The sequence below is a fragment of the Adiantum capillus-veneris genome, chromosome 18 (genome assembly GCF_014529385.1).
Source record: "Adiantum capillus-veneris isolate H3 chromosome 18, ASM1452938v2, whole genome shotgun sequence".
Lineage (NCBI taxonomy): Eukaryota > Viridiplantae > Streptophyta > Polypodiopsida > Polypodiales > Pteridaceae > Adiantum > Adiantum capillus-veneris.
The window spans coordinates 65,740,184-65,884,362 of record NC_140948.1 but is presented as its reverse complement, the minus strand read 5'-3'; the positions used below and the strand labels follow the sequence as shown (position 1 = coordinate 65,884,362).

At 43.8% G+C, this 144,179-nt stretch overlaps 1 protein-coding gene across 1 annotated transcript; it reads left to right on the top strand.

Annotated features, from left to right (window-relative positions):
* The first annotated feature begins 29,804 nt into the window (after positions 1 to 29,804).
* On the top strand, positions 29,805 to 112,930 carry LOC147435803 (CAAX amino terminal protease family protein). The gene is made up of 8 exons (XM_086488734.1): positions 29,805 to 30,034; positions 30,113 to 30,189; positions 31,293 to 31,595; positions 71,327 to 71,387; positions 72,146 to 72,270; positions 72,356 to 72,418; positions 72,513 to 72,637; positions 112,200 to 112,930. Exons 1-8 carry the CDS (start codon positions 29,995 to 29,997, stop codon positions 112,342 to 112,344), a joined length of 939 nt encoding a protein of 312 aa, XP_086344860.1. The 5' UTR covers positions 29,805 to 29,994; the 3' UTR covers positions 112,345 to 112,930.
* The last annotated feature ends 31,249 nt before the right edge of the window (positions 112,931 to 144,179 follow it).

Here is a 144,179-nt window from a genome sequence, read left to right as displayed (position 1 = left end):
TTGAATTATGGTGAGAAGGACAGTGAGATGGTCTTCTCCATTTAGGGGGTGTTGGAGAGCATTTTGCCCGCCGTTTTGTGGTGCCATCTCCGTCGAGGTGGCGGGAGATTCACTTCTTTCTCATTCTTTTGGTGGGGGCTCTACCGTTGAGATTTGGGCTCTCCTTTGTGAGGGAGTTTCCCCATCAAGTTGTAAGCTTTTGAGCCCTTCATATGGGTCCTCCTCTTCTCTCACCGTAGAGAGCCCTCTTTTAGAAATCTCACTAGGAGCTTTCATAGGCACTCCCTCTTCTAGGTGAGGAGATTGGAGAATCCCATGAATGCGTAATTGTTCTTGCACTTCTCCTTGGAGGGATGGGTTGCCCATGGCTTGTTGAAGCCTTGTAACAAGATAGTTCACAAGCATAGGAGCATCATTAGTAGCTTGATCATTAGCAAAATCAAAGCCATCAACATTAATTTCCCTCTCTCTACTATTGTTAGCCATTCTAACTAAGTTTTAGGTGTAAATTTTTACTTGTACTTTGGCACTTCAAGCCCTAGTTTCTACTCCTCTACTTTCAAAGATAAGCACTCAAGCATCTATACCCGTGGCTCAAAATATCATTAATTTGCAAGGAATAGAAGAGAGGGTTTATCATAGCCCAGTCGGCACCGGTTCCTGTCAAGCTTCTAATACCTCAACAACGGTTAAGACGTAGGCAAGCCCCTTACGACTCCATTATTAAGACCATAGCTCTTGACGGTGATACCCCGTTAACTGCACGAAATAGGCACACCTCAAGGATCATAAATCCCTATTCTACTTACCCTCATGCAATTAATAATACCAACCGTTTGTAGCAAGCTTGAGGACCTCTCTTCTTGAGCAAGAAAAGAGAAACCGATAGCTCTGATACCAATGTAACATTTAGTGGTCTAAATAGCTCGTAAATAGCGGAAAATAACTTGACATAGTGAGCATTTCATTAAGAGCAAGTTCCTAATGAGCATAGAAGAGTGCTTGGTTAGAGATAGCAACATTAGCATAGCACCTAATTAGTTTGGCATAACAATACTTGAAAGAGGGAGAGAAATAGAACAATTGACAACTATTGAGGACCGGATTTACATGGACCGGTCCCCCCTCCATTAGGCATTTGTATTATAGCTTCTCCCATTAAGAGAGACTTTGTACAATACAATTCTTTGTGTCCCTTGGTAAAACCTCGTTGGTACAATGAAGATGGAAGCTTCATGCACCAAACTTACACATGATAACACATAACATCAATTATGTCTGGTCTCAGACCCAAGACCTCACACACCTTCGAAGATGGTGAGAGCTGGCAGGGTATGAGACTAGCTAGATGTAGAGGAAGAAGAAGAATTCTTACGAGAAAGAAGTATATCCTCACTTAATTACTCTTATAGCTTAGCTTAGCTTAATAATTAGATAATAGAGGAGAGAATCATGGAATTGAAGCTTGTCTCTTGGTTGGATTTGCATCACAAGCCAAGAGTTTGTTGGTGTAGGCCTCACTTCTCACAAGCTTGGAGTAGATGAAGAGCTTTCCATTAAAGCTTGAGAAGGAGACAAACTTTCTTCACTTCACACATGAGCTTGTGTGTGTGTGTGTGTGTGTGTGTGTGTGTGTGTGGAATAATGCCTTCACAAATCAGCCCCCTCTCATCTTGGTCGACCCCTACTGCAATTTACTCATGCTGGCTCCCTATTGGCCCATGAAAGCCTAGCCAATAGCATTTGAGCAACATTTTTACTCTTGCTGGCTTTCTATTGGCCCATGAATAGTTTAGCCAATAGCCTTTGATAGACCCAATCAAGAGCCTTGTGACAAGTGTCCACCCTTTTTCCCTTTTGTAAAATCTTAGATAATTAATTTAATTATCTAAATTCTTATTGGACCTTTTAGTCTTCTGGCCAATAGGAATTAAGAAATTTTAGGAGCTGCTTAATTTTCATTAGACCTTTTCATTGTCCAATAGTCTTTTAGGGAGACTATTTCTTATTGGTTGTTTTTTTAAGCATTTATAAAATAAGAAATTTAGTTTACACTAGCTCAATCCTCATTGGTCCACCTCTTTGTCCATCGAATAGGATTCATGCAAAAATTGGGGGTTTTCCTGCATGCCTGACATGTGTCCTATTTGCTTTGTGGAAAGTGTAGTGTGTGTGTGTGAGTGTGTTGTCTCTTTCCCAGCTTGTTGTCTCTTTCCCAGCTCGCCCGCTCTTTTGTCCTTTCCCTATAGCCACTTTGTTGACTTAGCATTAAGCACTTTAGTCACTAAAAGCAATTCCCATGGCCTAGGACTTTTAGAGTAAAAATTTGGAACTTTTGCCCTATGGAAGTCTTAATGGAGTTAAACCTAGAGGTCTTTTAAACCCATTGATGTACTTTGCTCTTTAGCAGACCATCCCCATGTGGATCCCCAATTCCCGTCTTTTGGATCCCATGTTGAGACCAGTCTGGCAGCCTTTCCAATATCCAACATTTGCTCCCCCCCTCGTATTTTCTTGTATTAAATGATCAGTTTAATATGAAAAAATCATTTGGGGAAGTAGATGTTAGGTTTTATGACAACAGGTGTTTCTGAAGAGGCCTCCAAAAGGATAGACAGTGCACTAGAGTTAGAGATGGACATAGCACAAGTGGAAGTGATAAAGACAGGCAAACACAAAGTGTTCGTTATGGAAACTCAAAACTCAAAGTTGCGTGGTGGTGATAAATACAGGGTCACAATAGCTAAGAACCCATGTTGTACTTGTACTGACTTCGAAAGGAGGGTAGGGGAGGAAATGGCCTATGTGGCTTGCAAACACTTGTATTACATCTAAAGAGTGTTTGGAATGGACATAAACCACAACATGTTCATTCATCAATCTAGTTTGGGTGACAATGAGGTTAAAACTATATTGGAGGCCAAAAGGCTATTGTAAGAATTTTGCATTTTTGGGTTGCCTTACTCTATTTGAAATGTGAAAATGATGAGAATGTCCTGAGTTGACCACATATCAACTTTTTGTACTATTGTCTTGTGATCTATAATTCACGTTTAAGCTAGCATGAGAGAGAGAGAGATAGAGAGAGAGAGAGAGGAACACAAACGAACTTCTTGTATTATAGTCTTTGGATCTGTAATTCAAATTTAAGTCAGGTAGATGGAGAGAGAGAAAAAGGGTGGGGGGGAGAGAAAGTCAATAGAGAGAGAGAGAGAGAGAGAGAGAGAGAGAAATGAAATGAAATCAAAAGTTATATTAACGTCTTCAAAAGGACAAAATGACCTATGAGACCAATCTGTTACAAAATGGTGAATCTAATACCATGTCTGGGTACAAAAGAACTAGATACTACTACTAGAGAGAGAGAGAGAGAGAGAGAGAGAGGACCACAACTAAACTTCTTGTATTATTGTCTTTTGATTTGTTATTCAAATTTAAGTCAGCAAGATAGAGAGAGGAGAAAGGGCAAGGGGGAGAGAGAGGGTGATGAAGATGGAGAGAGAGAGAGAGAGAGAGAGAGAGAGAGAGAGAGAGAGAGAGAGAGGGATGGAGGGAGACAGAGCCAGGGAGACATGGAGAGAGGAGGAAAGAAGAGAAATGGGGAGAGAGGGAGGGAGAGATTCTTGTGAACTGTAATTCAAGTTTCTTGTATTATTGTCTTTTGATTTGTTATTCAAATTTAAGTCAGCAAGATAGAGAGAGGAGAAAGGGCAAGGGGGAGAGAGAGGGTGATGAAGATGGAGAGAGAGAGAGAGAGAGAGAGAGAGAGAGAGAGAGAGAGAGAGAGAGAGAGAGAGAGAGAGAGAGAGAGAGAGAGAGGATGGAGGGAGACATGGAGACAGGAGGAAAGAAGAGAAATGGAGAGAGAGAGAGAGGGAGAGAGGGATGGAGGGAGACAGAGCCAGGGAGACATGGAGAGAGGAGGAAAGAAGAGAAATGGGGAGAGAGGGAGGGAGAGAGTCTTGTGAACTGTAATTCAAGTTTCTCTTAGCAAAAAAATAATAATAAATAATAATAAAAATATATAGAGAGAGACAGAGACAGAGAGAGAGAGAGGAGAGGAGAAGAAGAGAGTTGCAACATCTTAGGAAACTATCCCAAGAGGCTTTAAAGATCTAGTCGACGAGGAGTTGACCTCAAGACCTGTTTTTCAAGAGAGAGAGAGAGAGAGAGAGAGAGAGAGAGAGAGAGAGAGAGAGAGAGAGAGAGAGAGAGAGAGAGAGAGAGATAGACATTTGTGATCTGTAATTCAAGTTTATCTTAGCAAGGTTGAGATAAAGAGTGTGAGGGGGGAGAGAGAGAGAGAGAGAGAGAGAGAGAGAGAGAGAGAGAGAGAGAGAGAGAGAGAGAGAGAGAGAGAGAGAGAGAGAGAGAGAGAAGGGATATGGGGAGAGAAACAAAGGGGGGCGGAGAGAGAGTTTGGGGAGGGGAGGGGCTTGGGTGGCCGCGGGGGAGGGGGGGCTACTCTACTGGAGGAAGAAGTGACAATGGACTGTGGTGGTAGGAGTAGGGGCGGCACATGTTTCAAGTTTCTCTTAGCAAGATGGAGATAAACACACACACACACACACACACACACACACACACACACACACACACACACACAGAGAGATGGGGAGAGAAACAAAGGGGGGCAGATAGAGAGTTTGGGGAGGGGAGGGGAGGGGCTTGGGGGAGAGAGAGAGAGAGAGAGAGAGAGAGAGAGAGAGAGAGAGAGAGAGAGAGAGAGAGAGAGAGAGAGAGAGAGAAACAAAGGGGGGCGGATAGAGAGTTTGGGGAGGGGAGGGGCTTGGGGGGGGGGGAGAGAGAGAGAGAGAGAGAGAGAGAGAGAGAGAGAGAGAGAGAGAGAGAGAGAGAGAGAGATTGGGGGGGGGGGGCTCTATTAGAGGGAGAGACGGCAACAGACTGTGGTGGTAGGAGTAGGGGCGGCACATGGTGGCAGCAAGCTAGAACCAACAACAACCAATTGTTGGATAGGGTGGTGGTGGTGATGGGTATTAAGGGGCGGCTATGGGCAGTAGTGGTGGTGGGATTATATTATTAAAAAAAAAAAGCTCGCTCCATTGAGCTCGCTTCGTAACTGCCCCCCAAAGTAGGTGCAAATGATGGCTAATGAGAGATACAAAGTGTGCAGCTTTTATAGAGTTGGGAGGGAGCATATGCTAGTGTAAGCAGTGATGTCAATTGTGTAGGCTTCCAAAGTAGAGAGGGTTCTCACTTGTGGTGGTGCGGACGTGTCACACACCCCAACAAGACTCTGTGTAATAGTAGCACCAAAAAGTACAAAGTTATCCTAAATAGAGAATTGTCAATTGGGTGTAGGACCCAAGTCAAAACATCCTCCCCATAGAATTGGCAATTTGGCATAGAATCAAAATGCATGTCCCTTGAGAATTTGACAAAAGAGTATAGGTCAAAAGCACACCTCCCCTCGAGAGTAATAAGCAACTAAGTGTTAGGTAAAATACAAATGGGGCTTTCTTGGATGTCGGAGATCAATGTGAAGTCCTACTACAAATGTTCAAAGCATTTGTGTTGTATTGCCGATGTTGAGTGAAAATTGGTGATGTCGTTGATGCTCCTCCCCTCCAAAAGTTTTGTCAAAAAAATTGTCAAAGTAGATACCGATGTCGGCATCGCATGTGTACCAAAATTTGTGCAAATATGTGTGCAAGTGAGGATGGTCTTACCCGATGTCGGGCAGTGTCTGATCCTTGTACAATTTTTTGTTCCTATGAAGCCAAAGGTCAATGCTTTGTGTCTGTATAAGTGTGGATACATAATGTTTGTGTAAGTGCAGAGAGTTTTGTGCAAATACATGGGTTGCGGCTTCTTGGCCTTTAATAATCTTTTGTGCAAATGCAAAATAAGCTTCTAAAAGCTATAGGTGCAAGCTTTGATGGCCGCTAAAATGCTTGAAACTGAGCTTTGATCTTTCATGAAGCTCTTTAGGCTTGTGGAGACTTGGCCATGGGAAGCAGCCCCTTCATGTCGAAAGACTCGGTATCAAAGGCTCTACTGCTGCGGGAAGTCCTCTTTCTAGGAGTTGGTGATGAGCTATGAGCACACGCATGGGATTACTTGCTTGAGGACCTGAAAGATGCCCAAAAGCACATTTTTTTAGATGTCATGTGTCCGACAGTGGGCAGAGCAACATCGTGTGTGAACCTCAACTAACGAAGCTTCCCTTGAGCAATAGGGCGTAATGGATATCTAAGTGGTGTCCGTCCACATTCCACTCCTAAAATTGGGATGCAAGGGTTGACCCCATGACCCCTTGGAAGATTGGATATAAACATAAATTTCTTTTGTGCAAATGAAAAATAAGCTTTTAGAAGCATTAGGTGCAAGCTTTGATGGCTGTTGAAATGCTTGAAGCTGAGCTTTGATCTTTCGTGAAGCTCTTGGAGACTTGGCCATGGGAAGCAGCAGTAGCCCCTCATGTCAAAAGACTCGGTATCGGATCTGCTGCTATGGGAAGTCCCTCTCTTGCTTGGAGTTTGTGATGAGCTGTGAGCACACGCACGGGACTGCTTGCTTGGGACCCGAAAGATGCCCAAACGCACTTTTTTTTTTTTAGATGTCATGCATTCAATTGTGGGTAGAGCAACATGTGTGAACCTCAGCTAATGGCCCTTGAGCAATATGGTGTATTGGATATCTAACGGGCGTTTGTGAGAATAGAGGGGACTGGACCATGTAAGTCTTCACCCAACTGTGCCATATATAGACTCCTAGTCTCTAGATATAGCGCCCCTTGACCGCATGTCCGTCCTGGCCCTTGGCCTGACATTACTCCCCCCTTGGAGAATCGTTTTCATCCTCAAAAATAAAAGTGGTAGCATCTTCGTAAGAACACTGATGTTTTCCTTATTGGCATCCCATACGCGGGCCAATTGTCCATATGATTGATACTTGGTGCAGTGAGGAGGTTCAATGAAACCAAGAGCAACATCTTGATTTTCAACATTGTTGTCCTTTTGCAACCACTTGTATCTAAATGGTAACTCAATTTATAACTCACTTGAGTACTTTTAAAGGAGTAACCACAACTAAGAGGTATCTAAAGGCATAACCAATTTTCAGACTTTCTGAAGGTACTGGAATAATGCAAGAAAACCTTGACGCAACTTTCCATGAAGTTATGAGCCAGATTTCCAACTCGCATGAGTATCTTGAAAAGCTCATAGCTACTGAGGGATAGAATAGGGAGTGTCCTCATGTCAGAATTCTGAACATTTTGGAACACACAGAACTACATGTTCACCCCTAATGAAGGTTACATGCCAACATACTTTGTGAGCACACCTATTAAGTCCTTGACTTATGAAACTATTGAATCGGTATCCCCGCGGGATTAAGTCTATATACAAAACGGGATGCCACCTGCGAGCGGACAACTTTGTTAAAACCCCTATATACGACTCATATTAGGGAATATGACCCCCCTTTCTACGCTTATACGACAATCAATGTAGAAAACTATCATACCCCTATCTTACATATAAGATTTAGGTCTCACATAATCTAAGTGAGTATAACTAGTCAAAGAGTGTGTAGCATAGTGACTCACAACATACTAAGAAACCACTTCTATTGATAACTAGATGTACCCTCAATGTTCTTAGTTTGACTTTCAAACTATGTGCTTGATCAGCCTGCACTCTGGCTACTTGTCCAATTCTGACGCATCCAAAGCTAGTGTAAATCAACCCTTGACCTGCTCCAAATCAACCCTTATTCTATGACCGGCTTGATGCAAAATTTGATGTGTGACCTGATAAAAAACCTCCACAAAATTCATCCAAGTTCTAGTGCACACCGATGACCAATCATTGCAAATAATCGACTTGGGCAGGTTCTCCCCCCCCCCCCCCCCCCCCCCCCCCCCCCCCCCCCCCCCCCCAATAAATAGGATACCCCTCTCCCTTATTTTTAAGCTTGGGAGATAAATTATTGGGGGCCTGCCCCTAACTTATACGTTTATGTAACTTGTAAAAAAAAACCCCTTCCCCTGCACTTACGTGGTGCGGTAATTTTTCCATGGTGAATCCCCCGGGTCGGTATCCAACCCAACCATTATAGGTGTTCAAAGTTGAAAACCTAACCTAAGCAAATTATAGAATAGGTGTCAGGACACGGGTCCTGTACCCTAAGAACTAGGCTAGGCAAGGACTACGGCCAAGGGCCGGGCTAGGCACTATGGAAAGGGGATCCATCTAGGGCAAGGGGCTAGGAGCCCACCCTATAAAGGGAGGTTGGGAGGAGGATCTACCAGGGCCTAGTTGCCTAGTTTCTTATATAGGTATCAGAGCTCAGGGGAAGGGGGGAGCTATGGAGGAGGAGGAAGCCGAGCATGGAGGATTGCATGACCGTTCTCGTGTCTCTTTCTTCTCTCTCTCTCTCTCTCTCTCTCTCTCTCTCTCTCTCTCTCTCTCTCTCTCTCTCTCTCTCTCTCTCTCTCTCTCTCTCTCTCTCTCTCTCTCTCTCTCTCTCGTCATCGATCGGAAGCCGTGGCAGGGCGGGTTGAAGGCGGTGGACAAGCTTCACGAGGAAACCCTGCTGCAAGGCGAGCATGTCCCCTTGAGTAGAGGCTAACCGAGCGGGCATGGCCCCTTGAGTAGAGGGTTTGGGGAAGCAAAGGGAGGTTTTTCATTTTTTTTATTTTTTATTTTTAATTTGGGCGCCCTAATTTTGGGTATCCACACCCAGTTGAGGGTCACAGCCCACGGAAGGCCATACCCAGTCGCTGAGGGAGAAAGGAAGGCCATACCCAGTCGCTGAGGGAGAAAGGAGTGCCATACCTAGCCGATGAGGGATAAATGAAGCTGTTGCGAAGGTAGTAGATGGAAATTTTCAGAGGAGCAGTCCATGGTGATGTGGAAGGTGAGGCTAGGAGGTGGTAATTGGAAACATTCAACCCTTCCTTGCAATTGTCAAAGGTTGAACAAGGGTTCAGATTTCGTAACTTTCCATGCGGAGTACTACAAGGGCTATGCGCCATCAAACGGATTCTAGGCCGCCACGAACACATCCATTATATGGCCATCGAGTGGAGTTTTTGATAAGGGAATCAAAACTCCGTGCATGGCAATCTCCACATGGTCATGAGGTATTCTATTTCTTTCAAGTTGGTTTTTTAATCGATATGTGCGGTTCTTTTACAGGAACCTATCAATGGAAATCAACAAATGTTATTTTGATACACAAGCAAGGCTTCTTGCTAGTCTTGATCGTGCATGCCAGCAGTAAAACGGGCAACAGGTACACTTTGTTCCTGCAGTTACTATAATTGTCCTCAAGTTCCATACATTGTTTGACAAGGTCAACAATAGCCAGGGATAATTTACTTTAAACTCTGTTTCCTTTGACAATGTCATAAGATGCACCATGGTACATCAAATTTAACTAGGGAGCAAGGCTCCACGCATTGGATACATAAAGCATATTTTTCCTATGCAGTAGGACTCTGTATGCGGCTACCACGAGCAAGGCTTGGGTCAAAAAATTTTGTCTTCCAGTTTTCATAACGTTGACGCTTGTATCTCTGACCTAGTGTCGAGGAAGAGATAAGCCACTCAAAATCATGACAAAAGAAAGGTTTTCACGAGAAAAGCTTCATACCTATGTATATGCATTGGGTGCATGGTCACTCCATAGTATTTATAACTTGCCACAATACGGGCAAAAACACTATATATGATGCAGATGGGCATCACCAACTGTGCTACACCTTCCAATGCCAAGGGCAGTGGTTACAAAAAATGTGTTTGGAAATACTTGACACTCTCTTGATAGTTCAGCTATAGATGCTATCTCTATCAGTATTGAGCAATTCTCTGGTTATCAATACGCTTCCGAATTCGGCAAGGCCAATTTTCTATAACATTTTGAGAAGGCTTCACTCTATGCGCTGGATTCGAGTGCACTACCAGAACCCTCGCCACAAGTGGGAGACAAGGTTAGTACATTTCAAGTTATGTTTGTTCTTGTCTATGTTTTATTTTTTATTTTGGAGAAGCTCTCTCTGTTGGGAAAATCAAAGTGCTTGACAGACTCCATAAGCAGCCGTTGTACAAAGCAAACTGCTTTGCCGGACTTTGTGTGAAGCACGGCTTCTCGTATGTGCCAATGTATTATCAATTGAGTACTTCAAATAGATGATAATGGCACACATCTTTGACACTATGTGGTTGCCATGGTTGAGATTGTGAACACACACTACCACTAAATGGAACCTAAATCTACGACATATTTCACAGGCAAAGTGCCATTTTAAGTCATTTTTCTAAAGTCACGACCCCATACATGGTAAGAGGTCAAGCTGTGGCTTGTGTTTTCTGTCCCCTCTCGCGATGAGAGCATTATACAGACACATTGCGGAATGCTTATAGGATAAGCTGCAATTCAGGCATACGATGTCTAAGAGCACACCTTCTGGGCACACACTCTACAAAATTAAGGAAAGTTCCTCAGCCCAGCATGCTCTTCTTTTCTCTCTTTTTCTTATTTCTTCAAGAATAACGAAACTCTTCTAAGAAGCTTTTGCTACATATTCTGCTCGTGAGTCAACTTGAGCCAAGGTGCTCTAACTCACAGCTAGCACGTGGCTAAGATGCTACTCAAATTAGTCTTCATCGGTTCGTCGATTGAACACTATTTTGCATAAGGGCTATGAGCCAAACAGGCTAAGAGCCAATGACAGGAGAAGGGTAAGACCCAACTATTGGCATCCTTTGGGTGATTGTTTTCAAGCGATACCCAAGGAAGTATACATCGCCGTTAATGGACAAGCAAGAGTCTTGTCATTACGGATGTTTACAGTGTCAATTTTTCCCCTACATGTTTTCAGGTGCGACACTCAAGTTGAGTTTTTGATAAATCTTAAACTCACACCAGCTGCTCTCTACCACGGAGTATAGACGCAGCAATCATTTGTGACAGCATGGCTGTCCATAAGAGATTGGTAGTTCACTTGTGTGGGTCTCCTGCTCTCTCTATAGCACTACGGAGTGTCTATGGACAGACTGTTTTGGGGTAAGACACGACAGGTGAGTGCTACAGCACAACTTCGACATTAAGGATCACAGTTTGATCTGCATTGAGGATCACAGTTTGATCTCTCCCAGTTAGAATTTCAAGGAAAGAATTCTGCAATCTACCATGCGGTAGCAGACAACTTCAACGATTTCAGTCATTACGTACACGGTTAACTCTGTTGGTTACTGTTACCTGCTAGTTGAGCAGTTTCTACAAAGGGTCTTACCAAAGGGTTTGACTATGTAGATTTTAACCAAAGGGGTTGGATTGCGAGGGCAACACCCATGGTTCCCAGTGCACTGCTGTTTGTTTTCTCAGGTTGGAGACGTGCTCCTCCCCATTTGAATACGGGTAAGTGAACATTACGTTCAAATCTCCAGGTACGCATCTATTGATTTGGTGTTATTCCATTATTAGTATGCTTTGCTTGGTTTTTCAAGACGTATAAGTACGCTTGAATGTTACAGATCCATGCCAAGGGCATGTCGGCACAAAGTATTTTGGGCCAAGTGTCCAATCTACCTTTCTGCCTTATGCTGTTACGAACCTACTTGTAGGGTTCGATTTGGCACATGTTGTCACATGGGATACAACATGGTCTAGGAACTCAAGGAGTTCAGTTTAGCCAGTGTGGAGCATGATAAAGAGGGTCCCTCTCACTCTTGTCGTAAAGTGTTTAGAGCTACCTCCACACACAAGTACATCTTGTACTTGTAGGATGTTCTTTTTCAGACATCCTTAGTTGAGACATATTCCACATGTGGAGAATATGAGTCTCTGGACTGACACTGGCGCCATTATTTCAATTCTATGTCACGACAAAGTCCCTAGGTGCTGGTCACTAGGTGCTGGTCACATCTATTTTCTAGACCATTTTTAACACCATGTATCAGGAGCACTTTCGTGGCCAGAAATTGTCGGATACTTAGAATGACTTGTTAAGATACAAGTAGTGCTAAACAACATTACAGATGGTTGTTTATACATATAGCAAGGCTATAAGCTGTTAATGAAAAAGTTTCATTGTTTGTATCTAGAAGTGATCACTGTTTCACCTTCTATTATGATTCAGACGTTTAAGCAGAGCTTGCAAAAGATTGCAAATGAAAGTATTTAGTTTCTTTTCAGAACTATTTACATTTCTGTTAATGTGTGCTAGGCGCATCACATTTGCCATCAGTATTGGCAAGAATTACCATGGAAATACAGGTTCGGATTTGTTTTTTGCTAAATGCATGCACACTAAGTGTTATGGGCCCTAGTGTTTAGCAAAGGCTGATTTGGAACGGCATGCATATTTCCCAAGTTGTTGCTTATGAAGCATTTTGCACTTTATGTGCACTATCTCTATGAGAGCACCTTTGAGTCTATAAATCACCAATAGAGGTCATGGCTCGGTTTGGGCATTTGTGGATTTTTTCAAGTTAACCACGATGGTTATTTCGGACATTGTTGATTCTTCACCAATGTTAAACACCACTGTGATTTCCCGTTTACCAATCATCTGGGACGATTGTTTGTAAACCGTGAGGAAAACACACCTCAGTACTGTCAGTTATCCAAGGGGATTGGCAGATTACAAAGATTACAAAGAGTAATCTTGTGCTAAAGGATCTGCTAAGAGCATACGTTGACACAACGCATTTCTAAATAGATGAGTTTCTCCCTATTCTAGAATTTACTTAAGTACGATTTTCGATTTTGAACACCTCTTGTGGTGGGGTTGGAGATTGTGTCAATACTTTCATACGTCAAGGACTTACCAGGTGTGCTGACAGAGCATGTTGGCAAGTCACCTTCATTAGGGATGAACATCAAATTTACCATTCCCAATTACTTTTATCCAATGAGCTACACAATAGTTAATACAAGAAAGTAATATGTATCTCAAGCATAAGATATCAATGCAAAACTCCAGAAAGACACTCAAAAAAAACATCCAGAAGAAATTTAAGTTTCTTTCATCGCAGTCAAAATACTTAGAATTGAAATAGTTCACAATGGATTTTCTATGCCAAAAAGGTAATCAATTCTTGTGTGACTAATCATTGAAGGGATTTTTAGAAGCATTGATGTTCCAAAATTGCACGCAAATGCTCAACTCTAGTGTTTGTTTCCTTGTTAGAAGCAATTGATGTAAATCAATTACAATCGTCTTGTAAATATCCGAAGAAGCACACACATGACCTGTAAGCACACATGGTTTGAGTATGGGTGCATTGCCACATCCAACTCAAGGCATATGCCCCCCTTAGGACATAGTAACTCAAGGAAGCACAAAAAAAGGGATGATTTCTCTCAACATTACACGCATATAAACTTTGAAACAATGGCATGCTTTCAACAACCTACATAGGTGGATGTTTCCCTCATCTACAAACCATAAACAATTGCAAAGTATTGCATTAGATGAACAAAAAAATCCATGTAAGAGATATATAAAAGTTTTTTATCTCACAAAAGCATGCAATCCCCAAAATTTACCTCAAGGCAAAACCCATTGCTCTCATAGTGGCTACAAGAACATGGTGAAGCACCACAACACGGTTGAGTGTGTGAACACTACCTATCATCAACACCATAATGAGAAACCAACCAAACTTAAAAAGTGTGGATGCCGATAGAGAACACTATGTAATGCACATAATCCTTTGTAAGAACTTCCCACAGTGAGCTATAGAGAGCTCTATGCCTTGTGGTCTACATCTCAACATATGCTCATGAACTTGAGCATAGACATGGTTTTTCAAACCTACAACAAAATACCAATATAAATATAGCTTGGGTGGGCCACTGCATAATCAGGTTAATATACCACTCTATGCCATGTGGTCTACATCTCAACATATGCTCATGAACTTGAGCATAGACATGGTTTTTTACACTTGCATCAAAATCTCTACCAATATGAATATAGAGAGCATCCCACAATGAGCATATACATGGGTTGAAAACAAACAACATGTCCTAAGACTCTATATCACCAAAGAAGCACGGAAGTATTTTTACAAAAATACTCACCTTTACATTCTATAAAGATATCTCAAACGTTTGGATAATAACTAGAATGTCCTACCTAAAATTGATGGGAAAATTACACATATAAGAGATATTTTTTACTCCTAACTAGTGCTAAATTTTTACTATTTTTGCTTTTACATACAGATGAGGCCGTTCACTTACTCTTGTTTATTGCGTCCGTATGACCTCCTTTAACCCAACTCTCGAGGGTGAACGGAAATGGTTTCTTTTTTAATAAAAAATTAAGAGTACTAATTTTACTATAAGAGGAATTTTATTTAGATACTAATGCAAAATATGACAACCACACTTTAAAAAACTAGCTTTCTTATTGAAAATGAAACTAACTTTGGAATGGAGCTGACATTTCACTCTAAACTTGGCCCCTCTACTACATGCAAGACAAACTCAAGTCCAAGGTCATTTCATAATCCGGTATACTTTAACAGTTTATAACCCCTTACCGTTGCACAACATAGTACACCCTTAAAAAGCAACACCAATAAATCCTCACATTGAAGCGAGGCTGGTACATCAATCAAATCTATTTATTTATCCTTTATTTCTCTATCCTTCCTGAGTGAAGAAGGGGAACAGAGAAATAAATTTATGCCTCCGCCTCTCTAACCAAGTTTTTGTTGGGGTGTGTGACATATCGCACCACCACAAGTGAGAACCCTCTCTACTTTGGAAGCCTACACACTTGACATCACTGCTTACACTAGCAGATGCTCCCTCCCAACTCTATAAAAGAATCCTATGTTGCACATTTTGTATCTCTAATTAGCCATCATGTGCACCTACCTTGTATCCACCATTTGCATGTAGTATTTGCTATCAATCTAATCATGATTTTCTACTTTAATTAGTCTCAAACTCTCTCTCTCTAATCTCTTCGAAATTAACACATTAATTGCACCATGAGTTAACGATTCCGCCATAGCGCCATTCCCTTTCATGTGGTATCAAAGTTGATGGTTCATACCTAGGCTTGTGAATCTCTCTATTATCCTCCTTTCAACTTCTAATTAGCACTTAATTAAATCGTGTGGGTACGGTCTCGAGTTGGTCTCTTGATACACTACTCTCGTAGTTGGTTAGGAGCTCAATTAGCATTTAGCGTTCTCCTAATAATCGCACTTCCGATTTTGTATTAGTGTGTTTGGCATTTTAGTTGCACTAATACTCATTTGGAGTTGGTTTTGCATTACATTTTAGACTAGGTAAATATATGCATGAAGGCTTATTTTCTATAATTCTTCCAGCATGCATAAGAGGTCTCGATCTTTTGAGCTAAGGCAGCCAAGGCTTATTGTTTTGGAGAGCTCAAGTATTGCAGAAGTCACATCGTCGACAAGTAAACAACTTTGGTAGAGTGGTTACGAGATACAAACCCATATTTGGTATAGAGGGTCATGGGGTCAACCCTTGCATCCCAATTTTAGGAGTGGGAAGTGGATGAACGTTGTCATGCCAAGGGCCAAGCCAAGGGCCAGGACGAACATGCGATCAAAGGGTGCTATATCTAGAGACTAGGAGTCTATATATGGCACGGTTGGGTGGAGAGTTGCATGGTCCAGTCCCTCTGTTCTCACATTGGTATCAGAGCACTGGGGAGAGGAGAGCCATGGAGGAGGGAAGGAGAAGGATCGGATTGCTTGGCATGGCTTTGCATGCTCTCTCTCTCTCTCTCTCTCTCTCTCTCTCTCTCTCTCTCTCTCTCTCTCTCTCTCTCTCTCTCTCTCTCTCTCTCTCTCTCTCTCTCTCTCTCATTTGTCATGCAGGACAAACCAAGTGAGCTATGGAGACGGCATGGAGGGCGTGGGGGCAGAGCCGCAGGAAATATCCCTTTACTGGTGGAATCAGAAACTATGGGAACGAGCTCTTGAGGCGGGAGCCCTGCTCAACCGACCTGCACGAGGGAAGACGAGGCTGTCCTTGGTGGGATCGCCCTGGCCTGCGGTGCTGTTTACGTTTCTTTAGCGACCCTCCTTCCGGCTTGTGGCGTCGGGTAGGGGATGAGGTTGAAGAGCAGTCGTCACCATCGCTATTCACAGCACCTATTTCACATTCATGAGTAATTTTGGCTTTGGTGGCCACCCTAAGGGCAATCCAAGGGGCCCATTCCATGTGGTCATAGCCATGGAAGGAGCATAGAAGGCATGCTAGCAGCGAGACAGGCACCGCCAATTTGGAAAATTAGCATCGGCATGAGCCTTCAATTGCAGTCACCATGCTACAGGGGTTGGATGTCTTATTCACGCACACCATCCTTCCTCCACCTCGCTCTGAAATTTGTTGATCGGCACAATCATATCAATTGACATGGAGCATTCTTGACATGCGGACTTTCTCAAGGCTACAACAAGCTCTTATGCACTCGAGCAACGCTTGATATTCAGCCGGGCATATCGGCAAGGCTATGAAAAGATTGGCATGCATGGTCATGCAACATGCCAAAGGTCGACAACACGGGAATCGGGGTTACGCTGACTTAGTTCCACCGCTCAAAGCGGGCTGTAAGAATCGGCAAGCAAGTCGCCTTTCACGTTTTAAATTCTGAATTCATGAAATCTTGCAGATCTCTTTACACTCTTAGCATGGCAAGCAAGGGTTGCCTCTGTTTCCGCAAGTTTTTGGGGCTAGGCAAAGTGCTTTAAATGCTTACGCCCTAGCATACCGCTTGCCAAGGTCAACCATAGGCACGATCAAGCATGGCCGGCAAGACTATAAAGTTTATCATGCATGGCGTGTGATAACTTATACGGCTTTGAGCACAACAATTGGGATGGTTTGATGCAAAAGCATAGCAAGTCGTCATTGTTTTGGAATCTCAAGGGGAGATTGACATGGCTTGCTAATCGACTTGATGTACGGTGCACAGTTTCTCGGTATGACCGCCAACTTGTGACTGTTTCTGGAAGCTGGCAGAGAATACATCAATTACAAATACTTTTCTGTAATTCTCAACCTGCTAAGATATTCAAAATCTCATTTAGCTGAAAGTGTTCAACAAGGTTGATTCGCTTTTGCCATGATATTTGTATGTTAACAACCACATCTGTTTGCTACGAGCATAGAAGTACTTATGTGAAGCACGACTTCCATAATTGACAAATTTTGTATTGAGACTTTCCACGTTTGGCATATGCTAAGAGCATATAAACTCGGGAGGGATTTGACACTATGCTTGCATGATATTTCATTAAGTGCCAGACGAGCGTAAATGATACCTGAGGGTGTATAGGATACATGCGACAACTCTCTCGTGTAGCAGAATTGGCTAAGGGGCCATATTCGAACGAGTTTTTCTTCAGAATTTCCAGGCAACAGGTTACATCGGAATGACCAGGTTAGAAATTTTTCAGTTTTTCTTGTTTTTCCATGTTTCCACTTTTACTTGGAAACTATTGTTGATGTGCAAAGCAAAGTGCTTTGACAGTTTTAAATGAAGCAAGGCTTCTCACTTGTGCTAAGATACTGCCCATTGACTTGGAATCACGGGCTTTGGCACATAAGTTTGGGACACTGGTAAAATAGGGATATCTCCTCACATTTTATGTGTGACAACATCCATTTATAATGTATCCCTACCCGTACAAATTCAAGGCACTTATTGTGGTTTTGGCTCTCAGGTTTGAGCCGTCACTCTCGCCAAGGGCTTACCACTGTGCATGCAAGGCATGCTAGCGAGGTGGAATAATTCCACCACATTTTGGTTTACACTTCCACTATAACACCACACTCTGTCAAGGTCAATATGCGTTATGGATTGTTTCACGTGATTTTCAATTATGTTTCTTTGGTTGTTGTTAATGCACAACACCACTAAAAGGAACCTAAGACTCGGACTTGATTCAAAGGCAAAGTGCCCAATTCAAGTCATCCTCGTACAGTCAAGACCCCATACAAGGTAGATGGATCAAGATTTGACTTGTGTTTTTTGCTACCTCTCTCGATGAGAGCGTCATACAGACAGATTGTTGTATGATGATAGAATAAGCTGCAACCACGGCATAAGATGCACATGAGCACACAAATTGGGTACACATTCCAAAACCTTAAGGAAAGTTCCTCAACCTAACATGCTCTCCTTCTCTCTCTTTCTTAATTCTCTTAAAGAATAATGAAAACTTTCTAAGAAGATTTTCATACATGTTTTGCTCATGAGTTAGCCTGAACCACGGTGCTCTAACTCTCAGATAGCAAGTGGCCAAGATGCCACTCAAATTAGTATTCATCGGTTTGTCGATTGAACACTAATTTGTTATTGGCATAAGGGCTATGAGCCACAACGGCTGAGTGCCATTGTTAGCCCTAGGGTAAGACCCAAGTGTTGGCATTCCTTGGGTGATTGTTCTCTAGCCTGAACATATCTACCCTGTGGAGTCTCCATCGATGTTAATGGCCAAGCAAGAGTCTTGCCATTCTTAATGTTCTGGGTGTCATTTTTTCACTACATGTTTTTTGTGCGACGCTCGCCTTGAGTTTCTGCTAATCTTAAACACACATCAGTTGATCTATACCACGGAGTCTAGAGGCAACAAACAATTGAGATAGCATGGTTGTCCATCAGAGCTAGGCATTTCACTTGTGTGGATCTCCTACTCTCTCTATAGCACTACGAGTATCTATGGTAGCACAGTTTTGGGATAAGACCCTGCAGGTGATTACTAAATCACTCCATAGGCATTGAGGATCATAGTTTGATTTCTCATAGTTGTCCTTTCAAGGAAAGTGAAGGAGTACGAGCGTAAGTGTGATGCGAGAGAGAGTGCGAGAAGAAGAGCACGACGATATGGTGAACTCGCTCTACTGTAATGTGTAGAGCATAGTGAGTTCTTATTAGGTTTTAACAAAAGAATATGTGTACATACCTGGCGGCCTGCCCACTTACCTGGGAGACCACATTGGGCTTTATACCCCAACAACCTCCCACTTAAATTCCAATGTGGTACTTTAAGTGTGAGAGAAGCTACTATACAAGCTAATATACAAGAGATGTAGAGAAGTGATGTACTACCCTACACCTAACTGCTTGCGAAAATGCACAAAGCTCTCTGAGGGAAGTCCTTTTGTAAGTAGATCAGCAAGATTTTCTGTGGTGTGAACTTTGACAAGCTGAAGTTGCTTATCCTCGAGCATTTCCCTAATGAAATGATACTTCACATCCACATGCTTTGTCTTTGAGTGATAAACTGGATTGCGAGCCAATTGTATAGCACTTTGACTATCACAATATAACACAGGCATCTCTTCTTTGATTCCCAAATCTGTTACTAGTCGATTAAGCCAAATTGATTCTTTGCATGCCTCTGATGCTGCAACATATTCAGCCTCTGTAGTAGACTGAGTAACACAATCTTGTAATCTAGAACGCCATGATACTGCTCCACCAACCAATGTAAAGACATACCCTGACGTAGACCTTCGGTTGTCTAAGTCACCTGCATAATCTGAGTCTGTAAAACCCTTTACACTTAGCTCCTGACTCCCATAGCATATACGCATACTCTTTGTAGCTTTCAAGTATCTCAATATTCCTTTCACTGCCTCCCAATGTTTCTTGCCTGGGTTTGACATGTATCGACTTACTACTCCCACTGCAAATGCAATGTCTGGGCGAGTAGCAATCATTGCATACATCAAACTACCCACTGCAGACGCATATGGAATCTTATCCATTTCAGCCTGTTCTTCCTCAGACACAGGACAATCTTGTTTGCTAAGTTTCACATATGGTGGCAATGGAACACTCAATGCCTTTCCCTTCTCCATATTGAAACGTTGCAAAACCTTGTCAATATACTCTGTTTGAGATAACCAAATCAACTTCTTTGATCTGTCTCTCTCAATGCGCATACCAAGTATATGACTTGCGTCACCCATGTCTTTCATGTCAAACGATTTTGCCATCTTTGACTTCAAAGCTGAAATTTCTTCCAAGTGCTTGCCAGCAATCAACATGTCATCCACATACAAAATAAGGATCAGCCAACTACCATCCTTCGCCTTCTTTGTATATAGACAGTGATCGAACTCACTACGTTTGTAGCCTTGAGAAAGCATAAACTTGTGGAATTTATGGTACCATGCCCTCGGTGATTTTTTAAAGCCATAAAGACTCTTTAACAACTGGCATACCCAATCTTCCTTGCCTTTCTCAACAAACCCTTCTGGCTGCTGCATGTAAATTTCCACATCTAAATCACCATGCAAGAACGTTGTCTTGACATCCATTTGGTGCAACACCAAATCTAATATGGCAACCAATGCAAGAAAGCATCTCAATGTAGTCATCTTGACCACCGGAGAGAAGACTTCATCAAAGTCAATGCCTTGTTCTTGCTTAAAGCCCTTGGCAACAAGCCTTGCTTTGTACTTTGGCTGACTATCATGAGCGGTGATCTTATACCTGTAAACCCATTTACAGGGTAGAGCCTTTTTGCCCCGTGGTAATTTAACTAGCTTCCATGTCTGGTTTTTATGCAAAGCTATCATCTCTGACTGCATGGCCAATTGCCAATTCCCGGAGTCCTTCATTTGCACTGCTTCCTTGTAACATGAAGGCTCATTGCAATCAGTCAACATGACATAATTCATAGATGGAACAAACCTATCAGGAGGTCGCGTGACACGTCCAGATCTATGCACAATAGGTGGCTCAGGCTCAGCCACAACCTGTGGTTCCACTCTATCTTGTCCTTGCTCCTCTTGAGCTCTGACATTTTGTGTTGCACGTGCAGGTCCATCTTCTTGGAAGACAACTCTTCTAATCTCCTCAACCCTCTCTGGTTTAGAATGATATTTGGATTCATTAAAGTGAACATCATTGCTGCGGACAACCTTTCTGGATTTGGGATCCCAAAGTCTGTACCCCATCTCACCAGAATTACCATAGCCTAGAAAGATGCACTTTCTACTCTTTGGCTCAAGTTTGTTCCTAAATTCCTTTGGAACGTGAGTATATGCCTCACAGCCAAAGACTCTGAGATGCTTGTATGAGGGCATTTTGCCTGACCATACCATCTCTGGCACTGAATCCTTCTGCAAAACCTTGCTAGGAGATCTATTTACAAGATGAACAGCTGTTGATACAGCTTCAGCCCAAAACCCATTTGGCAGCTGTGCATTAGACAACATACTTCTGACCTTCTCTTGTATGGTCCTATTCATCCTCTCAGCAACACCATTTTGAGGAGGATTGTAAGGAGCAGTAAGTTCACGTTTTATACCTTTTGACTCACAAAAGTCCTGAAAGGCCTTTGAAACATACTCTCCACCATTGTCAGTGTGTAAGCATTTAAGCTTCTTGCCACTATGATTCTCCACAAGTGTCACAAACGTTTTGAAAACACTAAACGCTTCATCCTTGTGCTTGAGAAAGTAAACCCATACTTTCCTCGAGTAATCATCTATAAATGTCATAAAGTAAGAAGCTCCCCCTAGAGATAGGTTAGGCATAGGTCCACACAAATCACTATGAACAAGTGCCAACTGTGTATCTCTTCTACTGCTTCTATGCTTATGTGGCTATTGTGTTTGCTTACCATACAGACAATGTTCATAGAATTTAAAATCATTGAATGAAAAGCCAGGCAAATAACCAGAACGAGACAATATTTCCATTCCCTTCTTGGACATATGTCCTAACCGGCTATGCCACAAAGAAACGTTCGGCTACTCGGTTACATTGATTACATTTTTACATAAATCATGTAAAGTCCTCCAGACTTTACTCCATGTGCTACTGTCATAGAACCCTTGGATATCTTCCACATGTTCTGTTTAAAAATGGTGACGTAGCCAGCATCATCAAGTAAACCTGTGCTGAACATGTCTTTGTAATTGCGGGAACATGTCTCACATTCTTCAGCGTGAAAGAAGAGCCATTCTGAAACTTCAATTGAACATCTCCAACACCTAAGATCTCACATGTCTGCCCATTGCCTAGCCGAACATGATCTTTAGTGGTCACATAAGAAGTAAACCACTCCTTGTTTGGAGACACATGAAGTGATGCCCCTGAGTCTATTATCCAGTCACTCAGTGCATTTCCATCAGATGCTGTAAGAAGAGCTGAGTCCATTGTATTCTTCAAGAAGTAGATGTCTCCTGACACTAGACTGTCATCCTCTGCAACAGTGTTTGTCACATTTATTTCTTGAATCTTCACTGAGGACTTGTTCTTCTCACCATGGTCTTCAGCTTTCTCTTTGCCTTTTTCTGCTTTCCATTCTCTGCAGTCTCTTTTCATGTGACCCTTCTTGCCACAATGGTAGCATTCTATGTCACTCTTGCCTTTAGCACTGCGGGACTTGCTACGAGATTGATTCCTCTTTCCACCTTTGTACTTTTCTTTTGTCCTTCCCCTGACAACTAAGGCTGTTCCTTTGCCTTTGTCCATTGTCTTTCTATTGGTTTCTTCAGTAAGCAGACTTCCTTCTACACCTGCTATGTTCAAACCATCTAGAGGTGCAGAATTACTCAAAGCTGTGCGAAAAGTGTCCCAACTTTTCGGCAATGTGATCAACAGGAACATAGCTCTAACAGGTTCATCAAACTTGACACCTTGAGCTGACAACTGACTATAGATTGTGTTGAATTCATTCAGATGATTGGACATAGGTGTCCCTTCTTTCATCTTCAAGTCAACAAGCTTCTTAAGCCAGTATACCTGTGAAGCTGCACTCTGCTTCTCATAAAGATCACTCAGCTTTAACCATGCTTGATAAGCCGACATCTCGTTTGCTACATTGAAGTAAACGCTTTCTGCCAAAGTCAGCATAATGGTAGAAAGTGCCAATTCATCCATTTCGCTCCATTCATCTTCGTCCATATCTTCTGGTTTTATCCCCTTGAGCTTTATAGGTTTTATCTGCTTCTTTTGTACCAACACGTGCCAAATCTGCTTCTTCCACAATGGGAAATTGGTTCCATCCAGCTTCTTGATATTGTAAAGAGCAGTGTCTTGTGATCCAGCCATAGCTACGCTTCACAATAGTTTACTTTTTTGGGAAAAATTCGGCAGAGTTTCCCCTGTAAACTGACCTCTGAACCAATATCAACCTGTCAAATGAACCAAGAAAGCTTCAGATTCTGCAGAAATTTTGGCAGTCTCCTTTGTAAAATGGCTCTGGTGTACTAAAAACAGACCAAAAAACAGCTCAAAAAACACTGTCTCTCTGACACTGTAAGCTGCGGGTAAACCTGTCCTGCACCTGTACTGTCCTGTCACTGTCCTATAAGCATAGACTGTGACAATGCCTCAACGGCAGTAAAGCAAAGATGCAATCCCAACTGTCTAACTCACAGTCAATACATCCTAGCTGCCTATCTAAGGGTGCTCGAGGGATCGCTCCAAGACCTGTATCACCGAAAGGATCTCAACATTCGAGAATCCTCCAGCTCAATAAAACCTCACTCGACCCTCAACAAAGGCTGCAGTAAATCTGACAGTACATAGACTTCCCACAAAGTCATACATCCACAAATTTCCCACTGTATGCTGTAACCGCTGCGGCGATTGTTTGCTGCGTGACTCACAGCCAGCAAACCCTCAACAGACATACATCATCTCTGACAATACATCCCATGTGGAAGTACCTGCAATGTCACGATGAAATCTGGAATATCAAGCAGCAAACACAAGCTACCTGATGAACTAGTGGATGTCGCCTACAGTCTGTGTGTAGATGCGCCCGTGTCGTATGTGACACACCTCCAAGAACTGTGAGCCGTCCTTCGATGTGTAGACAGCCGCAAATCAACACTCTAGGAGTGTCGATATCCTCAGCACCTGCAGCCGTAGGCCGAAAACCCCAAATTTGCAAAGTCGGATCTGCACCCGTTGAGATCACGTAGTCGAAAATGGCCTGCGCAGACCTTTGTCGAAGCCGAACGGTGGTCGAGATGACCTCAGAATGAAATTCTGAGAACACCGAGCCCTTCAGGTACGCCCACAAGATTTGGGGCTGTGTCTTCGCTTGTCGAATCTCACTCCAATCTGAGCAGGTGACTCTGGCTACCTGCAAATGCTGCCCCGAGCCTCGATCTGAGCTCTGATACCAGTTGAAGGAGTACGAGCGGAAGTGCGACGCGAGAGAGAGTGCGAGAAGAAGAGCACGACGATATGGTGAACTCGCTCTACTGTAATGTGTAGAGCATAGTGAGTTCTTATTATGTTTTAACAAAAGAATATGTGTACATACCTGGCCGCCCGCCCACTTACCTGGGCGACCACATTGGGCTTTATACCCCAACAGAAAGAAGTCTGCAATCTCCCACGGGGTAGTGGACACATTCAACTTTTTCAGTTGATTCCAATCATTTTTGTACACGGTCGACTATGTTGGTTACCGTGACCTGCTAGTTGAGCATATTCTATAAAGGGTCTTACCAAGGGGTTTGATTATGTAGGTTATAACCAAAGGGTTTGGATTGCAACACAAACACCCAAGGTTCCCACTGCCATGTTGCTTGTTTTTCACAGGTGGAAGACGTGCTCCTTTACATTTGAATACGGGTAGGTGAACATTACGTTCAATTCCCAGGTACACATCTATTGATTTGGTGTTATTCCATTTTTTAGTATGCTTTGCTTGTTTTTTTTTCAAGTCGTATAAATATGATTGCATGTTTCAGAGACATGCCAAGGGCATGTTGAAGCAAAGTATTTTGAGCCGTAGTGTCCAATATACATTTCTGCATTATGATGTTATGAACCCACGTGTAGGGTTCGATTTGGCACATGTTCTCACATGGGATACAACATGGAACTCACGGAGTTCCGTTTAGCCAAGTGTGTAGCTATGATAATGAGGGTCCCTCTCACTCACGTCGCAGAGTGTTTGCAGTTACCTCCACACACAAGTACAAGCTTGTACTTGATGGATGCCATTTTTTTCCTACATCCTTATTTGAGACATATTCCACATGTGGAGAATATGAGTCTCTGGGATTGACACTTGCGCCTTATTCCTAATGATGTGTCGCGACAAAGTCCCTAAGTGCTGGTTTTGTCCGTTGGTTAGACCATTATGGGCACACAATATTAGGAACAATTTCAGTGGCCAGAAATTGTGGGGTACTAAGTACAGACTTGTTACGATTACAAGTACTGTGCAACCATCTTAACGGAGGGTTGTTTCTGTATATAGCCAAGTATGCTATGTTAATGAGAATGTCTCATGGTTGGTACCTAGGTGTGACTGGGTTTTCAGATTCTGTTATGGTCCAACTTTTGTTGCAAGATTTTCATGTACGTATTGTGAAAAGTCTCGTCCTGGAATTGCGGTTCGGATACGTTTGTGTTAAATGCATGCACACTAGGTGTTATGGACCCTAGTGTTTAACACAGATTTATTCAGAGCGGCATTCAAATTCATGGACTTTATTCTTTTTGTACTCTTTTGCAATGCCGGTGCAATCTCTCTGGTCGATTTATTATGAGTTTACACCCTGCCACCGAGCTAATGGTACAGTATGGGTGTTGTGATTGGATGTTCTAAACTCCACTCCGCTTTTAACCTAGTTGGTTGTCTCCACTCCATATCTGGTATATGGTTGGGATCTCACTTGGTGAGTCATAATTTATCGTCAGTCGTGAAAGACTGGCTATAAGTGGTTGGGGAAAAGCACCTCACTCTTACTGCTGCTATTCATCCCGCGTTGGATGGGCAGCATACAAGTATTATTTCTAATGCTAAAGGATCTGTTAAGTGCATACGTTAACACAACGCATTCTGAATGGGTGATTCTCTCCCTATTATAAGAAACTAGGCAACTAGGCCCTGGTAGATCCTCCTCCCAACCTCCCTTTATAGGGTGGGCTCCTAGCCCCTTGCCCTAGACGGATCCCCTGTCCACACTGCCTAGCCCGGCCCTTGGCCGTAGTCCTTGCCTAGCCTAGTTCTTAGGATACAGGACCCGTGTCCTGACATTACTTCCCCCTTAAGGAAGAGTTTCGTCCTCGAAAACACAAGTAGTAACATCTTATTAAGAATACTGGTGTTCTCTTTATTGCTGTCCCATAAGTGAGCCAGTTGTCTGTGTGACCGATAATTGGTGCAGTGAGGAAGTTCAATGAAACCAAGATGAATATCTTGATTTTCAACATTGTTGTCCGTTTGCAACTACTTGGGTCTAAATGGTAACTCCATTTATAACTCACTTGAGTGTTGTAAAGGAGTAACCACAACTAAGAGTCACTTGGGTTTAAATGGTGACTCCATTTATAACTCACTTGAGTACTGTAAAGGAGTAACCACAACTAAGAGTTGTCCAAAGGCAGAACCAGTTTTCAGATCTTCTGAAGGTACTGGAATAATGCAAGGAAACCTTGGTGTAACTTTCCATGCAGTTGTATGTTTCCAATAAAAACAATGATTGGTTTAAGCCATGAAAACCAGCTGGACAATTGTATAGGTTTAGAGACAACATATGTAAATTATTTCACAACATTCAGTTTGTGAATGATATTTTGATGGTTGGACGTTTGAAAGGTTTTTCTCGGATTTGGGATTTTCTTGGATTATCTCATTCGGTGTTTTGTATAACTTCTTCAAGTTAAAACAAGGTTTTGGACCTAAGGCACTAAAAGCCCATGAAAACCTCTTCAACAAGTGTTGTGTCAGCTAAAATCTCCAATGCCTATATTGAGTAGGTAGACTACTTGATGATATTGCAATTGTAACACGTCTATTGAGGCTTAGTCTACATTAATAATCATGACAAATTTTACCAAATAGAGCCTCATGACCCAAACCCTTGTCAAAAGCTAATCATGGCTACGACAGGGAGCACACTAAAGCATACGAACTATAAAGGCACATATTCAACCCTATATTCTCTCACTTTGAGCATCATTAGCAGATTTGACCTAGCATTGAGAATGATAAGACTGTGATATTTCCAAAATTGAAACCAACTGAAAATTGGGGCCATCAAACTAGTGAGTAAAAGTACAAGCTACCCTAACAAAGTCTCTTATAAAATTTCAAAATTATTTGCAATAATTCCATATGATTCTTAAGATTATCCAAACTTGGAGTGGAACAAAGTTGGCTCACCAAAGAAAAGATGGCAACACATACAAGCCTTACCATCCGCCAAGTGCTTCAGATGTAGAGTCAAGTTTGATGAGTACAAATCATGCAGGCACTACTATCTTAGTAAAGGGATCAATGCAAGCACATGGATCTATTATTTGATAGTAGATTTGACCAATTTCACTCAAGTGCAACCAAGGGAAAATGCCAAAGCTTAGTATATCTTCTAAGTCATTATCTCCTAGGCCACGTCTAAGTCATTGTCAAAGCGATACATTCTACATAAAAAAATAATAGTTAAAATAATAGTTCTTCTCATATCTAGGTCATGAAGCAAAAGGAGGACAATGAAAAATCAAACCCTAAGGAAAAAAGGACGTGCTTAATGCTATCGTGCCTAAATGTGCAGATAGCTTATGGGAAAGACCAAAGCTGGAGCACAATGGTTTATCTCCTGAGTTTTAAAAACAAATGGATAGAAGCTCATGTGACAAGTGAAGCAACTACATTGCAAAAGACTCTTGAAAATCAAGCAAAAACTTTACAATCTAGGATCTATCAAGGGATGCTAGTGAATTTAAACCACTAGAGGATAAAAGTGAGCCTTCTACTCAATTAAAAAGAATATGAATAGGTGTAAAAGACACATATGGGCTTCAATGCCTATGCTCATGTTGTCTTCCTAATATCTTCTCAACACTTTCAACACAACTTTGATTCATTAAATCAAAATAAATTCAATAAAATAATTGATTGAATAATCACAACACACAAAGAGAACATGAACAAGAATCAAAACACAAGACACCCTCGGTACCAACCATCCCCTTCAATCAATATGATTGAGTGAACAATTTTTGAGAGTAAAACATAAACAAAATTGATAAAATGTCCAAAAGTAGTAAAATAGTGATAACAACTCCTTTGTGAATCAAGATGTAAAATCACATCTCATGGTCTATAAGAATTGGATTCTTTTATGTCAACCTAATCTTGAACCATCAAAGCCCATTAATGGATCATATAATCTTTTGTGCATGTGTGTAGGTAGGCTAGATATTGCATTTTCCAAAGGGCCTCGCATTACCAGGGAGCTCTCTCTTTTGTGAGATGTTTCCATGCCATAACAGGGGCACATGTTCCTAGGATTAACAATTTAGAGGACATGTGCCCGATGCATGAAATGTTATAGTGATTGCACGTATCTATTTGATGAGCCTCGAATTGAAGCCCACTATTCTAAGAGAGAGAGAGAGAGAGAGAGAGAGAGAGAGAGAGAGAGAGAGAGAGAGAGAGAGAGAGAGAGAGAAGAGATGATAAGCATGTTTATAGTCCAACTTGCTTTTTTCACATGGAGTTTTATTGTTGGTTCACTTGGAGTACACTTGAGAATACATGAGTTCACAATGTGCATGCAATTTACTTAGGGTTTATTTGCAACCATGTTTGGTTCCCTTTAGTTCACTTGAAGTCTAATACAGTGGATATCCAATCAAAGGTTGCGACATATTGCGAAAATGCCATTTTTCCCTGTTTTGTGGTTTGTATGTGCACTTTTCTTGTTTATCTTGATCTTCTTTTGCTTCAATTTGTTGGAGATACTAGCAAAAGGTGGGAGAGTAGTGGGTGTTGCGGTGGTTAGGGTGGGTTTCAATGCATTCAAGCCTCATCAATAGCTCTTTGCCCCTGACATCCTGAATATTCCTTGCGAGTTGCAGTTGCCATAGCTTTGGATAACTACCAAAGATGCTTGAAGGCTTCTCTCTCTTCTGTTCCTCTGGATCCATTTGATGCAATGCTATCATGTGGAGGAGATGCACTCTCTTGTTTGGAGTGTTCCTGTTGGCTTTAAGATCGAGAGTCTGTTTTGTGGTGGGTGGCTTTTTGTTGCAGATCTTTTCTATAGTCCTCCACTTCTCCCTTGCCTCAACTCTTAATGTACTTCCCTTTTCATATCTTGCATCAATGCTCATTTTTCTCCTATGGTTTTTGAATCTTGTTTTATCTCAATGCTTTTTTCATTGCACTTTGGTTATTTGTATTTTTTACGACCTATTGTAAACCCTTCAATCTTCTTATAATTTTGCTCATGTAGAACAAAGGGTTAAAGAGCCATTTTTGAGAGAGAGAGAGAGAGAGAGAGAGAGAGAGAGAGAGAGAGAGAGAGAGAGAGAGAGAGAGAGAGAGAGAGATTCCTCATGAAAGAGAAGATGATAGAGCATGTCCATAGCTAATCACATGTAGTTTTATTGTTGATTCACTTGGAGTTCACTAGAGACCACATGGGTTCACTTTGTACATGCAATTTACTTAATCTACTTTGCGATATGTTGTATTCATTTTAAATTAGATTATAAGTAGTTCACTTAAGTAGTTCACTTGGAGTATAATATAGTGGACATCTGATCGTGATTGTTGCATACTTGGGATAGTGCCTGAGATGAGCTTTTAAAAAAAATTTGGAAAACCTACGCATGAAAAATTTCAAATTTGATGGTTTTTACATTGTATGTTTTCTCACCTTCAAACTAGAAATTTAGCTTTAGAGCACTTCCTCCAGGGATGTTACACCCAACATCTAAGGACCGTGACTATTTGAGAGAGAGAGAGAGAGAGAGAGAGAGAGAGAGAGAGAAAACTTTTTCTTTTAAAGACAAATGAGAATCCTCTCTTCCATGGGCTTTACTTTCCACGTCCTTTCTTCAGTCCATTTCTCGCTAAGAGATCTTACATTCTTTGGGAAGGTTTCTCACCTTTTGTCGTTCAATTTCATAGAAATCTTCAATTGGGGCACCAACTGCGATTGATGTTTTGGATGAGGCTACGCTATACGCAGCTCCAAATACACAACCGAAGCCCATGACAACTAGCTGACAGGAGCTCAATGAAGCTACACGCTTGGAGCGTGGGCTTGCAATCACATTGTCTGTTGCTCTTTGCGCTCTTTTATTCTTATGCTCGTGCTTGCTGTGGGTCCTAACCATACATGTTTTGAAATACAGATGGAGGAGGAGGAGGCAGCATCGTGCAGACTTTTCCCACGCTGGCACATAATTTTCAACGGATGGATAGGATCTTGGTATGCCTCCAATGACTTAACATTTGCCAAGTAATGATGTCTGCATATTTTTTTGATGTAGCTTTTGCTTTTTGAAAGAGGAATGTTATCGTTTGTGCAATCAATTGCAGTTTACTCTTTTTTCTGTTAGCTGAAAGGTCTTGAAGTTATGTTGTGTTTGATAAGGGAAGAGAGAACCATTACTAGCATGTCAAGTAGATTCTATTTCTTGTACCATGTGGCAAAGGAGGAACCACTTAGCTGCGTAAGGAGCTAGTGTCCAAGGTTATGCACGAGGAAGATGATATGGATGTATTCCTTGCCGAGATTAAACTACAGAGACTTGTGATGTGGGAAAGTTGCTTTGGTTAAGAATACTGATGCAAGTAGAGGAAGTGGTTAAAAAATGAAGATTTTATAAACCCATTCAGGAAAAGATCAACTATTGTTTTGCTTTGCTTCTATCAAAATGCGCATGGAGGGCCAATTAGGAAATCAATAAACATGAAGATTTTATAAACCCATTCAGGAAAAGATCAACTATTGTTTTGCTTCGCTTCCGTCTAAATGCGCAAAGGGGGCCGATTAGGAAATCAATAATTTTTTTTACACGATTGTTTCCCTTTGTTATCATATTGAAGAGAAGAGCAAAGTGGGTACATGCAGTAATTCCTGACGGCAGTGACATGAACTGTTAGTGTGTATGTATTTTGAAGTTAACTTTACATGGTAGAGTGAGGATTAAAATTCTATGTATTATTGAACAAGACAGCTATTAAAGTTGGTTGAGACGGAAAAGTTATGCCAGATATATATACACACTATTTATTTTATCTCTCGGTCATGGGAGTCGAAAGCCAAGCTGGACTGAATGCTTGCCATCTCTTTTATTGCCAAGGTTTTCTCAAATTGTTCATTTTGAAATGTGCACTCCAAAATATACCTTAAACTTTCAGCGTTAGTGTACAAGCTTCATTATGTTTTTGCTTACATTTATGCCAATATAGATGCCTCCGCATTCTGGGCACTGAAAGACTTTGTTAGTTAGATAAGTAGCAAGATAATATTGCATGTCACAAGGAGATGGCCTATTTTATATGAAGCTGGAAAATGCAACCATGCAGATAGTGAAGGCAAGTTCGAAACGCGCTTCCCCAAAAAGGAAAACAAAAAACTGGCAAGACAAGTCCATTTCAGCACCATCAAGTGTAGTGAAAGAAATCAAGGAGATCGAACTTGGGAAGGGGCTTCAATTCACCAATGATGCTCCAATCTCTTCCTCTAGAGGAGATGTGGACAGCGAAACAGAGGTTGTTTCTAGCATATCAAACTCCAGTACCTCTCTTGAATCAAAACGAGAAGTGGTCTTGAAAGCTTGTGTTACCACTTCTGCTGCCATATTCATAATTGGGATCCTCCTGCAGCAGGTATGATTTTGGAAATTAATAGTTGACACGCACATCAACACTTTGTAGTTGTGTTTCTAAAAGGCACATATTAATATGGGTTGGTCGGAAGTAGATCAATTTAACTTACACCACTCGAGCCTTCTATTCTTTTGTTCATATCACGTTATTCATTTGAATCTTAGTTTTCGTCAGGCCTCTCTTCTGATGATTCAGGAAGAAAGAAACAGGGAAGGAAGATATAAAAATGTTGTCTTCAACTCAAACTGACCTACAACAAAAAGATACCTTTTAGAACGTGAACCAGAGTTTCATAGAGATGGGAAGTAGCCTCAATGCTGTTTTGAGTGAGGGTAGTTCACCATCCAGTGCTGTATACACCCCCACTCTTAGATTGATTCTTCACCCCTTTTGAGTCTCTTGTGAGATATACAACAGAGTATTTTACATCGGTTTACTAGGACATGTTTTGTTTGTGGCGGCTAGATGCACTAGGAGGATAGAGCATCCAGACCATACAACAAGCAGAGTTGTAGGAGAGACAAGAGGACTAGACGTATCATTGGGCTCTTGGAAGACATAGGAATAGAGAGCTAGGAGGAGGGAAGCAAAGAAGAGGAGAAGGCCAGAGCATCAGACGGAGATGCCTCCAGTTAGACAAGTTTACAGGTGCAGGATCCACCTCTGCAGGCTTGCTCTTCTTCGGTAGAGATACTACTTGTTTCCCTTGTGAGCGTGATAGGGTTTCAAGGGATATTGCTATTCCTTCATGCAATTCTGATAGAGACGATGTTCTTGTTAGAGTTTAGATTCCTGTCAGAATTGCTATTCCTTCATGCAATTCTGATAGAGACGATGTTCTTGTTAGAGTTTAGATTCCTGTCCGGTGGAGGCTCCGGTATCTCCGAGGAGCAGATTAGGGAGTGAGGGCTGTTTTGTGGCTGCGCTTGGCCGTATCTGAGGTAGACGTACCTTTTCTTAGCGGTGCATTCCACGGTGTTGCCCACCCTGTAGGCTAGCATGAGGCGGGACCCATTTTCCTAGGGTTTTATGTGGTCAGAGTCTCGAGTGTTTTGAAGTTGTGCTACTAAATGTGTCTTATGTCACTTTCAACGAGTTTACACATTATTAGCATTTTTAGCCATTTTATGGGATCGTGGGTTTTGCAGTAGGTAGGGCAAATCTGGGATTTGCCTATATATGCAACCCCCCTTGTGGCATGTGTTCAATACAGAGCTACCAGTGTTTTGGGCTACTCTCTCTCTCTCTCTCTCTCTCTCTCTCTAGGGTTTTTCTCTCTAGAGTAGCGTTTTCTCTCTTCTCTCTCCAGCGTTTTCAGCCACCAACGTTTTCTCTCTCTTCAGTAATTGCCATTTCCCTCTTGAATAACAGGTCTTGAGTTCAACTCTCCTCGTTGGATAGATCTTTAAGGTCTCTTGGGATAGTTTCCTATGACGTTAAAACAATCTTCTTCTTCTTCTTCTTCTCTCTCTCTCTCTCTCTCTCTAGCGCTCCCCTCCCCCATCGCTTGGACACCCTACACGATAGGGTTTGATAGCGGTGAGAGTGCCTATGCCCGTTCGGTGGGCGGAGTTCTCTCTGAGGAGATCTATTGCAATAGATCTGAGATCCATTGGCTGCCCGGTCCCGAGAGGAGGTTTGCTTGTGATAGCAGACGAGATCGCCACCTGATTCACCCTTTTTCGTTGCACTTTTCTTAGTTCTCTTGCTGTGCTCATGACCTCTTTGATCACTGTAAAATGTACATATCATAAGATGTGAGACTCGTTTAAAAACCAAGAATAGTCTTGGTGAATTATTTTATATTTTATCGACATTATGACAATCACCCTTATGTGGTGATCACAGTGAGACTTTTGAGTTCCTTTGTGGAGAAGTCTGCCAAGTTGCATCTTTAGTAGGCTCTTCTTATCTTGCGGTATTTGTAGCAATCAAAGTCCTTGGGCATATGGTATGCGTTCGAAGGTACAGACTCCATAGTTACCCGGAACGGGAAATCGGAACGGGGAACGGGGAACAGCAACATGCATGAAATGCCATTCCCTGTTTTGGATACTCACGTTTGAAACACGGAATGGGGATCCGGAATGGGAAATTGGGATGGGAACGGGGGACGGGGACCTGAAATGGCCATTCCCTGTTACTATGACAGACTCTAGGATTAATATTCAAGGATGGAGTAATTCTATTGGGGTGGAGATTCAGATTGACGACGATCGACTACAGGTGACACCCTTTTTTTTTTTTGGTTAGGAGCGATTTCATCGTGGAGCAAGAAGCAACCCACTGTTGCCTTGTCTTCCACAAGGCGGAGTATCGTGTTGCTTGCAGTGTTACATGTGAGTCTGTGTCACAAACTGTTGACGTGTCAAGCCACTGAAGAACGGAGCCAGCTTGCAGATCTCGGCCGAGGGGCCTAAACCCTAGAAGCAACAGAAGAAGTTGAAGTTCTCACCAACTTACAGATCCTCACCGAGTGGGTCTATCTTTAAAGAAGTTCCCGCCAACATATGGGACCTCGTTCGATGGGGCCCAAGTGAACAAGAGGGAGAGAGAGTAGCTTGGTGAGGACGAGAGAGTGTGGACGAGAGGGGAGAGAGAGAGAGAAGAATGTGAGAGCGTGAGTGTGTGTGAATGGTGAAAGAGAGAGGGAGACTCTTGTCCCTTTATTATTATTAGGCTCCCCTTGAGTGGGGTTAGTTCTCGCGGCCGCAGTTTCGAAAAACGGCCGTCAACAACATATCTGCAAAACAACTCAAGTTAGCTCAAAAAAATTTCCGAGGGTCATTCCGAGAGAGATTCAGTTTGCTCTTTTTGTTAAGGAGTTAGCTTCTCCTTTCGGCTCTTTTGATGAAGGAGTTAGCTTCTCCTTTCAGCTCTTTTGATCAAGGAATTAGCTTCTCCTTTCGTCCAAATCGGAACTCTTGATATTCCGGCATAGTAAAATTAGCCATCACACCGAGACCGTACTGATCTTCCACGGGTGTCTTGATGCACTAAAATTACATAACTAGGCAATCTCATCCAATTAGGAATATTCAGTAATTGGCACATCACAATGCAACACAAATGCTTACATATGCATGTTACAAGACACAACAAACAGTGCCGCTGAGCACTCCCTCGAGATAAATGGTCTGCGGTATGAAGCTACTCAACGACTACCTCGTCACTCCCCCCGCAAATAACCTAAAAAGGTCCGGGTCATGAGCTGAAAGGATTGTACAACCAAACGCTCCTCAAACCGGAGTCTGCGTCGCTTGGAGGTTCAAGCATACAACCAAACGCTCCCCAGGCATCGGCCTGTGTTGTTCGGAGGTTTTCTAGCATACAACAGAACGCTCCCCAGGCATCCGCCTGTGTCATTCCGAGGTTCAAACAATATCAAAACAGTATTTCTCACTTCTCCACGCGGGAGTAAAATCACCAATTATTGAAACAAGTATTAAAACCAGAGTCAAACAATTCAAATCGGCACCAAGATAGGTTTAAAACAGATAGCATCCATTTCAAACAAATTCCAAACAAGCTCACCAAACAAGATCAAACAAAACTCAAACTTAAAAAGCAATCTCGACATCAATCGAGCTCGAAAGTCAACTGACTTTCCATGCTGAAACCTGCACCAAAAATTAGGGTTAGATTCCTTCCATAAGGTCGTAGCCAAGCACATCATGGTCCATCAGCTCTTGGATAGATAGTGTTTTTCTTTGGCGGCGATGGTAGTCCCAAGATAGCAATCGCACTGGACCTCCAAGGTCATTTGCTCGTGAAGTTCTAGAAATTTCAAGTTATAATCTGCTAGGGTTTCCATGGCAAGCATTTTAGGGTAACCCACTTTGCCAAAAGTTGCACTCCGAAGGAAGATGTTTGAAACCATACAACTTCGGGCAAAAATTTTCTTGAAAGCTTGCCAAGTCCTTGGAAGTGTGCGGCTTGGTAGCTATAGAGATCAACATCTGCATGGTACTGTCTCTGAGAAAATCAGCAGCTTGAAACTAATCTTGGATCCTTCTCTTGCAAGTGATCTTAATGGCTTATGCCCTGTAAGACATGAGCGGTGACGACGGGAGCGCGTTCGATGCGCGATGAAGTAAGGGTGGGAGTGGCTAATAAGCTCGGGGACGGCCCCCGAATATACTTCAAGTAAAATTCCAATAGCTCTGTCTGCCCTTTTGTAGGACCAGTATGCTTTCAGAAAAGCACACGCCTAATGCTTTGATACCATTGTCACAAGACGGGCACCACGTGCCAATAGAAAAGAACAGACTGAACAAACTTTTAGCACTTCAATAACAACTGAACTGAAAGAGAGACGACATGACACGGAGTGGCGGAATTCCACCCCAGAGAGTATTGGCCCCAAAACCTTGGCGCCCCTTTCGGTATTTCTTTATATTGCATCAGCACTTTACAAGGTGGTACTCCAGACTCTGCACCTTCTCCAGGAAGCATACTAGAGAATGAGTCCTAACCTCATATTTAAAGGCCCTAGGTCCCAAAACCAGTTTTACATGAAAAGCCTTCAAACTTAAAAGCTACTGGTCCAAAAGCAATGCCAAAAAGCTGCCAGTGTAAATCAAGGAAATCCGTACAGCAGGCGGCATAAAACGCGGAAATCCATACAGCCTGCCACGTCATCATGTCAGTGCAAATTTTAAAAATCTGCCACATCATCAGGAGCTACGTAATTTTCGGAAATCTGTTGCTGCTTCTTCTGTTGCTTCTGCTTCTTCTAGGGTTTAGGCCCCTCGGCCGGTAGCTCCGTTCTTGAGTAGGTCGACACGTTAGCAGTTTGTTACACTCCTTGTTGTGAAAGAAGTGCCAATAGAGGTGCAAATGTGTTGCCCAATAGGTTCTGTGGTGTTTGTAGTCAAACGTCTGGAGAAAATGGAGAAGCCCACGAACCTTCATAAGAATGACCGGAAGCCTGTCAATGCATGAACCTGCAACCCAATGTGGCCAGGTGGCTAAGTTGTGTAAAACTCTAGGAAGGCTAGATGTAGCAATCTGTGCCGTAAACGTCCTCCGAATCAAGGAAAGCCAGACTAAACAGTCTACACTGTAGAAGCTACCGTAAGGTGCAACAGTCACCGATAGACCGCACGGACCACCACCGGATGGTGTCCTGTCAGTAGGTAGGTAATCCAAGATGAGGGGGAAGCCAGCTTTAACTGTTTGCGCTGTGAAGGGCCTCTGAGAAGAGGTGTGGTCAGACCAAGCTGTCTGCACCGTAATCATCTTGTATGAAGAAGGGAAGCCAGACTAAGCAGTCTGCGTTGTGAATAATCTCTGAGAAGAGGAAAGGCCAGACCAATTTGTCTGCGTCGTCTTGCCTGTATCTCTTGCCTCCAATCCTCCCGTGTCAACCAAAACAGAATCCGCGCCAACGCCACCAAACCGCATCTCGGTGTGGTTCTCAATGTGAACGATCTGGGAGTGGCCTATTACCCTGGTCGGGGGATAAGTCTGTTGTAAGGTTACCGAGGGTGATTGTAAGCAACGCTGAAGGTAGCAATCCAAATGATCAGGAGTGTAGAAGAGCAAATGCACTACCATCCAAGCGAAGCTTCGAGTGACTCCGAATGTAGTCGTGGGATGCTTGATCTCCCGCATCTCGCGAGTAAACTCTCCATGTCACAAGACGGGCACCACGTGCCAATAGAAAAGAAGAGATTGAACAGACTTTTAGCACTTCAATAACAACTAAATTGAAAGAGAGAGACGACACGTGACACGGAGTGGCGGAATTCCACCCCAAAGAGTATTGGCCCCAAACCTTGGCGCCCCTTTCGGTATTTCTTTATATTGCATCAACACAGTACAAGCCGGTACTCCAGACTCTGCACCTTCTCCAGTGTCACGTGACACATCCAACCCTATGTGTCCGTGGACAAGCTACAACATGATCAGGGTTCAGTTCAGTCAAGTCAGTCTAGAATAGGAAGTGATCTGGCACTTTTGTCTGTTTGCAGACCGTGCATGTCCAGACACTTAGAATAGATGCATATCCTCTGGTTGCACACAACATGATCATCAGATTACAGTCAGAACCCATCAGATTCCATCAGGAGCATTTTTACAGTGCACAGACCTATTTTCCCTATTTTTGACATTTTTCACTTATTATTTTTAAGTGACTTTTGTTGGAAAGTAGGTAGGGCAATTTTGCTAAGTTTGTATAAATAGAAACCTAGCGCTAGCACTTTCTGGGAGAAGAGGCAGCAGGGACCTGACATCCACAGTGCACCTTCTCAGCAAGACTCCCCGGGCGGATGACTTAGCGTTTTCAGCCAAGAACAGCCAGCGTTTTTCTCCATTGTAGATCAGCCCCAGCGTTTTGCATTGCAGACCAACCTGGCGACCTCAGACTTTGCAGATCCCATAGCGTTTTTGTAGCAGGACAGGAAACAGCCCTAGCGTTTTTGGTTTGCAGGACAACCGTAGCGCCATAGGACCAGCGTTTTCAGTTTTCAGATTTCAGCAGTCACAGAAGAAGTCCCGAACCTCGCAGATCTCACCTTCCCGCAGCAGATCCTCGCCGCACAGTCATATCCAACGTAGTTTACAGTCTCAGCCCGGAAAACGCAGATTTCAGCATCTGCGTTTTCAGCGCGTCATCGTTGTCGTCATCGCTGTCTTCACCGACATAGAGTCAGAATTCAGCAAATAGAAGATTTGCAGATTTCAGCCATTAGCATTTGCAGATTTCAGCCCGTCTCGTCTCGTCCTCATCGTCGTCGACATCGTCGGCAAGTCCAAGCATTGTAGAGAATTGTGCAATCATAAGTAGACCGCTCTCGCCATAGAGAGTGGGGCCTTCGGAGGAGGGTTTGACAACATTCTGGTGTTGTATTCTCTTCTCTCTCTATCTCTCAGTCTCATGCACCGTCATTCACAATTTCCATTCACTTTGTTTGTGTCCATTGCACTCTCTCACTAAAGGAACGGAAGGCTCTCCCTTCCATAAGAAAAAGGAACCCTTGAGCACAGTTCGGAGCACTCATCTTGAGCAAAGTTCAACATTCACTTCCGCTGCACTTTACATCCAGAAAGCATGCTAGAGAATGAGCCCTTAGCACATATTTAAAGGCTCCTGGCCTATGAAAAGAAGTTTACATGAAAAGCCTTCAAACTCAAAAGCTTTTGGTCCAAAAGCAATGCCAAAAATCTGCGAGCGTAAATCATGGAATTCCGTATAGCAGTGAGTGCAAAACGCGAAAATCCGTACAGTCTGCCATGTCATTAGCTGCACAAGTCTTTGTGTGGGTCCTGCTTTATTTTAATGTCTTTTATGTCACTCGGGCCCCATTGGACGGGGTCCCCATAAGTTGGTAGGACTTCTTCTTCTTAGGGTTTAGGCCCCTTGGCCGACATCTGCAAGTTGGCTCCCTTCTTTAGAGTCTAAAGAACTGAAGTCCCACTCGAGTCTGTAGATCCAAGCAATGAACCTGTCCAAGAAGAGATCCAAGATCCTCTCCCTGAGCCCATGTAGATGCTCCTATGTAAGCAAGTGATCTGACGTGTCGAGGTCAATTGGTAAGTGTCTGTCCACCCAAGATGGTGGTGTCCTCCTCTCTGGAATGTTGGAATCCCATATGCCATGAGCATGGCAATATCTCGTGTGAACTCCTCTGATGAGTGCATAGGTGTGTCCATAGCAAATCACGTCACCACCCCCTTTGGAGTGCGCAACTGCCGAATGATGGCTGGAATGAATGGAGCTCCCAAGGATAGTATGCCCGTAGATGATCAAGCTGATGTCGAAATACCATATACTGCAGCAGTCACTGAGAGACTGCATGGACCACCATTGGATGGTGTCCTGGTAGGAGGTAATTTCATCCTCTGTGAAAAACATAGGCCATGTGGCTGCTGTCCACCCAAAAACACAACTGTGAGGTGATGAAAACGCTGCTGTCCAGCGATTTTTCAGCGTGCTCGTACGCTCCCGGTAGGGTCCGGAGCGGTGTAGAGGGCGTAGGGAGTGCGGGTAATCAATGTAGGAACCCAAAGTGGGCTGAAAACAGAGAAAAAACAGTAGGTGTAAATGGATGAATGTAACAGACTTGGACACTCCAAGTCAAGAATCAATCGCGACAGCACCAAATAACCACTTCAAAACAATTCACAGATCACAATAGATTTGCACTGGCCCGGCGGAGTTCCGTGCCTAGAGATATTGGCCTCAAAGACTGGCGCCCTTTTCGGTATTTCTTTATGTATTAATCAATCTTCAAAGTACAAGAGAGCGGTTAGGGTTTCACTCTCAGACCGTGCGTCCAGATGCTCTGAGAAGTGAGGCCCTCACCACCAATTTAAAGGTTACAAGGGATGCCCAAGAGCAGAGCCCCAAAAGCTTGAAAGCAAAAGCAGATTCTCTCTCTCTCTCTCAATGAGAGCAATTAAAATTAAATTAACTCTCCCTTCTCTCTCTTGATCAAATTGTGTAGCAAAAAAGCATAAGAATTGTGTCGCTTGCTGGCTTTTCCCCACCTCCGTGATTCACGCCGCAAATCTCGGAACTATTGCCACGTGGCACTGGCGCCAGATTTAGGGGTTTTCAGCCACTTAGGGTTTCAGCCAGCAGTTAGGGTTTCTGCAAAATTAGGGTTTCTAGAAATTAGGGTTTCTGGCAGATTTTAGGGTTTGCAGGAAATTAGGGTTTCTGGCAGAAATTAGGGTTGTTGCTGTCGGTAGCCACGTCATAACTTTGTGACATACCCCCTCTTGAAAGCATTGTAATCGACCGGGATTACGCGTGCAAAACCGACAAAAGCCATAAACCATCTTAGCAGACACTGACTGTTAGTACCTACATACTAGGAACACACATCTAGCACATGTACCAAATCGACAGTCACATCACACGACATCACAGGACATCACTAGACATCACAGGACATCACATGACATTCAACATTCATTCAGATCTTAGACCATGATTTATCGGCAATGTAGCTAGCAATCACATCTAGGTCCAATTGGGACCTCATCGATGTTCGATTGAGTAACCCCTATTGCAACCATGGCTATTCAAGATCAATCAGACCAAAATGCTGCAGTCATTTCATCTATTAGATCCTGCACTCAAAAGAAGTCAAGAACAAATCAGCATCATAATCAGGAATTCCATTTCATAAAGTCATCCAGCAGAATATTGTCAGCTCTTAGTATCCCTGAAGCTCAAAGAGACATCAGTTACTTTAGTATCAAAAATCAAGGCATCTGTTGACAAAGGAGTGGAATGACTCCCCTCTTGTGCATCCCACTGCACCAGATCTTCGGTCAAGCTGAATTCTGGGTTCCATTTGGAGTAGACAATGCTAAACCAAAAGCATCGAGGTAAAGTTTCACATTCCGAGGAGTATCTGCTAGGTCCTCCTCCTCCATCCACTTCGCATCAAATGCAGGAGAGTTCTTGAACGTAACCAAGAACCGCCTTCGGACTTTACCTTTCTTTGTATCCTTATGTGCCAAAATCTGTTCAGGAACAAGGATCTCCTCGTTTCCTTCCACTTCGGGTTGCTCATCAGGCTCCCCATCATCAGGCACATCACCCTTAAAAGGTTTCAAGAGACTCACATGCAATGCATTGTGAATCCTCCAAGTATCTGGCAGTTTCAATCGGAAGGAGACATCATTTATCTTTTCAGTGATCTGGAAAGGTTCGTAGTATCGCATACTAAGATTTGGAAAAAGCCTCTCCTTTCCCTTTTTCTTTCGTAGGCGTGCCTTCTCAAAACGTAAGAGCACCCAATCATCCCCCTTCAGTTTCAAGTCGCGACGATGGCGATCCGCTGCTTTTTTTCTGTCGTTCTTGAGTCTTCTGCAAGGTCTCGCGAACCTTGGCAAAAGCCGTATTCAAATCTCGCGAATATTCATCCGCTTCAAATATCTAATCTTTCGTGCTCAAGAAGGATGGAATTTAGTACTTTCAACGATCTCAAATTGCATCTTCCCCTTCGAAGAGTGTATCGTGTTATTGTAGGCAAATTCCACTAAAGGTAAGTTCTTTTCCCATTGAGTCTTCTGATCCGAGATACAAGACTTCAATAAATCTAAAATCACTGAATTGGCAATCTCAGGTTGCCCATCAGTTTGCAAGTGGAACGATGACGAGAACTACAACCGCGTGCCAATGTTCTCCCAAATTGCCTTCCAAAACAAACTCATAAATCTGGGGTCTCTGTCGGAGACAATCGTCTCAGACGTGCCATGTAATCGGAAAATCATCGTGATCATTCTGTGTTCTCGGGAGATAAAAAATGAAATCCATTGCAATACTTTCCGAGGGGTGGGTGAGTATGGGTAAAGGGTGTAACAATCCCAGTGCCTTATGCCTGTCAAAGTTGACCTTCTGGCATACTGCGCACAAACTCTTCCACATTGAGTCTCGGCCAAAAGAAGTATCTCTCTACCCGTTTCATGGTGGTAGCAATGCCGTGGTGACCCGTAAAAGGTGGACAGTGGCATTCAGTCATAACCTTTTTCCTCAACGGCTGTGTAACGCACAACATGGTTTTTCTCATCAAGTAGCCTTCCCCAAGGGAGTATCCTGCTACTGTCTCCCCATCCCGTATCCGTGTGAAAACATCTGCAAAATCTGTATCTGTGGCATACTGGTCGACCATATCCTCGAAGGTCCTATGATGTATTGCGGAAATAGCCAGAACCAATGGCTTCCGAGACAAAGCATTTGCCACCACATTCTTCTGTCCCTGCACGTGGACAATCTGGAGGTGAAACTGTGACAAGATGTTCGCCCACCGCATTTGCTTTTCCGAAAGCTGCTTCTGTGACAAGAAGTAGCGCAAACTCTGATGGTCTGTAAAGACAGTAAAATCCGCTCCGAGTAGGTAATGCCGCCACTGAGCAAGAGCATGGATAACTGCCAAAAGCTCTTTCTCATAATTCTGTGCTGTCATTTCCGGCCTTTAGAACAATAGCCTCTCGTAAGCTATGACATGGCCTTCTTGCATTAAGACCGCACCAAGACTACGACCACAAGCATCACAATATGCTTCAAATGACTTCTGCATGTCCGACAAAGTCAAAACAGGTCCTGTAGTCAATTTCCATTTCAATGTCTGAAAGGCAGTCACTTTTGTGGATCCCCACGAGAAAGGGACTCCTTTCTGTGTCAAGATATGCAAAGGGGAAGCAACCTTTGCAAACTTTCGTATGAACCGCCTGTAGTACAAACACAGTCCCTAGAAGCTTCTAACTTCATGGACATTTCTTCAAAAACGGGCCGATCACGGATAGTCTCTATCTTGGCCGGATCCATTTGCACTCCTGCTGACAATGCGTCCCAAAAAGTGTATCTCTGGTAGGAAAAATTCACTTTTCTTTGCATTAATCACTAACTTGTGATCTCGTAATGCTTGAAAGACCTGAAGCGGATGATTTCTGTGTTCTGCCTCATTCTTGGAGAAAACAATGATATCGTCAAAGAAAGTGCCAACAAATAGCCTATGCTCTCAAAAAATCCTGTCCATCATCCAGTTAATTGTCGCAGGAGCATTGGTTAAGCCAAAAGGCATCACCAAAAACTCAAATAACCCAAAAGTCGTCCGAAAAGCTGTCTCGTAGACGTCTCCCGGCGCTATCCTGATCTGATGATATCCACTCTTCAAGTCAATCCTGCTAAAGCACGAGGATCCCTGTAACCGTCGAGTATATCATCGATCCTACGAATCGGAAATCTGTTCTTGATGGTGATTTTGTTGAGAGCTCTATAATCGATGCACATTCTCCAAGATCCGTCTTTTTTCAAATCCAACAACAGTGGAGAGCAATACGGTGAAGTACTACGCTGGACAAGACCCTTTTCCAAGAGGTCTTTCACTTGGTTCATAATCTTTTCAGTCTGTACTCGGCTCACACGGTAAGGTGGCTGGTTCGGTGGCGTGCTTCCAGGTATCAGATCTATGGTTTGATCTTCAAGCCCTCTAAAAAGCAATCGGCATGAGTGTGGAGAAAAAAATCTTGGCGTTCTTTTGTTCAGGTCAAAACATATTCAACCTTTATCCATCGTTCAGTTCTCTCCCAAAAAAAGTGAGTAAAGAAACTGAAGTTCATGAAGTACAATCTCTGAGCCCTTATTTGTCAAAGTCGCTTTCTTGGCCCGGTAGTCAACCACGGCGTAGTTCTGGTGGTACCAACGGATTCCGAGTAGAACGTCACTCGCGTGCCCTGAACACCCCTGTCATTGCAAACGAAGTTTGCCAATGCTCGGTGTAATGGCAACATCCCGTCCGGGTGCCAGTCGAACTACCTCTGCTTGTGGCGTCAATCTGTCGGGCATAATCCCAAATCGAGCCGCCAATTCCAAGTGAAAAGAAGTTGGCCTTGGCTCCTTCAAAAGAGCTTCCTTATCCTTCACTTTGCCCCAAAAACGGCAAAGTTTGTACTTTCATTCATTTGTTTTGGTTCAGGTCCCACGCCATGTGGTACCAGTTCTGCTTTTTATCTGCCTTTTCTGCCACGTCTCTCAGCTGCTTTAGAACTTTTTGGCCTTTCTTTATCTTGTTCATTCGGTGCCTTGTTAGGGCACTTCGCGGCGATATGTCCACGTTCCCCGCATCCAAAACACTTCCCCTCCCTGATGAAGCAAGCTCTCTCCTCAGGAGTTAACTTGGGTCGTGCATCCTTCTTTTCTGGGTTGCTCTTTGTCTTTCTAGTTTCATTCGCTGAAGTCTGTTCGGCTCATCGTGTCATGGCCTCATCGGTGGGGTAGGTCAGACTGCCAGAGTGAATGGCAAAGCCCCTTTTCGCATGACTCATCAACTCCTCAATAGAAGCTGACTTCTGTTCCAAGCAGTGATCTCGGATCTTTGTAGGTAGACCCAAGGTAAACCGCTCAATCTGTTCTCTAAACGAGATCTTCTTGAATGAAGAGGCGGGTAGAAAAGAGCTCCAGAATCTTTCACAGTAAGTATCCACTGTATCTCTCTTGGTCATCCGAGGATGGTTCCAAGCAGCTCGTATATCTCGTTCATACTCTTGCGTCAACCAAGAAGAAATAAAAAGCCTCTTAAATTTCAGCCATTTAACTGGCACAGCCTTGCTTAATAGAAGCGTGGACCACCAAGTGCGAGCATTTCCCTAAAGTAAGAGGCAGCTCTTCGAATCTTGGATTGCTTTGAATAGCGTCCTCCCACGAAAGTGATGTCAAACTGCTGTATAAAAGACAAAGCCTTCAAAGCATCGGAGTATCCGGAAAAGGTATCAAACTTGAGCGCGTAGCCACCTTCCTTAAACTCTCGGACTTTCTTGCTTTTATCTTCGAGAAAGTATACTGGTTGGCTTTGTAAAAATTCTTCTTGTTCGCATAAAAGTTTCCGCTATCAGAGTCTGAACTGTCCGTAGACGAGTCCTCTGTAGAACTGTCACTCACTGGGCGAGATTTAGACTTCTTTGCTTTTTTCTTGCCCTTTCCGAAGCGTTGTTTCTTGCTTCGCTGTTTGCTTTTTCTATCTTCTTCGCTCAAGTCTGAAGAGCTAGAAGAACTGTCAGAAGAAGAAGAAGAAGAACTGGGTACTCCTTCAAATCGGACACGCTTCTTGTGTTTCTTTGCCTTGTCGAATGTTGACTGACGACCCAAATATCCCGGGAAGTCAGTGCCTTTCTTCCTCAGGATGGTCAAAAGACGACATACTCAACTTCATCTGAAGGTGAGCAAAAACATCTCGCCAAAATCGGCCAATGAACTTAGTATCTCGATCATTGATGATATCTTCTGGGAGACCATACAGCTTATAAAGCTGATCGATAAATAAAACCGCCAACTCATGGATTTTTACTGTCGACTTCGTTGGTATAAACTTCGCTATTTTTGTGAGTCTATCGACCACAACCCAAATAGCGTCATTGCCCCGATTGTATTTGGCAAACCAACGATGAAGTCTATGGAAATACTATGCCACTTGGCATCTGGGATTTCCAATGGATGTAGCAGGCCAGCTTTCCTAAGGTGCTCTGCCTTATTGACCTAACACTGAGCGCATCTCTTCACATAGCTTTCTATGTAAGAGCGCATTCTTGGCCAATAGAAATATCGTTTGACCAAAGACAAAGTTCTGTGGATGCCTGGGTGCCCAGCGCTAGGAACATCGTGGCATTCGCATAAAATCCTTTGTCGAATCTCATCAATTTCCGGCACGCAGACTTTACCATTTCTGAACAATAGGCCATCTCTAATGGAATATTGTTGCTGTCTCGTCTCTCTAGCACGACTCACTTGGGTCTCCGGACCACCCAAGCCTATATGCGAGTCATGCCCCACTTCGACCTCGTTCCATATCTTGCCAAAATGGCCATCGGAACGACAGCCCTTGGAGAGAGATAGAAATCAGTCGAGATTTCAGCCATAGACAAGGCATTAACCTCAGGAATCCTGCTGAGCGCATCGGCAACTCGATTGTGGGATCCTTTTCTATAACGGATCTCAAAGTCAAACTCTTGCATAAGCTCAACCCATCTAGCCTTCCGGCCTCTGAGATCACCTTGATCACAGATATAGCGCAAGGAATGATGATCTGTCCATGCAACAAACGTAGAGCCATACAAGTAGTGCCGCCATTTCCTCAGGGCGTGGACTACGGCGTAGAGCTTCTTCTCATACGTTGGATAACGCATCTCGGCGTCAGAAAGTTTCTTACTTTCAAACGCAACAGGACGTCCATCCTGGTATAATGCCGCACCAATAGCATAATCACTAGCATCTGTTTCAACCACAAACGGTTTGCTAGGATCCACAATGTGCAATATTGGCGCAGTAGTCACCAAGTGTTTTAGTGTTCGAAAAGCTCTCGTCGAGACGCTCATTCCAGACAACAGGGGGATTACCTTTACGATGAGGACCCGAAGTCTTCGGCCCTTTCACCCCTCCTTTTAAAAGTTGCGTAAGCGGAGCAGCAACTTTAGAGTAATCCTTGATAAACTTGCGAAAGAATCCAGTAAAGCCTAAAAAGGACTTTACTTGGCGTACATTCTTCAGAATGGGCCACTTTCGCACTGTATCCAATTTTTCAGGGTCGACGCGAATCCCATCGCGAGTAATGATGTGACCCAAGTATAGAAGCTCTTTCTTAAAGAATTCACACTTAGAAGCCTAAGCATAAAGCTTCTCAATTCTCACTACTTCGAGAACAGTGCGTATATGCACTAGGTGCTCATACAAACTTCAGCTGTAGATCAAGATATCATCGAGAGATACAACAACGAAGTTGCCTAAAAATGGTCTCAGCAGATCATTCATCATCTGTTGGAATGTAGTTGGAGCATTGGTCAAACCAAAAGGCAAGACCAAAAACTCGTAGTGACCATAACGTGTATGGAAGCCTGTCTTAGGAATATCTTCCAGATTGATCCGTATCTGATGATAGCCTGATCACAGGTCTATCTTCGTAAAATACAACGCTCCATGGAGCCTATCAATCAGATCGTCCATGCGCAGGAACGGATACTTGTTCTTGACAGTGAGCTTATTCTACCCCTTGTAATCCATGCAGAAGCGCATAGTGTTATCCTTCTTTCGAGAAAGCAACACTGGTGCTCCCCACGGGGACTTACTTGGTCGAACAAAACCCTTCTCGAGATAATCTTTTAGTTGCCGCTGAATCTCGTCCTCTTCGGTTTTGCTAAACCGATAGGATTGCTTTGAGAAGGGCTGGCTACAAGCCACCAACTCAATGCCATGATCTACTCCTCTCGAAGGTGGCAAGCCAGGAGGTAGATTATCAGGAAAAACATCCTCGAAATCAGTCATGATTCCTTGGATAAGGTTGGATTCACCGGAATCCCCAAGTTCAACAGAAGAACATGAAACATGTTTACGAAATTCAGTGACAGAAGTACCAAGCACTAATGAATCAAACCAAGCAGATGTACACATTGATAAAAGTCAATATCAGAAGACTTTATTTCTTTATACATTTCCAAAGCAGTAACAACTGGTATTGCAAAACCATTATTTACAAACTTCTGATTACAAAGCGACACAGATACATGAGGTATGTTTTGCTTAACAAAAACAAGAGAGTGATGTACATAGTCTATATACAATGAGTCTTGTTTATCATAAAACCATGGAATTCCTAAAATAACATCTGCTCTGTCCAGGCACATGATGTAAAAATCCAGGTTCTCTTTGTAATCAGCTAGCTCGAGCGACAAGTCTGGAACAATCCGATTCCATACATCCGTATCCACGCCATGAGCCATCTTCACGTGATACTCATGGTCACCGTCCCGCGTCTGCAGGCTCAGTTTCTGCACCAATTTTGCATCCTCAAAATTGTGTGAGCTTCCATTATCAAGGAGTACGGTCACGTCGTGACCATTGATCTTCCCGGGGAAACGGAGAAGATCGTGCTTATCAAACACTTTGGTGCTAAAAGTACAATTAGTGCATGAACTGTGCGCTAAATGATGGATTTCAACTTGAACAACATCAGAGTTACCTGAGATCTCGTGAATTTGAACCGAAGGACGGCCTTGCGGTTTCTTCGTCTTCTTCTTGGGGCAATCTTTGATTTGGTGACCGGTCTGGCCACATCCGAAGCAAGCCCTCTTCTTCACTACATCAGCAACTGAAGCATTTTTGGTTTCTTCTTCTCCTGAGAAGATCTCGGCGGTGATTTGGACTTATGCTGGAATCGGGGTCGCTTCCTTGAAGCACCCTCACCGGATTGATGGTCTGGAGTTCTTTTCTTCTCATAATTCGCGCCATTTATTAAATGGAACGTCCTGGCCTTTGCCACTGCATCCTCCACGTCAGTCGGGGCTTTATCCTTAATTAAGGCCCAACGGTAGTCCTCATGCAATCCGAGCAGATACATGTGCATAGCGTGCGTAGAATCCACCTTGCAAAAGGTGAGCGCCTCTTTGAAAGTTGTCGTATATTTATCAAAAGACAGAGTTTTCATTGAAAGACTCTGTAGTTTGGCATAAGCTTTCAAAGGGTCCATTTTAGTGAAATCCCTCTTGAATTTCACACAAAAATCAGCCCACGTCATAGGCTTCTCTGTCATGTCACGCCACCAGGTAAGCGCCTTACTGCGCAGATAGAGAGGAATCATTTGAATCCTCCGTGCATCATGCTTCCCATGGAGATCAAAGTATGTGGTCCACTAGTGGAGCCAGTTATTTACGACCAGTTCCGTACACTCCTTTTCCCCTGAGAAATTTGTAGTTTTGTACGGAATCGTGGCAGTCGGACCACCCTGTGACGCCCAAAAGCAGTAATCTGCATCCGCAATTGCTGGAGATGGGTTTCGCCCTCGGAAATACGCGCAGTCATCGACTGAGCCATATTTTGAGTTGGGAACTGAGTCCCTGCACGACCCCTTCGAGTGAGGCCAAGCGAAGGTTCGTCTGAACATTCACGTATTCCAGAGCAGTAACACACTGGTCGAAACTTTGGAAAGTACTTGTAATCCATGTGTAGAGAGCTTGCGTGAATGGAATTTGAATATTACCTGGCGCGTCGTCACGTTGCACATCTGAGCTCGAGGAATCTATGGCAAAGTGCGTGAAAAACTGAAAATTTCACGCAAAACTGGGTCTTTTCTGCACTTTCCGTTCACGAAAAGTTGAAGTTTGAGGAGATCTACGCGTCGGCGTGAGCGTCTGAAGGCGAGCAGGTGATGGCGAGAGCGCGAGCAGGTGAGAGAGAGCAGGCTCGGGAGAGAACAGGAGAGTCTAAAACTCAATTCTTTGCAACTTACAAGTCTCTGTAAGTGAGTTTTTTAATAAAGCACAGGTTTCAAACTGTACCTTAAAAAAGTCCTGGCCATTTTAAAAAAAAAAAGGCCATTTGATTTAAATAAACCAAGCTTAAGTGATATAAAAAAAAAACTCTAGCGCAAAAACTTAAAAAAAAACGTTTGTTGCTCTGCCGTACGGATGCCGCGTGGAGTGTGGGAGAGAGCACATGCGCGTAAGTTTGGGGAGCTTGCGTTCGCATGTGTTTGGCACACGATGGGCTGCCAGTTGAGCACCACGCTGGACAGAAAGAAAAACAACGCTGCTGGAAGCCAACGCTAAAAGCTTGTCTCTCTTCCACTGTCTCCTACAGATGCGAATAAACACACAGAGAGAGGTATCTCTGTGTGTGTGTGTGTGTGTACAACACACAAAAGAGAAGCACAGAGAAGGATTAGAACTTTTATGTGCTGAATTTAGTCTAAAGACAGCAGATAAATAAATAAACCATTGATTTTTATCGAATATCAGCAAAAGCAATAAAAATCCATCAATTCTCAACACTTTCACCTGCCAATTTGTTGATTTTCATTAAAAATCAGCTTCGAACGCTATTTTCTTACCTGCAAACATGCTTTCGAGAAGAAAAGTAAGTAATTTCAGCAAATTAATCACTAAAGATTACGTGAAATTAAGGCTCCCCGACTCGAACCAGTCTGTAGGTGTGCACACGGTCCGTCGTGCAACCAAGCCGGCTCTGGTACCATGAAACGAACAAAGAGAGAGGATCTCCCGGCTACAGAGACCCCCAACAGATACACGTCGGACGAACCACCCGACCATAGCCACCATCTGGCAGCTGCCCCGTGCTCGGGCCAGCGTCCGAGGACGTAGGCGTGCACCTGTAAGACCGAGCGTCCCATACCACCCGGCCTCACCTCCTCGAGGTGACCTCGCGCACTCCTAGCCTCGCGGGCTAACCACTGTCACTCTGCCCGTGGGGGTCGATAATTGCAAATGAGGCCTTGGCCTCCCTTTTATAACAATGGCCGGCCACACTGGTCGTATTCACACTACGTCCGCGCGGACACTTGTCGCCCATCCTGACGGCATCTGGGCTAGATCCCCTCTCCTGTGAGCGGGACATAACAGTTATCTACGGGGGGGGGGGGGGGGGGGGGGGGGGGGGGGGGGTTATTAAGAAGTCTGAGCAGTGGTTACTCTTAGCGCCTCCAAACGACGCAGGCTTCGGTCTGGGGGGCGTTAAGTTGTAAAAGGCCTTTCTATCTCCCGGCTCGGACCTTGTTAGGTTATGGGGGAGGAGTGTTCATTGGCGGCTTTATGTTTCTATGTCTGTAACATGCATATGTGAGCATTTGTGTTGCATTGTGATGTGCCAACCACTGAATATTCCTTTTTCGATGAGATACTTCTGGGAAGTCAACAACCCAAGATATCAAGAGTTTTGATATAGAATGAGACTCCTTATTGGATGAGATTCTTCTGGGAAGCCAATAACCGAGGAAACCAAGAGTTCCGATTTGGAATGAGAAAACTGATTGTCCCTCAGAAATTTCTGAGCTAACTTAAGTTGTTTTGCAGATATGTTGTAATTGGGGACAATTACTTTCTTTCAAGAAGGGGGAATGTCACAAACTACTGACGTGTCAAGCCACTGAAGAACGGAGCCAACCTGCACACCCGACTCAAAGGCCTAAACCCTAAGTGAAGAACTTGAAGCAGCAGGAGAAGTTTTCCCGACTTACAAAGTCTTGCCGAGTGGCCTATTTTTAAAGAAAAGTTCCTGCCAACTTATGAGACCCCGTCCGATGGGGCCCAAGTGACACAAAGAATAAAGATGGACCAACACACTCGCGTAAAACTGATGACGTGGTAGCTGTACGGACAATATAGAATTCCACAATTTGCACCGACTCTGCTGACGTTGCAAACAATACGGAATTTTGCAATTTGTGATGATTGTGCTGACGTGGCAGCTTGTACGAATTTCCATAAAACGCGTTGGCAGCTTTTTGGGTGCAGGGCTTTTGGACATGATGCTTTTGAGTTTACTGCTTTTCATGTAATTGCTTTTGAGGCCAAGGGCATTTAAATATGTGCGAGGGCTTAGTCTTTGACACCCTTCGGTGAGAAGGTGCAGAGCGCGAGTACGGATTTCCGTAAAACGTGTTGGTAGCTTTTTGGGGGCAACTCTTTTGGACCAGATGCTTTTAAGTGTTAGGTGCAGCGGAAGTGAATGTTGAACTTTGCTCAAGATGAGTGCTCCGAACTGTGCTCAAGGTTCCTTTTACTTACGGAAGGGGGAGCCTTCCTTTAGTGAGAGAGTGCAAATGATCACAACAAAGTGGTAAACACTGTGAATGAAGGTGCTGAGACTGAGAAATAGAGAGAGAAGAATAGGACACCACAATGTTGTGAAACTCTCCTCCGAAGGCCCCACTCTCTATGGCGAGAGCGGTCTACTATTGATTGCACAAATCTCTACAATGTTTTGGACTTGCGGACGATGTACACGATGATGAGGAGGACGACGAGACGGGTTGAAATCTGAAAACGCTAAGGGCTGAAATCTGCAAATCTTGTATCTGCTGAATTCCGACTCTATGTCGGTGATGACGGCGATGACGACGATGCAACGACGACGTACTGAAAACACAGATGCTGAAATCTGCGTTTTCCAGGCTGAATCTGCAAACTGTGCTGGATCTAACCGTGTGGCGAAGAACTGCTACGGGGAGGTGAGACCTGCGAGGTTCGGGACTTCTTTTGCGGTGTGCCTATGCTGAAAACTGAAAACGTTGGTCTAACTGCGGGTCTTGTCGCGGAGAATCTGCAAAATGCTGGTTGGTCATGCTGATCCAAAAACGCTGGCTGAATTCTGTGTTCTTTTGTGGAAATCTGCTAATGCTAGGGTTGATCTGCTATGTTGCTGTGAAATCTGCTAACGCTAGGGCTGATCTGGTGTGTTGCTGTGGAATTTGCTAACGCTAGGGCTGATCTGCTGTGTTGCTGTCGCCGGGGCTGATCTGCAATGCAAACGCCAGGGCTGGTCTTCAATGCAAAAACGCTAGCTCTCTGCTGATGCGAAAACGCTAGGTCTACTGATGGGAGGTCCTGCTGAGAAGTTGCATGTTGAACCGAAGTTCTTGCTGCCTCTTCTGCGAGAAAGTGCTAGCGCTAGGTTTGCTTATATACTTGGCTACTGAATTTGCCCTACCTAGTTTCCAACAAAAAGTCACTTAAATATAATAAGTCAAAAATGTCAAAAATAGGGAAAATAGGTCTATACATTGTAAAAATGCTCTTGATGGAAATTTGATGGTCATGCTGTGTGCAACCAAAGGATATGCATCTAATCTAAGTGCCTGGACATGCACGGTCTGCGAACAGACTCACACAAGTGCCCAATCATTTCCTATTCTAGACTGACTGAACTGAACTGAACCCTTGTCATGAAGTAGCTTGTCCACGTACACATAGGGTTAGATGTGTCACGTGACATCCCTCCTTTTCAAAGTGAGGTACTGGTACCGAACAGTATGGCGTCGAGGGAGATCGCCAACAGCATCCGGAATCCTTGGAAGGACTCTTTGCCGGCCCACTCTGATGCGTGGGTCATGCGATACTTGAACTTCATAAAGGTCTGCAATGCTTGCTTCTTTGGGCCGCGCCGAAAGCGAGAGTCATTTGTGGCTCCTTCAATGCTTCGACTTCGTCTATAGTCATGCGTCTACCTTCTTCAAGAATCTCCGAGGATGAAAATTCCTTAAACCACTTCCAACCCAAAAACATGAACATACCCATTTCATGTAAAGTGACTGGAAAAATTCTACACTTCTGTAAAGCCTGTGCATGCAATGTAGATGAACATAGAGACGGAGTGCCAAACCGTTCATCAAACACACGCAAACAATGGGATCGAATCTTGTTTTTCTGATCTAAATCAATCAACTGTGGCAAATCATAATGGAAATGCCGATGCTTGATGCTCAATCTTTCTTGTGCTCTTTCAGATACTGTGTCATGCCAAGGAAGAGACATGGAATGTGAATTCCTTGAATGCAAACATATCATCCTTTCATGAGTAATCCGCATACATCCATGCTCATTCATGAGGGAATCGTGCTCATCGTACAAATGTCATGAATGAGAAAGGAATCACATAAGGACGGTGACTAAAATACAGGAAAGCATCATGAATGAAACACTCGAACAATGCTTGTTGACTAATCATTCGAACACATAATACTTCCTGTGGGGGTTCTTTGGACCTAGGCTCGAGAGCCAAGATCGGTTCTTCGTGATCGATCGAATCTTCCTGTGGGGGTTCTTTGGACCTCGACTCGAGAGCCAAGATCGGTTCTTTGTGATTGATCGTATCTGCAATGAGGTTAGCTTCACTAGAAAAGGTATCAACCAACCCATCATTCTTGTGAACAATTACAGTGTGATCATACAAATCATCATGCTCGTGAATAATCACATCGTGATCATGTAAATCATCATGCTTGTGAGAAATCACATCTTGATCATGCAAATCATCATGCTTGTCATTGTCATCATCCTTATCATTATCATTCAAATCATCATGCTTATCATAATCATGCAATTCCTGTGTGTCATGCTTGGGAGAAGAAGAGACTAAGAGAGTCTCCTTTTTCCGAATCTCTTGCATATCACAAGACGGGCACCACGTGCCAATAGAAAAGAACAGACTAAACAGACCTTTAGCACTTCAATAACAACTGCACTGAAAGAGAGACGACATGCGACACGGAGTGGCATAATTCCACCCCAGAGAGTATTGGTCCCAAACCTTGGCGCCCCTTTTGGTATTTCTTTATATTGCATCAACACAGTACAAGCCGGTACTCCAGACTTTGCACCTTCTCGAGGAAGCATGCCAGAGAATGAGCCCTAACCTCATATTTAAAGGCCCTCGGCCTGAAAAGCAGTTACAGTGAAAAGACTTCAAAACTCAAAAGCTTCTGGTCCAAAAAGCAATGCCAAAAGCTGCCAACGTAATTTATGGAAATCCGTACAGCCTGCCACGTCATCAACCAGCGCAAAACATGGAAATCCGTACAGCTTGCCACGTCATCATGCCAACACAATTTTCAAAAATCTGCCACGTCATCAGTCTTTGCGTGTGTCCATATCCTGCTTTATCTTCTTCCTTTATGTCACTTGGGGCCCCATCGAACGGGGTCTCCATACGTTGGTAGGACTTCTTCTTCTGTTACTTGTTCTTCTTAGGGTTTAGGCCCCTCGGCCGGCATCTTCAAGTTGGCTCCGTTCTTCAGTGCTTTGACACGTCAGCAGTTTGTTACATTGCGTCTGTGCTTGTACTTGAGAAAAGAATCAGAACAAGGCGGCTTTCCTTTCGTTGTGCTCATGGTCTATGGCTGCCATTCTTTCTTCGTGTTCACGCTCTATTTCTTCTTTTCTTTCTGCATTTCTTGCTTTGCGTTCTAACTTCTTGTCCATCATCATCTTGTCGAAAGCCTCCATAGGAGTTAGTGCAATCTTTGGCGTAGATGGGGAAGGGAGAGGGTCGGAAAAACCTCCTGGTGGGGAAAATTCTTCTTCGCCACTGCCATGCTCATCACCTCCATGCGAAGTATCCATTCCGCTTCGAGTAATGACTATCCACTAAAGTCGTGAGTTCTTAAGTTCACGAGGAACTTGGGCTCTTGTGGGTCTTGGGTTCTTGGGGTTCTTGAGTGCTTGAGGTTCTTGAGGGTCTTGGGGTTCTTGAGGGTCTTGAGGTTCTTGCGGTTCTTCTTTCGCTTGCAATGTGTGTTAGAGAAGGATCTTCTCTTACCCGAGCTATACTCTTCCCTGCGGTCGCACCCCTTGGCGGCCTTGCGCTTACACCAAGGTTGGTTTTCCCCACCTCACGTCAATTGGCCGGCCGCTAAGTGCACGGTCCGCTTTCAATGAGTGAAAAGAGGCACTAGGGGAGGCTGGACAAGCCCTTCTTTCTTGGGTTTCCTGTCACTCTTCAAAAACACGATTAGGAATCGACACGCCCAAGTGGACTTGGGTTACGTGCGACCGCAACAAGCAAAAAAAATGTTGTGGTTCTTTCCTTGAGTGATACAGAACATTGCCAAAGCTTTGATACCAATGTAAGGTGCTGCAGAAGTGAATGTTGAACTTTGCTCAAGATGAGTGCTCCGAACTGTGCTCAAGGTTCCTTTTACTTATGAAAGGGAGAGCGTTCCGTTCCTTTGATGAGAGAGTGCAAATGATCACAACAAAGTGGTAAACACTGTGAATGAAGGTGCTGAGATTGAGAGATAGAGAGAGAAGAATACGACACCAGAATGTTGTCAAACCCTCCTCCGAAGGCCCCACTCTCTATGGTGAGAGCCGTCTAGTATTGATTGCACAAATCTCTACAATGCTTTGGACTTGCCGACGATGTCGACGACGAGACGGGCTGAAATCTGCAAATCTTGTATCTGCTGAATTCTGACTCTAATACGGTGACGACGGCGATGATGACGATGCGACGACAACGTGCTGAAAATACAGATGCTGAAATCTGCATTTTCTGGGCTGAATCTGCAAACTACGCTGGCTCTGACCGTGCGGCGAGGAACTGCTGTGGGAAGGTGAGATCTGCGAGGTTCGGGACTTCTTTTGTGGTGTGCCTATGCTGAAAACTGAAAACGCTGGTCTAACTGTGGGTCTTGTCGCGGAGAATCTGCAAAACGCTGGTTGGTCATGCTGATCCAAAAACACTGGCTGAATTCTGTGTCCTGTTGTGGAAATCTGCTACCACTAGGGCTGATCTGCTATGTTGTTGTAAAATCTGCTAACGCTAGGGCGGATCTGCTGTGTTGCTGTGGAATCTGCTGTCGCCGGGGCTGATCTGTTGTGTTGCTGTCGTCGGGGCTGATCTGTAATGCAAACGCCAGGGCTGGTCTTCAATGCAAAAACGCTAGCTCTCTGTTGATGCAAAAACGCTAGGTCTACGGATGGGGGGTCCTGCTGAGAAGTTGCTTGTTGAACCGAAGTTCCTGCTACCTCTTCTGCCAGAAAGTGCTAGCGCTAGGTTTGCTTATATACTTGGCTATTGAATTTGCCCTACCTAGTTCCCAACAAAATTCACTTAAAAATAATAAGTGATAAATGTCACAAATAGGAAAAATAGGTCTATGCACTGTCAAAATCTTGATGGGTTCTGATGGAAATTGGATGGTCATGCTGTGTGCAACCAGAGGATATGTATCTAAATCTAAGTGCCTGGACATGCACGGCCTGCGAACAAACTCACACAAGTGCCAGATCACTTCTTATTCTAGACTGACTGAACTGAACTGAACCCTTGTCATGAAGTAGCTTGTCCACGTACACATAGGGTTAGATGTGTTATGTGACATTGACTTAACTGCTTTGAGGCCGAGGGCCTTTAAATATGTGCAGAGGTCTCTGTCTCTGACACGCTTCGATGAGAAGGTGCAGAGCGCGAATACCGGCATTGTACTGAGTTCAAGTAATATAAAGAAATACCCAAAGGGGCGCCAAGATTTGGGGCCAGTACTGTCTAGGTTGGAATTCTGCCACTCCGTGTCGCATGTGCTCTCTATCTTTCTTTCAGTTCAATTGTTATCGAAGTGCTAAAAGTCTCTTTAGTCTGTTCTTCTATTGACACGTGGTGCCCGTCTTGTGACATCAAGCCATTGAAGAACTGTCACCTACCACAGGCAACCCTATGTGTCCGTGGACAAGCTACAGCATGACCAGGGTTCAGTTCAGTCAAGTCAATCTAGAATAGGAAGTGATCTGGCACTTTTGTGAGTCTGTTCGCAGACCGTGCATGTCCAGACACTTATATTAGATGCATATGCTCTGGTTGCACATAGCATGACCATCAGATTCCAGTCAGATCCGATCAGTAGCATTTTTACAGTGCATAGAACCTATTTTCCCTATTTTTGACGTTTTTCACTTATTCTTTCCAGTGACTTTTGTTGGAAACTAGCGATGGGGGCTTTTCACAAGCCAAGCTCCCATACCCCTCTTCTCTTGTCCCCACCCCATGAAAACCCCCTCTTATGGAGGGAGTGATAAAAGGCATTGAAAAAAGTAAGAAAAAAATAAAGTATGATTATGTAAATATATAAGAAAGGTAAAATAGGCCACCTCATGCCTGCAGGGTAGCCCATCCCCACCTTGCCTCCTTTTTCTTCATTGTTGTCCCGCCGTGTGTCCCTTTTCCTCTCCTCCACTCAAAAGGTCAACCCCTCTCTCTTCCCCTTGTCCTTTCTCCTTTCTCTCTCCCCTCAAGCTACCCCACCTCTCACCAATAATGCATTATAACTCACCAATAATGCATCCTAACTCACTAGTATATCCCACCCCCTCTTTCTCTCTCCTATCATATCCCATGACCCAAATATCCCCCTCTCTCTCTAAAGGGCGCCATGTCTCTTGTCTTGTAGCTAAATAACCTCCCCCACACTCACACACACTCAGTTTCACTAAAAAAGGTGCCCATAGAGCCATCCCCACCCGGTGGTTACCTGATTTTTCTTGTGTTCACACACATCTGCACACAGATTCACCTCTGAACACACTCCTCTCTCTCCCCTCTTGTAATTACTTTATTCTCCATGTCACCTCTCACTTTTTTTCATCAACCCATCTCTCTCTCGTAGTCTCTCTCTCATGAGACTGCTGTTCTGGCACATATACACACAGCCAGACAAGTGGGGCCCACAATCACATGGCCTATGTAGATAATGATTTCTTCATTTCTAAATTCTAGAATTTCTCCCCCCCCCCTCCCTCCCCTATATAAAGAGGGGTCACCGTCACACAAAAACACACACACAACATCACCAATGAACACACTATGCACTGTGTGTGCCTAGTGTACACACACACACCCACACCATCACCATCACCATCACCGCAATCACCATGCTTGTCTTGAGCATGACCTCTACACCCTGGGCTATGGAAGATGAAGGGCAACTAAATGAAGGATGATGGCCATAATCCTCGTGCGAGTCTTCGCCATCAACTCCCACCTTTCCGCCATGTGCTCTACCACGCTCTCCCTTCTCATTCCCCTACCCTATGCTCCCCATTTCATCGCCTTATTCTCTAAATAAAGCTTGAGGTTTTGTGAGTATGTTTTCTTGCAATGTTTTACCCATGTGAGGTGTGCGGAATCGCCACCTAGTCTTGTGTTTGGAGTGAGCTTGTGTATGTGTGAAGGGTGTGCGGATTCGCCATCCTTTTGTGGTGCCTAAGTACTAAGCCGCTATACCCCCTCCCTCACCCTCTCTCTCTCACACTTGATCTCATTCCCTTTCCTCTTCATCATTACTCCCAAGCATCCATCTCTCTTGGATGAAAACTTTGTTATGGTGGTGTGTTGTTTGCGTCCTAGCCGCTGAAGCTAGGTGGTGCCCTCTGTTTGCTTTACCATGACAGGCTCGAGGCGCGCCATTCGGTCCCCAGTGTTTTAGAGGCTGTCGGGGTTCGGGGTTCGGGGTTCGCTTTGCTCCCGTCATTTGGTGCCTCCACTGAGGATCTTTTCATGAAACCCTTCAGTTTACAAGACTGAAACCCTTAAACTATTGTGAATGGATGAATGGCTAGCAGGATTTGCTAATTGGACGACAGAAGAAGAAGAGCTCCAAGCACAACTAGACGAACTCCGCATCTCTATCGAAGCTCGAGTGCCAGGCGTAACGGTAATCGATTTGCAGTGGGAGAGTCAACCAACACGCCAAACCCAGTGGATATACATAGGCCAAGTGCCAAGAAGAAGAAGGAGAAGGTCGAAACCATGTCCGCAACCTACAACCAACCCACAACAACAAAATGGAAGGAGCTCTACACAATAGAGAATCAACACTATTCTACTTTGAGAATCGGGTAACTCAAGTCACCGAGGTAATTATCACAGTCAGTTTTCAAGTCGCACCTGATGCTGCAGCACAGATAACGGAATCATTGGCTCACACTCTCACTAGAGAAACTAGGGATCTACTGAGTTTGTTTCAGGAAAGAAATCCACCCTCTCCCACAAGCTTGGACAGTGACTAAACACCTCTAAGCTTCACATGAATCAGTACAACCTACCTCAAGACAGATCACACATACCAACACGTGTACGCTCAATCAAGGTAATACTGGATTTGAAGGCTCACTACCAGCACGTCATTGACACCATGCCGGGTGGGGAGCGGTTTTTGGAGGTTCTGGCATCAGATCAACCATTTGTCTTACCTTTGGTACAAGGCAATGTACCGTTTGAAGTTTTAATCTATGTCCTAGTATAAGAGGGTATACACGCCTCCTTGTAAAGAAGAAAAAAAACTTTTGCAAGTTAAGCAGTGTGTCTTTCTAGCTCTCTCTCAGTAATCATGGCAAGTGTAGCATTTCCAACATTTAAAGGAAAGAAGGGGGAGGATTTGGTAACAGACTTCCTAGATGACTTTGAAGTAGCATGTGTAGTGAGCAACAAAGATACGGATGAATCCCGGGTTAGAATCTTTAAGCATCTCATGAAGCTAGAAGCTAAATCATGGTACAATGCACTTCCACAAGCAACCAAGGATGACTGGGAACCCTTAAAAACCGCTTTTAAGAGGCGCTTTGGGAGAGGTACCACTTCAGAAAAGTTGTGGGACAAGTTGAGAGACTTGAAGCAGGAGGGTCTTTTAGAATATGCCACCTATGAGTCCAAATTTGTGGATTTGTGGGAACGGTGGGTTGAGTCACTGGCTAGGGGGGAAGCTGCACCCGATTTCCTAAAAAAAGATCGGTTCACGCATGGCTTATGGCCGCTTCTCAAGGAGAAGGTGAAAGGTAGATTCCTGGCTACGTACGAGTTAGCCGTTGAGATTGCTCGCCTTAAAGACAAGAAGCTGCGAATGAAAGCCAAAGAAACCGAGTCAACAGAATCAGGAACATCGCGTCGACCAACAACTACGACAACCACCATTCCATCACCACCACCGGCTCTTGGGGTAAGAGATGACCAACAAGATATGTTGGCCCATATTACTGACCAACTGCAGAATTTGTTTGTCCACTTAATACAGCGAGGGAGGAGTCAAGAAAGAGATCAAGACCCTGGAAGAGCACGACGACAAAACAGGGAGTATCATTGCTACAACTGCGGAGAAGACGATCACGGTATGTACTTCTGTCCCAAACCACGATAAAACTATAATAGAAGAGGTAGGAGGAACCAATTGTCACCCCCTAGAGAAAGAACACCCCCACCCCGAGCACCACCCCCACCAACACAAATTCTACGTCCACCCCAGACACCACTACAAGCATCCATCCCACCTCTTCCACCAGCCCCACCACCTGATCGCCCTGTAAACATCATAAGGCTAGAAGAGAAAGAAAAAGCCATAGTAGTGGATCCACCCAGAGCAAAGGAGAGGGACAAGGGTAAGGAGAAGGTAACCTTTTTAGAACCACTTGAAGCCATGACTGTGAAAAGAGCTAGGAGGGAGAAAGCTACACAATCAGATGATGAGAGAAGCATGAGAGGAGAAACTAGCAAGAGGCCATCCAGGCCACGGCGGAAATTGGGCATCACCGACTTCCAGCTAGGGGAAAGTTCTAAGCCCTATGATCTAACATTGGATGTGGCAGAGCAAGGACCGAAGATTACATGGCCACAGCTGCTACATCTTGCACCAAAAGTAAGGCGACAATGGTCTAAAATGGTAAGTACAAGACGCTCCAAAACAAAGGTAGCCTGAGCAATTTCGGGATGCAACATGGATGACATCCTTCCAATTGTCGACGTAAACATAAAAGGAAAGAGGGTTGGAAACACCTACATTGATGGAGGTGCACAAATCTGTGTAATGAGCGAAGCTATGATGCTTCGATTAGGGCTCGAGGTTGACAGGCCTTCTCCATGCAAGGCAAAGATGGCAAACAACGCAAAAGTAAAGTGTGTGGGTGTGGTAAGTGCCGTGAAAATCAAAGCTTTCAACACTGAGGTAGAGGTAGATGTTTTTGTGATGCCTACTAAGAGGGAGGGCTATCCACTAATTTTGGGAAGGCCATGGTTGATGGCCATGAAGGCAAAATAGGATTGGGGTACTGGTCTTCTACGCATGACCAGTAAGAAAGGGGAGACAATCTACTATGACATGAGGATTGGCAAGCAGAAGCAAATGAATCTGGAAACATCGGCAGATGAAACCACTAGCGAATCTTCCAGTTCTGAGGAGGAGACCACATCTACCGACGAAAGTGACAGTTCCATTGATGTGATGGGTATCATTATGAAGGATCCACAAAGAGTAAGCACAATTGGTGATCCATCACCAAAAGGGCAACCCAATGAAGAGGAGAGCAAATCACCTGGCCTAGGAGGAAGTAGGTTGAAGGGTATGTTGTCTACGGAATTAACACTTGAGGAGAAAGATAGTTTTTTGCAAATGTTGATGGGATTTCCTAACCTGTTTATTGACAACTATGAAAGAATCACAGGCATTACAGTGGTGGAACATCATATTAAGCTGAAGGAAGGGGTAAAACCAGTTGTGCAAAAGCTACGACGACTGGGGGTCATACAAGAAAAGGCACTCTTGGCCGAGGTAAGGAAACTGCTGGAGGCGCGGTTCATCTATCCTGTAGAAAACTCAGAATGGGTGTCACCCGTAGTGGTGACGCCTAAAAAGAATGGTAAGTGGAGGGTCTGTGTTGACTACAAACCACTAAATGCAGCTACAAAGAGAGACCACTTTCCTCTCCCTTTCTTGGATGAAATTCTGAATGAAGTAGCGGGTTTTGAATACTATACCGTCTGTGATGGTTATTCTGGATACTTTCAAGTACACATAGCCTTGGAAGATCAGCTAAAAACCACTTTTATCACGCCATGGGGTTGTTTTGCATACAGGGTTATGCCATTTGGTCTCACAAATGCACCTGCCACATTCCAAAGATATGTCACATATGTTTTTCAACCGTTCTTTGGAACATCCATAAGAGTGTTCATTGATGATTTTTGTATATATAGCTCCCGTATTTCACATTTAGAAAAGGTAACTGAAGGTTTGGCTAGGTTGCAGAGCCTAGGTGGGCAATTAAACGTGGATAAATGCCACATTGGGGAGAGTAAAGTCATTCTACTAGGCCATGAAATTTCAGCAAGAGGTATCAACGCCGACCCAAGTAAGGTGTCTGCACTCATAGCCCTACCTCCACCAACGACCGCACGTCAACTGGTCTCTTTTCTACAGAAGGTGAGGTACTTAAGTAGATTCATACATCTACTATCACAACTTGTTCTACCACTGCAACAACTCACTCAAAGATCAACTTTCACCTGGGACAAGGAAAGCGAACATCACTACAACAAGGTAAAGGAGGTCTTAGCCAATCTGCCAACTATCTCACCACCTAAGTGGGATGAAAAATTCTATGTCACCTCAAGTGTTGGTGATGACTCATTGGGGGCTGTGCTACTCCAAAAGGATACGACGACATCTTTCATGAGGCCAATCTACTTCTCTAGTCGAATGATGACAGCAGGAGAGAAAGGTTTCACCCATGTGGAACACTTAGTCCTAGCTTTTAGATTTGCAACTACAAACAATTTGTGATTCTAACCACGGATGAAATATTTCCCTATGTTGTACAACACATGGATGTGTCTGCTAGAATTACTAAATGGCTAGTTCGTCTGCAAGAGTTTGACTACACGGTACATGTAGAAAGCACGACAAGGGCAAGTTTGGGGGGACTCATGACCTACCAAGTCTTTGAAAGGAAGGAGAAGCAATCTAAGGAAGGAGAAGTCCGATTACCTCCAGTACCACCGATGGTAGAAGGAGCATACTCTCTCTACTTTGATGGAGCCTACAAGCGAGCGTCCGACAAAGCAGCTGCAGGCATAGTGGTCTTTGATGACAAAGGTATTTTCGTTGGGCCAATTGTTAGATTCACATTCTAACAATGAAGCTGAGTATGCAGCACTAACCAAGGGTCTACAATGGTGCGTCTCGCAAGGTGTACAACGCCTTAATGTATTTGGGGATGCTCTACTTCTGGTAAGGCAAGTAAATGGAGCATGGACATGCAAGAATCCTAGTTTAAGGACTCACTTAAGTGGTGTAAAAACCTTGTTGGGTAAGTTTGAAGAAGTTCAAATACACCATATCCCAAGGGCTCAAAACCAAGAAGCAGATGCCCTAGCAAGTGAAAGACTACAGGAAGTGGTGGTTGGAGCAATAAAACTAAAGCTCCCTCTATTTCAAGGAAGTGATGCCTTGCCTGACATCATGCATTTTTTGGAAACAGGGGAATGCTCATCAGATTTAACAAAGGGACAGAAGCAATGGCTGACGCGGAAGGCCACAAGGTATCGACTCATGAATGACGGTTTGTACTGTAAGGGTAAGGACCAAATACTCAGGAAGGTCTCTCTCTCTTAGGAAATCACGGGAGTAATTGCTAGCTGTCACGACGGGGTTTGTGGTGGTCACTTTTCCCTAAACATAACAAGTAGGAAAATCTTGCAGGCAGGCTTCATATGGCCTAGCCTCAACCGTGATGTACACCACTGGTGCAAAACATGTAAGTTGTGTCAAAAGGCCGGCACTAGGTCACTTATGCCTGAACCACAGACACCTATTCTCTCATATGGCCCATTTGAAAAATGGAGTATCGATGCCATTGGGCCATTACCTAGGGCCAACTCAGGAAAATTCTACATTATCACGGGGGTCGATTACATGACTAGATGGGCAGAGGCTACAGCCACCACTAGAATCACAGCGGTAGAGGTAGCTAAATTTATCTACGAGCACATATGCTGTAGGTTTGGCACACCTTTAGAGATCATCTCTGATAGAGGGCCAGGTTTCAGAGCAGACTTGGTAGGAGAATTAATGCAGAAACTGGGCATTACAAGGAGGCACTCTTCACCATATTACCCTCAATGTAATGGCCTAGTTGAAAAGGTAAATGGAATGGTTTCTAAAATTATTACCAAGCAGGTAAACAATCATCCTGGAGACTGGGATAAGTATCTACTACTAGCTTTATGGGCCTACAGAACTTCATTTCGTACATCCTTGGGATTCACACCGTATCGTCTAGTATTTGGTAAGGAAGCAATCTTGCCCATTGAAGTGCAACTACAAAGTCTCAGAGTAATGGCAAGCCAGCTTAAACAGCCCAACATGCATTTGAGCGATCACATCATCAACTTGGAAAGACTGCAGCTGGACAGAGAAGAAGCAATAAATTATTATGCAGCACAAGCAGAGCATAGACGGCTTAGCTTTAACGAGCATCTCCGGAAAAAAGAATTGAAGAAAGGAATGTTGGTGCTCCGCTACGACAATCGCTTCGACACGCGCAAGGATAAGAAACTACTACTCCGATGGGAAGGTCCTTTCATCGTCAGGAAAAAGTATGCCAATGGAAGCTACGAGCTTATGGAGGCTGATGGAAAACTTCATAAAACCAGGGTAAATGGTTGGCGACTTAAACCTTATTTTCTTCGATTTGACCAGGCTCCACTAATTGACATTCCAGATGAGGACACACCATCAGCCACCTCCGACGATAATGATCAAACAGATGAGCTAGAGACATGAATGCCTCTAGCCAAAAGGGGAGGGCTAATGATGGGGGCTTTTCACAAGCCAAGCTCCCATACCCCTCTTCTCTCGTCCCCACCCTATGAAAACCCTCTCTTATGGAGGGAGTGATAAAAGGCATTGGAAAAAGTAAGAAAAAATAAAGTATGATTATGTAAATATATAAGAAAGGTAAAATAGGCCACCTCATGCCTGCGGGGTAGCCCATCCCCACCTTGCCTCCTTTTTCTTCACTGTTGCCCCGCCGTGTGTCCCTTTTCCTCTCCTCCACTCAAAAGGTCAACTGTCACGAGGACGTGGCAATTGCTAACCTTAGTTGTTGGCAATTGCTAACCTTAGGTGTTGGTTTCTTCCAATGATTTTTGTTTTATTTTTGAGACCCTCTTTTTGAAGTTGCAAATGGTCGGACATTGTATGGCCAATGTGAACGGTAGTTTCACCCGCAGACGGGAAGTTGGTCGGCACTGGAATTCGTACAGTAAGAGGATGTCTAGGCTTAGAGCAAGATCATACAGGTCCCCCCCGTCGCACTTAGCAAGTTGGTGGATACTAGAAAGTGAACTCAATTAAGGCGTAAAGTCAAGGTGGGATCACCGACAGAAAGTATCCGACAGTTGGGCCACATTGCACTTTTGGATGCGGTCCCAATGAGGATAGATGGTCAGAAGACCAGCGGGAGCCCGACGGAAGCATCTCCTAAAAATTAGGGAACTGCTATTCTGGGCCGTGAAATGTGTTCGCGTCATTACCTTCGGTATGACCAAGGGAACATTTTAGTACTCTGCTGCGAAGTCAACTGACGCACCAGTTGAGATATTTTTAGCAGGGAAAGCCCAAACTCGGAAACTGGGCGACGTGTCAGCTTGTGAGCGATTCTGCCACTCTGGGAGGCAAAAACGAGCTGCATATCATCAAAGGGGGCGCCATTTTCAGCCACAGGCGGATTGCAACAGGTACAGAAGCTATGGAATGCTTACCTTGCCCTCTATGCACAGTATGGTGACGGGAGTGATGCCCCGCACGCTACATACTGCTCTCTTTCTCCCTTACGTGCAGTTATGTGATGCCCCACAAGAGGGCTACTCATTTGACTGATGTACAGTTGTGTGGGTTCATGCTTTTGTGCTGAGGCAAGAGCCTCCTTGAGCAGGAACAGGGGTAGCTAACTGCTGCTCCAAAGCAGGCACTGGTGAGGGTCATAACCTCACCGTACAGGTGCAAAATCAGCGCCGTGTATGCGCTGTAAATTGACTGTTTTTCAGCCATACGGACGCCAGGATCATTGGGAATCGTGCCCCACTGGCAAAGGACAGTTAGGGGACTGTTTGGGGCTCAAAACAGGGCAAAAACCAGTAAATACAGCGTGCTGAATTTACTGTTTTTGGACAGGAATCAGAGGGTATACGACAGTGCAAGCAAGTTCCAGCAGGGGAATTGGTTTCGCGCAAGTTTTGGGGCTGTTATGTTGCCGAAATTTGGCCAAATCAAATGGTATCTAGGTGGATACACGTGAAGGATTCCCAGGACCTTACCTTGTAATTTACCCTCCTAAAGAATAAAGAAATACCGAAAGGGGCGGCAATTTTGGGGCCTACAGGTTGTCGGCGTCTGCTCGGAGCATTCTAGCTTCCGAGCCGTGTGTGTGATTAAGTGTTAACTCCCGTCGCAGGTTCTCTTTGCAAAGTGCTCTGTGTGTGTGTTTAAAGTAAAGAATTTCGGGTGAAAGCCGACGCCTACCGCCCTACGGGCCGGTTTCATCAACCCCCTCTCTCTTCCCCTTGTCTTTTCTCCTTTCTCTCTCCCCTCAAGCTACCCCACCTCTCACCAATAATGCATTATAACTCACCAATAATGCATCCTAACTCACATGCAACTTACCCTATCTTCCAAAATAGTATATCCCACCCTCTCTTTCTCTCTCCTATCATATCCCATGACCCAAATACCCCCCTCTCTCTCTAAAGGGCGCCATGTCTTTTGTCTTGTAGCTAAATAACCTCCCCCACACTCACACACACTCAGTTTCACTAAAAAAGGTGCCCACAGAGCCATCCCCACCCGGTGGTTACCTGATTTTTCTTGTGTTCACACACATCTGCACATAGATTCACCTCTGAACACACTCCTCTCTCTCCCCTCTTGTAATTACTTTATTCTCCATGTCACCTCTCACTTTTTTTCATCAACCAATCTCTCTCTCTTAGTCTCTCTCTCATGAGACTGCTGTTCTGGCACATATACACACAGCCAGACAAGTGGGGCCCACAGTCACATGGCCTATGTAGATAATGATTTCTTCATTTCTAAATTCTAGAATTTCTCCCTCCCCTCCTCCCCTATATAAAGAGGGGTCACCATCACACAAAAACACACACACAACATCACCAAAGAACACACTATGCACTGTGTGTGCCTAGTGACACACACACACCCACACCATCACCATCACCATCACCGCAATCACCATGCTTGTCTTGAGCATGACCTCTACACCCTTGGCTATGGAAGATGAAGGGCAACTAAATGAAGGATGATGGCCATAATCCTCGTGCGAGTCTTCGCCATCAACTCCCACCTATCCGCCATGTGCTCTACCACGCTCTCCCTTCTCATTCCCCTACCCTATGCTCCCCATTTCATCGCCTTATTCTCTAAATAAAACTTGAGGTTTTGTGAGTATGTTTTCTTGCAATGTTTTGCCCATGTGAGGTGTGCGGAATCGCCACCTAGTCTTGTGTTTGGAGTGAGCTTGTGTATGTGTGAAGGGTGTGCGGATTCGCCATCCTTTTGTGGTGCCTAAGTACTAAGCCGCTATACCCCCTCCCTCACCCTCTCTCTCTCACACTTGATCTCATTCCCTTTCCTCTTCATCATTACTCCCAAGCATCCATCTCTCTTGGATGAAAACTTTGTTATGGTGGTGTGTTGTTTGCGTCCTAGCCGCTGAAGCTAGGTGGTGCCCCCTGTTTGCTTTACCATGACAGGCTCGATGCGCTCCATTCGGTCCCCGGTGTTTTAGAGGCTGTCGGGGTTCGGGGTTCGGGGTTCGCTTTGCTCCCGTCACTAGGTAGGGCAAACTTACAAAGCAAATATATAAGGAAAACCTAGCGCTAGCTTTTCTGGCAGAGGAGGAAGTGCAACATGCAATGCAATTGCAGCAGGCATCTCTCTCCCCATCTCAAGCAAGAACCACCCTCCCTTCAGCCTGGCGTTTCAGCAAAGGAACTCCAGCGTTTTCAGCCCCTTCAGCCTGGCGTTTTCCGCCCTAGAGCATCAGGGATTCCACTTGCAGATCGGCGTTTTGCTACAGCCAATTCAGCGTTTCAAAGGCCTGGAGACATCAGCGTTTTTCAGCCTAAGAAGACCAGCCAGTCAGCGTTTTACAAAGCAGCAAATCAGCGTTTTCTTCAGCAGTAAAACAGCAGCAAGACCAGCGTTTTTCAGCAGAGTCATCGTCCTCGCCGTTCTCATCTTCGTCGTCGATTCCATCCTAGACATACCTTGCATCAGCATCTTGTACCAGATTTGTGCAATCAATAGCATAGACTTCTCTTGCCATCAAGAGGAGGTCCTTCGGAGGAGGGTTTGACAACTTGTTGGTGTCGTATTCTTCTCTCTCTAACTCTAAGTCTCAGCATCCTCACGCACAATGTCTATTCACTTTGTTTGTGATCACTTGCACTCTCTCATTAAAGGAACGGAAGGCTCTTCCTTCTGTAAGTAAAAGGAAGCTTGAGCACGATCGGATCACCCATCTTGTGAAAGAAAAACATACCTTGCATCAGCATCTTATACCAGATTTGTGTAATCAATAGCACCCGCCATCAAGAGAAGGGCCTTCGGAGGAGGGTTTGACAACTTGTTGGTGTCATATTCTTCTCTCTCTATCTCTCAGTCTCAGCACCCTCACGCACAATGTCTATTCACTTTGTTTGTGTTCACTTGCACTCTCTCATTAAAGGAAAGGAAGGCTCTCCCTTCCGTAAGTAAAAGGAACCTTGAGCATGATCGGATAACTCATCTTGTGAAAGAACAACATTCATTTCCGCTGCACCTTACAAGAACGGAGCCAACTTGCAAATCCCGGCCGAGAAGCCTAAACCCCAAGTGAAGAAGCAGAAGCAGCAGAAGAAGTTTTACCCACTTGCAAAGTCTTGCAGAGTGTCCTATTTTTTAAGAAGAGTTCCCACCAACTTATGAGACCCCGTCCAATGGGGCCTAGGGGACCTAAATGCATTAAAATAAAGCAAAACCGCACACACGCAGAGTCACAATCCCTTGCGTGGCGAGCTGATGACGTGGTAGTTGTACGAATAGATTTTCGCAATTCACATTGGCTATGCTAGCGTGGCAACAAGTACGGAATTCCACGTGTTACGTTGGTTGTGCTTATGTGGCACTTGTACGGATTTTCGCCGAGCGCGTTGGCAGCTTTTTGAGTGCTAGTGCTTTTGGGGCCAGATGATTTTGAGTTTGAAGCTTTTCATGTAAAATGCTTTTCATAGGCCAAGGGCCTTCAAATATGTGCGTAGGGCTCATTCTCTAGCACTCTTCCGGGTGAAGGTGCTGAGCGCGAGTACTAGCATTGTACCGAGATCAAGTAATATAAAAAAATAGCGAAAAGGGCGCCAAGGTTTGGGGGCAGTACTCTCTGGGGTGGAATTCTGTCGCTCTGTGTCAGGTGTGCTCTCTCTCTCTTTTAGTTCAGTTGTTGTTGAAGTGCTAAAAGTCTGTTCAGTCTGTTCTTTTTCGTTGGCACGTGGTGCCCGCCTCGTGATGGTGGTATCAGAGCTTCAGGCGTGTGCTTTTCTGAAAGCATACCTGTCCCACCAAAGAGGAGACAGAGCAAACCGGCGCTTCCAAAGTCTATTGGAATTTTATTTGAAGAATCTTCGTGCCCCAACCCGGACTTATTAGCCACTCCCACCCTTACTTCATCGCGCATTGGGTGCACTCCCGTCTTCACCGGTCTGTCTTACATGGCATAAGCCATAAAGAACCCAAGACATGGTGTTCATGCATTCAACAGAATACTTGTAGTTTCTCCTTGACGAGCTTCGCGACACTCTTTCGCGGCATCCTCAGCAAAATCTTCCGATGTTGCAAAGTTATCAACAGTTTTTGAATTACATGTTAGTCCCTTTGATGCCCAGGTGGTACCTCCTCCTTCAGTTCTAGAAAGTACGAGAGCTTCCAACCAGCAACCTTCCTCGTCAATTTGGCCACTTAAGGGTGCTTAAAATGGGTCCTCTTTATTTGGTAGGCCACATCATCACTATATGACATACCCCACCATTAAAGGGAGAGCAGTCGCCCCCGATTACAAATTCAATCCTATTCTTTAGAAGACACTGCCTTCAAGCATACATGCCAATGACCATCATTGCTGGGAACTGGTCCATGTCAGTTTGGCCACTTGCGGGCACTTAAAACAAGTCCTCTTTAGTAGGTAGGCTACATCATTACTTTGTGACATACCCCCTATTAAAGGAAGAGCAATCACCTGCAGTTACACATGCGACTTAAATCTGTTTCTTTAGCAGACACTGCCTTCACGCATACATGGCAATGACCATCATTACGAGAGAGCACATTCTGCAGCATGCATTACATTATACAATTCCACAATCAAGTTTTCATCCAGTCATTTCATTTGCATCAGAATTCTTGATATTTTGGCGTAGCAATATTAGCCATCACACCCAGACCGCGGGAGAGTGGAGCATGAAAGAAAGAGAGAGGCCCAAATCCTTTATCGACCCATCACAGATCCGGATGCAAAATGTGTTGCGAGTCGTGAGCTGTACTGACTGCAGAGAGATAGTGATGTGTCAGATTTTAACTGGCAGCTTTTGGGTTGTTTTAAGTAGGAGACGAAATGAGGCGATTGGTCACATTTCTAAGAGCCACTCATTTGAAACAAGCAGGTTGATTACATTGACACTGGTGCAGGGTCCACCCTTCAGATGGCAATGAGGGTTCAAGTGAGTCTGTGTCCTGGATTTTGACGATATTCTCGTAATCACTAACAACATGGGCACATTTTACACTTTATAGTGTCTCTTAAACCAATGTTGTCTTCTGTATTTATGGCATTTGTGACTGTTCAAAACATTGAACCTTCATATTCATAAAAAATTCTTACTTTTGCTTGCAGGAGTTTCTGGATTATTCGATGTGCTTGTCATAGACGATTCAATGTGATTCATCAAAATGTTGCTTTTATTTTTGAATTTGAGATTTTCAAATGTTTGTTTTTCCTATAGCTTAACCTTAAAGTATATTAGAAGTCTCTAGAATTCAAATGGATGACGGTACCTTTTTCTTCCGCAGTTGAGAGGCGTGAATGTAAACTCATTTTGCTTCATTTGTCATAAAATGTAGGCAACACATTTTGCAGCAGAATCCGGCTGGTCAGTACCTGACTGTACGCTTTTACTGAAGTGTAATCAACTCTCGTCTTCTCCTTTTACATGAATATTCTGTATGGCTAACTTTGCGTTCTAGCAATCATACTTCTGGAAACCATCTTTTTTGTGTGTTCTTATGGGCATCTATTGCAATACAACTGAGCTTAAGATTAAAAATTTTCCCTACTTATTGGTTGAACAGCTTCTCGATGGTTTCAGAAAAGCTACTGACTAGCAGATCCTGACAGGGTTTAAATTGATCTGCTACTATGTTTGAGTTTGTGGCTATCCTGATAAATATCCCAACTCTATGAATATCACAACTATCAAGTTTAAGAGCTTCTCTATGGTTTCAGAAAAGCTACTGACTAGCAGATCCTAACAGGAGGTTTGAATTGATCTGCCACTATGTTTGTGTTTGTGGCTATCCTGATAAATATCCCAATTCTATGAAAACCGAAAGGCAATCCTATATTTACCCTAGTTGATACACTTTCAAATAAAAGATTCCAACTCTTGAAGGTTGAATTTGGTTGTTTAATCAACTAGTGACCTGTCGTATCACAAAAGTTACATTTTAAAACTGGGCTCAAGATCTTTCTTTTCTGTTATCTGTTGGTTATTATTGTGGATGTACTACTTTTAGTTTCCATTTGTTAAGCCATTATAGTCTTGCAATACTCCAAGAAATCTTCTTCTTGTTTTGATTTATGGGGTTTCATGGCCTTGTCCAGTGCAAATTTAAGTGTCAAAGCAGCTGTTGAAGGGGATGATCCTTTTAATTTGTTTGTAGTTGATGTAGAATCTTGGCATCTACTGGTGGTGTGCGGTCTGGTACTGGTTGTCTCATCGTGTCGTCAATTACTCCTCCTAGCATGGCCAGAATTTTTAGAGTCTAGTGACACAGCCAATGAAGAGGTAGGGTGAAGAATTTAATTGTTTTTGAGAAATAAGGGTAGGCTTTGTTTTTCTCTATTGCATCATGTGAATGAATGCTGTTCAGGTGCTTGGGCCACTACAGTCAATTGACTATCCTATTGTTTCCATAATGCCAGGCTTAAGTGAGGTATGTTATGATGCTAATAGTTATTGTTCGGAGTTTGGGAGGAATTATAACTGATGATTACATTCTTGAATTTTTTAAATTTCTGATACTACAGGAGTTTCTGTTCCGTGGAGCATTGTTACCTCTTTGTGGACTTGATTGGAAAGGAATTACCGTAACAGGGTTATTGTTTGGGGTGCTGCACTTGACTGGAGGGAGAAAAACCGCCTTTGCCATTTGGTAGGTCCCAATTTTCCTCGTGGTATCAAAAAAAAAAACAAATGTTCCATACATCTGTTTTCAAAACATTTGTTCTGTCGCACCAGCTCAAGCTGAAGGGAAGAACTCATTGGGTACAGTATTTCATGTATTTTACAAAAAATTGCTGAGTGGCATGGTTTCCACTTATTACTGGTAATACCTTAATCATAACGATGCTCAACTTAGCTGTTGCAGTTGAAAGATTTTAATTCCCTTTCAAATGTAAAAGGTTGGCCTTGTTGCTTCGTAGTAAGGGCATATTGTGTAGCTATTGTTCCTCTGGGGCTGCAGTTGGCATATTTCCTATGTTACAGGCATCTTGGGAACTTCTGGCACGAACCTACGAAGCTTTAGCCATGCTAGAGAGGGCTGGCTCTTAAATATGCTGGTTATACCAGCACTAGTGTAAGTGTCCCAGTATGGATGACGGGATTATTGGCCTCGTCAGGGAGTAGGCTAAAGTGGCCATAGATATCAATGCTCTCCCGCATGATCCGGTGAAAATCATCTGTTCCTAACAAGTTACAACATAGTTGGAGCAGAGTTAAAACAGATTACACCGCGCCCGCCCTCCCCCCCCCCCCCCCCCCCGGCCCCGCCCCCTTCTTCCGCTTTCGTGGTAGTGGAGGCACTCTTCTATATTATGTACTCCTTCACAAGATCGGAGATATGAGACCCAGCAAATATCGTAAATGTGGAGTCGTGGACCAAACTCTCCATGGTATGGAGGTGGGTGCACAAGCTGTGGTCAATCAAACTTAAGTGCAAACATGGTGCTGAGTGTGGATGATTCTCCCTCAACTCACTTAGGTTCCACTGTGATTAACTTGGGCTCACAAAGAGGATGTCTAGATGATATGTGTGTCTTTTGCAAGGTCAAGAGTACCATGGAGTGAAGTGTAAAAAACTTACATGAGTTGCATAGAGAAATGAGCCCCTTTTTACATGCGGCATTCGTTCACTTATGCTGCATGTGGGTTTTATCCTCTTAGTCTAGCATCAGTCTCTGCACCGCCCTTGATGCAAGGAGTTTGAGCCTCCACTCTTCCCAAATTCCCTCATGCCTAGGGTTCCTTTGAGGCATAACATACTTGTGTATGTTTGGCTCTTTTCAGGTAGGTACTTAAGAAAATTCTAGCTTGGATACATCATCTATCTTAGAGACTAGTCATAATAGACAGTCTTTGTAAAAAATGGGGGTAGAGATTCTTTTGGAGATGTGTCCTTTAAAGCTTCTTTGACTCCGCTTTCGGTATGCATTGCTTTTTTGCAGCTACTTTGAGCTTCATTTTCGTTGGTGCAGACTGCAAATTTTGGAACCTGTTTGAAATATTTTTACGTCCTACTTGTGGCGTCATACCACTTACACTTGTGCGTAGTGTTTTTGTGTTCCGTTTTTGGATTCCTGTGGCGTCATACCACTTACACTTGTGCTAGTGTTTTTGTGTTCCATTTCTGGATTCCTCTAGTGTCTAGCTCTTCAAAATTGAGAAATGTAAATGATTGCGTTTCTTGGGGCAGTCTCATCAACATGCACATAGTGTTGGGTTTTCAAGCCCGATATAGCCCGTGGGAACATACCGTTATGGCATGCAGATAAACTCAGTTATGAGCCAGTCCATATGTGGAGTTTGCATGGCTAATGTGAGCCTAAAGAGATCTATATATATTGTAAGGCTAACGTGAGCCTAAAGAGATCTATACATATTGTAAGGCTTTGAAAATAGTAATATATAGCGTTGCTTTTTGTGTCGAAGCTCTCTCTCTCTCTCTCTCTTCTTTTAGGAGTCATCACTTACAGACATCTCGGATTGCTTCCCGACACCTTGTGCGACGGAAGAAACGAGCTTACTTGGCCCAGATGGAGGGAGACTTGTATCAGCTGTTCTTGAGTAGAGACTCAGGTGAGACATGGCGATTCTTTCATGAGCACTCTCCTCCCCCAGTGATTACTTCTCCTGATGTGTGGGCCAGTATGCCTCATCGTTATATACGGTTCCTGGACAAGACTCCCTTCCAGATCCTACAGAGCCATGCCCACCTACCAGCACCTTCTTTACCAGTTAGATGGTAAAGAGAGCCATTGACAGGATGAGGACCAACAGGGCATATGATCATGATGGTCTAGTAGCAAAGCACTTTACACATGCTAGAGATATGCTGGTAGGTTCTTGCAGTGTTGTTCAATTGTGCTATGTGTGAGGGGTTACCTGAGACTTGGAGGTTGTCTACTATTGTGCCTGTCTTCAAAGCAGGTGATCCTACAGAGCCTGGGAATTACCGCACTATTATGGTTGGGCACACATTGGCATGGTTGTATGCATCCATTCTTGAGCAGCAATTGAGTAATTGGGCAGAGGGTGAGGGTGTACGAGCAATGGGCGAGGCCGCTTTAAGGAGGGGTTTCTCCACTCTTGATCATATTCTGACACTCAGAGCCATCATTGAGGAGGGCAGGTCACATGGGAGACGGATTTATTGTAGCTTTGTGGATTTCCGCAGAGCATTTGACATGGTACCGAGAGCTCGATTGATGCGCAGATTGTTTCACATATGGTCAAGAGATTGTAGAGTATACAGATGCATACACATACCTTGGGGTTGGCTTCACTGGGCCGAGGTTTTCTTTGGGGAGACCAGCAGAGACTAGACTGACTACAGCTTTTGCGGCCTTGGGAGGCTTGGAGAGGATGTGTTCGCAGGTTCAGTTCCATGAACCTCGGACAAAGTTATGGCTCTTTGATACCTTAGTAGCCTCAATTATGTTGTATGGGGTGCAGACATGGGGACCTTCTCTAGGCCAGGATGGTTGGAGACGTATGGAGAGGCCCTTGGTATCTATGATCTCTCGATTGATCAGAGCCAAGGCCTCCGTACCCCACGCTATCATTCGAGCAGAGCTAGCTGCCCCGCCTTTGGAGATTGAGGCGCTTACCAGATCGGTCTCCTTTGTGCGCAGCTTGTGGGATACTACTAGAGACAGATATGCTAGACTAGCCCTTGAGTCTTCTAGACACAGTTAGCTCTTCAGGGGGACACTTCATGCTGGTATGCACATATGACATCATGGTTTCAGACGCATGGTTTCACCATGGACAGGTTGCCCCCTTTCCGGTACTCTCTTCAGGCACCCTCGATGTCTCTTACACGGGTGGAGATTACTAGACTCATTCGTCAGGACCTAATCCAGCTGGATACCAGAAGGACATGAATAGAGCCGCCACAAGAGTTGGGAACGAAGATCGCTTTCTATAGAGAGCATCTTCTCCACCTCACAGGAAATGGGTTTGTGATTCGACCCAGCTACATGGACACACATATGTCTCATGGTTCGCGGTGTGCCATTGGTCAGATACGCACATTCTCACATCAGCTGGAGATTGAGACTGGTAGATTTAGAGGGATACCAGCAGATAGCAGGATATGCCGCGTATGCCAGTTAGAGCCAGAGACAAAGCTACACTACATATGTCATTGCACAGTGTACTATGAGATACGGGGCCGTTTCCACTACTTATTCAGAGAGGGTTTCGGTCCTTTCTCTAGGGTCATGAGTTATGAGGATCAGAGATGTCTTGGGCTATATCTACTTGAGTTACACAGATATAGAGACACTTTACTGGGGAGAGATAGAGAGAGACAGTCCCAAAGACAGATTACAGATTTCTTTTCACTAGATATGGGACAGCCAGAGGAGCAGTCATCATTGCAGAGCTCGACCCACACTCATTCGACCACTACCGGCACTCTCATCGACCGAGCACTGGAGCTACGGAGATCTAGACGGCCACGTTCGAGGAGAGGGGCTACACAGCATTGACGGAGACTACAACAGAGGATTCGACCCATACTCTTGATATCTAGAGGGCTGATGAGGATGGATTCTAGTAGTAGTATCTAGTTCTTTTGTACCCAGACATGGTGTTAGATTCACCATTTTGTAACAGATTGGTCTCATAGGTAATTTTGGCCTTTTAAAGACGTTAATATAACATTTCATTTCATTTCATCTCTCTCTCTCTCTCTCTCTCTCTCTCTCTCTCTCTCTCTCTCTCTCTCTCGTTTTCTGTTGCACACTCTCAAGCTTGCCATGGATCCTCATGGGAAGCACCTGTCATAGCTTCCAAGTCCAACAAGTGATATCAGAGCAGAGGCGCTCCAAGGAGGTAGTTTGGCGAGCATATCAAAAGGCACGGTGAGGTGGACACTGGTGCAAGCTCGGGAAACGACGTTGAGCAAGCCGTTTGGTTGGTGTGGGTGAAGGTGAGCATCTCAAGATGCTATCCGGTTTTTGCGGCACAGTTGCAGCAGCAGGCGCAGAGAAGGGGTAGACTGTGTTTCAAAACGCTACCCAAAAGGCATTGTTGTACTCTGCGTTCTAAAACGCTGTCAGAGCGGGTGCACTCTAGCAAATGGGAGCATATTAAATAGCTGTTTGTAAGGTACAGCGGAATGAATGTTGTATTTCCTCAAGATTAGTGATCTTTATTGCTCAAGGTTCCTTTTAGTTCTTAGGGAAAGAGAGAGCTTTCCGTCTTATGGAGAGTGCTATGATCACGAACAAAGTGACTGGATATAGTGCGTGCAAGTGAATGAGACTGAGAGAAGGAGAGAGAAGAGATACGACACCCGAGAGGTTGTAAAACCCTCCTCCGAAGGCCCCACTCTCGTCGGCGAGAGTGGTCTACTTTGATTGCACAAAGGTGTACAATGCGTATGCAATGGACTGATGCAACTTGGACTATGCCGATGGCGACGACGGTGATGACCACGACTTAGGCTGAAATCTGTGATCTTCTATGGCTGAATTCGGGGTTGTCTTGGTGGCTGAAAAGGACTGTTTGGGCTGCGTTTTTATGGCTGAAAATGGGGGAGCATCTGCAACCAACTGGGGGCTGTTCTGCTTCTGTGTCTAGGCTGAAAACTGATGAACTTGGCTGCGTTTTTCTTGAGGCTTAAACTGTTGACAAAACGCTGATGTTGCAGGTCTATGGCTGGCGTTTTTGCAATGAAAAACGCTGCTGAAGATGTAGCGTTTTTGCCATGAAAACGCTGGGCTGAATGGTGCTATGGCGATCATGCAAGGAGTTGAATGCTAAGGATCTGATGTTGCCCGCGGTAACTGCAAGAGGACACGCCGGCTGAGGTCTTTATCCAAAACGCTAGGCTCTGATGGTGTAGGTGATGATGAAAGCCAAAACGCCAGAGGTTCTGAGGGTACTGCTGAGAAGTTACCTGTTGAACGGGATGCTCCTGCTGCCTCTTCTGCCAGAAAGTGCTAACTTGGGTTTGCTTTTATATTAACTTAGCAAAATTGCCCTACCTACTTTTGTTGGAAAGTCACTTAAAAATAATGAGTGAAAATAACCAAAAATAGGAAAATAGGCTAAATGCACTGGAAAATTCCCCTAACTGATGCTAATGGATTCTGATGGGAATTCCAATGATCATGCTGTGTGCACCGGAGGATATGCATCTATGCTAAGTGACTGGGCATGCACGGTCTACGAATAGACTCACAAAAGTGCCAGATCACTACTAATCTAAACTGACTTGACTGACGGGAACCCTGCTATGGTGTAGCTTGTCCACGGACACATAGGGTCGGGATGTGTCACGTGACATCCCCTCCTTTTCAAAGTGAGGTACTGGTACCGAACTGTATGGCGTCGAGGGAGATCGCCAACAGCATCCGGAATCCTGGAAGGGAGTCTTCGCCGACCCACTCTGATGTGTGGGTCGTGCGGTACTTGAACTTCATAAAGGTCTGCAACGCTTGCTTCTTTGGGCCACGCCGAAAGCGACACAAAGTCTTCTGTGGCTCCTTTGATGCTTCAACTTCGTTGACTATCCTGCTTCTTTCGTCTGCAAGAATCTCCATGGTTGAAAATTCCTGAAACCATCTCCAACACAAAACCATGAACATACCCATTCCATGTAAAGTGAAGGAAAAAAATCGTGTCTTCTCTAAAGACTTGTAGATGAACAAATAGACGGAGTGACAACCCGTTCATCAAACACATGCAAACAATGCGCTCGAATCTTTTCTGTTTGATCGAAATCAATCAACTGTGGCAAATCACAATGGAAATACCCATGTTTGGTGGTCATACTATCATGTGCTCGTTCGGAAACTGTGTCATGCCAAGGAAGAGACATGGAATGTGACTTCCTTATATACAACTTTTCAACTTTTCATGAACAATCCGCATACATTCGTGCTCATCCATGAGAGAAACGTGCTCAACATACAATATGTCATGCCTAGGAAAAGGGATCACATAACGATGTTGACTAAAATACAGGAAACCTTCACGAATGAAACACTCGAACAATGCGTGCGTATCAATCATGCGAACACATAATACTTCCTGTGATGGCTCTTTGGACCAAGGCTTGGGAGCCAAGATCGGTTCGTCCTGAATGATCTAATCGTCCTGTGGGGGTTCTTTGGACCTCGACTCGAAAGTCAAGATCGGTTCTTCGTGATTGATCGAATCTACAACGAGGTTAGCTTCGCTAGAAAAAGCATCAACTAACACATCATCCTTGTGAACAATCACATCTTCTTCATGCAACTCATCATGCTTGTGAGAAATCACATCTTGATCATGCAAATCATCATGCTTGTCATTGTCATTGTCATCCAAATCATTATGCAAATCATTGGCATCCAAATCATCATACAAATCATTATCATTCAATTCATCATGCTTCTCATCATCATGCAAATCATTGTGCTTATCATGCGATGGAGAAGAAGAGACTGAGAGGGTCTCCTTTTCCCGAATCTCTTGCATCGGTGCCTGCACTTGAGAAAAGAGTCGCAACATCTCTTGCAGTCGTGCTTTGTTCTCGCGATAAAATTTTGCTTGTCTTACTTGGTTCTTTGCTTGTCTGCGTTCCATTTCTGCTTGTCTTTCTTTGAATTCATGATCCAATTTGGCTTGTCGTTCTTTGGCTTCCAAGCGTGCTTGCTCGCTCTCACGCGCTATGGCTGCCATTCTTTCTTGGTACTTACGCTCGATGGCTGCCATGTCTTCTTTGTAGGCTTTTCTTTCTGCTTCTCGTTCGGCATCTCTTGCTTTGTCTTCGAACTTCTTGTCCATCATCCTCTTGTCGAAAGCGTCCATAGGAGTTAATGCAATCCTTGTCGTATATAGGAAAGGGGGAGGGTCGGAAAAACCTCCTGGTGGGGAAAATTCTTCTTCGCCTCTCTCATGCTCATCACCTCCAAGCGAAGTATCCATTGCGCTTCGAGTGATGATCATTCTGAAGTTGTGGGTTCTTGTGGGTTCTTGGGGTCTTGGGTTCTTAAGTCCACGAGGAACTTGGGTTCTTGAGGGTCTTGAGGTTCTTGAGGTCCTTGATTCGTGAGAATCTTGGGTTCTTGAGTCTTGAGGGTCTTGGGTTCTTGGGGTTCTTGAGGTTTTCTTTCGCTTGCAAATCGCGGTTGAGAAGGATCTTCTCTTCACCTGAGTTCTACCCTTTCTGCGGGCGCACCCCTTGGCGGCCTTGCGCTCACACCAAGGTTGCTTTTTCCCACCTCACGTCGATTGGCCGGCCGCTAAGTGCACGGTCCGCTCTCAATGAGTGAAAAGAGACACAAGGGGAGGTTGGACAAGCCCTTCTTTCTTGGGATTCCTGTCACTCTTCAACAAAACACGATTAGGAATCGCCATGCCCAAGCGAACTTGGGATCGTGCGATCGCAACAAGCAAAAAAATTCTTGTGGTTCTTTCCTTGAGTAATGCATAACACTTCCAAAGCTCTGATACCAATGTAAGGTGCAGCGGAATGAATGTTGTATTTCCTCAAGATAAGTGATCTTTATTGCTCAACGTTCCTTTTAGTTCTTAATGAAAGAGAGAGCTTTCCGTCTTATGGAGAGTGCTATGATCACGAACAAAGTGAGTGGATATTGTGCGTGCAAGTGAATGAGACTGAGAGAAGGAGAGAGAAGAGATACGACACCCGAGAGGTTGTAAAACCCTCCTCCGAAGGCCCCACTCTTGTCGGCGAGAGTGGTCTACTTTGATTGCACAAAGGTGTACAATGCGTATGCAATGGACTGATACAACTTGGACTATGCCGATGGCGACGACGGTGATGACCACGACTTAGGCTGAAATCTGTGATCTTCTATGGCTGAATTCGGGGTTGTCTTGGTGGCTGAAAATGACTGTTTGGGCTGCGTTTTTATGGCTGAAAATGGGGGAGCATCTGCAACCAACTTGGGGGCTGTTCTGCTTTTGTGTCTAGGCTGAAAACTGATGAACTTGGCTGCATTTTTCTTGAGGCTGAAACTGTTGACAAAACGCTGATGCTGCAGGTCTATGGCTGGCGTTTTTGCAATGAAAAACGCTGCTGAAGATGTAACGTTTTTGCCATGAAAACGCTGGGCTGAATGGTGCTATGGCGATCATGCAAGGAGTTGAATGCTAGGGATCTGATGTTGCCCGCGGTAACTGCAAGAGGACACGCCGGCTGAGGTCTTTATCCAAAACGCTAGGCTCTGATGGTGTAGGTGATGATGCAAGCCAAAACGCCAGAGGTTCAGGGGGTATTGCTGAGAAGTTGCATGTTAAGCGGGAAGCTCCTGCAGCCTCTTCTGCCAGAAAGTGCTAACTTGGGTTTGCTTATATATTAACTTAGCAAAATTGCCCTACCTACTTTTGTTGGAAAGTCACTTAAAAATAATAAGTGAAAATAACCAAAAATAGAAAAATATGCTAAATGCATTGGAAAATTCCCCTAACTGATGCTAATGGATTCTGATGGGAATTCCGATGATCATGTTGTGTGCAACCGGAGGATATGCATCTATGCTAAGTGAGTGGGCATGCACGGTCTACGAATAGACTTACAAAAGTGCCAGATCACTACTAATCTAAACTGACTTGACTGACGGGAACCCTGCTATGGTGTAGCTTGTCCACGGACACATAGGGTTTGGATGTGTCATGTGACACTGTTGCAGCAAGCACACGGTGTCCCAAAACACAGTTGACAATGGCAAAGGCATCTCAAAAAGCCCGTAGTAAGGCTTGATGCTGCATGCAAACCAACCAAGGGCTTCTGAAAACGCCTATGGCAATGAAGCAACAATCTAACAACTTCAAGCTTCCTCAAAACATACGTAGAAGAGAGGGAACCCATGGATATCAATTTAGTCCAAGACTCCCTTGATCATTACATGCAGACCTTACAAAGAGCTCACACAATACATGTAGAGAGCAAAGGAATGGAAGATTTAGGTATGGATGAAGATTTCTCGGAACTTTTGACTGACGATGAGAATAAATATTGCCAAGGCTATAACGATGCCTCTACAACTAAACTCATGGAATTGACAATTGTAGTAAATCCCGAATTTGAACGTTATCACACTGGAAATAGGAAGCCTTGATCGTTGATTTTTGCAAATAGTTTTCTTAAAAACTTGGCACGTCAACACAAATTTCTAAAAATGAGTTTTCTTGTTGTTTATGTTATAGATTTGTCATGTTTATCAGTTGTCAGTTATTGCCATGTCGAAATCGTACGGGTTATAGACACTGCCACAAGATAAAAGTGGTAAGACCTCCCAAAAGAAAAAAATAAAATGTTTGGCTCAAGTCCTTGTTGTAAACCACTTCTCATGAGGCTATTGGGTAAACCTAAAACCCAAGGTTCGGAAGTAAACCAAAAACTTCATATGATGGTAGCTACGTTGGCTTACACCCTATGTGTTTGAGGGGCCCCGGGGGGGGTTCATTGTGGTAGCACTAGGTTATGTGTATACCAAAACCCTTGGTTGTGAGAGAACATAAAACTCACGGTTGATGAGTACACCAAAAACTCGAAGTGTCATGAGAATGGTTAGTCTAGTTTGGGCTTGATGGAGGGATTGTTGGGTTTTCAAGCTTGATATAGCCCGTGGGAACATACCCTTATGGCGTGCAGATAAACTCAGTTATGAGCCAGTTCATATGTGGAGTTTGCATGGCTGATGTGAGCCTAAAGAGATCTATATATATTGTGAGGCTTTGAATAAAATAATATAAAGCGTGGCTTTTTGTGTCGAAGCTCTCTCTCTCTCTCTCTCTCTCTCTCTCTCTCTCTCTCTCTCTCTCGCTCGTTCGTTTTTTGCTGCACGCTCTCAAGCTTGCCATGGATCCTCATTGGAAGCACCCGTCATAGCTTCCAAGTCCAATACATAGGCACAAGCAATGTATAAGCCGGATGAAAAATTGGAGATTTTAAGTATACAACATGCAAAAATATCAACTTCCTTGAGGTAAGATTGCTATAAAATGAGCCTCGTTTGAGCTCCACATCTTAGAAAATTGCCTTGCTGGTGCTGCTTTTATAACTCCTATCCACTAGTGCCACACCATTGTTGCTACACTGTCAGGATCAGCCACGTTAGCACCGAGTCATCATCCACTTGAGTGCACACGTTAACTATGTCACGTCACTAGCAGCACCGTGCCGTCTACAACACCATGCCAGCACTACCACATCACCAGTTGGTAACTGCCTGATACAGAGAGGGGGCTGAGGTCAGCCCTGTTCTAAGAGCAAGTACGATGGCTGTTGGGAGGATAGGGAAGAGCTGAGGCAGTAGCTTGGAGATGATGTGCCTTCAAAGTCTCTATCACCGCGGGGGTGGGGGGGGTGGGGGGGGGGGGGGGGGTTCACAAAGTGATGACATGGCATGGATGACTGGATGCACTCGAGGGACAGAGGGAGGTCCAACCTCTAGTGGAAGATGCAGATAAAGTCTTTCCAACTTACAGAGCCTAGTCGAGAGGCCTAAATTAAAGAACTTGAAGCTCAAAGTTGCCAACTTATGGTACCTCTTCCGAGGGGCCTAAAGCTTTAAAGACCAGAAGCTTACCCTCTGAAAGTCCGCGTTTTACGTTGGCCATGCCACGTGGCAGGTTGTATGGATTTCTGCGATTCAGGCTAGCAACTTTTGGAAGCAGACACATTGGGTTTGCAATGCTTTTGATACAATGCTTTTGGGGCTCTACTTTTGAGCATCCCTTGTAAGAATAAAAAAGCCCCTGGGGCCTCACTCTGCAAAGTATTTGGACACAAAGTCTGTGAGCAGAGGTCCCTCTGGAGTTGTACTTTGCAATGATTAATGATAAAGAAATACCGAAAGGGGCGCCAGTCTTTGGGGCCAACACTTCCAGGCGTAGAACTCTGCCGTCTCTCTCTCTCTCTCTCTCTCTCTCTCTCTCTCTCTCTCTCTCTCTCTCTCTCTCTCTATTAAAGCGTAACAGACTTGGACACTCCAAGTTGAGATTCCACCGCGACACGCTGTGAGCGGGATGAAAACACACACAGCGCCTCTATAACGACCCGACACACACTCTTGGAATGATACACACACACACTATGGGGCACCACTCGGCTTAGACAACACACCTGGCCGAGACAGGGAACACACCTCTGGAGTGAGAGGAGAGAGACTATCCACTTGCCCACTCCACACAGACACACACACACACACACACACCCAAAAAACTCAACTCAAAAGAGGAGAATTTCTGATGTTTAGATACAATTGAGCTTGGGCCAACACCAATGGGGAAAATAGCTCACACAATATGGGTAAAAGAAGCCAGATACAATCACAAACTGGAGCAGAAACTTCGCTCATAGGAGAAACTTACACAGCCAAAACAGCAGAAAAAGAGGGAGGAATTTGGCAAAATGGACAGCGCCATCGCGTCCGGAACGGCCCAAAACCCCAGTCTACAATGTCAAAGTGCTCAAATCCGACCTCGGATGAGCAGTTTACGGCCAAAACAGGCTCCAAAATGAGCAAAAACACACCTGCGGCTGTTCCTTCTCTCTTCTCCACGTTTTTTCTGGTCTTCTCTCTGTTTTTTCAGTTCCCACACTTAGCTTTTTTAGTTGGGCACCCTTGGTCTTTTAGATGACCTCAAACGGACCCCGAACAGGCCAAAAACTGACCTCGCAGTGCATAGTTGTCACCTTTTTGCATCATTCGCACACCTGGCACTCAGCTTTTTTCCAATAATGCATCTCGCCACCACGTGAAGTGGCCCCAAAAAGTGGTCCTAATGATGACCTTTCTGCATAACTCTCACAAGAAAACACCCACGTTGTGTCCGTCCTCATCCGCGTGCAAATATTGACCTTGCTCGCCCTCCTGACGCCACTAGATGCCATCTGACGCACCTGCTGACCTCATGTCGTCGGCCCGCGGATAGCTTCCTCGAGAAGTTTTAAGCACTACCAACTCCTCCTTATTGTATAAAAAACACACTGGTACTGGTAACGATGAAAATCGATGCACTATGTACATGCTGCCCTACCTGTACACACGTGGGCCCCACGTAACCACCTGGCTATGGAAATTGGGCAATCCTTTATTCGATGCACCATGCATGGATATGTACATATGCACAATCCCTTGCTCCAAAAAACTCCTGACAACGTCACAAGAATTCACTTCAAAACAGTTCACAGTTCACCATTGATTTGACACTGGCCCGGCGGAGTTCCGTGCCTAGAGATATTGGCCCCAAAGACTGGCGCCCCTTTCGGTATTTCTTTTTCTATTAATCTGCAACTCAAAGTACAAGGGAGTGGTCGTGATTCACTCTCAGACTCTGCGTCCAGATGCTCTGAGAAGTGAGAGCCCAAACCACTAATAAATAGGTTTACAAGGGATGCTAAAAGTAGAGCCCCAAAAGCTGGTGAATCAAAAGCTTTTAAAATTAAAGCAAAAGAGCTCTCTCTCTCTCTCTCTCTCTCTCTCTCTCTCTCTCTCTCTCTCTGATTCTCTTGTGTAAATAAAGCAAGGCAAATTTGCGTAGAAAAACAGCCCTGCTTTTCCGTACGCCCTGCCACGTTAGCAGCCCAACGCAAACAGCGCCGCAATTCACGGAAATCCGTACAGTGTGCCACGTCAGCATGTCCAACATGAATTTCAAAAATCTGCCCACTGTCACTGTTGCATTTTCTCGGGCCTGCTAGCCGGGGTGTGTGTGTGTGTGTATGCTCTGCTACCCATTGCAAGGCCAGCCACGTCACCGATTTGTGACATACCCCCCTCTTGAAAGCATTGCAATCGCCCTCGATTACGCCTGCAAAACAGACAAAAGCCATAAACTGTCTTAGCAGACACTGAATGTTAGTACCGACGCACTAGGAACACACATCTAGCACATGTACCAATCGACAGTCACATCACATGACATCAGAGGATATCACAGGACATCACATGACAAATTAGAGTCAACATTCATTCGGATGTCAAACCATGATTTATCTGCAATGCAATTAGCAATCGCATCTAGATCCACTCAGGACCTCATAGATGCCCGATTGACTAATCCCCATTGCAACCATGTCTATCAAGATCATTCAGACCGAAATGCTGCAATCATTTCGTCTATCAATTCCTGCACTTAAACAAGTCAGTATCATGTTTGGGAATTCCAGTTCATAAAGTCATACAGCAGAATACTGTCAGCTCTCAGTATCCCGAAGCTCAAAGAGACATCAGTGACTCTAGTATCAAAAATCGAGGCATCTGTTGATAAATTAGCAAAGTAACTCCCTTCTTGTGCATACCCACTGCACCAGATCTCCGGCCAAGCTGTGTTCGGGGTTCCATTTGGGATAGACTATGCTAAACCAAAAGCTTCAAGGTAAAGATTCACATTTTGAGGAGTATGTGCTAGGTCCACTACAGAGTAGGTCTTGAATTTAACTAAGAACCGTCATTTCGCTTTACCTTCTTTCTTTCTGTGCCAATTTCTATTCTGGAACGAGTATTTGCTCGTTTCGTCCAATTCGGGTTGCTCATCTGGCTTCCCATCATTGGGCACAAGCCCTTTAAAAGGCTTCAAGAAACTCACATGAAAAACATTGTGAATTCTCTAAGTATCGGGCAGCTTCAGTCCAAAGGAGAGATCATTTATCTTTTCCGGAAATCTAGAAAGGTCCACACTATCTCATGCTAAGCTTTCAAGAAAGCCACTCCTTTTCCTTTTTCCTTTCTGAGGCGTGCCTTCACAAAATATAAGAGCACCCAATCGTTCTAATTCAATTTCAAATCACGACAAAGTCGATCTGCTGCCTTTTTCTGAGATTTCTCCAATGCCTTTAGGACCAAGTCCAAGTCTCTCGTGAACTGGTCGACTTCACATAAAAAATCTTATCTTTCTTGCTAAGAAAGGGTGAAACCTTTGTAGAAAATTCAATAATCTCAAATGGCACGTTCCCCATCAAAGAGTTGATCGTGATATGTAGGCATATTACACCAAAGGTAAAACCTTTCCCAAAGTAGTCTTCTGATCCAAAAAAGAAGACTTCAACATATCCAGTACTACTTAATTGGCAATCTCTGATTGTTCGTTAGTTTGCGGGCGGAACAATGACGAGAACTGCAACCACGTGCCAATGTTCTCCAAGCATGCCATGTAATCTGAAGATCTGGGCCATAAACAATCGTCCCCACACTGTGTTTTCGGGAGATCAAAAATGAAATCCATTGCAATACTTTTCCAGGGGCGGGTGGCTATGGGTAAAGGGTGTAACAATCCCTGTGCTTTATGCCTGTCAAAACTTGACCTTTGGTCATACCAAGCAACTGCGTACAAAATCGTCCACGTCCTTCTTGAGTCTCGGCCAAGCAAGAGTATCTCTCCACACCTTTCAAGGTGGTAACAATGCCGCGGTGACCCGTAAAAGGTGGACATTGTTATTTGGTTAGAACCTTTTCCTTCAACGGCTGTGTAACGCACAACATTGTTTTGTTCATCAAGTAGCCATCCCGAATGGAACATTCCGCTACTACCTCCCCATTCTGTATTCAACTGAATACATCTGCAAAATTTGTATTTGTGGCATACTGACCGACCATATCCTCGAAGCTTCTATGATGTATCACGGAAATAGCCAGAACCGACAGCTTCCGGGACAAAGTATCTGCCACCAATTTCTTCTGTCCCTTCACATGGACAATCCGGAAGTAAAAGTGTGACCAGATGTTTGCCCACCGTATCTACTTTTCCGATAGCCGCTTCTGTGACAAGAAGTAGCGTAAACTCTAACCATCTGTGAAAACCGTAAAATCGGCTCGGAGTAGGTAATGACACCACTGAGTAAGAGCATGGATAACCGCAAAAAGCTCTTTCTCACATATCTGTACTGTCAATTCTGGCCTTGAAAACAATCGGATCTCATAGGCAATGACATGGCCTTCATGCATTAAGACCTCATCCAGATTATGACCACAAGTATCACAATATACTACAAACGACTTCTGCAAATCCGGCAAAGTCAAAAAGTGGTTTTGTAGTGAAATTCTGTTTCAATTCCTGAAAGGCAGTCATTCTGTGGATCTCCACGAGAAAAGGATTCCTTTCTATGTTGACAAATGCAAAGGGGTAAGCAACTTTTGAAAACTTTCAGATGAACCGCCAAAAGTAAGAACATAAGCTTAAGAAGCTTTCAACTTCATGGACATTCTTCTAATCAGGCCAATCACGGATTGTCTCTATCTTGGCCGGGTTCATCTGCACTCCTGCTGCTGCTGAGACAATGTGTCCCGAACAAGTGTATCTCTGGGCTCGGCTCACATGGTAAGGTGGCAGGTTCGGTGGTGTGGTTCCAGGTAGTAGATCAATGGTATGATCCTCAGAACGAGCTGGTGACAACTCGCCTGACAGGCCCTCTGAAAAGCAATCAGCATGAGTGTGGAGAAAAATCGTGGCGTTCTTCATTCAGGTCAAAACATATTCGACCTTCAATCATCATTCAGTTCTCTCCAGAAAAGTGAGTAAAGAAACTGAAGTTCATCAAGTACAATCTCTGAGCCCTCATTTGTCAAAGTCGCTTTCTTGGCCTGGTAGTCAACCACGGCGTTATTCTTGTGGTACCAAGGGATTTTGAGTAGGTTGTCACAACCTCTCAAGGGAATTATGTATAAGTCCTCGTGCCCTAAACACCCCTGACATTGCAAACGAAGTTTGCCAATGATCGGTGTAATGGCAACATCCTGTCCGGGTGCCGCTAGAACTACCTCCGCCTGTGGCCTCAGCCGGTCAGGCGTAATTCCAAATCGAGCTGCCAGTTCAAGAAGGTGGCCTTGGATCCTTCAAAAGAGTTTCCTGATCTTTCCCTTTGCCCTAAAAGCGGCAAAGTTTGTACTTTCATTCATTCGATTTGGTTCGAGTCTTACACAATGTGGTACCAGTTCTGCTTTTTATCTGCCTTTTTTGCCATGTCCCTGAGCTGCTTTGGAACTTTCTGGCCTTTCTTCATCCTGTTCACTCGGTGCCTTGTTAGGGCACTTCGTGGAGATGTGTCCAGTTTCCCCACATTCAAAACAATTCCCCTCTTTGATGTAAAGAGCTCTCTCTCGAAGAGTGAGCTTGGGTCGTGCATCCTTTTCTTTCTTTTTTGGGTTGCTCTTTGTCTTTCTACTTTCATTTTCCGAAGTCTGTTCGGTTCTCTGCGTCATGATCTCATCTGTGGGGTAGGTCAAATTGCTTGAATGAATGGCAAAACCCCGTTTCGCATGACTCATCGGTTCCTGAATGGAATCTGACTTTTGCTGTAAGCAGTGATCTCGGATCTCTGTAGGAAGTCCCAAGGTAAACCGCTCAATCTGTTCTTTGAACGAGATCTTCTTAAATGAAGAGGCTGGTAGAAAAGAGCTCCAGAATCTCTCGCAATAAGCGTCCAAAGTATCCTTCTTGGTCATCCGAAGATGGTTCCAAGCAGTTCGTATGTTGCGTTCGTACTCCCGAGTCAACCAAGAAGAAATAAAAAGCCTTTTGAATTTCAGCCATTTAACTGGCGCTGTCTTGTTTAATAGAAGCGTGGACCACCAAGTTCGAGCATTCTCCTTGAAGTAAGAGGGAGCCCTCCGGATCTTGGAGTGCTCTGAGTAATGCCCTCTTGAAAAAGCTATGTCAAACTGCTGTATAAAAGACAAAGCTTTCGAAGCATCTCTATAACCAGAAAACGTGTCAAATTTAGTTGACTGTCCACCTTCCTTAAACTCTCGGACTTTCTTGCTTTTGTCTTCCGGAAAGTCATACTGGTTGGCTTTATAAAAATTCTTCTTCTTTGCGTAAAAGCTGTTGTCATCAAATTCCGAACTATCTGAAGACGAGTCCTCTGTAGAATTGTCAACACTGGGCGAGATTTAAGCTTCTTTGCCTTTTTCTTGCCCTTTCTGAAGCTTTGCTTTTTACTTCTCTTTTTGCCTTTTCTGTCTTCTTCGCTCGAGTCAGAGGAGCTAGAAGAACTCTCAGAAGAAGAAGAAGAAGAAGAAGAATTGGGTACTCCTTCAAATCGAACATGCTTCTTCTGCTTTCCTGCTGATTCAAATGTGGACTTATGACCCAAATAACCCGAGAAGTCAGTGCCTTTCTTCTGCTTTTTGTCGTGCTTTTTAGCTTTGTTCTGTGCGTCAAAAAGTTGAGCAATTTGTGCATCAACCACCTCTTCTAAATCTTGCTCTATGTACATCCTGGGAGTAGGAGGTTTCTTCAGTGCCGGTTTGGGTGGTTCTGTGGTCTGCCGCCACTGCCCATGCACCTCGTCGGAGGAGGTCTGGCTCATAAATTTTTCAAATTTCGGGTCCTTCGCAAAATTTAGCATCATCTTTGTTGCATCGCCAATCAATCGTCAATGCTCTATCTCTTCGAGCTCCGCCTGAGTAGGCCGAGGCGGGCCATACTCGCGTGAATCGTCGTTGTGATCTCTTCCCGTATCTCCGGATGTAGAGGAAGTCGACTGATCTCTGCTTGAAGCCATAGGTGCCGCGTAAAAGGGATCTGATTTCCCGTAGAAGAGAAATCGGCTGTGCTCTGCTACCACTGTAACAGACTTGGACACTCCAAGTCGAGATTCTACTGCGACTCCACTAGAATTCTCTTCAAAACAGTTCAGAGTTCACAGTTCACAATTTATTCGACACTGGCCTGACGGAGTTCCATGCCTAGAGATATTGGCCCCAAAGATTGGCACCCCTTTCGGTATTTCTTTTTGTATTAATCTGCAATTGAAAGTACAAGGGAGTGGCTGTGATTCACTCTCAGACTCTGCGTCTAGATGCTCTGAGAAGTGAGAGCCCACACCACTAATAAATAGGTTTACAAGGGATGCTAAAAGCAGAGCCCCAAAAGCTGGTGAATCAAAAGCTTTTAAAAATAAAGCAAAAGAGCTCTCTCTCTCTCTCTCTCTCTCTCTCTCTCTCTCTCTCTCTCTGTGATTCTCTTGCGTAAATAAAGCAATGCAAATTTGCGTAGAAAAACAGCCTTGCTTTTTCGTTCGCCCTGCCACGTCAGTAGCCCAGCACAAACAGTGCCGCAATTCACGAAAATCCGTACAGTGTGCCACGTCAGCATGTCCAACACGAATTTCAAAAATCTGCCACGTGTCACTTTTGCATTTTCTCGGGCTTGCCAATCGGGGTGTGTGTGTATATGCTCTGGTGCCCATTGCAAGGCCAGCTACGTCACCGGTTTGTGACATTAAGTTCAGTGATTTTGAAGTTTTTGTTCGTGTGTTGCTATTGATTTCTCGCTTGGAGTGTCCAAGCCTATTCCTGATTTTGCAAAAATATCTTTACTCGATTACAGAGTGGGGAGACAGTTGTAGGCTATTCCATACGGGACGGCTATTTGATGCGGAAAACGATGTTGTGTGTTACACAGCCTTTGAGGGAAAAGATTTTGGACAGAGTGCCATTGCCACCTTTTATTTAGGCCATCACGGCATAGATACCACCTTGAAGGGTGCTGAGCACTACTTCTATTGACCGAGGCTCAAAAAGGATGTGGACGAGTTTGTTCGCAGTTGTTTAGTATGCCAAAAGGTCAAGCTTGATAGGCATAAGGCACTAGGACTCCTACAGCCTTTACCCATATCCTTCCGTCCCTGGGAAAACATCGCCATGGATTTTATTTTGATCTTCCCAAGGCTCAGAGTGGGCATGATGGCATTTGGACAGTCATCGACATATTCAGTAAGCAACCCCACTTCATTGCGGTAAAGAAGACTGTTAAGCCCGATCATTTGGCAAAACTGTTTCTCTCACAGATTTTTCGATTACATGGTATGCTTGAGTTGTTTCGGACAGAGACCCCCGATTCACTAGTTTGTTTTGGAGGGCAATCTGGGAGAACATTGGCACGCGGTTGCAGTTCTCATCCTCATTCCACCCACAAACAGATGGGCAATCTGAGAGAGCCAATTCAGTGGTTTTGGATCTATTGAAGTCTTACATTTTGGATCAGAAGACTCAATGGGAAAAGTACTTGCCCTGTGTGGAGTTTGCCTACAACAACACAATTCATTCATCAACGAGGAAGGCACCATTTGAAGTAATCGAGGGTGCTAAGAAGGTTTCTCCATTTCTAAGCACCAAAGATACGATTTTTGAAGCGGATCAGTATTGCCAAGGTTCACGAGGCTCTTGAGAAGTCTCAAGCACGGCATAAGAAGGCATCCGATAAACATCAACGCAACTTTTTTTTTTTCCCGAGAAAAAGATCCTTCTATTAGTTAATGAAAACTGCCCATAGGGCTACATCCACCTCTGCGAGAGAGGGCTACAACAAGCATGATGGGGAGACTCTCCCAATGAAAAAACAGCATATATACAATGAGGCTAAATCAAGAGATGGGAGGAGGGAAGAGCCACACAGGTGGATAGTAGTGCCATCTGAGCACCCCCTGGACTATGGTGTAGAAAGGCCCAGGGCGCCAGAGTCGAAGAAAAGCCTTGCGGCGCTCCCGCATGCGGTCGGAGCTGCCCTGTAGTCCCTCAAGCTGTCCTCTGAGAGTATGGATCAGCTCTAGCCAAAAGTCACGAACAGTCTCTGCTGGTGGCACAGGACGAGCCTCAAAGATGCGGAAACAGCGGGCCCGCCAGATGAACCAGAGAGCTAGGCCGTTGATGAGCTCCCAAGACTCCTCTCTCTCACTGCACCACTCCTGTGGAGTAATCTCTGTAGCAGGCTGGAGTGTAGGTCGCCCCCCCTGTATCACTATCATCCTGCTGGTGGAAGATAGCTCAAACTGAAGTGCTGGGCCCGTGAGGGTGGACCAAGCCGCTGCCCCCCAAGTGTACTGTCGAGCCGTGGAGAGGGCAGGCATCAGCCGAAGAACACGTAGCCACACCTGCTGGGCCGAGGGACAGTCCCAAAGACAGTGACGCCGACTCTCCACCAACTGGTCACAGGCTGCACATGCGGTCGAGAGACCACTATGCACCAGCCAGCTCCCTACTGCTGTGGCTCTGTGTGCAACCAGTCACTGGAACAAGGTGACTCGCCTCGGCTGTCTGGAGTCCCACAGCCTCTGCCAAAAAGCTGCCAAGAACTCGACTGTGAGGCCCTCCTCCTGCCAATGACGTGCTGCAGCGGGGCGGGCCTCTCTCTGTGCTGCAAGTATATGACGTCCAAGCTGAACAGTGTACTGAAAGAAGGGGACTCCTGGGCTGTCGGCAGAAGAGAAGGGGTCCCTCCATAGCCACTCACCAGGATCCCATTGTACTCGTGCCAGTGGACAACACTCCCAAGCCCATAGCCTCCAGTGTCCAGTCTCAAGAGCTGCTGGGTCAGGGTCTATGACGCAAGTCCTCCCACAGATGCCCACAACTCGGATCCTCTGGAAACAGCACTGTGCTACCTGCGGGGCCTCTACTGCAACTCGCTGTAATCGTCCCCTACCCTGAAGCTCGAAGAACAGGGCTGGGAGAGTCTCTGAGCAAGCCCTGATTGAATGAGAACCTACAGTCGTGTGAAGGCTCCCATCCACCGGGGTGCTACTGGCCCGAGAGGCGTGAGCCACTCAACTGGAACTGACTCTGAGATGTCCTGACACATGCTCTGCACCCCTCTCATGCCCTGCAGCTGGACAGCCTGCACCTCCTCTGACAAACTTGTGAACTCTAGCCAGTCACCTAGAGAACGCGTCGGACCTGCCGCCATGGGACCCCAAGAAACATGAGACCGACTCCCAACCAAGTGGCCTCTCTGAGTGCTAACCATGGGGTTCCAGACGAGGGGCTGCCGTAGGCGCTCCTCCGTGCACGTCGGCTGTCTCTGCTCTAGGCCACGCCGTAAGAGATCCCAAGATCGAAGCAAACTCACAGCGAATTTGTCCTCCAGTCTACTGCTCAAACCAACTCGACGCAGCTCTGAAAAGATCCATCTGGTTGAAGGTTGCCAAGGACCTCCTGACTGAGGCACCTTGGCACGAAGCCTCTGCAACAAGAATTCCTTCCAGGGCTCCTCGCCTGGAAGAAGTCCTCTGACGACAAACTTCCCAAGAAGGGCTCTGCTCTGCTGTGCAGGATCAATGATCCCAAGCCCTCCCTGAGAACAAGGAAGTGTGATGACCGACCAAGCCACCTTGGCTCGGGCAATCTGAGTATCGCGACCTGACCAAAGGAAGTTCCTGATCAGCCTCTCTACGTGGCTGATACAAGAACTCGAGAAGATCCAGCAAGAAGTGATGTACCACATAGTCACCAACAACACCTGGTATATGACGTCCAAGCTGAACAGTGTACTGAAAGAAGGGGACTCCTGGGCTGTCGGCAGAAGAGAAGGGGTCCCTCCATAGCCACTCACCAGGATCCCATTGTACTCGTGCCAGTGGACAACACTCCCAAGCCCATAGCCTCCAGTGTCCAGTCTCAAGAGCTGCTGGGTCAGGGTCTATGACGCAAGTCCTCCCACAGATGCCCACAACTCGGATCCTCTGGAAACAGCACTGTGCTACCTGCGGGGCCTCTACTGCAACTCGCTGTAATCGTCCCCTACCCTGAAGCTCGAAGAACAGGGCTGGGAGAGTCTCTGAGCAAGCCCTGATTGAATGAGAACCTACAGTCGTGTGAAGGCTCCCATCCACCGGGGTGCTACTGGCCCGAGAGGCGTGAGTCAACTGGAACTGACTCTGAGATGTCCTGACACATGCTCTGCACCCCTCTCATGCCCTGCAGCTGGACAGCCTGCACCTCCTCTGACAAACCCGTGAACTCTAGCCAGTCACCTAGAGAACGCGTCGGACCTGCCGCCATGGGACCCCAAGAAACATGAGACCGACTCCCAACCAAGTGGCCTCTCTGAGTGCTAACCATGGGGTTCCAGACGAGGGGCTGCCGTAGGCGCTCCTCCGTGCACGTCGGCTGTCTCTGCTCTAGGCCACGCCGTAAGAGATCCCAAGATCGAAGCAAACTCACAGCGAATTTGTCCTCCAGTCTACTGCTCAAACCAACTCGACGCAGCTCTGAAAAGATCCATCTGGTTGAAGGTTGCCAAGGACCTCCTGACTGAGGCACCTTGGCACGAAGCCTCTGCAACAAGAATTCCTTCAAGGGATCCTCGCCTGGAAGAAGTCCTTTGACGACAAACTTCCCAAGAAGGGCTCTGCTCTGCTGTGCAGGATCAATGATCCCAAGCCCTCCCTGAGAACAAGGAAGTGTGATGACCGACCAAGCCACCTTGGCTCGGGCAATCTGAGTATCGCGACCTGACCAAAGGAAGTTCCTGATCAGCCTCTCTACGTGGCTGATACAAGAACTCGAGAAGATCCAGCAAGAAGTGATGTACCACATAGTCACCAACAACACCTGGTTGGCAACTACTACTCTACCAGCCAGCGAAAGTCGTGCTGAGCTCCAATGTAACAGCTTTCTCCTGATGGACAGGAGAAGAGGAGCAATCTGCTGCTCGGGGGACAAGTCCAGACCAACTTGACAACCCAAGTACCGAACTGCAGTCCTTGGAGGAATCCACCTGAAACCCTCTCCTGGCATCCAATCTGGCACAGGAGCACTGCCAATCGAGAAAGCCACTGTCTTTCTCCAGTTGATCAATGCGCCCGATGCACAGCAGAAGGTCTCCAAAGCCTGCTCACATCTGTGTAGATTGGCCTCCACATCTGTGTAGATTGGCCTCCTGGCCCTCTAAGTACAAGGCTGAGTCGTCGGCAAACTCAGCGTCCAGAAGCTCATCTCCCCGTATAGGGAGTGCTAAGCCTCTCAAACCAATCTGCTGTGACACCAAAACTCTGCTCATCGCCTCCGCATAGAACAGAAAGAGAAAAGGGGCAAGAGGACAGCCCTGTCTGACCAAACGTGTGAGCATGAAGCGCTCACCTCTACCTCCTGCCAACAACACCTGATTGTGAGCCTGTCTGTACAAAGCTGACACCCCTTTGATCCAAGCATCTGAGAAGCCCATCCTGCGTAGCATGCCCTCTAGAAAGTCCCAGTCAACTCTGTCGTATGCCTTCTCAAAATCGAGAAGAAGAATCACAAGGTCCTCCCCACGGAGCCGTGCAAGGGCAGAAGCCTCCCAAAAAGTGAAGATGTTGTCAAGGATACTGCGTTCCTTGACAAAACCTGTCTGAGTCCCATGTATAAGGCTCTCCAAAAGTGGCTGAATCCTCAAACTCAGAGCCTTGGCAAGAATTTTGTAGGCTGAGTTGAGAATGGTGATGGGGCGCCACTGTCGAATCTCATCCAAGGAGCCACCCTCCTTTGGAATGAGGTAAATCAAGCCCTCACTCATGCTATCCGGCATCACTCCTGTGTACAGAATGTACTGAAAGGCACTACAAAGTTCTGGGCCAAGCAGGTCCCAGTACTCTAAGAAGAAGCTGGGAGTCAGCCCATCCTCACCTGGACAGCTACCACGAGGGAGGGCCCTAAGAGCCGTGTGCAGCTCCTCAAGTTGAAGAGGTATCTCTAGCCTCTGGCGCATCTCCTCAGTCACAAGACAAGGCATCTGTGCCCAAACCTGCTCCCTGCATGCATCTTGTCTCTCTGACTCGGGCTCAGCCGATAGTAGCTCATGGTAAAAGTCAGTAGCAACTGCACGCATATCCTCTGGCTCACAAACAACTGACCCATATGGTCTCCTCAACTGATTGACCTTGGCATGCGAGTGCCGAGGTCCCACTGTCTCAAAAAAAGCACCTGTCACTCTGTCACCCACCTGAGTCCACTGAGATGCCTGTCGGTGAAAGGCAAACTCATGGCGCCTCTCCTTTGTGCAAGCAAGCTCCTGTCGAGCCTGCTGTAACTGCTCCTCCAACCATGGACTGTCTGAATGCTGCCCCTACATCCTCTGTAGTGAAGCAATGCCTCGTCTGAGACGCTGCTCCTCCTCTCTCGCTGTAGCCCGTCGAGCTAGAGACTCCTGAAGAAAGAAGTGGCTAAGCCGAGCTAGGCCTGAGGCCACTCTGTCTGCAGGTGGAGCCTGGCTGTCCATGCCCTCTGTTCATAGAGCCTCGACCCTCTCTCTGAGTGCTGAGTCCAACAAGACCCGCTCTGCGATGCGAAGCATCGTGCTCCCACTCCTCTGCCTGTCTGCCACTATGAGGATCACTGGTGCATGGTCCGAGAAGGATGTCCTTGCCAGGATGCCCAGTGATCCCCCCAAGTCACTGAAGTGGTCACTAGTGTAAAAGCGATCTATGCGCGATAGATTCACTCCTCCCACTCTGCGGTCCGATCTAGAGAAGGCAAGACTCTCTGGAGGCCTCACAAAGCCAGAATGCTGCCATGTATCCGAGACCCTCAAAGTCATACACAACCTCTCCCAAGTTGCTAACTCGACTCCATGCACAGTAGCATGGCTACCTCCGATCCTGTCAGAAGGGTCCTCCAACATGTTGAAGTCCCCTCCTACACACCACTGGTCAGCCTGTGGCAAAGACTCAACAATCTGTGACCAAAACTCTGCACGAGCACTCGCCACATTGGGCGCATAGATGTTCAGGAAACCCACATGGCCACCCTGAACCTGCATAGTAATCCACTGAGCCCTGCCTAGCACAATAATCCCTCTGCCCACAATGGCCTGCTGCAATGAGTCCGCAATAGTCATACATACCCCTCCCTGGATGCCTCCAGGTCCAAAAGCAGCTGACCAAAAGGTATCATAGCGTCCACGCAAAATCTGACCACATCGCCGAATGTGGCTCTCAGACAAATGGTGCTCCTGAAGCATAAGGAGATCAATCTCTCCTCCCACAAGGCAACGCTGAAGCTCCTGACGCAATCGGCCCCGCTGTCGCTGAAACTGGGGCCCACCTAGTCCCTGCACGTTCTACGAGACGATCCTCATGGGGAGCGAGAGAGAACAGATGCTGCCGCAGCAGCAAGACGAGCTATCTTCGAGGCTGGCTTGGATGGGGAGTAATCCGCATCTGAGCGTCCTCTAGATAGGCAAGACTGCAGTGAGTGCCTGGTCCAAGCCCAAGCAGAGCGAGCCGTGCGTAAAGCAACCTCCTCTGTCCAGGAGTCCTCATGGATGTATACATAGCAAGGCAAACACTGCATATCAGCAAAAAAGTACACCACAATGTGTCTACATCCTGCTGAGTCTGGGGGTGTCACCGCAAACTTGGCCAGTGGCCACAAAGTCTGCAGCAAGTCTGTAACGCCAAGTTCTCCCATGTGGTGAGAGAACTCAAGAACCTGTGTATGCAACCATCCCACCACTGAGTCGAGGGACCACTCTGTCTCAGTCCTACCACAGAGGGGGAAGGAGAAACCAACTGCTGAGTCCAAGGCCTCTGTCCCCCTAGCGGCGAGGAACAAAGCGTGGACTTTGAAGCAGGCTGCCTCGTGGTCTGCTGCGGAATCGCCGAGAAAGCGAGTGAACCCGTAATCGAAGAAATCCCAGCGGCGTCGGAGGTCAATGCTCGTCAAACCACGAGGGATAGCTGCAAGAGAAGATTTCTGAATCTGCAGAGGGGGCCGCATGAAGGGCTGACCCTCTCTCGCTAGGCGACTTGTGGCAAAGGCGCTGCAAGAGATCTCCTAGCCGCTGTCGAGGGACCAGTCTCCTGAGCCGACTGTGGTACTGAAGCAGGAGGAGGGGGAGAAGGGGCTTGGGGGGGGGGGGGGGGGGGGGGGGGAGAGAAGAGAAACGGGGTGGGGCGAGAGAGACATGGGGGGGGGGCGAGGTGGGGAGTGGACGGGAGCAGAGGGCGGGGGAGGGGATGAGGAGGAGGAGGGGAGATCGGAAGGCGAAGCGGCTGGCGAGGGTGAAGCGGAGGTGGAGGCTGGCGTAGGGGGCTGCTCCTGCTCAAGAGGACCAAAGCGGTTCCCCGTGGGAACCCACTGCTGTTGAGTAGGCACCTGAGGGCCACTCTGAGTGCCAGGCTGTCGCTGTGGCCCCTGGCGTCGACGGCCACGGGCCTGCTGCCACCCCTCCTCCGCTAGAGCCCCAGGCTCGGAGGGTGGCGCTGAATCTGTGCGCTGTCGCTGGTTGTGGCTGCGGCCCAGCCTTGGCAGGCTGGGGCTGAGGCTGAGGCTGAGGTGCGGGTCGTGGTCTCCTCTGTGGACAGGCCTTCGCTAGGTGGCCCATCTGTCTGCAAATGAAGCACTGGTTTGGGAGACCTGAGTACTCCACACTGTCTCTAAACCAACCCCCACTCACCCGAGGCAGAAGGATGACCTTCGGGAGCGTGTGGGTATCTCTGACCAAAACTCGAACTGAAGGGATGCCACCCGCCTTGGCAGCTACTGATGTTGCCGTACGAGGTGTCTCCAGGACAGTCCCGATGGCGGAGCCAATCGGGACTGTCCCGATGGCGGAGCCAATCCTGGAGAGAAGTGGAAGGTACTCCCTCCGTAAACCCGGAAAGCAGACTGAGATGGGGATGTCCGCCTCCTCTACTAGCACATCCGAAGTCGGGTCAAAACCATGTCGCCACTGTCGAAAGTGGGAGCGTGATGCTCGGATGGCCAGTGGACTCATAGCTATGACCTTGGAGGCCATCTCGGAAGTCTCGAACTCAATCTGGTAGTACCCCCGTCCGAGAATCTGGACATCCAAGATCTTGCCCACCTCTGCGAGGAGGTGGGCCTGGAGAAGGTCTCGCAGCTCTCCTCTGCTAGGACGAGTGCCGAGAACCTTGCAGATGACAGAAGTCGCCTGCAAGAGTTCTACCTCTGCGGCAAGGCTCGCTTGCTCTGTCGGCGAAAGAGCAAGTCGAATGGTGGGCTCAGCGGGGTCGGGCGAGGGGGCTTCAGGCGAGTCCCTCTGTGGTGAAGCTGGAGCCTCCATCTGTGTCTACTGCTGAGTCAAAGAAGCGGGCGGTGAAGAAAAAACCTGCAAACAAGTCAACCAGGCACTTTTTCCGAAGAGAAAGTGCTGCCGAGCCAGGTGCAGAGGGCCTTCGGGAGCGAAGAGGATAGGGGGGGGGGGGGGGGGGGATGGGGGGACGGCGAGGACGAAGAGGGCAGCTGTGCAATGTGCGGGTGCACAAGCAGCAGCGAGCGGGGGGAAGGAGGGGGAAGGCAAAGCGAGAGGAGGGCAGCGGGCTGCGGGCAGCCTTTGGGGCAGCGCGCAGATAGGGGGGGGCAGCGGGTGGGGGGGGGGGGGGGGGGGGAGGGTAGCGATGGCGCAGCAAGGGGGGGGCGAGCAGTAGTAGCGAAACATCAACGCGACTTGTTGGGTTAAAGGCCTAAATAACCCCTTTTTGTACATTTTTATACTTTGTCCAGGTTCATATTGAACCTGGACACATTTTTTAAAGGTCACTTATAATAAAAGTGGGAAAACCCAAAACTCACTTATTGAGTTTTCCCCAAAAACGTGAGCTCTCTCTCTCTCCCTCTTCGTTCTGCTAGCGCTTCCCTTCTGCAGCACAGTGCCTCCGCTTCAAGCCTCAAGGCCTGCACATCTTCGCGTGCTCTATCACTTGCACACACTGCCGCGCGCTCATCAACTGGTATCAGAGCCAGATTAGGGTTTCAAAAGCTTTGCGCAGGTGATTGGATAGCAGGCAAAAGGCTTCTCTCGCGTCAAATTTCCGCTTTCATCGCGAAGACCCTTGCTTCCGGTGTCACCTAGGGTGATTAGGGTTCCCAAAACAGCCTAAAACAGGCTGAAATTAGGTCAAAACAGGTAAAAACTAGAAAATTACATGTCAAAACAGCAAAACGCAGGTGTTCTAAATCGATTCCCATGAATGCCCCTTGCTTTTCCCACTCAAAATAGGTCCATTTGATGCAAATTGATGCGCCAAAATAGTAAATTTGCAGAAAATTCAGAATTGGACTGTTTTTATGTACGCAAATTGAGGTTTATGTACGCCTTTTGTGGGTTTATGCAAGTACGCATTGGGGATACTTGTTAATCGTTGAAATTTTCAGCACATTGTATGCAACGTACTGTACATTGTGATCATTGGAAATTTTCAGATTTTGTGTAGACACTTTCTGCTGCATTTTTATCCGTGCAAATGGCCTCTACTTCCTCGTCGTCTGATGCCAAGAGCTTGATGGAAATCAAGCGATTTGATGGTACAGGTTTCGACCTATGGCAGGACAGGATGCAGGGGATTTTGTTTCTCAAGGATTGTGAGGACGCCCTTTTGGCTGTAAAGCCTGAGGATATGCTGGATGAGGATTGGGCCAAGCTCAACAAGAGGGCAAAGGCCTACATCAAAATGGCTGTGACCGATGACATTCTGGTGGACATAAAGGGCTTGGACAGTGCACATGCAATTTGGCATAAGTTGAAGGCCACTTATGAGAATGCCACCCCTGTGAATCAGGTGCATTTGATGCGCAAACTGGTGAACATGATGCTTGACGAAGCCAAGTCGGCTTCTGAGCACTTAAGTGCTTTCACCAGTGTTATGAGTCAGCTACAGGATACTGGGCTTCAACCTTTCGATGACAAGTTGAAAGCCATATTTTTGTTGATGACTTTGCCAGACTCTTGGGAAACGCTTGTGGTTTCTTTTGAGTAATAGCCCCAACCTCACATATGATGGAGTGCGAGGCTCCATCTTAAATGAGGAAATTAGACGCAAGTCTAGTGGTGGGGAAGGTGGCAGTTCTGCTTACAATGCGAGAGGCAGAAGTCAGAAGCAAAATACAGGTACCAAGACTCAAAACAGGAGCAAAAGCAAGTCTAGGGATAAGGATGTGACTTGTTACCAGTGTGGCAGAAAAGGCCATAAGAAGCCAGATTGTAGGTATTTCAAGAAAGAGCAGGAAAGAAAGAAGGAATCACAGGAGAAGAAGAAGATAGAGGATAAGAAAGGGGAAAAATCAGCAGGTACCTCCTCCAAGGATTCGGAGACTGTCAATGTATCCTCTAGTGTGGTTATCACAGAGTTATCCGACAGTGAGGAGATCTTGGTTGCAACTTCATGCCCCTCAGATTTTGTTGTAGCAAATGCAGAAGACATGCTTATCTCACGTAAAGATGTCATTGATGCATTGCTAAGTGCAAATGATGGCCTTACACAGTCTTGGATAGTAGACTCGGGTGCCTCATTTCATGTGACTCCATCTGTGGAGTGTTTTGCTTCTTATCATGCAGGCAAGTATGGCAAGGTTTACTATCGTCTGTTGGCCAGATGGATGCACAGGGTTATACAACCATTTTTGCTGGGGGTTCATGGAAGTTGCTTAAGGGATCAATGCTGATTGTCAAGGGATGCAAGAGTGGTACATTGTACTATTTACATGGCAAAGCTTTGCCTGGCAAGTTTCTTGCAGTGGCCGAAGTTGCTTCTCATTTGGACTTGTGGCACAAAAGACTTGGCCATATGAGCCAGAAGGGACTTGATGTGCTCTCCTCTTTGAAGAGGGTTGATGTAAAGGGCACCAAGTTAGATTTTTGTAATGACTGTTTTTATGGTAAACAAAAGAAGTCTTCTTATTATTCTGGTGTCTCGCGCAAAGCTAATGCTCTTGATTTAATTCACTCCGATGTATGTTCAATGCCTGTTAAGTCTTTTGGTGGTGCATCATACTTTGTTACATTCATTGATGATTGCACTAGGAAAGGCTGGGCATATTTGTTAAAGAATAAGAGTGAGACATTTAATGCATTTAAGAGGTTTCATGCTTTTGTGACCACGCAAAAGGGGAGTAAGCTTAAATGTCTGAGATCTGACAATGGGGGGGGAGTACACGTTTGCTGAATTTCAGCGTTATTGCGAACAATATGGGATTAAAAGGGAGTTGACAGTCCCTTATAATCCATCTTCTAATGGTGTGGCTGGGAGGTATAACCGTACTTTATGTGAGAGAGTGCGTTGCATGTTGTCCACGGCTAATCTCCCTCATGGGTTTTGGGGAGAGGCTTTGAAAACTGCAGTTCATGTATGCAATCGCTCTCCTAACAGTACGCTAAAAAACGACATTCCAGAGGAGGTTTGGTCTGGCAAACCTGCCTCTTATGATCATTTGAGAGTGTTTGGCTGCGAGGCTTTTGTCCATGTTCGTAATGACTTGAGGACAGCTAGATGCCAAGTCCATCCAAGGACTCTTCCTAGGTTATGGGGAAGAGGGTGAAATGGGCTACAGGATATGGTTGCCTCAGTTTAAGAGAGTAGTACGCAGCCGAGATGTAGTGTTCAATGAGGCTAAATTGCTGAAAAATGCTACATCTTTTGAAATTGAGAAGAAATCGGTCAAATTTCAGCCTCTCTTGTCACCTATTGATGTTGAAAAAGAGCCTCAGGATGCATTACCGCAAGTTGAAATTGATAATCAGCCGGCTAACCTTGAGCCAGAAGAGGTAGGACATGATTTAGATGCTCCAAATGAAGATGGACAGCCACCTGTCATGGCTGAAGATAATTTTCAGCAGCATGAGCATGTTGAAAATGAGTTGCCTCCTGATGTAGAACCTGTGCCTGAGAATGTAGATCATTGGGTATGCAGGTCTACTCATGTCAGAAGGTTGATACAGCGCTTTGAGCCCTCTTTGCATCATGTTATGTTGACAGATGAGGGAGAGCCTCTTACGTATAAAGAGGCAAAGACATGTGAGTCAAGCAGTAAGTGGGAGCTTGCAATGCAAGAGGAAATGAAATCCTTGTATGCAAATGATACTTGGGATCTTGTGCTATTGCCTAAAGGGAGAAAGGCTCTTCCTAACAAATGGGTATACAAGATTAAGATTGTGGATGAAAAACCCAAGTACAAGGCAAGATTGGTTGCAAAAGGATATGCACAGAAAGAAGGAATTGATTTTCAAGAAATCTTTTCTCCCGTTGTAAAGCTTACAACTTTACGTGTCCTTTTTGCTCTCGTTGCGGTGCTTGATTTGGAATTGAATCAAATGGATGTAAAGACAACGTTTTTGCACGGTGACATTGAAGAGGACATATACATGAAACAACCTGAAGGTTTTTTAGTTCCTACATGTGAGGAACTTGTATGCAAACTGAAAAGGGCTTTGTATGGTTTGAGACAATCATCACGGCAGTGGTATAAGAAGTTTGACACTTTTATGCTGTCTCAAGGCTTTAAACGCAGCCATGCAGATCATTGTTTGTATACAAAAAGGGATGAAGATGGTAGTCCCATCATACTTGTTCTCTATGTTGATGACATGCTGCTTGCCGGAAAACATAAGACTAGTCTTGATGCTCTGAAATGTAAGCTAAATTCAACATTTGCTATGAAGGATTTGGGTGATGCAGAGCATATTTTGGGCATGCGTATTAAAAGAGATAGAAAGCTGAAATTGCTGTTTTTATCTCAAGAAAGGTACATTGCAAAAGTACTTGATAGGTTTAATATGGCTGATGCTAAGCCTCTTGGAGTACCTTTACCTCCATACACTAAGTTTAGTAAAGCAGATTGCCCAAAGGATGAGGTAACATTGAAAGCAATGAAGGGAATCCCTTATGCATCAGCTTGTGGTTCTCTTATGTATGCTATGGTTGCCACTCATCTCGACATTGCTTATGCAGTGGGAGCTGTTAGTCGATACATGTCGAATCTTGGCAAAGCGCATTGGGAAGCTGTCAAATGCATTCTGAGATATTTGAAAGGTACACAATCAAAGTGTATCTGTTATGGCAAAAGTGACTTAAAGTTGCAAGGATATTGTGATGCAGACATGGCAGGTGACTTGGATACCAGGAAGTCCACTAGTGGCTATGTGTTTGCTATTGCTGGTGGTGCTGTCTCTTGGTGTTCACGACTGCAGAAAATTGTGGCATTGAGTACTACTGAGGCTGAATATATTTCAGCCACTGAGGCTTCTAAAGAGGCCATATGGTTGGGCAGACTTGTCAAAGAGCTTGGTATGCCTGCTAATACTCCTGTCTTGGGATGTGATAGCCAAAGTGCTGTCTATTTGGCCAAGAATGCCATGTTTCACGCACGGACAAAGCACATTGATGTGCGATACCACTTCATAGGATAGGTATTGGAGGATGGTCTAGTCACCTTGACTAAGATTCACACACAGGATAACCCTGCAGATGTTCTCACCAAGAGTCTTGCTAAGGCTCAACATGAGCATTACATACAGCTGGTGGGAGTTGGTTAACTTAAAGGCGTCATTTATGCCTTTAAGTGGGAGGTTGTTGGGTTAAAGGCCTAAATAACCCCTTTTTGTACATTTTTATACTTTGTCCAGGTTCAATATGAACCTGGACACATTTTTTGAAGGTCACTTATAATAAAAGTGGGAAAACCCAAAACTCACTTATTGAGTTTTCCCCAAAAACGTGAGCTCTCTCTCTCTCCCTCATCGTTCTACTAGCGCTTCCTCTCCTGCTGGCTTTCGCCACCCCTCTCTGCACACACACTGCACTTCCTCGCGTGCTCTTTCACTTGCACACACCGCCGCGCGCTCAACATCCCTTATGCATCAGCTTGTGGTTCTCTTATGTATGCTATGGTTGCCACTCGTCCCGACATTGCTTATGCAGTGGGAGTTGTTAGTCGATACATGTGGAATCTTGGCAAAGCGCATTGGGAAGCTGTCAAATGCATTCTGAGATATTTGAAAGGTACACAATCAAAGTGTATCTGTTATGGCAAAAGTGACTTAAAGTTGTAGGGATATTGTGATGCAGACATGGCAGGTGACATGGATACCAGGAAATCTATCAGCGGATATGTATTTGCCATTGCTGGTGGTGTAGTCTCTTGGTGTTCTAGGTTACAGAAAATTGTGGCATTGAGTACTACTGAGGCTAAATATATTTCAGCCACAGAGGCTTCAAAAGAGGCCATTTGGTTGGGCAGACTTGCAAAAGAACTTGGCATGTCTACTCATACACCCGTGTTGGGTTGTGATAGCCAGAGTGCTGTCTATTTAGCCAAAAATGCCATGTTTCATGCACGTACCAAACACATAGATGTGCGGTACCACTTCATACGACAGGTATTGGAGGATGGTCTAGTCAGCTTGACTAAGATCCATACACAGGATAACCCTGCAGATGTTCTCACCAAGAGTCTTGCTAAGGCTCAACATGAGCATTGCATACAGCTGGTGGGAGTTGGTTAACTTAAAGGCATCATTTATGCCTTTAAGTGGGAGGTTGTTGGGTTAAAGGCTTAAATAAGCCCTTTTTGTACATTTTTATACTTTGTCCAGGTTCATATTGAACCTGGACACATTTTTTAGAGGTCACTTATAATAAAAGTGGGAAAACCCAAAACTCACTTATTGAGTTTTCCCCAAAAACGTGAGCTCTCTCTCTCTCTCTCTCTCTCTCTCTCTCTCTCTCTCTCTCTCTCTCTCTTCGTTCTGCTAGCGCTTCCCTTCTGCAGCACAGTGTCTCCGCTTCAAGCCTCAAGGCCTGCACATCTTCGCGTGCTCTATCACTTGCACACACCGCTGTGTGCTCATCACGACTTGCAGTTGAAGGAAGATGATTTGGTGCTCTTATGGTTTGAGAAGGCACGCTAGAGGAAAAGAAAGGGATAGGAGCGACTTTTTTCAAAGCTAAGTATGCGGTAATATGGTCGTTTCCAGATTCAAGAGAAGATAAATGATGTATCCTTCAGACTGAAGGTGCCAGATACTTGGAAGATTCACAATGCTTTTCATGTGAATCTCTTGAAACCTTTCGAAGGTGAGGTGCCAATTGACAAGGAGCCTGAGGAGCAACCTGAAGTGGAAGAGAGCGAGGAGATACTCGTTTTGGAACAGATACTAGCTCACCAGGAAAGGAAAGTGAAAGGTAAAGTGAACGACGGTTCTTACTTAGTCAAGAACTCTCCGGCATTGGATGCGAAGTGGATGGAGGAGGAGGACCTAGCTGACACTTCTCAGATATTGGAACTTTACCTTGAGGCTTTCGGTCTAGCTTCGACTATTCCGAGAGTTACCGCAGATTAGAAGGGTTGAATCTGGTGCAGACGGAATTGCACAAGAGGGAGTTACTCCACTGCTTTGTCACAGGTTACCCAGATGGAATAAAGTCATTGATTTTACTTTGGATTTTAGGGATATTGATGGGTTGATAGTATTCTGCTGTGAGTAGTGTTTGAGTGCATGATTGAAAGACGAAATGACTGCAGCATTTTGGTCTTGTGATTCCAGATGAGATGGACATGATAGCAATAACAATTAGTCAATCGAGACATCTGTGTTCCGTTAGAAGTTGTTGTGTGAAGTTTGATTTCTAGGATTAAGTTTTTACGATGTCTTATTCTTTTTTTGTTTAAAGTTGAGTTCTTGTTTGAAGCCAAGTAAGTTGCGTCAACTTATTTATACATGCCTTTTCTAAAAACATTTTTGAGTTGATAGTGTTTTGTTTTATCTAGTTTTGTTTTGTAGCAAACAAAGTGATTTAGTTCGTTCGTTTGTTTGTTTTTGTTTTTCTTTTCTTTTCTTGTGTCCCTTGCGTTTATAGTTTTAGGAGTGCTTTATTCCCTCTTATAATTCGTGAGTTGAGACTATTCTGAACTTATGAAGGTATATATATCTGTGCAGATCTTGGATAGATCTAGATGTGATTGCTAAACATGTTGCCGATAGATCATGATCCAATATCTCCATGGACTTTGTGTGATGTGATCTGAATGTTCAATGACTGTCGTCTTTGTGCAAGTACTAGATATGTGTTGTCTAGTGCATCAGTGCTTGGAGTCAGTGTCTATTGAACTGGTTTCTAGCTCATGTTTGATTTTGCAGGTGTAATCGGGGGCGATTACAATTCTTTCCAGAGGTGCGTATATCACGAAGTTATGACATGGCATGGCCGACTGGACGCACTCCGGACAGAGGGAGGCCCAACCTCTAGTGAAAGATGCATATAAAGTCTTGCCGAATTACAGAGCCTAGGCGAGAGGCCTAAATTAAAGAACTTGAAGCTCAAAGTTGTACCAACTTATGGTACCTCGGCCGAGGGGCCTAAAGCCCTAAAGACCAAAAGCTTGCACTCTGAAAGAGGGTTCCGGAAATTGCGTTGACATGCTGACGTGGTAGATCGTATGGATGCTGACATGGCAGGCTATACGGGAATTCCGCGCTTTGCGTTGACTGTGTCACATGGCAGGCTGTACGGATTTCCGCGATTCACGTTGGCAACTTTTCGAAGTAGATGCTTTTGGGTTTGCAATGCTTTTGATACAATGCTTTTGGGGCTCTGCTTTTGAGCATCCCTTGTACGAATAAAAGAGCCCTTGGGGCCTCACTCTGCAGAGCATCTGGACGTAGAGTTTGAGAGCAGAGGTCCCTCGGGAGTTGTACTTTGCAATGATTAATGATAAAGAAATACGAAAGGGGCGCCAATCTTTGGGGCCAATACTTCTAGGCGTGGAATTCCACTGTGCCGTGTCGACTCTCTCTCTCTCTCTCTCTCTCTCTCTCTCTCTCTCTCTCTATCAAAGTTTAGTGATTTTGAAGTTTCTGTTTGTGTTGCTATTGATTTCTCGCTTGTTACATTTTTTTTTGGGGGGGGGGGGGGGGTGAGAGAGAGAGGGGGCGCATGCGCGCCGAAGACTCCAAAACTCTAGTAATAGTGTCATAGGACGGGCACCACGTGCCGACGGAAAAGAACAGATTGAACAACTTTAAGCACTTCAAATAACAATTGAACTGAAAGAGATGCACGACACAGACTGGGAGTGGTGGAATTCCACCCCGAGAGAGCACTGCCCCCAAACATTGGCGACCCTTTCGTTATTTCTTTATATTGCTTGAACTCAGTACAACGCGGGTACTCCAATCCCTGCACCTTCATGTAGAAGCATGCTAGAGATTGAGCCCTCTGCACATATTTAAAGGCCCTTGGCCTATGAAAAGCAGTTACATGAAAAGCATCAAACTCAAAAGCATATGGCCTCAAAGCTGGCATTGATAACTACCCAACGTAAATCACGGAAATCTGTACAGGCTACCACATCAGCATAGTCAGCATGAAACGTGGAATTTCGTACAGGCTGCCACGTCAGCAGGTCATTGCAAAATGTGGGCACCCGTACAGGTGCCACGTCATCAGGTCTTTACGCGCGCGCGTGTGTGTCGACTTTACTTTAACGTCTTTAGGTCCTCTGGTCCCCATCGGATGGGGTCCCATAAGTTGGTGGGAACTCCTCTTCAAACATAGGCCACTCGGCAAGACTTTGCAAGTTGGTAAAACTTCTTCTGCTACTCCTAGGCTCCTCGACCGGGAGCTACAAGTTGGTTCCGTTCTTCAGTGGCTTGACACGTTAGCAGTTTGTGACAAATAGCCTCCTTCCATACGTTGGAAATGATTGACCCCAAACTTCCCTTTTATATGACAATCACCTAGCGCATCATCCATTCAAGCGACCATTCAGTTATAATATCTTCTAAGTGTCTTGTTGAAGAAAAGAGATTTATGTAGATACAATTGGCATGAGATCAGAGACAGATGCTTTCTATTCGAGGCTACATGTCAGCCGTAGGCCCACAAAAGTCAAACGACAGAAATGCATCTCATACAATTTTTTTCATAAAAATTCGAGCCCAGCTGTCTACATGAGCTTGTTTAAGTGGGGCAAGAGTTCTTTTAGCCCTTCTACCAAAGATTGAAGCTGGGTTTAATCTTCAGCATAGTTAGAGAGTCCCTGCAGAGAGTGCAGGTATTGCAGAGAGGGCATTTAGGGTTTCGTATGTAGTCTTGGCAATGAGCATTGATCAAATGTCACTTTGTGGTATTGAACTGTGAGATCAAATCATCATACAGGTCACAACTATTGTGTTTGGAGTACGTGTACATTGTAATAGGCATTGTGCAATCGTCAGCGTAGAAGTTGCAAGTGGCAAGTTACTTGATTGATGTTTGGGGCAGGTAGGTCTCTCCTTTTAGCTATATAGAGTGATAGTTTCTATGTTTGTAGGTTTCTATTGTGAAATTCCTATTTTTTTCCTTTTTTTTTTTAAAGGCTTCTTACCAATGGTGTGTATTTTTGTGTACCTTACACCTCAATCTATTCAGGACTACGTACCTGACAGACCAAATACGTACTGTATGGTTCCACCTTGATGTTGGATAGCGCATAATTGTAGCAAGAAAAGCCCAAGGCATCTCTGATTAGTGTAATCCATTGCCCTTGACAGATGGAGATGCACTGACACACTGATGCGGTCCCAACTAACCCTCTCAAGGGCACTTGGTTCCCTATCCTGTTTTTGGAGTACTATTTTCTCCTTATTGTGAAATGATAAATGTAAAAGGGCCATCCTTGATGCTTGTGCAATGCTTGCTCCTCCACTTAAGTTCCTGAGACAATGGTCTTCCTTGGCCTGCTATCTTCTCAGGAATGATGGATCTAGGTTTCCTGGGCTGTCCAGCCACCATTTTTGGCGAGAACTGGCTGCACTCAGCGCTCTTGACTTGCTGTCTAAAAGGTGCAAAATGGCAAAGCCTATGGCTGCTCTAGTGGGTGCCTGTCAGGGGTCTGCCCAAAACGCTCGTGGGGGCTGGGGGTTGGGCCCTGCCACTGAGGCAGGTCTGCAACCAATGTGGATCAGCAGACACATGGATCAGGGGGGCTCCAGTTGGCATGTGCTAGGAGTCTTCCCTTCGCTTGAGGGCTCCCTGACTTGCAATCACTCTGGATAAGGCTCTTATATATTTGGCCATAGCAAAACTGACTTCCCTAACCGTAGTGTGATCAATGTATGCAAAAGGGTTATGCATTTTTGGAAGCTCAAAAATGCATGGACTATTCTGGGCACATAGGTCCTCTGAATGAGCTCACAAGGTTTCGGGACATCCCATAGACTTTCTTACACTTACCAAGCTCTGAAGTAGGTGCAACAAGTTCACATGGCATAAAGAGCTAGCTGTGCATGTGACAATTAACTTGTGACACAATCCTTCAAGAACGTGGTGTTACTGAACTGTTGTCAATGAGAACTAAGCTGTTTTTGGTATGGAGGATCATGCTGCTCCTTTTTTTTAATGCAAATCCAAATGTTGAAGAGGGATGGATTAAAGCTAGAAGAGCAAGTTCCAATCTCGGCCAGAGGAAAGCTGAGGAGGTAGGATAACTTCGCATTGAGGCACATCTGACGAAGGTATTTAGTCAAGATCAGAGAAATGCTGATATTCTAGGGCCTGCAAGTGAGCATCATGCTGCCTCTTTTTGCAGAATAGAATGCTAAAGATTTGGCAGCATGTTATGAGACATGCATTAACATAATAAGCGACCCATACTTATTATTGAATCCGTCGTATTTTCAGCGCATTTAATTGCTACAGATTTTTTTGGAGGCCTTGATTTTTCACAAGACATAGAGCTAACTGGGTACATTGCAAGCAGTTGTATGTATCCATAGCTTTGCAAATCATGAGGTTGCTAAATTGACTATTCCTGTATAGTTAATGGAAATCTGTGTGCATTAGAAGTGTTAGATGAAGGTAGTTGATCAATGAAATGAAGGGAATATTCTGGATTCATCATGAGGGTATGACATATAACATCATAGGCAGAATATTCCTTTAGCCATCCTCGGACTGATGCTCTGTTGTGTCATTCCAAAAGTAATGACTACAGCACTGTGATAGAGAATATCTGCTAGGCCACCTGGAACGCATTCTTCTGATGCGTCACATCAGATAAGCATCAAACGGGTCACTAAAGCATCTAGAACAGGTATCTGACAGTCCTGGATGCGTCATGGGATGGTTTTACTCAGAGCATATCGACAATCTTGGTCAACTTTTCTGGAAGATTGAGCCCAAGTATGTTTTCTTCAAACTCGGGTGCAGTTTTGAGCTCTTTGGGCTATTTGTCATGCGCGCAACCATCTTCAGCAGCTTTTTCGTCATGGCAGCATTCTTTGTGCTCATACTCTTGTACTCAGCTCCTTTAGTCTCTTTGTGATTGTTTCCATTCGGGAGACATTTCATTTCAGCGATTTGAGGTTTTTTATGATTGTCTCTTGCCTTCTTACATGGCTCCAACCATTTTGGGTTGCTCTGTCTTGTACGACGTACGCTATTGTAGTCAATACAAACTTCGTTTCACCAATTAAAAAAAAGTTGGGAGGATATGTGGATACGTACTTCTACAGCCACAATTGGATGCTGCTGATGTTGGTGGGAATGCCTTAGTATTTAGACAAAAATAGGCATAACAGAGGTGATGGTTATATTGTCTTGTGGACAACTTGACTTCCTTTAGAGGTAAAGTCAGGCTTTTCTTGGATTCATTTTGCCATATGTATTACGGCCAAAACATTCTTCTTTTTTCTTTGGTCTATTTAGTCTAGAATGTACTATAAATGAGCACAGGGGCGTGATTTGACATGTACATCTGCTTCATGTGCAGGGCGTCCTTTGTTGGAATTCTGTATGGGCTTGCATGTGTGGCTACTGGCAATATACTGGTCCCAATGGTGGCACATTCAGCAAATAATCTTATTGGAGCGACGATATGGAGATTAAGGCAGACAGGCAATTCACCTTCCAGCTAAGGAAAAGGCAACGTTGAAGGTTCAAGTGGTTTGTAAATATTGTGCGTTCAGCGGTAGCTTATCGTCGACCTTGTAAAAGTTTCTGCTTTGTATCATGACCGAGTTCTGTCAGTGGTATAAGGGGCATATGTGTTTTCATAATTAAGTAAAGAGCACTCTGATTTTGCATGTCTGCCACCCAAGTTTCTCCCCAGGGATGGGCACATTGGGTGAGATATTGCAGACTGGTAAACCTGGCGCAAACTACTTTAAAAATGAAAGAGATGGTGGGGCCTCTTTCGTTCTACTTGCTGGGTAGAGTAATTATTGGCCAGGTGGTTATGATTCCATCTTTGTACATTCACTCAGCAAGGAGCATGCAGAGGGCCATACAAGCTGAAGTTTTAAATCTGTTAACAAAGACACATCTCACAAGCCTCTGAAGTGTGCTTTCAAGAGAAGCAGCATTCGACAAGCAAAAGGCATCCGTTGGCCCGTAGTCTTGCCAACTGAGATGTTGCCAGCAGGACCGGACCCATATGTTGACCTTTATCTGCCAGTTTTGTGCTGGAATGGTGAATCCTTGAAATATGGAGCTATTGAATTCTCCCGAGTGTCCTCCACTGAAACATTTCTAGGAGAACCCAAATTTGGGGGGTGGGGGGGGGGTGTGTGTGGGTGTAGAAGCATGGTGAAGAATGTTTTCTGGGGCCACTATTTTGTGTGTGGACTAGGCCTGTACTCTTGTGGTAATGAGAAAGAGATAAGTTGTCATTGTTAATATGGGTAAGCAACCTTTTGTTTCAATGTGCTACATTTGGAATCTTCATACAGCAAAGTGAAAATGTTTTTAAGTAAAACAATTAAGGAGTCGAGTCCCAAGATCTTTATGAAGTATCATCTTTCAACAACCTTCTTGATGAGTTCATCATTCAAGTGCAATGTGCCATGCAAGATCTCTTTAGGCCACATTTGGCAACCATGTAACTTAAACAATTGCTTGGAAAAGGACAAGTATCCAATAATACAGTATCCCCTTTTGATTAGCCACTACTACTGGCTCTTCTTTTATTTTATTCATTCATTAACGAGATGCTTCCGCTTCCAGCTTTAGTCGAAGGCCTTTTCACCTTCTAAAAGCCCTGACGTGGTTTCGAACACAGACCGTATGTCACCAAGACCTTGAGGCATTAAGCTAAACCAACAAGTCGTAGGCCTATGCTGTCCGATGCAATACCTTAGAAAACAAAAGGACTGCTCCCGTCGCCTTGTTGCCACCTGCCATTCGCCCATCTCCTTGCAGTGCCGCCATCCAGCCCACTGCTTGATGTTGTCCCCTGCCACCTGCAATACCAGCTGTCAACTCCAATGACCTGCTGCCGTGCTCCGTCGTCGTCCAACCCCTTTCTCTCACTCTTTGAGTCCACATCCCCTACCTGGCTCGCATGCCGCGTGGCCTCATTATTTTTTCTTTCCTTGCTTAGGATAGATTCGCCCTATGTTTTCCTTTCGAAAATGTGTACCACCTACTTCAAGTAATCTACAAAGTGCCAATGGTTAAAAGCACCCCACAGTTGGTATATGGTAAAGGGGCCAATTAAAAGCTGCCCCCCTTTACAAGGACAAAATTAAGGTTATTTTTACCCAATTGTGGGACATCAAACGCGAACGCCCGGACGTTGGGTTGGTTATGTGAGTTGATCAATGTATTTGGGCCGCACGATCTACGCTTGATCCTTGCTAGCAGCATTGGCACATTATATACCACTGACATGGCTTGCCTCTCAAGCCCGACTTTGTTACATCGCCACTGTTGTCGCCTGCGGATCTGCATCAACACTAATAGTTTTACTGTACGTGCGCTTTGCAAAGAGCTTTCGATTGCATTCTTCCAAGTTCAAATCAGTGAAGATTGCTACCAGGAAATCGTGCCCCTCCTTAGGTGGCCTTGTATTGGCCCCTTTACCCTATGCCTCTTTACAATATTTGAATGATCATGCACCTTCCGTATTATTTAAGAAATCAATCTTGGAATAAGTGAAGGGCCATCAATAGAGTAGAAAAAGCCACATGCCAAGCAAAAGAAATGTTCGAGTATAACATAAAATTTTGCGAGATTCACATGGTAGCACATCTATGATCAATATTGAAACCCTCGATTTTATCATATCTTCAATGTATCTTTCACAAGATTGTGGTGCCATAGTATGTATTGGGAAATATAGGACAAGACGTAAGGGTAGCAAGATGTAAAATCTCAATACACATCAAAGGAAAATTGCAAGAACTCAAAAAAAGAAAGAAATGGCGTTTGTATATGGCTCTGTATGGCATAGGCGGCATATCCCGTTGGTTGTTGGTATCCCTATGAACCTACTAGTCTCAATCTCACGCTCATGTGAGGATGTCCGTATCTAACCAATGGCACATCGTAGCCCATGAGATACATGTGTATCCATATAGTTGGGTCGAGTCACAAACCCATCCTTTGTGAGTTGGAGAAGATGCTCTCTAGAGAAAGCCATCTTTGTGCCCAACTCTTGCGTCGGCTCTATCCATGACCTTTTGGTGTCCAATTGGGTCAGGTCTTGGCGAATGAGTCTAGTAATCTCCATCCGTAAGAGACAATGATGGTGCATCAAGGGATTACTTAAAAGGAGGTAACTAATCCATGCTGAAGCCATGTGTTTGGAACCATGATGACATTTGCACATACCAACATGATGTGTCCCTTGTAAAGCTATTTGTCTTGAGGACTCAAGGCCGACCAATCTAGCATATCTATCTCAATAATATGTATATAGATGAGGTTTTTGACTACATTGACAAGGGGGTGACAGAGTGCACAGCTGGCAGGGACATGGATTCCATTGTTGTTATATGCTGATAATATTGTATTGATCTCTGACTTACCAAAGGCTATGCAATGACATTTGGATGCACTACATAGCTTTGCGAAAGATAGTGCATTTCTTTGTGAACCTTGGTGAAACCAAGGTCATTTAACACCACACCGCAATGGATCAAGAGATCAGCACCTACATTCACTTATGGCCAAGAGACTGTGTAAACAGATGCATACACTTATCTTGGGGTAGCCTTCATCGAGCCAAGGTTTTCTTTGAAGAAAGCAGCAGAGACTAGACTGACCAGAACATACACGGCCTTGGGAGGATTGGAGAGGATGTGTTCGGAGGTTCAGTTCTCGAATAACGCTCTGGCTCTTTGATACCTTGGTAGCTTCAGCTATGCTAGATGGGGTTTAGGTTTGGGGATCCTCTGTGGGTCGGGATAGGTGCAAAGGTATGGAGGCCCTTGGTAGCTATGATTTCTCGGTTGATCAGAGCCAAGGCCTCCATGCGACACGAGATCATTAGTGGAGTTAACAATCCCCCCCTATGGAGATAGAGGCGCTTTTCAGACCAATCTCCTTTATGCATAGCTTGTGGGACATTATTAGGGCAGGAGACAATGGACAACCTTGTTTCATTCCAATTGTAGGGTGAACTAAATTAGATATCCCCTATATAGTGCGTACATGTCCCACCAAAGCTCTGGGCACCGTGTCAAATGGTTTGCGAAAATCCACAAAGCTACAATGAATCTATCTCCCATGTGCCCTATCCTCCTCAATGATGGCTCTGAGTGTCAGAATATGGTCAAGAGTGGAAAAGCCTCTCTTAAAACAGGCTTGTCCCACTGCCTGTATGCCCTCACTGTCTTCCCATCTGCTCAACTGCTGCTCAAGGATAGATGCATACAACTGTGCCAATGTGTGTCCATAGGATCACTTGAGGCTCCATAGGATCACTTGCCTTGAAGATAGCCACAATAGTAGACAGTCTCCAAGTCTCAAGTAGATCCTCACACATGACGCGATCGAACATAAATGCAAGATTCTTTGTCAACATATCTGTAGCATGTAGAAAGTGCTTTGCCACTAGACCATTATGATCATATCCCCTCGTGGTTCTCATCCTATCAATGGCCGTCTTTACCATCTCAATGGTAAAGAAGGTACACGTAGATATGCGTGGCTCAGAAGGATCTAGAAGGGGTGTCTATCCATGGACCGTATATAAGGATGTTGCATATTGACCCTACATATAAGGGGAAGTAATCACTGGGGGGAGGGGTGTGCTCATGGAAGAGATGCCATGCCTCTCTTGAATCTGCTAATGAAGAACAACTAGTATAAGTCTCATTCCATCTGAGGTAGGAATGCTCGCTTCTTCCGTCACATAAGGCACCGAAAGGCTATCCGAGACTGTCTGTGATTGATGACCACAAGTAGAAGATCTCTCTGAAGTTGTTTCTCATCTCTCCGCACTTCTCGCCATACCAAATGTTTTGAGACATGCTCTCAGAATGTCGTTTTGGTCAAGCTGAGTGTATGGATATGCCTCTGCTACTGCACCATGCAATGTCTTGCTTAGTAGAGTGGTGATCTTCTCCACCGAGAGTCTTAGCCTGAATGTTGTGCGTAGACGACCATAGATCTCTTTGTATAAACAGAGTCAGTCTCGCGTAAATGCATAGCGGGTATGTGTCCTTCCTCGTGACATCTAAGCTTTACTAAACTGAAAGGACTCTGAAAATGTCAAGAGAGTATGGTCCATTGATATACCCATTGGTGTGGGTCCTATTGTGAGATCATGAATGCAAGGGATGAAGCTCATGTGTGCCATGACGTAGTTCACTGTGTTGGCCCCATGCATATGCAAAAAGCAAGTAAACCCAACTGATGCGGGAAGTAGCTATAGTGTTAGGGTAAATCCAACTTGTTGCACCATATGGGAATGCCCTCTAGCCACCTAGGAAGAGATAAATGATCCAATAGAAAGAGGGTGCAACCTCTCTAGCCAATGATTGTAAAGCACTAAGCCTATATTAGAGGCTATTCTCTAATCAATCAATCGCACTTTGAGAATTATCATTGTGTATATACTCTCTCTTTTTATGCTCTTGCACTTGGCATAGCCTAACCCTAATCTCCATCTCTTTAACCCTAACCCTAACACCATGGTTAAGCTAAGGCTCCATCCTCCATAGCCTAACGTTAGACCATTGGTGATTAGGGAATTCACTTCCCAACATGTAGGCCATTAAGCATGGCCAATCCATGTGAGGCCCCCATTTTCGTAAGATATTTCCCCTACTCAGTGAACTCCTCATCTTGTGAGCGTCTATCAAGCCCCATATCAATGGTATTTGGCTCTCTCAGTATCTCATATGAGGTATCACTGATGTGCTAGAACACAGGCTGTTGGGTCAACACAGGCAGAGAAGAGGTTCACGCTCCCTCAACCCACCCCATGCGCTCCCACCCCCTCAGCCCCCCGTCGCACTCCCTCAGCCCAACCCCTTGCAATTCCTCATGCTCCTCTCTCTCTCTCTCTCTCTCTCTCTCTCTCTCTCTCTCCATTTACGTTAATAGCCAACATTAGTACTAGAGCAATCAACGCTAGCAGTAAGCACATATACTTAGGAGCCATCACTATCAACAAGAATTAGCATTGGGAGCAATTCAACCCATCGTCAACCCTCCAAGCAGTTGCATTTTCAACTAGCCTTCGCGATTTGCAGAGAGGTTGTCTATGGCTGCATGTTCTAGCCATTTTGTGGTAGAAGGTCTAAAGGAAAATCTAAAAAATTCACGATTGGGAAATTCAGTTCTGCAAGAAAATTTCAGAATTCTCAGCTTTCAAAATTTTCAGGATTTTCAGAATTGTAGACTGTATTTGGGTGCGTAAACAAGATGTATGCATGATGTGGGAACGTATATATGTGCGAGTATGGTTCAGAGTTGCAGAGAATGTTGACAAATGTGGAATAGACATGTATGCATAGTGTGGAAAGATAGACCTATATACATAGGGCAGATTTCACTCTATCTCAAGGACTTTTCTCTCTCTTTCTTCCTCTCCCTCTCCTATTTCCATTCTCCAACATGAAGAAGCAAACTGGTAAGGATGGTCCTCTAGATGATGCCATTCAAAAATGCAAAGAAGAAATGGGCGAGACCATTAACATGATTAGTTGCAACCTTCTAGGCACATTAAAGGCACTTGAAGAACACATGTGAGCCCAAGAAAGCAGGATAAACACACTTGAGGATCGTGTGACGGCCCAAGATGAGGAGATCGCATTACTCAAGAAAGAGCTTGCAGAGGTGTGATTCATGAAACGTACTCAAAGAGGGAGAGCTTCAACTCAGTAGTTGAAGAACTCAACACGATTAAAGCACAAGTGCAGGCCATCAAATAAGGTGAGAAGAAGCACAAAGAAATGATGACTTCGTGGGTGGATGTCATTACAAAGACCCAACACACATAGAGAGAGAGAGAGAGAGAGAGAGAGAGAGAGAGAGAGGGGGGGGGGGGGGGGGGGGGGGGGGGGGGGGGGGGGGGGGATGAGGAGAAATGAAAGAAAGAAGTGAAACAATTAATTTTGATTCAAAGTACAAGAGAACTTTTGTCACATCTATTCGACTCTAGGTATGTTGCTTGTCAATATGGGTTAAAATTTGAACTACGTGTCAAAACTTACACAACGTATCCAAATGAAAATTCACAATTTTGGCAAACTCAATGAGCAAGTGTGTCCATTAAATGGAATTGACATCATTTCATGTATTTTTGAGTGTACACTTAACTAACAAGAGAATTATATAGTCCTTGGTGCAAGGAAGGGGAAGGGGAGAGAGAGAGAGAGAGAGAGAGAGAGAGAGAGAGATTATGCATATAAACATTTTTTTGGCCTCCACAAAAGACATTCTATAGTGGCGGGTTCCCTTTTTGGCTTACAGAAGGCCCAAGTAAACCATTAGTGTGACAAGTTGACCTACCGACTCACCTATTTCACTTTTTGTGGTTTACAAAGACAGTGAACCAACCAATCAAATTAGGCTAACTAATTTGTCACATAAACATGCTAAACATTTCTCATCCCCTACTAATATGTATGTATATATGACATAGACATAGATTTAGATTTGAATGTGTTTGCACATGTTTGCAAATGAATTCTAAATCTATTCCACTCAAAGAAGTCTCACAAAGTATCACAAAATAAAAAAAAATACCTTGGGTTTGGACTCGAAAGGTGAACAACGTTTCTGGAACATGTGCTCTCTCTCTCTCTCTCTCTCCCCCCCCCCCCCCCCCCCCCCCCCCCCCCCCCCCCCAAAACACACACGCACACACACACAGAGGAAGGCTTTAAAAATAGCCAGTAGCAAAACTCAGGAAGTTTATGCAACAAGCATCTCATGCTTGCACTCAATGAGCAATATACGCTCGCCTACACCCACCCATCAATCTACATATAACATTCAATGCCGAGCAGACAAGAGGGAGCATGCAGACTCATGCCATTGTCTCACATAAAAAGAAGGATCTACATGAAATTTTCCTTTGCTTTTGGTTGTATGAATACTTGAGCATGATATTCACAATTTGAATGTACCACAAAGAACACAAAATCATTAATGACTATGAACTTGGACATTAGATTGACAAATGTTGAATAATCTACAACTATTGTCTCATATAAGCTCCGATTCATAAGGTTTGCTACAATATAGTTGCAAACATGAACCTTGTGATTATGCACTCAAAATAATCTGATAATCCACTTAGACACCACCTTGCTAATAAAAACTGTTACCTCTCTACCAAGTGGAAAATTATTATAAGATCTTTTGACTTTTTTCTTGATGCTAACAAATAGCTTTTACACTGATTATTAAAGTATCCACTTTTCTGTTATAGCATGTTTTCCTTTCAGATAGTCTAATGCATTCAAAGAAAGAAAACAATCTTGTTTTGGCCATGAGCATGCCATCATGAAGATTAGTTCTCACATCAAGAAGCAATATAAACCGTGTGTACTATCATGACAACAACATTCATAGCAAGGGTTTATGCTATCAAGTTTAGTCTAGCAAAATAATATCTTTACCTTTTTTGGTGCATGCGTAGTACACATGCTTTGTGGTCTACATATCAACCTATGCTCATGAACTTCGGCATAGACCTGGTTTTTCAAACCTACAACAAAATACCAATATAAATATAGCTTGGGTGGTCCACTGTATAATCAGGGTAATATACCACTCTATGTCGTGTGGTCTACATCTCAACATATGCTCATGAGCTTGAGCATAGACATGGGTTTTTCGACTTGTAGCAAAATCTCTACCAATATGAATATAGCTAGGGGGTCCACCGTATAATAAGATTAATATACTACGTGAGTTCAACAAGGAGAGGTTTCCTATTTTGAAAAAAATTAGCAATTTAATAGAGATGCACTTAACAAGAGTGGTTTTTTTAATCCATTTTGAAAAAACCCATTAATTTTTTAAAAGGAGGGGTTAATCTATTCATGTTAGCATTTTAACATAGGGATTTTTTACGTACCCTATGACCACATGCTATATAGGGAGGTTCTACATAGTGGACCCCCCAAGGAATATAGGCCCTTGTCAAAGCAATGCATTGTATCTCTACACCAAGTGGGGTATCCTTAAATGTATGCTTCTCCATATAAACAAAGCTAGACGTCTTTCATGGAAGCAAATGAAAACCCAAACATTTGAAAACTTTAGAATCACACACCTAGTGAGTTAACCAGACAAATGATTGTATGCATTTCTTAAAACTAATTTGAGATTATGACGAAAGAACTATGTTGCTAACAAAAGGTTCACACAATATACATATACTCACCATGTCTCTCTCTCTCTCTCTCTCTCTCTCTCTCTCTTTAAATCCTCCTCCATTCGATTTTTTTGCATCATCCTCCTCTTGGGCATTATTTGCAACACACAAAAATAGAAAAAAGGCTTCAAATTTCACAATCAACAAGAAGGTTTTGGTAATCTCACTTAAAAAATGAAAAACATTCTCGTATAGTCTTGTGTAAAATACTAGCACCTGCAACAAATGGGAGTATGGGGTGCCTACAAAAAAACACAAAATACCATGCTACATGTGATAAAATCCACAGATTGGCATACGTAGAAATGTATATACATCCATGATCCAATGTGAGAAATATTAAAGAGAGATAGGAAGCAAGAGAGAGAAGAAGAGCGCGTGTATGCACACCTCTTAGAGTAGAGTGCTACACATCCTCTTGCACGTATTTACTTGTAGATTAAATGCTAGAAAAGGTAACAAACTATCCCCTTGAACATAAAGTGACCATAGCTCATACATAGAACTTTAATAATGAAATATCCATAAATTTGCTATCCTTTTGCATAGTCGATAACTCACTAATGCTTTTTCCACCTACAATAAATAAATATTTATCAATTTCCATTACAAACCTCTCCGTTTGGAAAGCAACTATCCTTAGTTGCTATGCTATCACTCTGTAAATCATGCTTGTAAAAAACAATGGTTAAAGTTATGTGTCAAAAATATAATGTATAAAAATAAAAAGTCAAAAAATTTAACAATTTTTTCCCTTATGCTTGTCATCATCCACAAACGACATATTTTTAGTGTCTTATTTGCCAACACAAGACAATTGTGCCAATCTATTCACAAAGGCACTGCCTCGTGAGAAGTTCACAACTTTTTGCAAAGCTTTGGGCTTTTTTCCATTTCTGGATTGATCATGTCCATAGGGCATGACACTTTCCTATATGTGCCATCTCTTGTTCACCACATCACTCTCAGGGGGGATCGGTTACCTTATGTATGGCAGTGATGTGTGAACACACTTAGGATCTCCGAGGCACCTTTTTCCCTCACTAGGAGATTTTTTCCATTGTGCTTTGTATATATGCCCATAACTCTAGAGCTATTTTATCATGTATTTGCACACCAAGTAATACGTTCTCTAGTGTGTGCCTTGAGCTTCTTCTCCACCTCTAAGGTGTGTGTGCATTCCTACAACCCTAACTCCATCAGTATCCTACTTCATCATAGATACAACTTGGATTATTTGATCTATTTGGATATGGAATCTCTATTTCGTCAGCATTGAAAAATATATAGTTTATCTCTACCCTTTCTTCATATGGGCCTTTGATGATTCTTGGTTTGGGGTAAATGTCACTTGAGCTTTTGGTTGTCAAGATGTAGCATTGCGTCTATTGGTTCCACCAACAATACTTGTATCTGCAGCTTTATTTGTCCTAGAGAAGATAAGAAGAGTTTTATAGTTCCTCTATAGCGTTGGTGTGTGCCATCCATTTTTGACAAGAACTACTTGTTCTAGTAACTCTTTATGATGAGGCACCCCTCAACCTTTTGGATTGCTTGTGGATGCTACATGCTCCAACCATATCACTACTCTCTTTTTTGAACCAAAGGCTCACCAAGTATGCTCCTAATTTGGAGTGAGACCATATTGGCCTTCGCTTCACAATTAGGTAGAATTAATCATCAATCGATTGATCCCTTTACACATTTTAGCACCATAGCAATTCTTATAGGTGGTACTATTGTAGGGACATGGCTCTTAGAAATTGGTTTACCTTTAAGACTGTTTGTCAAGGAAGGTTATGGTCAATTGAGCCTGATATTGGTTGAGCTTTGCAATGGCGCACACTGGTTGTGGAATTTTAGCTATAGGTGCCTTATGGTTGTTGCTTCAAAGACCTTTAAGCTTGTTAGATATTATTGAGCATCACTTTTAGTGATTGTCATTGGAATCTCACCTTTGGCATGCATTTTCTTGGACTTTTTTTGGTGAAGAGTACTACTTTAGAGTGAAACATCTCTTAGACATTGGCCATCATTGTTTGTAGTTGAAAATTGAATACCTAGTGCTTTATGAAGCTGGACTTCATAGCCTTTAGACTTTTGTGCAATCTTAGACTCAATTCCACTACTTCACATATGGATTTTGGACTTGGTGTCCCCGATGATGTGGATTTCTTTGGTCAAGAGATTCTCTAAAATATCTCTCTTTTGCCTTTGTTATGCATGTTCATGCATTGGAAGATACTGGTGGCATTGATTCCTTCAAAAGTGGTTTTATGAGAAGACTAGAGGATCTATCAATAAGAGGTTTATGAAATTCAATCCACTCTTTGCCCAAAATTAGCTCCTCTTTGAGGCTATCTAGTGCACTGACATAAAAGCTTCATCTTGTAATATGAGACTAATAGATAATCTTGTCTCTTACCTATACACTTCTGGAGAAGACCATCAACATGATTGAGGTGCTTTGAGATTTCTTGAAGCATAGGTTGACCTAGAAGAATCTAGGTCTTATATGCCAATAGGTTAGACCTAAGCCCTTCATTCAATGAGGGTGATCATAAGCATTGTTCAAAACCCTTAGGCGTCCTTGGGTCCAATCGTTATCCTTGTCCTATATGCCAATAGGTTAGACCTAAGCCCTTCATTCAATGAGGGTGATCATAAGCATTGTTCAAAACCCTTAGGCGTCCTTGGGTCCAATCGTTATCCTTGTCAAAATAGATTTGAGGTTTTATCTTGTTTCTATATTGGTTGTATAGTAGCTTGAACCACTTCATGATTTTAAATAGCTCTTCCTTGGCTCTAGTTGTGGATATCTAGCTGATGAGTTTGAGTCTCTTGAGGTGTACCTCCTTCACTTGCAGCACAAGATTTAATATTCTTCAATAGAGGCAAGTGGAGATGATAGCGATCATCATTTAGTACTACTTTTGAGTTTTCTACTATGCCATGCTATGAGAGGCAGCAATGACACAGCTTCCTTAGCACTACACTAGTAATGGGACACTTTTATGTCCTCTTAAGTGTCCAATTTCCTTGAATTATTTTAAGAGTTACAAAATGAATTTTTGAGTGCTCTATATCCACAAAGTTGTCTCATGGGTAGAAAAAACCTTGGCATTTTTTTTAGCCATCAATCCACCATTAGCCTTATTTTTGCCAACGGTTTCTCAACCTTAATTGAGCCAAAAACATGTGCTTTTTTTTGGCCATTTTGGATTTTTTGCAACTTTACCACCCTAAAAGTCCTCTAGGTGAGGGTTAGATTTCTACATGACTAGCCTTAGTAGTTGTCAACCTGATTTCATGCTTTTAACGAATAGAAAGGGTTCACATTGAAAGTTACTGTCTATTTATGAAAATTTATTGATGCTGCTTTCAAGGAAAAATACACCCTGTCATGAGTTTTTTGGTCATTTTAACATAATCCAAAGGCAATTTTGATTGTAGACATGGATTCCATAACATATAACTCTTCTTCACCCTTAGTTTGTCACTCCAAAGATTCATTGAGGTTGTCAAGTTAATCTTAAGACAATGATTGGTTTTTTGATTGAATTTAGGCAATGATTCAATCATTAGGCAATGATTTTCTAAAAGAGGTTATGAGGATGCAGTCTCAAAATCTCTTGTTGTTTTTGAAGAGGTTATGAAGATGCAGTCTCAAAATATCTTGTTCTTTTTAAAAAATTTCTGGAGATGTTGATCCACTATGACTTTGCATTTAAAATGTTATCATCCTTGATAACTTTCTGATGTGCAACACTTGGTGTAGTTGGTTTGCCTTGGAAATGTTTTTTAAGGTGATATTTTTTAATAAAATATTTCTCTACACTCACATGTCCTCATGGAGGAGCAACAAGGCGGAGGAAAGCAAAAGTCGAGAAGAAATTGTTGGAATTAGGGTTGCAGAGAGACACACATAGCTTGGAGAAGATGAAGGAAGCTCAAGGCACACAATAGAGAGTGTGTTACTTAGTATGCAATGGAAAGATAGATAGCCCTAGAGTGATGGGCGTATATACAATGCTCGGGGGAAAAAACCTCCTAAAGAGGGAAAAAATGTTGGAATTAGGGTTGCAGGAGACACACAACTTGGAGAAGATGAAGGAAGCTCAAGGCACACAATAGAGAGTGTGTTACTTAGTATGCAATGGAAAGATAGATAGCCCTAGAGTGATGGGCGTATATACAATGCACGGGGGAAAAAACCTCCTAAAGAGGGAAAAATGCCCCGACGGTCCTAGCGTGTTCACACACATCACTACCACATGTATATGGTAACAAATCCCCCCTGGAGTGATCTGGTGAACGAGAGCTGGCACATGAGTAAAGGGAAGTGCCATGCCCTGAGGACATGATCAGTCCACAAAGGGGAGTAAGCCCAAAGCTTTGCGGAAAACTTCAAGCTTCTCACAAGACAATGCCTTTGTGAAAAGATCTGCCTGTGTTGGCACATAAGCCAAGTTGATCTCTCTTGCTGAGAGCCTCTCCCTAACATAGTGGTAATGCACCTCAATGTGCTTTGTGCGAGCATGAAAAACTGGGTTCCTCGCAACTGCCAATGCGATCTCTATGTCAGTGTAGATAGTGTTGGCAGTGTCGTGTTCAACACCCAGATCATCCATAAGGCGTCTGAGCCATACACACTCAACCGTATCTATGAAGACTGCCCTGTACTCAGCCTCACAACTCGAAGTGGCCACAGTAGGTTGCTTCTTGCTCAACCATGATATACATGAGCATGACACAAAAACCACTTGTGGACACTCGCGTGTCAAAACAACCAGCCCAATCCAAGTCCGAAAAAGCATGTAAGTATGGCGGCAATGATCCCCCCTTGGGATAAAACAAGCCAAGATGTAAAGTGCCACTAAGGTAGCGAAAAATCCTCTTGACAGCCTGCCACTTAGATCCTGGGCTATGCATAAATCTACTGACCTGTGAGACTGCAAAGTGAATATTTGGCCTCGTGTTGCATACATAAATGAGGCAGCAAATAGCAGTTTGGTAAAGAGTGACATCAGCAGGATCGCCAGCATCATGTAGACTCAACTTCAAACCTGTTTCCATGGGAGTGGCAATAGGTTTGAAATCCTCAAGTCCAAACTTACATAGCAATGTCTCTATGTAACTTTTCTGACACAAGGCAATAGCACCATCACACTACTTAAACTGTATACCCAAGCAATGATGCAACAACCCCAAATCTTTCCTCTTAAAAGTAGCATTCAAATCAACCTCAAATTCAGCAATATGGCTCTCATTTGGTCCAGTGATCAGCAAATCATCGACATAAAGAACCACAACGAGAAGTACATCACCCTCACGATTTACATACAATGTGCTTTCTGTTGGACTATTACAAAAGCCTCCTTTGACCAAATGAGTGTCAGCTTTCTCATACCAAGCACGAGGAGATTGCTTCAACCCATACAAAGCCTTCTTACATCTGCACACTTTGTCCTCTTGTCCTTTTATGACAAAACCGCCCGGCTTTCTTGAAGTCATTATTCAGGAAAGCAGTAACAATGTCTGATTGATGTACATCCCAACCAAAATGAGCTGCCAATGCACAAAGAAAACGCACAGTAGTCATACAACAAGTGGGAGCAAAAGTCTCTTCATAATCACTGCCTTTTTTTTGCATAACCCTTTGCAACAAGTTGAGCCTTATGGCGATTGATCTCACCATCCGGCTTGCGTTTCAACTTGTAAACCCACTTCGTACCAATGGCCTTTTTGCCAGGAGGCAAATCACATAAAGTCCATGTGTCATTTTCTATAGGTACATCATATTCTGATTGCATGGCAGCCATCCAATTTTTTGAATTCTGTGCTTCATCAAAAGACAGAGGCTCCTCAACATCATGTAAGCTAGACACAACCAAAGCATAACAATCTGATGCATAAGATGCATGGCGAGAGCCTGAACAAGTACGACTAGACAAAGGTGCATCCAATTTACTGTCACGCAAAGTGTGCTTTAGCCATTTTGGCATACCTCTAGCCTGCTCATTTTCAGCCCTTTCCTCATCAAGTAGATCATGTACATCTGCATCAATAATTGGCTGATCTATAACATTTTTAAAAACCCCCATAGGTTGTACATTTGCCTCGCTGGAACTTACATTCCTATTTCCACCACTGAAAAGAGGCAACAAAGTGTCATAAATGTCGTGTGAGCTTACATTACTGTCTCTAGTACATGACAACAAGGGCTGAACAGAATCTTCCATGAACACTACATCCCGTGAAACCAGAATACGCTTTGTTTGCGGATGATATAACATGTAACCTTTGCTTTCAACACTATAACCAACAAAAATACATTTGATAGCCTTATCATCAATTTTCTGCGCTGTGTTTGTGGCACCAAAGTATATGCCAAACTGACCAAAAACACGTATGTGCTCAATAGAAGGCTTTCTATCATGCCATGCTTCATATGGAGTAATAGACTGCAAAGCTTTCGTAGGACACCTATTGAGTACATAAGTGGCACACATGATGGCCTCAAGCCAAAAAGAATGCGGCAAAGCTTGACTTTTGACCATACATCGTGCCATTTTTGTAAGCGACGTGTTTTTCCTCTCACCAACACCATTTGGTTGAGGTGTACAAGGCAATGTACATTTGTGTTTTATCCCACAACAGCCAGAAATGCATTAAATTCATGAGACATATACTCCCCCCCTCGACCGGATAAGAGGCATTGTTGGCACAAGTGACTGAATTCCCATGAGGGACAAACTCGAGAGAGGTAAACAATTCACGATGTGAGGTAATGTTTTTTGTAGCACCACTGTCGAAATACCACACATGTGAATTTGCAGCAACTGATAAGCATGCATCATGGACAACAGTATTGTAAGTGCATTCTGTGCTAAAAGCCCATTCTGCATCAACATCAGCAACATAGTCTCCTTTCACAGAAGACTCAACAATGGCTGCATTTGTAGTGGAACCAGCATTTGTAGTGGAATCACCCTCTTTCTTCTTAGCCTCTTTGGCCTTCAACTTAGGACACGACTTGATCAAGTGATCATTAGCTTTATAATAATGGCAACACATCTTCTATTTGCCCTTATCACTAGAATTTCCAGACGAATTGCTGCCAGTAGAAGCATTAGGAACAAAAGTTTTGCCACTCACAGCAGAACCATAAGAAGTGGCCGCATTGCTGTTACCACCCTTTCTTTGAGAGGCAATAAAAGCCTGTTCAACTGCACGCTGTCTAGTCCTGTTTTTTTGGAAAGTGACTCTTGCAACAGTAATGCATGTGCATAATGCATCAAACTTGATAACTTCTAGATTTCCTTGGGTCATAAGTCTCCAAGTACTAGCAAAAGTCTGGTAAGGCATCAAGAACAGTCTGCACAAGGGAACTGCTGAAATGACTTTACCTGCAGAAATAAGTTGCTCATTGATATCCTTGACACCAACAAGGAAAGTGTCCATATCATCTTCCTCATTCATAATCTTCGACTCCGGCTCTTTACGCAGAAAAGCAATTTTAGCCTCATTGTGGCTTGCATAAAGACTTGCTAGAATATCCCAAGCCTATTTTGCAGATTTTGTTGAATGGATGTGAGGAACAATGGTGCGCTTCACAAATAACACAATCAATGCATGAGCCTGCGCATCCTTTACATCCCAACGAGCTTGTTCTACCGTAGGAAAAACAACTCTAATAGCAGCAATCCTTGTAGCAAGACCTGCAACATCCTCAACATCGCCTACATCCTCAGAAGCACGACGTACACCAACGTGTCCTCAGTAGCAAACATCTTAAACACATCTGTGTTGTTGTCAGCCATGGTAAATGCTGCACCTGATGTGAAAATTGCCCGAAAATTGGCAAAACGAAGCAGGAACAACACGTGCTATATAGCACAAGCCGTAGAAGACTATGAGGCACTTGTTATGCAGAAAATGGCACTAACAAAAATTCTGCACAAAATGAGGAAATAGGCTGTGCAATACTGCCTGTAGTGGAAACGGAGGCCGAAATGAGCCCGAATAAAAAATCCGAGCAGACTGCGAACGCTTGCCAAAGCTCACTAAAATCGAAGAATGTGAGCAGGCGTGTGCTGGAGCAGCTGGCAACTAAGCCCCGGAGGAGGCAACCTGCTCTGATACCAATTGTTGGAATTAGAATTGCAGAGAGACACACACAGCTTGGAGAAGGTGAAGGGAGCTCAAGGCACACAATAGAGAGTGTGTTACTTAGTATGCACTGGAAAGATAGATAGCCCTAGAGTGATGGGCGTTTATACAGTGCTTGGGGGAAAAAGCTCCTAAAGAGGGAAAAAATGCCCGGCGGTCCTAGTGTGTTCACACACATCACTGCCACATGTATATGGTAACAGAAACAAGGAGAAACTTTCATGGGAGGTGTTCGGATCTCTCAGGAGCACCTTGTTCTAGTTGAGGAGAATGTTTGGATCCAAATTGATGCTCAAGAGGATGTTTAAATTCAAGGTGCCAATACCAACGTGACCTTTCTAGAGGAGCTCAATCTAGGTATTGTTCCATATGTTGTGCAGTCAGAGATTCCACGAGGTTTTGATACTTGGTTGAGGATTGCAAATATTGAAGATTTATCTTGAAGAAGACACAATTTCCTAGTTGCTTTGAGCATCCTCCAAATTCCTTTGTGTAGGTTGATTCCTTATGTAAAATTAACAGGGTTGAGAGATGACGTGTTAGGCTTGAAGATTGCATTGGGGCTTGTCCAAGAGAAAGGCACTTTTATTGTTTTGATTTGGACATGCGGTAGGGAGGAGACAATGGTTGATGATGCTGTAATAGCAACATGGGACTCAATTTGCTAGGACATAAACAAAAAATTTGAAGATGATCTTCAACACAAGCCACATTTTCAAATGATGAGAGGAAATAAAAGAAAGTTTTTTTAAGACTAGAGAGAAGAATCATAGAGTGTTGTGTGATCTAATCAACCAATGAGTGATTTTTCACTATTTTCAAGCCTACAAAAGATAAATTAGTGAGTCCACTCTCTAATCTGTGTTGTATTTCTATCTTGTACACTGTGCATTGAATGATAATTTGCTCGTGTCTAGTTTGAATACACACACATTCGTTGGTACCATTTTGAAAAATGAGATAATCATTTGTGAAAATATTTGTGTTGCCAACTACAATGAGTACCTTCATGATTTGCTTGAGAGAGTTATTAGATTGGTAGCTTAGATTAGGGAAAAACCTACAAAGAAATTTGAGCCATGGTGTCCTTTCACATGAAGATACTTAGCAAAATTGGTTCACAATTTTTTTCTCATATGTTTTTTCTTCCATAAGAACATCATTGAAGTTTTGAATTGCCTCTTTTAAGGTTCAAAAGCATCAATGTATTAGTAAGAAGTTAGACCATGCAAACCTTACAATGACACAGCATGAGTTGTAAGCATTTGAGGCAAAAGAGTTGGGAGAGCTAGTCTCATGATTTAGTAATAAAATTGGAAAGGTGACCATTAAACTCATTATCTTTAAATGTAGACAATATCCATGGTTGTGCATTTATCTCTCCTTATTTTCTCTTTTCCTATTGTAGATACTCAACATTACTAGATTGTGTGATAAGTGGCGTGCTGAAGTTTGGGGTTTGAAATGAGGAAGTGATAGCTATGCTACTTTGGAAGAGCTAAACTTGAAAGCCATTCATGATGATTCAATCCTAGCAATATTATGTGATTTGTCTCTTCTTGTGGCCCCTGAGCTCTGATACGAATGTAAAGACTGGGGATTGGATCATGCAATTTTCCACCCAACCGTGCCTTGTATAGGTTCTGCCTTGTTAATGATAGGGACCCCCTGTATTGCATGTTTGTCCTGGCCCTTGGCCTACCCGATCTTACCCTAGGCATGGCGCACGCGCACACACGCACACGCACACGCACACACACACACACACACACACACACACACAGACACACACACACACACACACACACATTGTAAGGTCTCTACTTTCAAATTTCACACAAGTTCTATCACGCATTTGAATTTTTTTCACCATCACTCATTATTTAAGATATTCGAGTTCAAATTATGAATCGTAGGTTGAGAAAACCTATAATTTAAAATTTATGCTACAAAATTCTGACATGTTTAGCTATATGAATCACTAATTAACTTATTGCAAGACTTATTTACTGATTGTAGAATTTTTTTTTACTACTATAAAATTAATATAAGACTGTAAAGTTTAACTTAAAAATGTAAAGTAAATTATCATTAAGGAAATAAATAAAATAATTATAAAGACAAAAGAATACACAGGGATGAAAAATGAAGGCACATGGACTCACCTGGACTCACATAGGAGGGGACAAAGTGGGACACACTGTCACATGAAAAGGAGAGGCTAGTCTTGACTAATCTTAATGAGGGGGGGCTGTGTGGCTTTATCTTTTGATGATAATGACAAAGTGGTCAAGCTGATGGGTACCACAAGGGTACCAAAAACGCGGGTATGATTTTTGGAAAAAAAAATTAATTTTTGTAATAAAAAAGTACTTTTTTTTTGGGAAAAAAAGTTGGACGTTTTCTTTTCTGCTATAAATAAAGCATCCATGCTCACACTTTAGACATAGATATTGCCTCTATAGCACTCACGAAGTGCTGCCACTTCTCTTAGAGAGAAGGCGTCCACAAACCACTAAGAGAGCAAAAACTCTAGTGAACTAATAAGGTGCGTATTAATTAAGCATTCAATTAACTTTAGGAATGATGTATGTGTGCTATCTCTTACTCTAATCTCTCTAATAGATTAGTAAGATTCAATTAGCTATGTGTGTGTGTGTGTGCTATCTCTTACTCTAATTTCTCTAATAGATTAGTAAGATTCGATTAGTTTTAAGAAGGATGTGTGTGTGTGTGTGTGTGTGATATCTCTTACTCTAATCTCTCTAATAGATTAGAGTAAGAGTAAGATTCAATTAGTTTTAAGAAGGATATGTGTGTATGTGTGCTATCTCTTACTCTAATCTCTCTAATAGATTAGTAAGATTCAATTAGCTATGTGTGTGTGTGTGTGTGTGTGTGTGTGCTATCTCTTACTTTAATTTCTCTAATAGATTAGTAAGATTCGATTAGTTTTAAGAAGGATTTGTGTGTGTGTGTGTGATATCTCTTACTCTAATCTCTCTAATAGATTAGTAAAATTCAATTAGTTTTAAGAAGGATATGTGTGTATGTGTGCTATCTCCTACTCTAATCTCTCTAATAGATTAGTAAGATTCAATTAGCTATGTGTGTGTGTACTATCTCCTACTCTAATCTTTCTAATAGATTAGTAATATTCAATTAGTTTTAAGAAGGATATGTGTGTGCGTGTGCTATCTCTTACTCTAATTTCTCTAATAGATTAGTAAGAGTCAATTAGATTTAGAAAAGGATGTGTGTGTGTTCTCTTTTACTCTAATCTTTCTAATGGATTAGTAAGATTCAATTAACTTTAGAAAATATGTGCGTGTATGTTTTCTCTTACTCTAATCTCTCTAAGTATACCTACTCTCTCTAGTTAGTACATCTTCACTATTAACTTATGTATAGTTAATTGAAAGTTAATACATAAGAGAACTCATTATATTCTTATTATCCATGATGAAATTATCATTCAACAATTTTATTTTCATTTAGATTAAGTAGAAATTTGAATAATACTAAAAATTGATTTAGTTGAAGTATAGAATTGGAAGTTAGAATTGGATCAGAAATGTCGTGCATAAAAGTAATGCAGTCCTAAACTTTCACTCGTAGTTTACACACTTAATTTTTGATTAATTACGATTAGCAAATATTTGATGTATAGAAATTAGATATAGAACAACAACACTAAGTGTGAATCTGAGTTGACGAGGGTTCAAATTACAGACTCTCTTTGGAAACAAGGCGACTACTAGGAAAATCGACCAATTTAAAGTTCTAAGTATATAACATAAGTGTAGTACAAAAAAATGGCTCCAAAGCATGCTCGAACACAAGGCGCTAATGATCATGAAGCCGGTACAAAAAACGGGGGAACTTCTGTGGAACATGCTATGTCTCCACCAATCGGATCAATCGGAGCTATGGTACAGGTTAGTATTGCAGTTTTAAGTTATGAATCATTGCATATGCGAGACCATAGGAATATATTATTTAACTTATGAAAAGAAAACACGGACCGAAACCACGGGGCTTAACCCCAAGAAACTCGACATATGTTTGACAAGTAGGAAAGAATGTCTGGTTAAACTGGTTGCTATAGGAAAGAATGTTTGTCTAAAACCTTCGGTATGGTTTCTCTCAAGCCTCTCTACTTATTAGCGCTGGTATTATGTGGCAATTGCCGAGGTGTGAGATGACGCCCAGGATGGCACCGCTGATGCTGTGGTGGGAGTACACCCAGATTAGCCTAGCTGGATACTGCAGTTTTGTTTTGCCGTGGCGTGAGGATGACGCCCAGATTGGCACTGTTGTTGCTGTGGCGGGGGTACGTCCAGATTAGCACAACGAGTACTTGTCGAGCGGTATGGGACGCTCATGAGGACAAGGGTTTTTATAAATAATGTATACACCGATCGGACATAATAGCGCGAGTAGAGATTCTTGAGTGAACCTAATCCAAGGGTTGTTGGTTTAAAATTGGACGACTTCTTGTTTGACTATTGTTTGTAATACTGTTTGAAGGGCTGTTTTAACAAACCAGTATCATAAATAAAGTAAAGGAACATATATGTTTAAACAGTGTGGTAGTAATTAGATAACAAAAGAAGGGTGAGTGTGGTGTCGAAAGTGGGAGAATGATACCCCGACGGTATCATTCTATGGACGGGTGGACCCGATGACTCGGGTAACTTTCCAACGCTAGAAATTGTTTTTTTTAAGTCATAAATCTTAAAAGAGACAAACCTTGGCGGCTGTTCTTCTGAAACATGGGGAAAAAAGCGCAGAGGTTGGTCACTCTAAGATTTATACTTTTAGGTATAATTGATTATAGATAGTTTTTAGATAGGGTTATGGTGGTCACGCTCCGCCATAGCGAGATAGGACCAATCCTTCACTAACGGTTCATGCCCGTGGCTACGTAGTAGCTAAGGCAATGTCCGTTGGTTTTTCCTTCTGAGGATTGGAGACCTATCAAAGGTACTCCGCTCCTCTCAACAAGGGGCAGGGACCTCACACACACACACACGTACTTATTTTCCTAGATCAAAGTGTTTGAGAAACCATCTCTCTCTCTCTCTCTCTCTCTCTCTCTCTCTCTCTCTCTCAGTTAGAGGCCCTCAACCAAATACTGCCACATAGCCACAAAGTCTGGTAGTGGATGAGGATGCCTAAGAGTTCAAAAAATTTATCAAATTTTGGATTGAAATATTTCATAAGATGAGCTCCCATCATTATTAGAGAGCTAACCATCGTTTAGCGTATAGAAACATCAATTATGCATTCTTTTTTGAAACTTCATCGCGCTAAGAATGAGTTTGGACATAATATTGCATGCTACCTCCCCTACAAATCGAGAAATTTCTACGTAATTGCTTGCAACTTTCAAAGCCAGTCAAATCCCACTAGAAGACTAGGGACTATCCTTGAGAGAGTAGAGAACATCATGTACACCTTATGAGGGGTACATCTTGCTTGAATGTGCTACATCCAATGAGATTGTTGTTGTTCTGCTACATTGCATGTTTGTTTTGTTAAGTTAATGATAGTATGCTTTTTTCATAGGATGATATGGCTTTTCCTAGTGTTGTTGGCATACCTCTTTCTCTCTGTCTCTCTCTAACCCGTCCATTCCTTCTCTCTCTTTCCTAGACAAGCAAAACCGTACCATTATAAAGCTATACACAATATTATCTACAATTCTTACTAGATTTAGAGATGGTAGGATGTCAGCATTATTGTGGAGCTTAATGATATATTTTGTAGATCACACTCATGCAAGGAGTGAAAGTAAGCAGAGCAAGGGCTTAGGTGAAGTAAGAGGTCATAAGGAGGCATGTTGGAGAGTAGTGTTTGGAAAACGTGTGTCTCAATGTTGCTTTGAAATTAAAAAATGCTCGTTGAGAGGAAGAGTTAAATAAAAAATTCCGTCTAGATTTTAAGAAAAATAGAGCCTAATTATTCTTTTTTTTAAATTTTTGAACGAATCATCAAAGCAACAATAATTATTCCTTTTCTCAACAAGTGCTAGCTTGGTTGGTAGAGTAGGAGCCCCTTGTCTTAGGTTCAAACCCCCTTGACATCTCACGTGACATGTAAGGAGCGAAAGTAAGCACAACAAGCTTGGGCTTAGGCGAAGTGCGAGGTCATTAGAAAGCATGTTGGAGAGTAGTGTTTGGGAAAAGTGTGTCTCAACATTGCTTTGAAATTAAAAAATGCTCGTGGAAGAGTAAAAGGAAAAATTCCATCTAGATCTTAAGAAAAATAGAGCCCAATTAATCTAATTTTTTTTTGTTGAACGAATCATCAAAGCAAAAATAATTATTCCTTTTCTCAATGAGTGCTAGCTTGGTTGGTAGAGTAGGAGCCCCTTGTCTTAGGTTCAAACCCCCTTGACAACTCGTGTGACATGTAGCTCCTTAAGGGTTGTTCCCATAGTCCATATGATGGGTTGGCCATCCTTATTTGGTGAGAAGACTCAATTTAAGAGCTGGGTTGCCTCCACCTATGGGGGTTGGGTGTGTGTGTTGTAAATTTAAGTTGTGGGTAATTCTAAAAAAAGAAATGATTATTTCCTGTGGGAGAATGTTGATGCGCAAATTACTAGTTGTGTGCGATATGTATAAGAGGCCTTTTCATTTACTTTGTATGTATAAGGCATTGTTAAAAAGCACGCTCTTCTCTGAAATTTGTCAGTCGCACAAGCACAAAATTAACTTTGGGAGAAAAATGCTTGCATGCTACGTCTACTTCACTCAGTGCTTGCATGCTACATAAATTCTTGTAGCCACTTCTTTTCAACCGCTCGGTACCATAGAGAGACACACCAACTACCCTTATTAACTTTTCCATGAGGGTAGCTATTCCTTCTTCACCATGAAACTCTTCTGCTCCCCCTCACAAAGAGACCCACCGGCCCGTCACTGCTGTCTTTGCTCAAAAAGGTTTAGAGTTTTTGATGTCAGACCTTTGAGATGAAGGCATATTTCATCCTCATATACTAGTTAAGTCCTAAACTATAGGATAACTGGAATGATAAGTTCACTCTGATTATATTGTACAAAAATGAGTCGAATGCAAAATCGTTTTTCTACAAATCACCTTCTTAATGTCTGAAGCCAATTGTCTTTTGATCAAAATGTTTTTTTGTGTATAAGTAATATCTTAATATAACAATAATAGCACACACACACACACACACACACACACACACACACACACACACACACACACACACACACACACACACACACACACACACACATAATTGTCCTCGATCAAAAGTGTGCATAAGTAATATCTTGATATAACAATAATAACACACACACACACACACACACACATAATTGTCCTAGATCAAAGCGTTTGAGAAACCATCTCTCTCTCTCTCTCTCTCTCTCTCTCTCTCTCTCTCTCTCTCACAGAGCTCCTCAACCAAATATTGCCACATAGCCACCAAGTTTGGTAGAGGAAGAGGATGTCTAAGAGCTTCAAAAAATTATCAAATTTAGACTGAAATATTTCATAGGATGAGCTCCAATTATTATTAGGGATCTCGCTCTCGTTTAACATATAGATACATAAATTATGCATTATGTTTTTTGAAACTTCATCACTAAGAATGATTTTGAACATGGTATTGCATGCTATCTCTTCTACAAATTGAGAAATTGCTACCTCATTGCTTGCAGCTTTCAAGTGCAAGCCAATCAAAGCCCACTAGAAGACTATGGTCTATCCTTGAGAGAGTAGTGAACATCAAGTGCACCTTATGAGGGGTACATCTTGATTGAATGTGCTACATCCAATGAGATTGTTGTTGTTCTGCTACATTGGATGTTTGTTTTGTTAAGTTAATGATAAAATTCTTTTGTCATAGGATGATATGGCTTTAGCCCATGATGTTGGCATGCCTCTTTGTCTTTGTATCTCTCTAACCCATCCATTCTCTCTCTATTTTATAGACAAGCAGAACCGTACCATTATCGAGCTATACACAATATTATCTACAATACTTGCTAGATTTAGTGACTATAGAATGGGAGAATTATTGTGGAGCCTAATGCTATATTTTGTAGATCACTCTCATGTAAAGAGTGACAGTAAGTAGAGCAAGGGCTTAGGCAAAGTGAGAGGTCATAAGAAGGCATGCTGGAGAGTAGTGTTTGGGAAAAGTGTGTCTGAATGCTGCGTTATAATTAAAAAGTGCTCTTTGAGAGGAAGAGTAAAAGGAAAAATTCCATGTCGATTTTAAGAAAAATAGAGCCCTCTTATTTTTAAGAAAATTGTTGAACGAGATCATCAAAGCAAAAATTATTATTCATTTTGTCAATGAGTGCTAGCACGGTTGGTAGAGCAAGAGCCCCTTGTGTCTAAGGTTTTAGGTTTAAAACCCCTTGATAGCTCGTGTGACATGTAGCCCTTAGGGGTTGTTCCCATAGTTCATATGATGGGTTGGCCATCTTTACCCGGTGGGAAGACTCAGATTAAGAGTTGGGTTGCGTCCACCTATGGGGATTGGGTGTGTGTGTTGTAATTTCAAAGTTGTAGTTACTTCTCAAAAAATAGAAAGATAATTTCCTGTGGGAGAATGTCGATGCGCAAATTGGAAGTTGGGCGCAATATGTAAGAGGCATTTTCATTTACTTTGTATGTATGAGGAGTCTTTAAAGAGTGAGCTCTTCTCTAAAATTGCTCCGCTGCACAAGCGCACAATTAACCTTGGGAGCGCAATGCTTGCATGCTACGTCTACTTCACTCAGCGCTTGCATGCTATGTCAATTCCTGTGGCCACTTATCTTCAATCGCTCGGTACCACACAGAGACACATCAACTACCCTAATAAGATTTTCCATGAGGGTAGCTATTCCTTCTTCACCATGAAACTCTTTTGCACCCCCTCACAAAGAGACCCCCTGGCCCTTCACTCCTGTCTTTGCTCAAAAAGGTTTAGAGTTTCTATAGTCGGAGCTTGGAGATGAAGGCATATTCCATCCTCATATACTTGTTAAGTCATAAAGTATAGGATAATTGGAATGATTAGTTCATTATGATTATATTGTACAAAAATGAGTCAGAATGCAAAATTGTTTTTGTGCAAATCACCTTTTTAATGTCTGAAGCTAGTGTTATTGTTGTTATATTAAGATATTACTCATACACAAAAGAAGATTTTGATCAAAAGAGGATCACTCACACACACACACACACACACACACACACACACACACACACACACACACACACACACACACACACACACACACACACACACACACACAGAGTACTTGTCCTCCTCGATCAAAGTGTTTGAGAAACCATCTTTCTGTGTGTGTGTGTGTGTGTGTGTGTGTGAGTCAAAGCCCCTCAACCAAATATTGCCACATAGCCACCAAGCTTGGTAGCCGATGAGGATGTCTAAGAATTTCAAAAAATTATCAAATTTGGTGTGAAATATTTCATAGGATGAGCTGCCATTATTATTAGGGATCTCACCGTCGTTTAGCATATTACAAACATAAATTATGCATTATTTTATTTGAAACTTCATCACTAAGAATGATTTTGAACATAGTATTGCATGCTACCTCCTCTACAAATTAAGAAATTGCTACGTAATTGCTTCAACTTTCAAGTGCAAGCTAGTCAAAACCCACTAGAAGACTAGGGACTATCCTTGAGAGAGTAGTGAACATCAAGTGCACCTTATGAGGGGTACATCTTGCTTGAATGTGCTACATCTGATGAGATTGTTGTTGTTCTGCTACATTGGATGTTTGTTTTGTTAAGTTAATGATAAAATCCTTTTGTCATAGGATGATATGGCTTTAGCCCATGATGTTGGCATGCCTCTTTCTCTCTGTCTGCCTCTAACCAGTCTATTTCTTCTCTCTCTTTCCTAGACAAGCAAAACTGTACCATTAACGAGTTATACACAATCTTATCTATATTTCTTGCTAGATTTAGTGATTGTAGAATGGGAGAATTAATGTGGAGCCTAATGCTATATTCTACACATCACATTCATGGAAAGAGCCAAAGTAAGCAAAGCAAGGGCTTAGGCAACATGAGAGGTCATAAGAATGCATGTTGGAGAGTAATGTTTGGAAAAAGTGTGTCTGAATGCTGCTTTAAATTAAAAAATGCTGGTTTTGAGAGGAAGAGTAAAAGGAAAAATTTTGTGTCGACTTTAAGAAAAATAGAGGCCAATTATTTAAAAAAAAATTGTTGAACGAATCATCAAAGAAAAAATGATTATTCATTTTGTCAATGAGTGCTAGCTCGGTTGGTAGAGCATGAGCCCCTTGCCTCTAAGGTCTTAGGTTTAAACCCCCTTCATAGCACGTGTGACATGTTGTTCCCGTAGTTCATATGATGGGTTGGCCATCCTTACCGGGTGGGAAGACTCGCCTTTGAAGTTGGGTTGCCTCCACCTATGGGGGTTGGGTGTGTGTGTTGTAATTTCAAAGTTTTAGCTAATTCTCAAACAAAAAAGGATCATTTCCTGTGGGAGAATGTCAATGCCTAAATTGGAAGTTGGGCGCGATATGAAAGAGGCCTTTTCATTTAATTTGTATGTATGATGAGTCTTTAAAGAGTGAGCTCTTCTCTGAAATTTCTTAGCTGCACAAGCGCAAAATTACCGTTGGGAGTGCAACGCTTGCATGCTACGTCAATTCCTGTGGTCGCTTATCTTCAACCGCTCGGTACCAGAGAGAGACGCACCAACTACCCTTATTAGCTTTTCCATGAGGGTAGCTATTTCTTCTTCACCATCAAAATCTTCTATGCCCCCTCATGAAGAGACCCCCCCGGCCCTTTACTACTATCTTTGCTAAAAAAGGTTTAGAGTTTCTGCACTTGGACCTTGGAGATGAAGGCATATTTCATCCTCATATACTGGTTAAGTCCTAAAGTATAGGATAATTGGAATGATTAGTTCATTCTGATTATATTGTACAAAAATGAGTCGAATGCAAAATTGTTTTTGTGCGAATCACCTTCCTAATGTCTGAAGCCAATCCTCTTTTGATCAAAATGTTCTTTTGTATATATATAATATCTTAATACAAAAACAATAACACACATAGTCTCTCTCTCTCTCTCTCTCTCTCTCTCTCTCTCACACACACACACACACACACACACACACACACACACACACACACACACACACACACACACACACACACACACACACACACACACACACACACACACACACAATAGTTTTCCTCTTAGATCAAAGCGTTTGAGAAACCATCTCTCTCTCTCTCTCTCTCTCTCTCTCTCTCTCTCTCTCTCTCTCTCTGTGTGTGTCTCTCTCTGAGTCAGAGCCCCTCAACCAAATATTTCCACATAGCCACCAAGTTTGGTAGCATATGAGGATGTCTTTGAATTTCAAAAAATTATCAAATTTGGATGGAAATATTTCATAGGATGAGTTCGCATTATTATTAGGGATCTCACCATTGTTTAGCATATAGAAACATAAATTATGCATTAATTTTTTTTGAAACTTCATCACTAAGAATGATTTTGAACATAGTATTGCATGCTACCTCCTCTAAAAATTGAGAAATTTCTACGTAATTGCTTCAACATTCAAGTGCAAGCTAGTCAAAGCCCACTAGAAGACTAGGGACTATCAGGTTGGAGAGAGTAGTGAACATCAAGTCCACATTATGAGGGGCACATCTTGCTTGAATGTGCTACATCCAATGCTATTGTTGTTGTTCTGCTACATTGGATGTTTGTTTTGTTAAGTTAATGATAAAATTCTTTTGTCATAGGATGATATGGATTTGGACCATGATGTTGGCATGCCTCTTTGTCTCTATCTTTCTCTAACCCGTCCATTCCTTCTTGCTCCTTCCTAGACAAGCAAAACCGTACCATTATCGAGCTATACATAGTCTTATCTACAATTCTTGCTAGATTCAATGATGGTGAAATGGGAGCATTATTGTGGAGCCTAATGCCATATTCTGCATATCACTCTCATGGAAGTTGAGAAAGTAAGTAGAGCAAGGGCTTAGGTGAAGCGAGAGGTCATACGAAGGCATGTTGGAGAGTAGTGTTTGGGAAAAGTCTGTCTCAACACTGCTTTGAAATTAAAAAATGCTCGTTCAGAGGAAGAGTAAAAGGAAAAGTTTTTTGTTGATTTTAAGAAAAATAGAGCCCAATTATTTTAAAAAAAATATTAAACGAATCATCAAAGAAAAAATGATTATTCATTTTCATAATGAGTGCTAGCGCGATTGGTAGAGCAAGAGCCCCTTGTGTCTAAGGTCTTAGGTTCAAACCCCCTTGACAGGTCGGGTGACATGTAGCCCTTAGGGGTTGTTCCCGTAGTTCATATGATGGGTTGGTCATCCTTATCAGGTGGGAAGACTCAGCTTAAGAGTTGGGTTGCCTCCACCTATGGGGGTTAGGTGTGTGTGTTGTAACTTCAAAGTTGTAGGTAATTCTCAAAAAAAAAAAGATCATTTCCTGTGGGAGAATGTCGATGCGCAAATTGGAAGTTGGGCGCGATATACAAGAGGCCTTTTTTTTTACTTTGTATGTATGAGGATTCTTTAAAGAGCGAGCTCTTCTCTGAAATTTCTCATCTGCACAAGTGCAAAATTAACGTTGGGAGCGCATCGCTTACATGCTACATCTGCTTCACTCAGCGCTTGCATGCTATGTCAATTCCTGCGCGGTGGCCGCTTGTCTTCAAACCACACGGTACCACAAAGAGACACATGACCTACCTTTCTTAGATTTTCCATGAGGGTCGCTATTTGTTCTTCACCATGAAACTCTTCTGTGCTCCCTCACAAAGCGACCCCGTGGCCCTTCACTGCTATCTTTGCTAAAAAAGGTTTAGAGTTTTTACATTCGGACCTTGGAGAGGAAGGCATATTTCATTTTCATATACTGGTTAAGCCCTAACGTATAGGATAACTATAATTATTAGTTCATTTTGATTATATTGTACAAAAATGAGTCGAATGCAAAATTCTTTTTGCGTAAATTATCTTCCTAATGATTGAAGCCAATCATCTTTGGATCACAATGTTCTTTTGTGTATAAGTAATATCTTAATATAACAACAATAACACACACACACACACACACACACACACACACACACACACACACACACACACACACACACACACACACACACACACACATGTACTTGTCCTAGATCAAAGAGTTTGTGAAACCATCACTCTGTGTGTGTGTGTGTGTGTGTGTGTGTGTGAGTCAGGGCCCCTTAACCAAATATTTCCACATAGCCACCAAGTTTGGTAGAGGACGAGGATGTCTAAGAATTTTAAAAATTATCAAATTTGGACTGAAATATTTCATAGGATGAGCTCCAGTTATTATTAGTAATCTCACCATGGTTTAGCATATAGAAACATAAATTATGCATTTGTTTTTAAAATATCATCACTAAGAATGATTTTGAGCATAGTAATGCATGCTACCTCCTATACAAATTGAGAAATTGCTACGTAATTGCTTACAACTTTCAAGTGCAAGCTAGTCAAAGCCCACTAGAAGACTAGTGAACATCAAGTGCACCTTATGAGGGGCTCATCTTGCTTGAATGTGCTACATCCAATGAGATTGTTTTTGTTCTGCTACATTGGATGTTTGTTTTGTTAAGTTAATGATAAAATTCTTTTGTCATAGGATAATATGGATTTGGTCCATGATGTTGGCATGCCTCTTTGTCTCTGTCTATCTCTAAACCGTCCATTCCTTCTCTCTCTTTCCTAGACAAGCAAAACAGTACCATTATCGAGCTATACACAATCTTATGTACAATTCTTGCTAGATTTAGTGATTGTTGAATGGGAGAATTATTGTGGAGCCTAATGCTATATTCAGCAGATAATTCTCATAGAAAAAGCAAAAGTAAGGAGATCAAGAGATTAGGCAAAGCGAGAGGTCATAAGAAGGCATGTTGGAGAGTAGTGTTTGGGAAAAGTGTGTCTCAACACTTCTTTGAAATGAAAAAATGCTCGTTGAGAGGAGTAAAAGGAAAAATTCTGTGTCGATTTTAAGAAAAATAGAGCCAATTATTTTGAAAAAAAAATTGTTGAATGAATCATCAAAGCAAAATGATTATTCATTTAGTAGCCGAGTGCTAGCTCGGTTGGTAGAGGAAAAGCCCCTTCTATCTAAGGTCTTAGGTTCAAACCTCCTTGATAGATTGTGTGACATGTAGCCCTTAGGGGTTGTTCCCGTAGTTCATATGATGGGTTGGCCATCCTTACCTGCTGGTGGGAAGACTCAGCTAAAGAGTTGGATTGCCTCCACCTATGGGGGTTGGGTGTGTGTGTTGTAATTTCAAATTTGTCGGTAATTCTAAAAGAAAAAAAGTTAATTTCCTATGTGAGAATGTCGATGCACAAATTGGAAGTTGGGCGCAATATGTAAGAAGCCTTTTCATTTACTTTGTATGTATGAGGAGTCTTTAAAGAGCCATCTTTTCTTTGAAATTTCTCAGCCCCACAAGCGCAAAATTAATGTTAGGAGTGCAACGCTTGCATGCTATGTCTACTTGACCCAACGCTTGCATGTTACGTCAATTCCTATGGCTGCTTATCTACAACCGCTTGGTACCACAGAGAGACACACCAACTACCCTTATTAGCTTTTCCATGAGGTTAGCTATTCCTTCTTCACCATGAAAATCTTCTGTGCCCCCTCTCGAAGTGACCCCCTGTCCCTTCACTGCTATCTTTGCTTAAAAAGGTTTAAAGTTTTTGCAATCCGACCTTGGAGATGAAGGAATATTTCATCCTCATATACTAGCTATGTCCAAAAGTATAGGATAACTAGAATGATTAGCTCATTCTATTTATATTGTACAAAAATGAGTCAAATGCAAAATAGTGTTTGTGTAAATCACCTTCCTAATCTGTGAAGCCAATCATCTTTTGTTGAAAATGT

Coding starts and splice junctions, on each gene's coding strand:
- LOC147435803 (XM_086488734.1), top strand. CDS start 29,995: ATGAAGCTACACGCTTGGAGCGTGGGCTTGCAATCACATT. Junction 30,190..31,292: donor AACGGATGGATAGGATCTTG/GTATGCCTCCAA, acceptor GCAACCATGCAG/ATAGTGAAGGCAAGTTCGAA. Junction 71,388..72,145: donor CTGTACGCTTTTACTGAAGT/GTAATCAACTCT, acceptor ATTTGTTTGTAG/TTGATGTAGAATCTTGGCAT.